Source organism: Cuculus canorus, chromosome W, assembly GCF_017976375.1.
Source record: "Cuculus canorus isolate bCucCan1 chromosome W, bCucCan1.pri, whole genome shotgun sequence".
Lineage (NCBI taxonomy): Eukaryota > Metazoa > Chordata > Aves > Cuculiformes > Cuculidae > Cuculus > Cuculus canorus.
In genome coordinates, this window is record NC_071440.1 from 13,904,468 (window position 1) to 14,048,646 (window position 144,179).

A 144,179-nucleotide genomic window follows, 5' to 3' on the forward strand; every position below is an offset into this window, starting at 1 on the left:
TAGCAAATTATGCACTCCACTGGTTTTAAAAAAGGTCTGGTCATTTGCTCTCCCGTACCGCAACAATAGGGATATTAAATTTACTTAAAGGTCCCTTACAACTAGTTATAATGGAATGTGTGGCTCTATTAAAAAATCAATAGTTTTTTTTCCCCAGCTTTATTGGAACCAGAGGCTCATCTGGGGATGTTTTAATAATGTCTCTTGGTCCTCTTCAGTCTAGATCTATTTCTACTAACAATTAGCTGTCTCCCTGATCTCTTTTCCTTGATGATTTACATGGCAAGGGCAGTCTCTTTTCCAACGTCCCTCTTATACTTCTTCCTTGTTATTATAAACTTTATAAGCTATAGATATAAACTGGGAGATAGACATTGTCTGTTCGATCCACTTTCTGTAATTTCTTTCTAATATCCGACACAGATTGACCAATGAACAACATATTAAATCCCAATTGATTCTGAGTGATAAAAACCAAATCTACATATGGTAATTCATCCCACTTACCCTCACGCATACAAAACAACATTAATTTTAATATAGTATTGTATTTCAAAGACCAATCTTCACACTATTTTCTCCATCGTCTAATTGATATTGTGGCCAGCATTGATTACAATACCATATTAACTTTGTCTTAGTCAGGGGACACTCTCCAAATTTGTTTCCATTTCATAAGGATGCACCCAAGAGGGGAACAAGGAGGAATTTCCTGGGAAGTAGCAATACCCATTACAAAACTAAAATCAGAATGAGTGATTACTTTCCCTTAATTTGTAACCAGTGGCTTCTAAAATTTCCTTTGTTAACCTCATGTGTAGAAAGAAAATATATAAAACAGAGAAACCAGACCCAGAGTTTCATACACAAGAAACAGAAAGCAGACCAGAATGAAGGTGTTAAAATTTCCTTCATTAACTACATGTAGAAACAAGAATCAAGGTTACAGCCCTGCTATGTATCTTTCCCAATATGTCTTATGCAGTATTTGTCTAAATACTTTTTAAGAAGTCCAACTATCCTCCCCTCTTTACCCATATGTATTAGTTTCATCTATAGGTCCCAGTGTGCAAAGACAACACCACTAAATCAAGGTTAAATCAAATATGTTTTATTGTTCAAATAATAGAATCATAGAATGGTTTGAGTTGGACGGGACCTTAAGGTTACAGATGTTACACCCATTTACAAGAAGGGCCGGAGGGAGGATCCGGGAAACTACAGGCTTGTCAGTCTGACCTCGGTGCCGGGGAAAGTCATGGAGCAGGTGATCTTGTGTGCTATCACACAGCAGACACAAGAGAATCAGGTGATAAGGCCCAGTCAGCATGGGTTTATGAAAGGCAGGTCCTGCCAAAGTAACCTGATCGCCTTCTATGACAAGGTGACCAGCTTGATGGACTAGGGAAAGGCTGTGAATATAGTGTACCTGGACTTTAGTAAAGCCTTTGACACAGTTTCTCACAGCATTCTGCTTCAGAAACTGGCTGCCACTGGCCTGGACAAGCACACCCTCTCCTGGGTGGAAAACTGGTTGGATGGCCGGGCCCAAAGAGTTGTGGTAAATGGAGTTAACTCCAGCTGGAGGCCAGTCACAAGTGGTGTTCCCCAGGGCTTAGTGCTGGGTTTGCTCCTGTTCACTATCTTTATCAATGATCTGGATGAAGGCATTGAGTGCACCCTTAGCAAGTTTGCGGATGACACTAAGCTGGGAGGAGGTGTCGATCTGCTTGAGGGTAGGGAGGCTCTCCAAAGGGATCTGAACAGGCTGGACCAATGGGCTGAGACCAATGGCATGAGGTTTAACAAGGCCAAATGCCGGGTCCTGTACTTGGGGCACAACAACCCTGTGCAGTGCTACAGACTAGGAGAAGAGTGGCTGGAAAGCTGCCTGGCATAGAAGGACATGGGGGTGTTGGTTGACAGCCAAATGAATGAGTCAGCAGTGTGCTCAGGTGGCTAAGAAGGCCAATAGCATCTTGGCTTGTATCAGAAACAGCGTGGCTAGCAGGAACAGGGAAGTGATTCTGTTCCTGTACTCGGCAACGGTGAGGCCACACTTCAAATCCTGTGTTCAGTTTTGGGCCCCTGGAGTGTGTTCAGAGAAGGGCAATGAAGCTAGTGAAGGGGCTGGAGAACAAGTCTTACGAGGAATGGCTGAGGGAACTGGGGTTGTTTAGCCTAGAGGAGAGGAGGCTGAGGGGAGACCTTATCACTGTCTACAACTACCTGAAAGGAGGTTGTAGGGAGGTGGGTGTTGGTCTCTTCTCCCAAGTGATAGGACGAGAGGGAATGGACTCAAGCTGTGCCAGGGGAGGTTCAGATTGGACATTAGGGAAAACTTCTTCACTGAAAGTGTTATCAGGCCCTGGGACAGGCTGCCCAGGGAGGTGGCTGAGTCACCATCCCTGGAGGTGTTTAAAAGAAAAGCAGATAAAGTTCTTTGGGATATGATTTAGTAGTGGACAGGTATGGTTGGAGTTGATGATCTCAAAGGTCTTTTCCAACCTAGGGATTCTATGATTCTATGGAAAGTATCACTACAGACTTTAAGAAAAATAATCAAAAAAATTTAATATGTTTTGAGAATTACATACTGTGAGGGAAATAAAGGTAACAATACCAACTGGAAAACAAGGACAATACATGGATGAGTGTCTTTGACCAAGAACAAAGAAAAGAAAGCAAAAACGTGGCTTCAGATTATCCTTAGTCAATAGCCATGCCCATGGCATAACTGTTCTTTTTCAGCAGTCTGTCTCTACCATCTCTTACAGACAAAAATGACCACTGTCCGTGGAAAAATCAAATCACATTCTGAGGTGCAACAACAGATTAAAAAAAGCAAAACTCTCTTCCACCAACATAACCTCCAAAATTATTATTTTTAATATAAAATTAGAAACTGTGGGTTTGCCTGGGAAAAAAAAATCTTTTCAGAATGTTTACAAAATATTGCAATAAAGTGTCATAGGTTTTTCTATCCTTTAAATCTCAGAAAGCATAGTTGTGGAGCTTACAATCTTGCTAAAACAGAAAAGTAGGAAACATATTCTACGAGAATAGCTTAGAGAGCTAACTTCACAACTAGAGAGTATGAGTGGTCAGTACAGTTAACTTATTGAAGAAAAGATTTAGGTTGGATTACATAAAGCACGTGCACATGATGAGCAAAAGCAGACGGAAGGGGTGTTGGGAATGCTCGCTGCAACTCGTGCTGTTCATTGATAAAGGCCTTGGAAGCTGATAAGGGGAGCTAGCTTGCAGAAGTTTACTGATAACGGGGGATTGGAATGCGTGCCCTAGCAGAAAGCTGGCTGCATCTTGTTCAGTAGTCTCAGAAGGACACAGTTCAAGGAGAAAAAATTCATCCTGAGGAAGGCTGTTGATTTCATCCCTGAGACCACCAGGAGGCACTGCGCAGGTGCAAGACTGGAGAGATCCTTCCAGAACTAATTATAATATGAAGCGGGAAAAGTTATGAATATGTAGTAGGCGCTTATAACTATGCATGTCTTTACACTATAAGTAGCTGTTTGTTAAGTTATATGGTGTGCAAGCTAGGAGGAGAACCCCCTTGCACCCTAGCGCTGGAAATAAACATACCTGCTTTATAACTCATTTTTGGGTTATAGGGTTTGAATTCCGCAGAACACACACCACTGTTGCCATAACAACACTAGAATTGTGATTTCTCATAATATTTTTATATGGGATAAAATATTAAAGCATTGTCTCCACCTATATCCACAAAATCCAATTTTGTTGATATATTTAATTTCACTCAAGGAAATTATAAAAATAATTTAAATAAAATGCACAGCTGACATTGTAAATTACTGACACAAGAAAATATTTAGATCAAAGCTGTAATATGCATTTGGGGAAATACCTGAAACTAAGGGGTCCTTCAACTCATGGTGTAAGACCAAACCAAAAATCTGGAGGCCAAAATCAGCATTTAAAAATATTATCATTCTCCAAAATTTTTGCTCCAATTTTGCAAGAAGTTATTGGGTACATAAATACATATAGGAATTCAATGCATAAAATTCTATTGTTTATTTTATGCTAGAAGTCAAAATATTGCAGTGGTTCCTTATAATTCTATAGTCTCCTAGAAAAAAAAAAGAAGTTATTTTATATTGGATGTTAATTTTTGTTAAAAATTTAATAAAATACCATTACCCTTTCAGGCACAAGCTCAAGCCTTTAAGCATTATCTCCTGGAAAAGCAGATCCAAGCATGAAACAATCTGTGAAGGACTGATAATTCAAATATTTTTAGATCAGATAATTATAATGCGTTATTGGGGTTGAAGGATAGGAGGCTGTAGAGGAAAGAGGACAAAAGCATACAGTGCACCAGTAGAATTTTACCAAGATAGTTAGGAACAAACCAAGTTAAAAATAAAAGGAAATTAAGAAAAATAAGCAAACAATTAAACAAAACAAACATAAAATCAGGATCTGCACTGTTTAATTAAATTATTTATTTCTGGTATGATAATTTCAAGTGTTTTAAAAGAACCTCCCAAGCTACCAAAACATGGACCTTCTCCGTAATGAGTACTTCAGAAATGATATGTATCTAAGAGGAAAGAAAGAGTTGAAAGAAATATCCTAAAAGTATTTAGTAACTGAAGCAATTTTTGCGTTACCCTCATTAATTACAACAGCGTTTGGATCGTAAAACAGCTAATTCAGTTTAAGATTAAAATACAGTCAGTATGTGTAACTAAAGAGAGAGACGAAAGAAAGACATGCATGCAGCAGACAGACATGTAAAATTACAGAGATCAGCAACAATTTTTATGTTTTGAGGTAAGGGTATTCTTTGTCTCATCATCCAGCACTAAAACCCCTCATTAGCCATTTCCTCAGTCATTAATAAATAAAAATACACTGTCCTCTTTACAGCAAAAATATGGAAGCAAGTGTTACGGTGCCGAACACGTAAGTGACATGTCTGGCTTTAGATAAAGCTCTACATTACCGTTTTCTCTTCCTCTTCGCTCAGGGATGCACTGGCGTGAGGGGAGAAATTTTTTCTAGAAAAAATTGAAAATAGGTTGAGTATCATCCACAAGATTAAATAAAGCGCTGGAAGGAAAACAACGGTAAAAGGTTAGTATTTTATCAATAAAGATAGCGTGCACCACCTAGTGTCTGACCACACACCAGAAAAGGCTACACACTTTAAATAAATATTTATTTACTGTGAAACAGTAGAGTAAAAAGCATTTGGAAAACTTTTAACTCTATTCAGTATTGGACTACTTGGTGTAAGTTTATGATATAAAACCACATTTTTACAGTTAAAACTGCTTATCCCTACTCTAGTCACTTGAGCAGTTTAACTAAGATGCTTCCGTCATCCTCTATAAAATTAAACTATTCAAGCATTCATACATTTGTAAAGTAGCACTCTCAGGTCAGCCCTGTCATATTTATACAGCTGTACTTTATTATTTCACCCATACTTTTTGCCTATCCACTTTCAATTGTGGTATTTTAATGCCATATTAAACACTAATGGTCTGAAAAGGCATTCAACTACAGCTTCAGCCTTTTCTCCTCTCGCATCTCAAAGCATCTTCAACATAGCTGGGACAGCTTCTATGAAAATATCTAACACAGGTTTTCACATGCTATGAGGCCTCACTTCCCAGAAGCTGCAAGCAGAGATTCAGTATCCTGAACTACTTTAAGAGGTTTTTTTTTCCCAAAGCCTCCAAGATATACCCTTCGCTTATTTCTTCCCATTTTGTTTTTCTGACAGTAATACCGGATGGGTTGTTTCTGGCAGATGTCCTTTCCAGAACATTGCTATAAAAAAATAACACTAGTTTTAGTTGTTAAAGAAAAAAAATAAAAGAGAAATAAAAATAATGAGAAAAATGCTTCTACATGACAAAATGCTCACCACCAGCAGACCTGTCCAAGATGATGCCATGAAAAGTCAGACTCAATAATCAATGCCAATTTGATTATTAAGTAAAGTATTCTTTAATGTGACGTCGGGCATGCAGGAGATAGCTCCACGTAATGTGCGTGCAATGACCAGTACAATTCACAAAGGCTACATACAGTCAAAGCATACATATTCATCACTTTTCCTGGAACAGGTGTGTCTATTATAATCAGTTCCCGGAATTTATTTACATAAGTTTCCTCCCTTTGGCGCATGCGCTCTGCCCTCTGGGGGTCTTCTTCAGGGGTCTCTGGATGAAGTCCGTAGATCTTCCTCACAGTTGAACTTCCTTCTTGTGCATGCTCTTAGATTCCTTGGGCACCTCTTCAAGGTCGCATCTGGTCCTAGCTGGCTCTTCTTTCTCTTCTCATTGCGCTAGTCCTTGTCATCTGGCTTAATTAGATACAGTCACATTCTTTCCCATTCTTTCTAACTGCAGCCTTGTTAAAATTCTTTATTTAAGCATAACTATCCAGGCATAGGCTAGCTAAAAGTTATTATTCAAGCTAATCCTACATTTTAGTTCTAAAATCACAAAAGCTATACGTAATATTCAAATATATAATAGCTTAGCAACTTATAACAAATCATTTCTTCCTTCAAAGAAAATAAAGATCAACTGCTTTTGTTTCTTAAAAGGTTTTTAAATGTATTTTTCTACTTCAGATTTTAATTTTTAATAGTTTCCAAGAACAGTGAAAATTAGATGAGCAAAATTCAAGTGGAAAAAATACTTTGTCTTTCATATCACTAGTCAATGTCTGCCATTTGTCAATCATGTTTCCAAAAATAAGGTCTCTGCTAAGAACAGTCTCTTTGCTGTATATACATATACATATAATTTTCATTTCAGCTACTGAATCTACAATAATTTGAATAACAAGTGTTTGTGTAATCGATTACAATTAACACATTTTTAGTGTCAGATCCAAGTGTGATTTGCCTGGGCCACATTGACAGTTATGCAAGGACAAAGTTCTATGATTTGTCCAGCCTGCTAGGCCCCATGTTAGCAGTGTCACTGATCAATCTGCCCGGACCGGACCGGCAGTATTGCAAGGGCAAATTGATTTGTCCAGCCTGCTAGGTCCTTATAGGCAGTATCACTAGCAAACCCCTCTAATCCCTTAAAGCCAACTAGTAAAGTTTCTAGAGACTTATATATGTACACACAAACCAATTTTATTATAACAATTTGTGACAGCATTAAAGGTTCAGTGGTGGCTGGTGATAAGATAGTGTCTGTGAAAATATGTCTTGAGTGATATACAGTAAAAAGCAGTACGCAGTTAAACCCCAAGCATAGACACTAAGCACCACTACCACTGAGCACTGAACATTATGTTATGGGACAGAAAAGATTAAAGGATTGCTGCATCTCCTTCCTGACTTTCAAATATTTCCTGACCCTAACAGGAAAGAGAATCACACGTGATTACATATACTGTCTTACAAGCATCCTCTTCAGTTTAGTGTCATATTGCTCCACCTATTATTCAAAAAATCCCCTTGCTCTGCTGCTCAGATGTGAATGCTGCATTTAACACACTCCCCCCAAAAACAGATACCACTCAACTAGATTACAAGACATAAGGGTGGTAGAGTGGTAGAATAGGGCTTTCATAAACATACATCCTAACTTTACGGACTCCTTCACTTGTCCAAATCATAGAATAGAATCATTAAAGTTGGAAAAGACCTTTAAGCTCGTTGAGTCCAACCATAAACCTAACACTGCCAAGTCTACCACTAAACCATGTCCCTAAGCACCACATCTACATGTCTTTTAAACACCTCCAGGAATGGGGACTCAACTACTTCCCTGGGCAGCATGTTCCAGTGCTTGACAACTCTTTTAGTTAAGTGATATTTCCTAATATCCAGTCTAAGTCTCCCCTGGCACAACTTGAGGCTGTTTCCTCTCATCCTTGTAAGGGTCCAAGTACTAAGAGACGAGACAGAGACATTGTTGGTTGATAGAATGGATAATTTCATTTATTAATGCGCATGGAAAGCTGTCCGGACAGGGTCGACCCCGAACTAGCTTTGCTGAATTGTATTTATACTCAGGCAGTTACATGTTAGTCTATACAGAGTTTTACAAGCAAGATCGTAATCAGTTGGTTTGCATAATTTATGTCCGTTTGTAACAATTCAACAATTTACTCAGGCAAACAGTTTCTAGTCCCCCCTTCCCTATCTTACCTATAGGTACACATAGTTGCCATAGTTCTTGGTGCCCACAGTTCTGCCCAGTGCTTACTTATATTTTAGGTTTTATTCTTTGCCTGGTGATTTATGCTTCGCTTTGTTTTAACTTTAGCTGTTTAGGCCCTAACACTCCCCCCTTTTTCTTGAACATGAATGAAATCTTTGATTCTAATTCATTTGAGTCTAGGGGCTCGTAATGAGTGCTCAGGACGAGCATTTTTACTGCAGTGATTCGATTCTGTACAAATCTGAGAAAAGCATTTATAAGACAAGGTAAAACTGAATATCCTGGAGGGCTATTTCTAAGTGGGGTTCCCTGCACCCAGCAAGGCGAGCCCCTGGAGAGAAATGGTAATTTCCCGGATCATTGATGGTACGGATTCCCTGTTCTGTGCCTAAACCTGCATTAATATTACTTATCAGTTCGCACAGATCTAGGCTGAAAACAGGCTGCCCTGTTGTATTAGTTTCGGCTAAGGTTCGGCCAGTCTGAGTATCAGTTAGGGTCCTTTTTTCATTTATAGGTTGGTAGGAGTTCCCTTTTATATCTGAAATTGTTATAAATATTACAACAATCAATAATATTAGGTTTAGGTTTTTACCCTTCTGAGTTTTAACTTCAGTCCATAATTGTCGGATGAGTCTTGCACTGGTTCCCACGTTGATGTCTGCGCATCTTCCATTGTTGCTTTCTTGACTCATTTCTTTGCCACTATATTTGCTGTTTCATGTCTCATGGGAAATGCTTCTACCCAGCCCGAAAAGGTATCTATAAATACTAGTAAATACCTATACCCGAATTTCCCTGGTTTCATTTCTGTAAAATCTGCTTCCCAATATATTCCTGGTTCTTTACCTCGTTGTCTTTTCCCCAGTTTCATTGGCTTTGAGTTAACATTTACTACCTGGCATTGTGGACACCTATTTACGATATCAGTTATGAGTTGTTTTAGTTTCAACACCTGGTATCGGCTACCAATTAATTCCTTAAGTTTCTGAGTTTGTAAATGTGTGCCCTGGTATATTTGGTTTATTATTTTTTTCCCTAATCTGTGTGGGAGGATAATTTTTCCCGTGTCTGTCCTTGCCCAAGCCTCTATGCAATTTTTATCATTCCATTTATTTACATAAACTAGGTCTTCTGCGGTATATTCTGGTTTTTTCAGGTAACTCCGGCTCAGGTACCGTAATTAGCATCTGTACGGTGTCAGTTTCTCGTGCAGCTTGCTTGGCAGTTTTATCTGCAAGTCGGTTCCCTATGGCAACTTCGTCAATGCCTTTCTGGTGCCCAGGGCAGTGTATTACTGCCACTTGTTTGGGTTCCCAAATGGCTTGCAGGAGGGACAGTATTTTGTTTTTGATTCCTTTTCCCTCCGCTGTCAACAGTCCTCGTTCTTTATAGATAGCGCCATGTACGTGTACAGTGGCAAAGGCATATCTACTGTCCATGTATATGTTTGCTGTTTTCCCTTTTGCTATGTGTAAAGCCTTGGTAAGAGCAAGGAGTTCAGCCTTTTGTGCTGATGTGCCTTGTGGTAAGGCCGCTTTCCAGATTATTTGTGTGTTAGTTACTACTGCTGCTCCCGCATATCTTTTCCCATTATCGACGTAACTGCTGCCGTCTGTAAACAAGATCATTTCAGCATGCAGGAGTGGGGTATCCTTGAGATCTGGTCGTACCCCAGTGATCTGAGTGAGGATTTCCTTACAGTCATGAGGCTGTTCATCTAGTTCCTCAGGCAGGAGGGTAACTGGATTCAGGATGGCCGGTGGTTTAAATGTGACCTTTGGTTCATTTAGGAGAAGTGCCTGGTAGCCGGTGAGTCTCGCGTTGGTGATCCACTTGTCCGGTGGAGTGCGGAGTAGACTTTCTATGGCATGGGTTGTTGTGAGGACAAGATCTTGTCCCAGTGTCAACTTGCTTGCATCTTTGACCAGCTGGGCTGTGGCTGCAATTATTCGGAGGCAAGGAGGAAATCCCGTCGCCACTGCATCTAATTTTTTTTGCTGAAATAGGCTACCGGCCTCTGCCATGGTCCTAGTTTTTGGGTTAGAACCCCTTTGGCTACTCCTGCTTTTTTGTCTACATAGAGATGGAAGGGTTTAGTGATGTCGGGGATAGGTAGGGCAGGGGCGCTGAGTAGGTGCAGACTACAGTTCTCAGAAAGATTTCTCCACCTCCGGGGTCCAGTTGATAGATGCAGGACTGCCTTTAATCAGATCATATAGAGGCTGAGCTATCTCTGCAAATCGGGGTATCCAAAGCCTACAGTATCCTACAGTTCCGAGAAATTCTCTTATGTGCTTTACAGTGGTTGGCTGAGGATATTGGGTTATTACCTTTTTCCGTGACTCCGATAGGGTACAGACCCCTTCATGCAGATCAAATCCCAGATAGGTAGCATGGTTCTGGCATATCTGGGCCTTTTTCACTGAGACTCTATAGCCTTTATCTTGTAGCGTCCGTAACAGATTTTTAGTACCACACAGGCAGGATTCGAAAGTTTCGGCAGCAACAAGCAGGTCATCTACATATTGTAGTAGAGTGGTCTCGGGGTTCTGTGTCCTATAGTCCCGCAAGTCTTCGTGGAGCGCCTCGTTGAAGATGGTGGGTGAATTTTTGAACCCCTGGGGGAGTCTGGTCCATGTAAGTTGTCCCTGGAATCCTTCTTGGGGATCTACCCATTCGAAAGCAAATAATGGCTGTGACTGTTTCGTGAGTGGGATACAAAAGAAGGCATCCTTCAAGTCCAGAACAGTGTATACGATCCATTTCGGTCCCAATAATGAAAGAAGTGTATACGGATTTGGGACTGTCGGGTGGATATCCTCGACTCGCTTATTTACTTCTCGCAAGTCCTGGACCGGTCGATAGTCACCCATCTCTGATTTCTTAACTGGTAACAGGGGGGTATTCCAGGGTGACTGGCATGGTGTTAGGATGCCGTATTGCCTGAGGTGGTTGATATGTTTCCTAATTCCTTCTTTTGCTGTCCAGGGAACAGGGTACTGTCGGACCCGTGCTGGAGTCGTGTTAGTTTTCAGGTGGACTATTACTGGTGGCCGATTTATGGCTAAGCCGGGTGGCTTCCCTTCTGTCCATACGTCTGGGAACTCTGTTAGGAGGTCTTGTAACAGACCGTCGGGTGGTCGGTACTCAGGCTCATAGATCATGTATTCATCCGCAGCCGAGACTAACATTTGTACTACGGGTTGTCCCATAGTGACAGTCAGGTTGCTTTCTGAAAACTGGATTCCTGCTTTTAGTTTATGAAGGAGATCTCTCCCCAGGAGGTTATATGGGGCATGAATGTTCTTCTGTTCCATTAGCCCCTTGTACCCATATCTTCTTATTGGGTAATTTCCCTAGGGGCTTTATTAGCGACGAAAATTGAGCCCCCGTATCTGCGATAAAGTCTATAGGTTTCCCCTCCACCTCAGTAGTCACCCGAGGCTCAGGGAGGGGCTCTGAGCCACGGCCCCATCAGTCTTTGGTTGTCAGGGCCAGGGTCTTTTTCTTGGGGCAATCCTTGATCCAGTGTCCCTTTGCCTTGTAATAGGCACACTGATCTTGGTCCAACTGGACAGTCCGCCCTGGTTTCCTCGGCCGGTCCCTCCATGCTGTCATTGTGTTCGTCTGTCTCTCTGTCTCGTGTAGGGTTAAAATTTTGACTATCCTTTTTGTCTGCCTGTCTTCTTCTAAGTCCCTGTTGTTATAAACCTTTTCTGCTATCCCTACTAACTCAGTTAGATTTTTCCCCTCAAACCCTTCTATTTTCTGCAATTTCCATCTAATATCAGGGGCTGATTGGCTAGCAAAAGCCATGTTAATTGCTCTCTGGTTTTCAGGTGCTTCTGGGTTTATAGGACTATATGTTTTATACGCCTCTAAAAGCCTCTCTAAGAAGGCTGCTGGGGATTCATTTTTCCCTTGCATTACTGCACTAATTTTGGACAAATTGATAGGTTTTCAGGCTGCGGCACCAAGTCCGCCTAACAGAATCTGGCGGTAGAAACGTAGACTCTCCCTACCTTCTGCCGTGTTTGGGTTCCAGTCCAGTGGTTCCTTAGGACAGAGCTCCTCCAGTTGATGGACATCCAGCTGTCGTCCTGTCCTCTCGGCCGCCTCCTTATGGGTTTCTCTTAAAATAGGGTCTCTTTCCTCCCCAGTAAAGAGAGCCATTAACAATTGCTGAATATCAACCCAAGTGGGCTGATGTGTGAGAAAAACAGTTTTGAGAAGCCTAATGAGGTCTTGCAGGCTTTCCGAAAAGGGTTTGTGTTGTTGTTTCCAATTATAAACGCCTGAAGATGAAAATGGGGCATAAACCATATATGGAGGTCCTCTGCCTTCCGGTGGTGCCATCTCTCTAAGTGGCAACATTGGCACCGAAGGGGCTGCAAGCTGGTCTGACTCAATAGGTTTCTCTTTAGGTAAAGATGGATACAGTCCTGATGACGATGGGCCAGGTTCCGATTGGGATGCTGGCTCATGGTCATTCTGGAAGTTATAGACTGACCCAGAATGTGTCTTGGGGGGACTTAAGAGTTCCTCTTGTTCCTGATTATTCCTCTGATTTTGATTTGAATAAGGAGGGGGTGGGTCAGTTTCCCCCTCTGAAGGGCTTTGCTTCTATTTTTCTTTTCTCCCTTTTCGGTGGAGCTTGCCTCAAGGGGAGGGAGACAGTTTGATTAGCGGGAGGTAGGTGAGGTTTTAACCATGAAGGTGGTTCTTCTACCAAGTACCGCCACGCTATAATATAAGAGATTTGGTCCGGATGGTTATTGAATGTTTTCTCTTGGGTTGAGTAAATTTGGGCAAGGGCGAACGTCCCTTCAGGTGGCCAGCCTGTCTGGAACGTTGGCCACTCAAGTTGGCAAAACATTTTTAATTTCCCTACGTACACCGTGTCTCCCGATAATGCAGCCCGCGCCTGGTAATCCATAAAATGTTGCATGACTAATTCTAGCAGCATAACTGCCTTTTTACTTTTACTCTGACCCATTTCAAAAATTATAAGACAGCACAATAAAATTAAACAACCGACAAATAAACTATATTCAATAATCCAAGGATCGTGACGCGTACAACAAAGACAGGCATGCAGGTTCGAAACCGACAAAAACCAGAACAAACTCAGAGCGGGAGGCGGTCGGGATTTATCCGTGCCATCCTCCCTCAGGGAGCGGTGGGGCGTCCCCGCACCAACTCCAGCTCGGGGAAGCAATACTGCGTCCAGTTTCTTCCCTTTGAGCCAACAGATGGAGCTCCACAGAAACAGACAGATACAGACTTACTCACCTCCTCGAGGATATTCTTTTCTTTTATCAGGACCTTTGTTTCACTGTTAGTCTCCCGGACGAGCCCCTAAATGTAAGGGTCCAAGTACTAAGAGACGAGACAGAGTCGTTGTTGGTTGATAGAATGGATAATTTCGTTTATTAATGCGCATGGAAAGCTGTCCGGACAGGGTCGACCCCGAACTAGCTTTGCTGAGTTGTATTTATACTCAGGCAGTTACATGTTAGTCTATACAGAGTTTTACAAGCAAGATCGTAATCAGTTGGTTTGCATAATTTATGTCCGTTTGTAACAATTCAGCAATTTACTCAGGCAAACAGTTTCTAGTCCCTCCTTCCTTATCTTATCTATAGGTACACATAGTTGCCATAGTTCTTGGTGCCCACAGTTCTGCCCAGTGCTTAGTTATTTTTTAAGCTTTATTCTTTGCCTGGTGATCTATGCTTCGCTTTGTTTTAACTTTAGCTGTTTAGGCCCTAACAGTCCTATCACTTGCCACTTGGGAGAAGAGACCAACACCCACCTCGCTACAACCTCCTTTCAAGTAGTCCTGGAGAGCAATAAGGTCTCCCTTCAGCCTCCTTTTCTCCAGGCACAGCAACCCCAGTTCCCTCAGCCGCTCCTCATAACACTTGTGCTCCAGACCCTTGCATCAGAACATTTCACTGCAATGAAAAGTTTCAGTTTAACTACTTGTTTTGTCTCACAGATGCTAGTCCATTTTTCTCCAGCATGTGAACTGCAAATGTGGAAACAGAAGCTTACTACCTTCTTTTCTTTTTATCTTTGCAGTTAGATGCAATGCATTGCATTAAGCACTGCATAAGCACTTCAGGGGATCTCTACTCTGGGAAACTTAATAATGGACAGACCAGACAGACACATAGAGGCAAAACCATTTCTCCAGTACTGAACAGCTGGTCCGTGGCAGAGCCAGAACAGAACCTGCATCTTCTAGGTTCTGTCTCTATATAGTAAAAAAGAAAACACTTCCAAGTACATGAAGATTAAATTCTAAACAATATATTAGTTTAAAAAGTAAACTACTTTCCTAAATTAGTGAGAAATGAACAGCATAGAATCTTACTGCGGTACTTACTTGAGCTTGTGAAATAAATGATACAATGCATAAGATTTTTCTTATTGTGTCTAAAATTTATGAAAATACATTCTGAAACAGAAGGAATCATTTCATTTTTTTGTATGATTGATTGCTTGATTCAGTCATTATAGTGATTACCAATGTAGGGACTTCACTATAGACTCCATAGACAAATGTCTCAAAAACTAAGAAAACCGCTAACTTGAAGGAATTAGAAGCATATTTTAAAATAGTTTCAGACCTTTTTTGTTCCTTTCTGGATTGCATAATGTACAAAGTATTTTCCAAAAAATGCTCCCTCTGACTTAAGAATGAGTTATCATCAGGATAAATTCCCATTATGTCTGTCCCACTATGGATAAATCTAAGAGAAATAAAAAGATTTTTTTTTTCAAGAAGTATTTAAAATGCTGTGTCACTAGACAAGCAAAACAAGTCAGTACACCTGAAGAAAGCACTAAGCACAAACACATTTTCAACACAACTCTCACATGAAAAACTTTCTACTGTTTCACAAACAGCAGAGTGTACCAATTATTTCTTTTATCACAGAAGGTTAGCATTACCAGGCTCTTTGTTTGCATGGGGTAGGGGGTGTGTTTATTTTTAAACAAGTTAAGGAGAGCTTTCTTTGTGTTGAGGTAAACATCTCACAAGGGCTGCTAAATCCCCATTCCACTGACCACAAAATATGGCAATGCTAAAGAGAAAATCCACTTCTCTTAATGGACCAGCCCTACCTAGTGTACACAAAGAGAATTGTCAGACTGAATATTTCCTGAACAACCCGAAATCTTAATTTCCACTGCAGCTGTGTGGTTTTCACTAAGACTGGTGGTCTTTTACTTGTGATCATATGATATCTTGGAGCGTAAAACCCATTTAATGACTCAATTCTGCAACTCTGTGGTTAGACGCCTGGCCTTTGGTAATGGAACTTTAAGACTAAGTATGGCTACTCACCATCCTTCCAAAGAAATAAGTTATAGTACTAAACAGCTGCTAAACATTTTGTTCAGATGAGATGAACATTTAGGAATTACGCTGAGAAAAAAGAACAACACTGAGCAGAAAAATTAAAGCTTTAAAGACTGATTATGCTTTTATCAAAGATTTTTAGATGCTTATAGCAAATGCACCATTACCAAAGTCTGCATAACGGATTTGAAGGGGCAATTTAAAAAGAGGGTTGTATTTTTCTTTTTTTAAAACAATATATGAACAAAGTGATTTGCCAGGAAAATCCACAGTTTAGCTGCCTGCAACATGCAAATTATGTAGGTCACCAAGACAAACATTTCTTAACTGTGAAATCTGCAGCATCAAAAGAACTGATGTAATTTGCAAAGAAACCAAGCACCATTAATTGTCAGTGAAGTCTGTGAGAGCTCCAGCTGTCCAGTAAACCTCAAAGAAATTGGATCACTTCTTTAAAAGCCTTAAACATGATTTCATATTGATTGTTTCAGGCATACCCACTTTCAGATCTGGAAATATACTGTACTACAAAATTTGAAGCTCTGTGAATACACAGCAGAAATCATCAGCATCTTACATGAAGATTGTGTACAATTTCTCAAGGGGTGAGAAAAGATGAAAGATCTTAATTGCCATACAAATGAAGTCTTCCAAAGATGGAAAGCATGATCTCCTTCATACCTATAAAAACACCTTGGCACCATACAATTTGAATTAGCTGAGGGCATGAATACTTTTCAATATATTGATTCTTCTTTCGAAAGAAGTCACAGAAACTCTACCCGTATGAAATACAATAAAAGTAAGATCAAAGGTGTGTTGTTTGGTGTTGATACCGAAAATGCTGGCAAATAAAACTCTCTGAGAGAATTACTGAGATGAAACTTAACTCTGCTTTAGCTTAAATCAAAAATATTCCACTTTTTGTAATCGTAACTACTTCTTGTATCAAAAGTTTTAATACAGTTATTGGGTGCTTAGGACAAGTCTTGTTAGCTTAGCTATCTCAAGTTTTCTGCCGTTTGGTCTCAGAGGACTGACATAATTTACAGGACCTCAGCTACTTGTGTTGTCCCAGAAGTTGGATTTGTCACGCAACATGCAAATAGCCAATCTCACACGCCAAGTCGAGACTGATTTTATTTCAGTGTTGTGCAAGTCTGGGTGCTTGGTGGCTTTCCACAAATCAAGCACACCCAACTGAAGCCTCTGCGCTCCATTTATTACAAAAGTTCCAGAGTGAGTACATGCCAAGTACTTCCCACTACAAATGATTGATTAGTGATTTACATAAACTTAGATGTGGTTGCATCATACAAGTTCTCTACTACGCATACTCAGTGAGTACTCACATACTCACATACCCCGCTCCTGCGGGGGGGGATTTCCTATGTTTGTCTGCCAAATTGGCAATCTTGATGACAAGGACTGATTAATATGACCTTCTCTGGTCCAGATGTCCAAGATGCACCCTATATCAGATTCTCTGGATACTCTGTTCTTTTAATTAGTACAAGGTCTGCTATTTTAATTAATATAAACAAATGTTAGTCAATTCTGCTGATTGCTTATCAAGATTTTTAGAAGTAAGTAATTGTCAAGCAGTCATTCTATTAAGATAATAAAGAATGTCTGCTAAGTGAAAAGAATTCACATTTATGACTAAAGTTGAAAAGTTGTCTGGTTCAATAATGATAACCTGAGGCATTTAATTCCTCATAAGTATATAACTTAAAGAATGAGATTTGCTTTCTTGAAAGACTGGCATATTAAAAAGTGATGCCAGTACATAATGATGATTTTCTTAAAGCCTCAGGATCCTGAGACCAATGACCAATTTTCTTTTCCACATTAATGTAAGCTTTTTGTTCTCTTCCTGGTAAGATAAAGTCTACAAATTTGACCAGAGGTCACAATACAGGCTTTAAAACCAGAACTGAAATAACACAAAAACACTGAATATTTTTTATTTAGTTATTTTAGTAGCTAATTTGTAATCTTTAAAAGCTTGGTAATACTACTTAAATCTAATTTTGACAATTGCTTACACAAGGAAAATTGTTTGCTTCTTTTTTGAAAACTCATCAAAATCTCCTACATTTCTGTTTTACCACAAAGGGGGGCTTTTAGCAAAAATCATCATAAAAGCTCAAATTCTCAAATATTCAGGAGCTTTTAGCAAAAAAAAAAAAAAACAACAAAACAAACAAACAAACAAACAAAACTAACATAAAAGCCCAGATTCTCAAATACTCAGGAGCCTTTGTGAAACAGGGAATAAAAGGTTAACCAACAGCCCCTTGCACCCCATCGCTGGCAATAAACATACCTGCTTTTATAACTCTCCTGAGTTGTGAAGTTTGATTCCGCGTGTACTTTGGCAAAAAAATAATCATAAAAGCCCAGATTCTCAAATACTCTGCGAAATCAAGCTTTACTCAAGTTATTACAGCAAGAAAGAAAACAAATGATTAGTAGCGATCAACAACAAGTTAACAGCAACAGCTTGTAAAGGCAATGCATCTGATCATTGCCATAAGAGAATAAGTACAGTAAGAAAGATACATCACCAACTGCTTTCTTATCACCATCTAGATCCACTTTCACTGGGGGTCCTTTCTTTTTTGCAGCAAGGATTGGGAGAGGCAATTGGGAAGCCACACGGTGTGTCCACCCATGGCTGAGATCTCCCAACCACTGCTGTGAGGGGCGTAGCTTTTATACCATAGAACAAACAACATACATCACCCCAAAAAAGTGGAGTCTCTGGCCCCAGCTGCTTACTGCCTCTCTTTCTCACACTTTCTTGCACCAAGAACAGCACAGCACAATCACACCGATAATAAAACACTTTCTCACATTCTTATGTGTGAAGAATAGCACGGCACAATTCTACTGATAACAGCAATGTGAGAAGTTACAGACTGAGCAGCGCACATAGCAATGCAATATGAATCATCCATGATCACTCATTCACCCATACCATTCCAGGCCTGTCGATCAGGCCCTGTCATTTCAACTTCCTCTCATTTCAGTTACAGAGTACAGATTTGTTATTTTATCAGTCTTCACTTTCAGTAATATAGTTGCCTAGGAACTGTTTTCCCACGAGTCTTATTAATTTTAACTGTGTCACCTTTACTGTCTAGCCAACTTTGTCTCTCACCAAAAATCAGTCCGATTCATGCAAGTAAAAAATATTTTACTCCCTACCCTTTCCATTAATAATTAAAAATAGTAAAATGTAATAATAAACTAAATAAGATCATAACTTCTAAAGGCACCATTTTAGAATACAATCATATTTTTTAATACAAGACAATGCTATTCTGATTTTTTATAATGTTTCATACATATTTGCATATTTTTCATTCCCTCACGAGTCATGAACAGAGTTTGAAGCAACACCATACAAGCCTTTGACTTTGCTCTGAAAGTAATAAGTGGAAAGGTCAGCAAGGGCCAGACTGTTCAGGGAGACAAAATATAGTCATCAGCTGAGGTGTATACTGGGCACCCCAATTCTCAGTTATTTTCCTAATCGTGAAATCTTGAAATCAAATTGTGATCTGGAGCTCACAAAGCAAGTAGAGCAAGACTCTGGGCTGAAATTGAATGTAAATAGGTGAATTAAATTGTGAATGGACATTTGAATTGAGTCATTCGCAGTTAGTGTGATAACATCAGCAAAATGCATTACATTCTTCAGTTAGTTCATAGAATCACAGAATGGTCAGGGTTGGAAGGGACCTCTGGAGATCATCTAGTCCAACCTCTCTGCTAAAGCAGGTTCACAGGATCCCATCCACGTGGGTTTTTAATATCTCCAGAGAAAGAGACGGAGATGACTCCACAACCTCTCTGGGCAGCCTGTTCCAGTGCTCTGTCACCCTCACAGTAAAGAAGTTTTTCCTCAGGTTCAGGTGGAACTTCCTGTGTTCCAGTTTGTGCCTGTTGCCCCTTGTCCTGTCGCTGGGAACCACTGAAAATAGCCTGGCACCATCCTCTTGACACCCACCCTTTAGATATTTATAAGCATTAATAAGCTCCCCTCTCAGTCTTCTCTTCACCAGGCTAAACGGACCCAGGTCTCTCGGCCTTTCCTCATAAGAGAGATGCTCCAGTCCTCTAACCATCTTTGTGGCCCTCCGCTGGACTATCTCAACATGTAGTTCTTCTGCAACCTCTCAAGTTGTTTTGCATGGGTCTGCTTCAATACTGGCCCTCAATTGGTTGTCGTCTATCGCAGAAGGACATCCGTGACCCTCCTCATCTTCAAGGCTCTCATTTCTGTTATGAAATGTTTGGAACCAATGTCAAGCTGCACGTTCATTGATGATCCCCTGGCCAAATGCTTGGTTGATATTCCTAGCAGTTTCTGCTGCTTTACGTCCCCTTTTGAACTCGTACCACAAAATCTCTCAAATTCATTTTTTTCTTCTTTAATTTGACAGTATAATATGAAACAGAATACACAGTGAAAACAAAACCATTAGCATAAATAAGTAGAGCAAATTTTGTGCTTTAAAATGGTATACTACGTGAACACAGTTAAACAGAAGTTTAATCACAGAATCACTAGGTTGGAAAAGACCTCTTGGATCATCAAGTCCAACCATTCCTATCAACCACTAAACCATGCCCCTGAGTATCTCATCCACCTGTCTTTTAAATACCTCCAGGGATGGTGACTCCACCACCTCCCTGGGCAGCCTGTTCCAGTGCCCAATGACCCTTTCTGTGAAATCCAAAATGAGCATCACAGTTTACAGTTACAAAAACGGCAATTATTTTTGCACCAATCTAATACATCCCAGAACAGGCTGCTAACACAAATAAACCCCACTGTTGTTGGAAGTTGATCCCGAGGTGGGGGGGAAGGGCAGGCTGACTCATGAGTTCTGAACAAGCAGTGCGGCCCGAAATTCGGGTGAGAGTTTTTAACCCGTGCAGCTGAGCTGGCCTCCTCGACGGTACGGTGCAGTTCTCGCAGACACCCTGCCTGGCCCACATTACCTGCAGGCGGTAATGGGGCAGCCCAGGCAACCCCGGCACGGCAGAGCTGCGGCCGTCTGGCGGGCGGCGCTCCTCACCACCCCGGCAGCGGACGGCGCTAGGCCCCGGCGGGGCCGAGGTTGCTATGGCGACGGGCGGTGCAAGGCCGCGAGGGGGCGATGTGAGACTCTCTGGGTCGTGACCATCGTGGCGGTGGGTGTGGGGGTGAAATTGAAAGTGAAGGGCTCGGTTTGCGGCAAAGTCGGACTGAGTCGCTGACTCTTTCCTATGAGCGCCTGAGCCATCCCGGCTCGAGCATGTCGGATAGTTTTAACCGAGCTCCAGGTGCTGGCCGGGGCCGGCATCGAGGATGCGCTGCTCCCCTCAGCGGTGCGTGCATGTCGGAGAGCGGCGGCGGGGCCTGTCTCGGGGGCAGTGGTTCCTACAGTTCAGGCTCGGCCGAGCAGCAGCATCGGATAGGCGGCCTCTTCCCGCAGCAGGAACCGTTGCGACCTCCGAAGACGGCGCCGCTGGGCACTGGAAACGCAGGTACTGGTCATCGTGCAGCGGTCTCCTATCCGCCCTTCCAGACTCCCCCGGCGCTGAAGGTGTCGGGGAGAGGCCTCCTAAAGCCCACTGCGCTCCCCTCCTTTTCGCGCACCGCCCTGCTCCTGCTTCGCTTGCTTCTCCGACGCCTTCACGCCCCCCCCCCCCCCCCCTTCGCCGTTCCACGGAGAATGGAGCCCTGGGTCTTTCCCCCCACCTCCTTGCGGCCTGGCCACGAGGACGCGTCCTCTCTCTCACTCCCCACACCTAGGGACTGAGACCACCGTGACATGGGGGTCAGCACTCCGCGTATCTCGGGCGCCTGCTTGACTCCTCTCATCACCGCATGGGAGATGAGCCGCGTAGGGGGCATGGTAACTGCACTTTTCTTCAGATGAGCGGTCGTGTTTCTGGGCCATGGACCTGTGCCCAAGTAAAGGTGTGATGTTGCATTGCGGCCTGCTTGCAACATCTCTCTGTCTGTCCCTCTCTTTCTGTGCTCACATATCTGTGTGTGTTCTATTTATTTATTAATCTAACTGCAGATGTTTTCCGTCCTCCCATAATTGAAGAACTCTAACTCTGGTCTAAAGGTTTGCCAAAAAATAAGCCCAACCCAACAGTAATATAAAGCATTTTTTTTGTTGATTAGCTTTTTCAGGTAGATATCAGATTCTGTTTTCACTAAATTTAGGAGCTAATCCATAAAGATAGATTTGGAATATATGGTTTAAAAACCACTTTCGTTGAATTTTTTTTGTAAATGAGGTACAAGAACAATGATAGTTAAGTGTCTTTTAGGATTATGTTAAAAATTACTCATGTCTTCCATTTATTGACCTTCAAAGTCTTGCCTTTGCATCTGAAATCTATGAAAAAACCACAAAGCCAGCAAACATATCATAAGATTTAGTAGTTTCTTGGGTTACCTCTTTTAGAAAACATGTTTTTGTGGAGGAGAGGGCTCTTCTTTTCCCCCCTTTTTTGACACCTTCACATTGTGTTCACTTTCTGTCATGTAGAAAGGCATCTAGAGTTTGCTAAAGTGAAAACCAATAAAAGCAATGTATTTGAAGTATACTTGAAAGTATATTTATAGTATAAGTAAGAGTATTTTCGAAGTCCAAAAAGTGATGTATTCTGTGTCTGCTCTGTATGAATACATAGTAATTTAGCGATTCTGAAGAAAAACTGTTAACAAAAACTTTTCAGAACACCAGCAAAAGGCAAGAATTCCATCTGGATCACAAGATAAAGTTTCAGTTCCTAATCCTGGATCGGAAATGGCTGAACCTCAGGTGGCTGTGGCTCCTGTGGTAAGGTCAAAGTTGTCTGTTAAAGCACCTGAGTTTTACCCATCAGGATACAACCAGAACTTCAATCAGAACTTCACAGTGAGTGTTTATTTTCTCTTCTTAGTGTATGCCAATTTACTTACATTCAAATTAATAATGTTTTCTGAAGATTTTGTGTATCAGATAACTCAAGTGCTGCTTTTGCTGAAGAGATTTAAAAAAAATTGGATTATAACCTCCAGAGAGACAGTCAGAATGTTAAGCGATAATGAGTGAATGTTATTCTGTGTGTGAGAGCCTTCAGTGTGGGATATTTTGCTAAAGCTTGCTGCAGATAACCAAGTTCCTTGTTGATTACACCAAGCACTGATTACACCCAGCATCGCCATAAGCTGTCTTTGGTGACTGCCTCTGTTGTAGTTAGGTCTGTACTACATTTTAAGTAAAAAGCTTAGCTGCGCTTTCATTCAGATTTCATAGGTTTTTGAAGCAAGTGTGGGAGAAAGCATGAACTTTAGCTTTTCTAAGGACAGACTTTACCTTACCTAAATTTACTGTACCATGGGTATGATTGACCACGACTGCCTAACTTTATGTACCATCATGTGTCTTTTAATTCCTTCAGTGATATTGTATCACCAAAGGGCAAAAAGGTAAGGTGGGGCTCATTCCTAGCAGTTAACCTACCTAACAGGAAATATATTTGCACCCAGACTAAGGGTAATCTCAGATCAATATTGTAGATTCATCATGTAAGAAAAGTTGGTAGTACTTATTTTCTACTCCCCCTGTCTTCCATACTATTGCTACAGTATTTCTAATTTCTGCTCCGGGGAAGATCTACAGGAATTCTTGGAATATCCTTTTGTTATGCAAGCAGACAAACTCTGGTACTATATAAAGAGGTGTGAACTATTACTTTTAGGAATACAATCAAATGATAATTAAAAAAATTATACTGGAACAAACAGATTTTGAATAACTTATAGAAAAATATTTGATTTAAATGCTAAACATGGTGGGTTTGTGTTTTGAATTTTTTTCCTCACCAGTAAAATCAATGTTATCTGGATGTTACCAGCTTACTGAATATAAAATCACTGTCCCGGATAGTACGAGCCCATAGCCAATATATAACTCTTGACAAATGCCAATATGAACATGCTTCAGTGAATGGATAATCCACGGGAAAAAATACCACTTTGCCTCAGTACATGTTACGTTTCTATAAATAAAGAAAAAATGCCATTTGGAATGGCATGTGTGTGCATACATATAATTACGAAGTTTTGAGACCAGCAGTGTTGCTTTTCAGCTGTTTTGCAAAAATGCACAAACATGTGGAAATCCCTGGTTGCTGTGTTGTAGGAATATGCCGTGAATATTTGTCTATTAATGAAAATAACTCTTAAAATGCTAGCAAAACCTAGAACATATACTTAGCAGTATGTTGTGGGGTCTCTTATCTAATCAGAGTATACAAGGCATAGAATAGTGGTGTTTCAGACTTGTTAGTTTTTCACTATTTTAAAATTAGGTTTGTGTTGTGTGGTATTTTTTTTTTTTTTACTTTAATGACTGAAATTCATAAACTGGGTCCACCTGCAATAAAAATAAGGAATTTAACACACTTTATTACACAGATTTTCACTATGAGTTTTAAAATTTGAATCAAAACAAAGTTTTGAGAAACTTACCTTTTTCTGACTTAGAATGAATACTTAACTTTAATTTATAATTTTCCCTGGAATTTTTACATCTGAAAACTCATATTGTTTTTGCTATTTATTGAGCATTTATTGTTTTAGAAATAATGTGTTGATTGCTTGTTTGATTGTACATTACTGTAATTACTCTGTGTGTCTATATAACACTTGATTATTAGATTAGTTAATCGCCAGTTAGTTATGATACTCAAAGCTGTCAGTTACCCGTGAAGATACTTTAAGGGGTACAGCATCCAAGGCATACTAGAACTTTCAGAAAAACTTTACTAGCACTTTGGGGAGGAAAGACCTCCATGGGGTTCTCTGTTTGCATATAGCTATCCATCCTATAGGAAGTTGTGGATGTCTGCAGTAGAATTGGTGACTAGATCTGGGTTTGGATTGCCAGTACGAAATGTCAGACATGATCTCTGGCATGGGTATATGAGAACTATATGGCTGTCACTCCGTCAGAAGGGTGTAATGTTCTCATTTCATAGTTTTAGGAGTGAGATTTGTATTATCTTAGGTGGAATCTCCCCCCAGCCTCTTTTTTTTTAATTTTTTTTCCTCCTAAAACTAATTTTAAAAAGGAGGCTAAACAGCCTCAGTGGTGGGTTTTATACTTTAAGCCAAGCATGAGGGTGCCACTTAGCTATTCATGTTGTACGAGGTTGATTTTATATGTGCAACAGTCTGTGCGCTTAATTTCATAATAACTTTATTGTAAACTTGTTGAGTACATATAATCTGAAGGGGAAAAACGCTTGTTCCCAAGAAGTCTGAAGAAATAAAATAAATGATAAATTATTGGTGACTAAGTTCCTAAGTGGAAATGTTGTGAATAATTCTCATTAGCATGTATTGAAACAGAGCCTGAGAGCAGATTTGACTCATGGATCTATTCTATAGACTTTCTGGTTTTCATCTTTATGTAAATCAGAGGGATTTTAGTATCTACTTAGCCTTTTCATTGTTATTTCTTTAAATTCATGAACTGACTCTTAGGAAAGAGGCAAATCTCTTACCTTTAATTTAGCAACTCTTGTACTTTTGTCGTGAATAATCCAGGATCCAGTCCTATAGCTATAAAACATAAAGGAGAATGATGAGGCAGTGTTGACCTGACTGAGAAATCATTGAAATCAATAGAAAATTTCTAGTTGACTTTCATGGCTTTGAATTATAAATTTGTAATGAATACGTAAGCTTACAGCCTCCTGTTATCCAGCTGCTGTTAAAAAATAACCAAGAGGAATTTTCTTTACTTTCCCTTATTTGATACAGTATGTGGTGCTGTCTTCTCTGTTAAATCTTAAAATCTGCCAGTGAGAAACATGAGTGGTTTACGTCTAGAAGTTACTGGACTAAATCGAATTAGTTTTTAAAGTATCAAGTGTTACTAATTTAGCAATATACCAGATCTGACAAAAAAAAAAAAAAAAAAAAAAAACCAAAAAACCAACCCCATGAGACTGTGCCTGTAACTCTTTGACAAATTAAGAAAATCAACTATGATCACCCGTGTTGACATGCAGCTGCATACAATGCTGCTAACATTCAAAGCAATTCTGCACATCATTTTCTGAAAGGCTGTTGAGGATCTCCATCGCTTTTGCTTTCACACCTACCAACAAAAAATGGGTTCCTTTGAGCACTGACTTGATCTTTGGGAAGAGGGAGCCAGGTCTGGCGAACAGGGCAGGTACTCAGGCACAGAGATGTTGTTATTAGCTAAAAGCCGACAAAGTATTGTGTACTGGTGCATTGTCTTGATGTGAACTCACCGTTCTCTCTTGCACACCGACATTTTCCAACCGAGGGTAAAGAAAACATCAGTATTTGAACAAGCATCCACTCGTACTGAGTGAAGCGATTGAGTTGAGCCTTGTCTCACTGTGACAGGTGAGAACATATTTTGTAACCATCTCTCTGTCTCTGTCCTCTCAGTCTTGGTTCTGGAGCTATCATAGGGTTAGTCTCGGGTTTTTCTGTGTCAGACCTCATACAATATATGATAATATTTGAGTTATTAAATTTTCTGTTCCCTGGCATAGTTACTAAAACCCAGTTTGCCGTTGGAGTTGCTTTTTTAGTATAGGTAGATGAATCTGGTGCTGTATTTAGTCTCTTAATTATAAAACGGGAAGATGAGTATGAATACAAGGACGACAATATACCAAATGGGATTGGAGCCTCTTCCAATCAAGGACGTTTTCCCCCAAGGCTGAAATTTTATCAGGTGAGGATGAGAGGAAGATACCTTCCTCACTGCTAAATGGGGATCTCATCACAACCTGATGGCTGTCAGAAAGAGTAGCTTCTTTTGCTAGCTTCAAGAATTGCATCCCCTGCAACCTCGCTGGAGAGTTTTGAAACAGGTTGTTTGAAGAGATGCTAGTTCATCTGTGTGTGACTAAGCTGCAGTTGTCGCACAATAATGTCATAGTACAGAACTTTTACTGGCCTATTTGAAATTGCCTAGTAAAAGTTGATTTACTTTAGAGAAATAGAATAATTAGCAAGTTATTCAGTGGCCTGTTAGCTTTTATTCTTTGGCTTCATAAGCTCCAAACTGTTAGAATCCAGTGCTAGTATGGACCCTCTGCCTGTTGCCCTAGGGCGTGCTGGGGATTCCACAGCACAGTTGAAGTCTTGCAGAGAGGAGCGGGAGGCTCCTGAGGTAGTAGGAGCCAGCAAGGAAACTTTCATGGAACACCTTAGGGGTGTTCCACTATGAAGGTGGCACGGCCAACAGCCCAGCTGAAGTGCTTCTACACAAACAAACAGTTTGGGCAACAAACAGGAGGAGCTGGAAGCTACCATGCTGCTAGCAAGCTATGATCTGGTTGCTATCACTGAAACTTGGTGGGACAAATCCCATGACTGGAGTGTGGCTATCGATGGCTACAGACTGTTCAGAAGGGACAGACCAGGAAGGAGGGGTGGAGACGTTACCCTCTATATCAGGAAAGGTATAGAATGTGAAGAGCTGTCATTGAAGAGTAGCCACAAACAGGGTGAAAGCCTGTGGATCAGAATAAAAGACCGAGGCAACAAAAGGAACCTTGTGGTTGGTATCTACTACAGGCCACCTGATCAAGGAGAGCCTACTGGTAAAGCCTTCTTCCTCCAGCTACAGGAGGCCTAACGCTCACAAGCTCTCGTCCTACTCGGGGACTTAAAACACCCTGACATATGCTGGAAAAGTAGCACGGCAAGCTGCAGGCAATCCAGGAGACTCCTACAGTGCATTGAGGATAATTTCTTAATCCAAGTAATAGACACCCCCACCTGAGGGGATGCAATACTGGACCTGATGGTCACTAATACAAGTGAGCTCATCAGTGACGTCAAGATGGGAGGCAGCCTGGTCTTCACTGATCACACACTGGTGGAGTTCAAGGTCCTGAGGGATATGAGGCAGGTGAGGAGTATAGTTAGGGCCCTACATTTCAGGAAAGCAGACTTCCAGCTCTTCAAGGAGTTACTCAGTAGGACCCCCTAGGATATGGTCATCAGGGACAAGGGAGCAGAACAGAGCTGGCAAATATTTAAGGATGCTTTCCATAAAGCACAAGAACACTCAGTCCCTAGATGTAGGAAATCAGGCAGGGAAGAGACCAGCGTGGTTGAGTCGAGACCTGCTAATCAAACTGAAGAATGAGGGAACTGCACAGGCAGTGCAAGCAGGGACAGGGAACCTGAGAAGAGTCTAGGGACACCACCTCATTGTGTAGGGATGGGATCAGGAAGGCCAAGACGCAGCTGGAGGTGAACTTGAAAAGGGAAGTGAAGACTACAAGAAGGTTTTCTACAGGTACGTCAATCAGAAAAGGAAGGTTGAAGAAAGCACACCCAAACTGATGGATGAAAATGGTGACCTCATATCAATAGCTGAGGAGAAGGCTGAGGTACTTAACAACTTTTTTGCCTCAGTCTTCACTGATAACCACTCTCCTCACCCTTCCTGGTTCAATGGACAACAAGATGGGGACTAGGGGGTTAAAGCCTCTTCCCACTGTAAGAGAAGATCAGGTTCGTGACCACCTGAGGAACCTGAGCATACATAAGTCTATGGGACCTGATGAGATGCATCCCATAGTCCTGAGGGAATTGGCTGATGTGGTTGCCAAGCCACTCTCTGTCGGAGTGGGAGGCGGACCCGGAGTAACGATGGAGTCTCAATATGAGTATGATCGTTCTCATTTATTCGTGCACCTTACACTTCTTATATACTTATTCCAATAGTGCACGCGCTAACAAAACAAATCCTAATTGGTTATGTCCCGCTGTTCACGCACCTTATGCTGTCACGCAACTGGCCAGACACTCTTGAGCACGCGAAAGGGGCAGATACAAAGTTCTCATCACAACTCTTCGGGACTTTCCCGCGCTGGATTCCACATTCTTGTATTCTACTCCCTTCTATCTTATCTCAAGGTCAGGCCTAACTACAGACAGCAAACCCTGGATTGTTCACTGCTATTAAATCATGAGCCATCCTTCCGCAACTCTCCATGATATTTGAAAAGTCATGGCAGTCAGGAGAAGTCCCTGGTGACTGGAAGAAGGGTAACATTGTGCCCATTTTTAAAGAGGGTAGAAAGGAGGACCCTGGGAACTACTGACCTGTCAGCCTCACCTCTGTGCCTGGGAAGGACCTGGAACAGATCCTCCTAGAAGCTATGTGAAGGCGCATGGAGGACGGGGCAGTGATTAATGGCAGCCAGCACAGCTTCACCAAGGGCAAGTCCTGCCTGACCAATGTAGTGACTTTCTATGATGGTGTTACTGCATCAGTGGACACGAGAAAAGCAGTGGATGTGATCTGTCTGAATTTCTGTAAACCCTTTGACATGGTCCCCCAGAACATCCTTCTCTCTAAATTGGAGGGATATGGATTTGATGGGTGGACTGTTTGGTGGATCAGGTATTGGTTGGATAGTCGCATTCAGAGAATAGTGGTCAACGGCTTGATGTTCAGATGGAGATTCGTGACAGGTGGTGTCCGTCAGGGTTCTGTACTGGGACCAGTGCTGTTTAACATTTTAATTGATGATATAAGATGGTGAGATTGAGTGCACCCTCAGCAAGTTTGCAGATGGCACCAAGCTGAGTGGTACAGTTGTCACACCACAAGGATAGGATGTCATCCAGAGGGACCTGAAGAAGCTGGAGGAGGGGGCCTGTGTGAACCTCATGAGGTTCAACAAAGCCAAGTGCAAGGTCCTACACCCAAGTCAGGGCTATCCCAGACACAGATACAGACTGGGTGGACAATGGATTGAGAGCAGTGCTGTGGAGAAGGACATGGGAGTGCTGACTGAAGAGAAGCTTGATGTGAGCTGGCAATGTGCGCTTGCAGCCCAGAAGGCCAACTGTATCCATGGCTGCATCAAAGGAAGCGTGGCCAGCAGGTCGAGGGAGGTGATTCTCCCCCTCTATCCCGTTCTCCTGAGTATTGTGTCCAGTTCTGGAATCCTCAACATAAGAAGGATATGGAACTGTTGGAACAGGTCCAGAGGAGGGCTACAAAGATGATCAGAGGGCTGGAGCACCTCTGCTATGAGAACAGGCTGAAAGAGTTTGGGCTGTTCAGCCTGGAGAAGAGAAGGTTCCAAGGAGACCTTATAGCGACCTTCCAGTATCTGGAGGGGGCCTACAAGAAAGCTGTGGAGGGACTTTTTACAAGGGCATGTAGTGATAGGATGAGAGGGAATGGCTTTAAATTGGAGGGGGGAAGATTTAGACTAGACATTAGGAAGAAATTCTTCACGATAAGGGTGGTGAGGCACTGGAACAGGTTGCCAAGGGAAATTGTGGATGCCCCCTCTCTGGAAGTGTTTGAGGCCAAGTTGGATGGGTCCTTGAGCAGCCTGGTTCAGGTGGGAGGTGTCCCTGCCCATGCAGGGGGTTTGGAACTGGATGATCTTTAAGGTCCCTTACACCCCAAACCATTCCATGATAATCGTAGAATAATTTAGGTTGGAAAAGACCTCTGAAGTGACTCTGGTCCAATCCCCAACTCAAAGCAAAACCAACTTGGGTCAGGTTGTTGAAGGTTTTATCCTTATGAATAGTAACAATTTACCATAATTTCCTTAGACCCAAATATTTTTTTCTTATTTTTGATGGGACCACATTAAGTAACTTTTGTCTTCAGTGTTATTCACTGGGCAAATATTCTCATTAATTAAACATCATAAAAAAATTTCTAGTTTTTCCTCTGTTATATTGATGTGTCCCTCATTATCTTAAGTTGTATACCCTTACAACATGGGTCTTATGCAGATTTTTCCAGAACTCTTCATTTTTCCCCCCCACAGTCATCACAGGTCATGAAACTAATGTCAGTACTGTTTTTTCAGCAATTGGTCTTTATTCACTGCTTGTATCCAGGACTTCTATCTTTCACAGATCTACGTTGCTTCACAGCAGAGGAGAGACTGAGATGTTTTGAAGATGGAAAGTAAAGGATATCCCCTCATTAAGGGAGGGTTGGTGGGGAGAGGGAGAATATGATTATAAACCTTATCAATGTATTTATGTCCACTAAGTTAAGAGAAAATGATTTATCATTTTTAGATCAATTTTTCATTACAGTAGATATATTTTAAATCTTTTTTTTATGTTAAATAGTAGATCAGTTGAGAATTCTGATATCCTGTATGTTACCCTTATGTCTCGAATCACTAATTATGTCAGTTCTTTGGTAATCCCTCTTCGGCTCCTGCTTGTGCTTCTGAGATCTAATCTGAGATACTTTTCACAATCTTTTGTTTAGCATGACAAAGTGAATTATTTGTACTGTGTTGTTAACTAGTTACATCACAAAGTATGTTGCTTCCTATGCTATTCTTCTCATATACTAGCACTGTAATAATCCAGAACAGCATTGACTTTAGAGACATTTACAAACATTCATTTTTAAATTGACAAAGCTAGCAGCCTTCTTGTTCCATCAGCAGGAGCATAAACATTCATAAAGTGGCATTGTTCTAGCTCCCCCTTTCTTTAGGGAGAAGATGTGTTTACTGTCTGGTTTTTAACCTCATTAACTGTGAATTAATGCAATACCATTTGAATAATTTCATTTCATGCCTTGTAAGTCTTTCATCCATTGCCAAGAGATGCAAATTTATTGACTTTTAAAGATCAGTTTTTCTGGCTATATGGAAATACTACATTATATTGTATTTCCGTAATTTCTCCCTCTCCTGCGTATTTTGGAGCATTTTTGTGTTCTGATCAAACACATTAAGATTAAGATTAAAATATTTTGTTTCCAATTTTCAATTATTTCTCCTTCTAAAGTTCATATATCTGCAGCACAGTTTGTGTGTGCATCAGGAAAGGATGTTGAGCCTCATTTTGGTAGTTTTATTCTTAGCAGGTATACTTACTTGTTAGTTAATCTTACACTCAACTTGGCAAACTGATTTCTTTTTAATCTGTGTTTTGATGTGTTTTGCTGGGAGACTCTAATCTCTATGAAAAACATGTTATCTAGTTAAGATGATAGGACTACTGTAGCTTTCTGATGCATTGATGTCTGTGCTCTCTAAAAATGCTTAAATGAACCATGCAATAAAGATCGCTATCAAGTATGCAGAGCATCAGGAGTTACTCAAAATGAAAGGCTATATGATTACTTCTGGAGATAGTAAGCGTAACAACTTTATTTTAAGTTCCTTTTAAATAGCTGGTATATTCTTTCACTGCTGTAGGATTCTTCCTTTGAAGATGGATATGATGGCTATCTGACTTTGGCAGAATATATACAAGACTTCCTAAATCACCTCATCGAGCAACCAGGTTGTTTTGAAACTGAAATAGAGCAGTTTGCCGAAATACTGAATGGCTGGGTCACTGCAGATGAAACATTGCAAGAACTTGTTGAACTCGTATATCAGCAGGTAGCCTGTGTATTCTGTCTTTTAACATGGATGTTATACCTCTGTTACCTAGTGTCCAAGATATGCGTACTAGTATTATTTGTTATATCGTTGTACCTACATAGTATGTTAATGGTTTAAAATTTTTCTTTTTAGATTGAAACATGTAGGGAAAGATTTTTCTCAAACTAAAACAGTAGATCAAGTATGGGATACTTGGCTGGTTAATAAATTCCCCCAATTTACTCAGTTTCCTTTGCTGTGTATTTGAATCTCCTGGGTTGCATACTAGAGTTAAAATTACAGCAGTTAATTAAAGGAGTTCTATTTTAATTGCTGAATTTATATAGTAGAGACTGAAGAAACTCTTAAGCACTGTCAGTAGTACGGCTTTTTATTCTATCCTACAAACCAGTTCTTCCTAATACTTAGGTATTTTTCATTTTTAAAAAAATAAATTTGTACCTACTGTACACATCAGCCTTTGGGAAATGCTCTTTTACTGACAGGCTTTGTTATTAATTTGGAATTATATCTATTTCAGAACAACTTAATTGGGGGAGAAAAGGAAAGCTAGTCTGCTGGTAACTAGGTTCAGTCCCCTTGATGGCCATGGAAATGAGGACAGGGACCTTGAACTGAATGTTGTACTAATTGGTGGAGCCCTTGGAAAGAACAACTTAATCTGTGTTGCTAAGCAAATGAGCTGCTGTTTACGTCTTCTGGGCTTGCTGCAGAGAACAGTCACACTTGTGCTTGCTATTTATTACTTTCCAAGTTGCTTTCGAATTCTACCTTAAAAAAGGTAAACTTTATTCACCTTTTAAGTGCAGATACTTAAAGAATTTTTTTACTGTGAAATAATCTGTGGAAATAATCCAGTTAGAGGAAAGGGTGCAACCAGAAATAGACATATAATACAAAGCAACTTCTGGCTTTCTGGCTAGTGCCATCATGAGGGTCTTTTATGACAATGGGACATTCTTTGATGATTATAGCCTATTAGGGAGGAATGGGATCCACCCGTCTAGAAGAAGCAAAGGAATATTTGGTGGCAGACTGGCCAACTTGGTGAGGCAAGCTTTAAACTAAAGGACTCAGGGGGATGGGGTCCAAAGTGGCAACGCTCACGCCATTGCATCCAACTAGGGAATAATCCAGGCCAACCAGAGCAGCAGCAAATGTTCCTTAGGTGCCTCCCAAGATGAGAACCAAAAGACCAACCACATCAAGCTATAGGCTGTTTCATAAAGACAGGCATGGAAGAATAGGAGGAGGAGTTGCATTCTATGTTCATAGAATCATAGAATGAACTGAGTTGGAAGGGACCCACAAGGATCATCGAGTCCAATTCCTATCCCTGCATAGGACAACCCCAACATTCACACCATGTGTCTGAGGGCATTGTCCAAATGCTTCTTGAGTATTGTCAGGCTTTGCACCATGACTGCTTCCCTGGGGAGCTGTTCCAGTGCTCCACCACCCTCTGGGTGAAGAACCTTTTCCTAATATCCAACCTAAACCTACCCTGGCACATCTTCCTGCCATTCTCTTGGGTCCTATCATTGGTTGCCAGCGAGAAGAGATCAGCACCTGCTCCTCCTCCTTCCCTTGTGAGGAAGCAGTAAACTGCAATGAGGTCTCCCCTCAGTCTCCTCCAGGCTGAACAGACCAAGTGACTTTAGCCTCTCCTCATATGACTTCCCCTCTAGACCCTTTGCCAACTTTGTGGCCCTCCTCTGGACACTCTCCAGTAGCTTGATATCCTTTTTATACTGCAGTGCCCCAAACTGCCCACTGTACTCAAGGTGGGGCTGCACCAGTGCAGAGTAAAGCAGGACAATCCCCTCCCTCACCCAGCTAGCAGTGCTGTGCTTGATGCACCCCAGGACACAGTTGGCCCTCTTGGCTGCCAGGGCACACTTTTGGCTCATGTTCAACTTTCCATGGACCAGAACCCCCAGTTCCCTTTCTGCAGGGGTGCTCTCCAGCCTCTCTCTCTCCAGTCTGTATTGTACAGCCAGGGTTGCTGCGTCTCAGGTGCAAAATCCAGCACTTGTCCTTGTTAAACTTCATGCAATTGGTGATTGCCCAGCTCTCCAATTTGTCCAGATCCCTCTGCAGGGCCTCTCTGCCCTCAAGATTGTCAACAGCTGCCCCCAATTTTGTGCCATCCACAAACTTAGTTATTAAACCTTGAAGTCCTGCATCCAGGTTGTTTATGAAGACATTAAAGAGCACAGGCCCTAAGATGGATCCCTGCAGAACCCCGCTAGTGACTGGTCACCAGCCCGATGTAACCCCATTCACTATGACCCTTTGAGCACGACCCATCTGCCAACTGTTCACCCACTGCATTATGTGTTTATCCAGCTGAATGCTGGACATTTTGTTTAGGAGGATGCTATGAGCAACAGTATTGAAGGCCTTGCTGAAATCATGAAGAATTACGTCAACTGGCTTCCCTTGGTCAACTAGGTGGGTGACCTTGTCATAGAAAGAAATTAAGTTTGTCAGGCAGGACCTTCCCCTTATGAACCTGTGCTGGCTGGGACCAATGACTGTGTTGCTCTTCAGGTGTTTTTCAGTAGCTGCCAGAATAATCTTCTCCATAGTCTTACCAGGCACTGAAGTGAGACCAACAGGCCTGTAGTTACTGGGGTCACCCCTGCTGCCCTTCTTGAAGACTGGGACAACATTTGCCAGCTTCCAGTCAACTGGTACTTCTCCAGATTCCCAAGAACATTGAAAAATCATTGAGAGAGGCCTCGTTATGACATCAGCCAGCTCTTTAAGTACCCTTGGATGAATCCCATCAGGCCCCATAGACTTATAGCTGGAGCAGCAAATCCTGCATAAGTTTGGGGTTGGTTGGGGGTTTATCATTTGCACAGTCTTGGTCCTCTAGCCCAGGGCTCTGGGGGTGCCTGAGCCTGTCATTAGTGTTGAAGACTGAGACCAAAAAAAACATTAAGTGTCTCTGCTTTGTCTGTATCCCTGTTTATGAGGTGTCCATGCTCATCAAGTAATGGGCCAATGTTATTTCTGGCCTGCCTTTTGCTATGAATATATTTTTAAAAGCCCTTTTTATTGTTCTTCACAGTGCTGGCCAGCTTCTACTCTAATTGAGCTTTGGCCGCATGAATTTCTGCCCTACAGTGGTGAACAGCATCCCTGTAGTCCTCCTATGTCACCTGTCCTTGTTTCCACTGGCCACACATCTTCCTTTAATGCCTCAGTTCCAGTAGAAGATCCTGCTCAGCCAGGCTGGCCTGCTGCCTTGCCTGCTTTACTTCCAGCATTTCAGAATTGCCTGGTCCTGTGCTCTTAGGAGGTGGCACTTAAAAAGTGACCAGTACTGTTAACTAGCAACAAATCAAGGAAGACACCTTTCCTGGTCAGATCCCCCAGCTTCTGTGCCATGAAGTTATCATCCAGAGAGTTTAGGAATCTTCTAGACCTGTTTATACCAGCTGTGTGGTACTCCCAGTTGATATCTGGCAAATTGAAGTCCCTCATGAGGACAAGGGCAGATGACTTGGAGGCATGCCTTAGTTCCTTGAAGAATGACTTATCAGTGTCATCATCCTGGTTGGGGGGCCTATGGCAGACTCCCACGATGACATTTGTTTTAGTTGACTGTCCCTTAATCCTTACCCAGATGCTCTCAACTCTGCCATTGCCAACTGCCAGCTCCATGCATTCCAGCCCTTCTGCTACATTCAATGTCACCCCTACACCTTGCCAGCCCTGTCTATCTCTCCTGAAGAAGCTGTAACCATCCATCATGGCACACCAGTCACAGGACTCGTCCCACCAGGTTTCACTTTTGACAGTAATGTCATATCTCTGGGACTGGGCCAAGGCTTCCAGCTCTTCTTGCTTGTCCCTCATGCTGCACACATTGGTATAGAAACACTTCAAGTGTGGTTCATTGTGTCCATCTCCTTGTGGAGCAGTCTGAATCTCACTAGGATGCAGCTCCTCAGGCTTTGGTGTGCCTTCCCCATTGTTCATCCCTGACTAGCCTGCTCTTGCCCCTTCCCCCTTCAAATCTAGTTTGAAGCCCTATCAATCAGTCCTGCCAGCTCCTGAGCAAAAACCCTTTTCCCCTTCTGCGAGAGGTGTATGCCATCAGACATCAGTAGACCAGATGATGAATAGACCATCCCATGGTCAAAAACCCAGTTTTTCCAATGACACCAGCTTCGGAGCCATGTGTTGACCAGCTGGGTCTGCCTGCTCCATTCAATATTCTTCCTTGCTACTGAAAGGATTGAAGAAAATACCACCTGCGCACCTGACCCTTTAACCAACTGTCACAGAGCTTGGAAATCCCTTTTGATTGCTTTAGGATTTCTCCTTGCGCCCTCTCCACCGTCGACATGTAAAACCACTAGTGGGTAATAGTGTGAGGACTTTACCAGACTAGGGAGTTTCCTGGTTATATCTCTTACCCTGGCCCCAGGGAGGCAGCAGACTTCCCTGTGGGTTGGGTCCGGTTGGCATATCAGACCCTCCGTTCCCCTCAGAAGGGAGTCACCTGTGACAACAACCCTTCTTTTTGTCTTTACATGAGTGGTGGTGATGCAGGGCATTGACTGCCTAGACAACCCCTCCATCCCAGGAGGACCTATGCCTGCATCGTCAGCTGTTTGCCCATCCAATTCCAGTGCCTCATACCTGTTGTGAACAGGCACCTGGGAAGGTGAGACAGGCTGAGAGCAAATCACCTGCCACCCTGAGCAGTAAGCATTTTCCATCCTCCATCTCCTGGGTCTCCTCCATCTACCTGATGGTGGGAGGAGGGTGGGGAGTCCTTTATCTCCTGTGCCGCGGTAGCTGGTTCATATCTCTCTCGGGGATTGCAGGGTATGATTCCACCAGTCAATTTCCTTTTCTGACTCCCTGATACTCCTCAGCCTGGACGCCTCCTTCCGAAGCTCTGTCACCAGGTTGAGCAGTTGGGCACATCTCCCACATTTTACCTCACTGCTGCTGTCGATACTGACCCAAAACTTGGGCACACCCTGCAGCCCGGGACCTGGACAGCTGCATGTTCCCTAGAGAGTTCCGTTTAGGTGGCTGCATCCATCCTTGCAGCTCGATGGGCTATGGGGGACGCTGAGGGCACAGCCTTTTGCTAGGTGGATACCATGTCTCCTGCTGTTCTCAGCTCCCTGGGAGAGAGCCCTGCCTGCTTGTCCTGCCTGCACAAACTGGCATGCCATGCCCTTCTGAGGTGCCACGTCCTGTTAGCCTGGTCTGTTTTCCGCGCTCCTGGTCGCGGCGCTGACTTAAGGGACGTTTAAATCTCCCGCGGTTCCTTCCAGGAATGCCTCTGCCGCGTCAGCCGCGTTCGCGGGATCTGCCGGCTCCCGGGTGGTCTCTCAGCCCATTCACGGGTTTCCCTGGCTCCGGGAACCACCCCCTCTCCTCCTCGACACGTGCTCAGCTGCGGAGCTTACCAGTGCCACCGCTGTGCTCCTCACCGACTGAGTAATGCTTACAATTTAACCGCATTTAAATCTTCCACCAAGGAGAACCTTGAATGTATAGAGGTTAGCTATGGCAATTGTGGAAGCCCTATTGAATGCCTCTGGGTCAAGATCAGAGGGGTTGTGTCTTACAGTAGACATCTGCTACTGACCTCCAAACCAAGACAATAAGGTCAACAGAGCAATGTTTGGGTTACTTAAGGAAGCTTCAGGTCAACAAAACCTGGTTCTCATGGGTGACTTCAACTACCCAGACATTTTTTTAGAGGAGCAGTGCAGCAGCTCACACATCATCCATTAAGTTCCTGGAATGCATAAGGACTTCTTCCTCATACAAATATTAGATATGCCAACCAGGAATGAGGCACTGCTGGACTTGCTACTCACAAACCAAGAAAGCCTGCTTTGTAATATCTCAGTGACAGCCTTGGCTGCAGTGAGTGGAGTTTGGGCTTCTGCTGAGCATGCAGATTAGTTCTAAGACAAAGGTTTTTAGATTTCAGAAGAGCAAACTTCAGCTTGCTCAGAGCTCAGTTGGGAAGGATTCCATGGAGTCTAAATGAGCTAGTGAGTGCTGGGAGGTTTTCAAGAATGCTCTCCTGGAAGCACAAAAATAGTTCATCCTCTTTAAAGGTGAGAGAAGTAGACAGAGCAAGAGACCCCTTCGGCTTAATTTTGAACTTCTGAGACTGCTCAAAACGAAAAGAGAAGTGTACCAGAGATGGAAAAGCAGACAAATACCCATTGAGAATTATAAGGAGGTTGCCAGGACACGCAGAGATGCAGTTAGGAAAGCAAAACCTCAGCTTCAATTGAAATTGACCAGAGATGTCAAAAACTACAAGAAAGGGTTCTTCAGGTATGTAAACAAAAGCAGAAACAGGAGAATATTGGCCCACTGTTAAACAGGAGAGGTGAATTAGTCACCAACAGTGCTGAAAAGGCAGAGGTTCTCAACGTTTTCTTCACCTCTATCTTTACCAGCACTCTTGGGCCACAGGCCTGGGGAACAAAATCCCAGGTTGATGCAAACACAGACCCACCATCAGTGGAAGCAAGAGTTGCTAAGTGAACTATTACAGGAGCTTGACAATATCCACCTGAAGGTGTTGAGAGAGCTGGCTGATGTCATTGTGAGGCCGCTCTTCATATTCTTTGAGAAGTTGTGGAGAACAGGGGATGTCCCCAAAGACTGGAAGAAGGCTAATATCACCCCCATCCACAAGAAAGGCTCCAAGGAAGACCCGTCCAATTATAGACCCATCAGCCTCACTTCAATCCCTGGGAAGGTTATGGAGCGAATACTGCTAGTGACTGTCATAAATCAACTGAAGCACATGATTGGGGAAAAACAACATGGATTCACCAAGGGCAAATTGTGCTTGACAAACCTGATCACCTTCTACAACAAAGTAACCTGCTTGGTTGAGTGGGGCGAGCAGTGGACGTTGTCTACCTGGATTTCTCCAAGGCTTTTGATACATTTTCCCACAGCCTACTCCTAGAGAAACTGATGTGTTGCGATCTAGACAAGTGGTCTGTGCAGTGGGTGGGGAACTGACTGACTGACAGGCAGTACCCAGAGGATGGTGGTAAATAGCTCCTTTTCAAACTGACAACCTGAGGGTCTTGGTGGACAACAAGCTCAATATGAGCGAACAGTGTGTTGCTGCAGCAAAGAAAGCCAACAGGATACTGGGGCATCAAGAAGGGCATCACCAGCAGAGATAAAGAAGTCATTATCCCACTCTACTCAGCACTTGTCAGGCCGCACCTGGAGTACTGTGCTCGATTTTAGTCCCTGCTATACAAAAAAGATGTGGACAGGCTGGAGAGGGTGCAGAGAAAGGCCACTAAGATGATCAAAGGACTGGGAAGCCTGCCATATGAGGAAAGGCTGAGAGAACTGGATTTGTTCAGCCTTGAGAAAAGAAGTTTTAGGGGAGACCTTATCACCATGTTCCAGTATTTAATGGGTGGCTACAGAGAAGATGGAGACTCCCTTTATACAAGGAGTCAAATGGAAAAGATGAGGGGTAATGGATACAAGTTACTCCTGGGGAGATTCTGATTAGACACAAGAAGAAAATTATTCACAATGAGAACAATCAGCCACTGGAATAATCTCCCCCGGGAAGTGATGGATTCCCCAACATTGGACACTTTTAAGATTCAGCTGGGCAGGGTACTGGGCCATCTTGTCTAGACTATGATTATGCCATGAACGGTTGGACCAGTTGATCCTTTGAGGTTCCTTCCAACCTGATATTCTATGATTATATGATTCTTTGTAGAAGCTGAGTGACTGGTTGTTCATTGTACAGAATTGTAGTGTCTTAAGTTTCTTATTATAATACAGAATTGATGCACATTTAAGTCAGAACAGTTTAGTTAGATGTTAAGATTACCTGTGCTGTGTTTGGCAGCATCATTTTCCCATCCTTTATTTGAACACATCGAGAATAGTTAACTAAAGACGAGAATATTCCATATAGCTTTATTGGAAGAAAAAACAAAAGAAGAATTTATCCTATTTATAACTTCATATATGTTACATTAAATTAGAGTACATTTATTTAAGTCTCTTAAGGTTGCTTCTTCTTCTCTCCCCCTATTTAAAACAAGTCCAATGTTAGGGTTGGCTGTGCCTTCCTTAACTGAGAAGCCGTGAGTTTTATGAGTCTTGAAATATAACAGGTTAAAAATATAACAGTATAATAATATAAAATTTAGCCCAGTGCAAAATGCTATGCTAGTATCCAAAACCATATGATTATAGCTTTGTTGTATGGCAGGATAGGATAATGTTTGACTGTCAGTCAACTATGCTTATTATTCTTCTGTCTTGAGCTTCTTGAGCTCAAGTATTTGTTTCCTCATCTTGGTTTATCACAAAACTTCGATTAAAATTGCTGAAGTATGTTTGAGCAGAGTTACAGATGCTAGGTGTGTGAAGAAAAAAGACTAAAATGAAAGAAATCCAAGTCATGAACAGTCTTTCCTTCATCTGGTTATCAGATATCTTAGCCTGTCTGTAAGAATTATCTGCTTCCCTCTGTTCTCCATCCGTCTCAACAGAGTGAAGTGCCATTTCTCTTGTTTTCCAAAAGCTGAACACTCTGACTACATGGCTTAAGAACCTTGACCGTTGCCTAACTAATACAGATTGTTGCTGTTATAGCAACTAAAATTTCTCAAGATACATATTGGTAGACTAAACTTCATGCCTAGTTTGTGACTTTTTTTGAATCAGAGATAAACTAGGATTACCAAGCAAAAATAATTCAGGGAAGACATTGCACTATAATGATTGGTTATTAAGATGATGTGAAGTGTGTGTGGGGGGGGTGTTGTCTGTTTATGCTATGCCAGGTCATAATACCCAAAACTGTATTGTTTCAGTATTTGATGCAACCACAAATACAGAGCAACTAGATATGGACATAATGGTTTAAAAAACACAGATGAGGTTTGAAGAAGTTGTGGGGTTTGCTGTGTGGTATTTTGGTGGGGGTTTTCTTTCTTTGTTTTGTGGTGGGGTTTAGTTGTGGTTTTTGGGGGGAATGGGGAGGGTAGGAAAGAACTGTAATTTAAGTCATGCCTTTTGCCTTATAAAAAGACGAGGTGCCTCTTCTAGTCCAAGCAACTGATTGAACCGAAGCCCCTAAAAGCTCATTAGCTATTTCACATGCCTCTTACTGGAAACTAAAGTTGATTTGATTATCTTAGTTACTTAAATTTATTGTATCTTCGAAAGATACCTCAGTTCTTTCCAGCAACATTATGCACATAGTACAGATACACTGAATGCATTTTTCACTCTGCCTGTAGAAGGTAACTAGCTATAATACATTGACATGCTAATGGCAAGATGCTTTTTTTCAAACATTAGAAGCAAAAGCATGCAAGCACATCTATAGCATTAATAAATGATCAAGATGTAAAAGGAATGTTCAAAGATGATAAAGCCAAAGGAGGTTTAATGAATTCTTAGTATCCCTGGGGGGGGGGGTGGTGGCAGAGTTGATTGAGTTACTTAGACTAGAGCCTCTTTTCACTGAAGCTGTATCTGAGAAATAATCTCAAATTCAAGTCTTGTTAGAAGAGAGTTCAAAACAAATGAACAGTAATAAATTGCCAAATTAAGGTCATGTTCTGCTTCTAAGAGAGGCTGAATGTAGACATGAATGAATTCCCAATTACTTTTTTCTACCTCTTGGAATTTTCAAGTATCAGATTTAAAGCAAAATATTTTTCAGACAGTGTATAACTTCTGTTGTGGAATTTTGCTGCCATCACCTGTTTTTAGATTATGAAAGTATAAATGTTCAACAGTAACAGGATTTGTTGGTTTTGCTTTATTTTTAAAAGGACCTATCAAAAGCTATTAACTGTATTTATCTTGTTCTTGTGCTCTTTCCCTGGGCTTTCACTATTGCCAAAATTAGATTCTGGGATAAATAACACTTAGACTGAATGAAAGCAATTTAGTTAGTTAGTTTTAATGCACTCATCACTCCTTGAAAGAGTGCATGTCCTTGAAAAAGTGTCCTAATGTCCACTGTTGATTTTTTTTGTTTTGTATAAACAGTTTATAAGTGACTTTCACACTCTTTGGTGTAGGACACAATGGAGAATTAGAATTGAGGACACATGGCATAATGGTGATATTGTTTTCTTAAAGCCACAAAATCACAGTATAATGAACTTTTAAGTGCTGAAACTTATATACCAAAGTGTTGATGAGATACAAAATTAACATGACAAATAGTAATTTTCTGCTCTTCGTTTTTTTAGTCAACTGTTGTTAAACATAGTTTCCCGAAAAGCTTTTAAAGCTGGTAACCTAATCATGACTTTTATGAATAATTTATTTTTCCACTTTTATTTTGGAAGGCCACATCTGTCCCGAATTTTTCTTACATGGGAGCAAGGTTGTGTAACTATCTATCTCACCATCTAACCATTAGTCCACAAAGTGGGAACTTCCGACAGTTGCTACTTCAAAGGTCAGTATCTGCATGTCATTTTAAGACCATTACTTTCTCAGGTTAAGTGTCTTTCTCTTTTGTATGTAACTCTTAATATAGCATGCAAAGAGGTATATATTTAAAATAGAAGTTTAGATTGAGGATTATTATAGCACAGGTACATACTGGATATTGAATACATATATTTTAAAATATTTTTATAGTTTTTATTAATAATATGGAAATGAGACTGAATTCAAGGTTCTGTAGACTCTTTTGAACTAAGTATATCAGACTGATGCTAAATTATAGGGTAAATTTGAAAGCTAGTCAACTTTAAAAGTATACTAAATGCACATATATGTACTGTCCTTGTCCTTGAACTCTTGCCAGGACTTATTTCATTGTGTTTTTTCTTTAATTGCTTTTCTGGCTGGAGTTGCTGCGTAAAGTTTATTCATTGATTGTCTAACTGACTTTACACCTATGAAATAGATGCATAAAATCCAGAAGGATAAATTTCTTCAATTTTCAGTTACTATAGAATTTGGGGACTTAACAGTTTAACAATGATTAGAATTCATATTTGTAAAAAATGTGACATTTTTTAAATGGATGTATTTCCTTTTCAATCTTACTGTATGGCTTTTGAAGAAGTAGTACACTTTAATACTTCAGAATTCTTTAGAAATTAGCCTTTTTTTTTTAAGGACTTCTGGCTTTCTAAGCTTCAGACTTGCTACTTATTTTAAAAAATTCTCTTAGTCCACTTAGGAGCAAAGGCATGATAAACTTAAAAAAACCATCAAAATGTGTTGCTGCTAATTGGGAGTGGTACCTTATGGAGAAGCTGATTTTTTTTTTTCTTATCCCAAAGCAGATGAGCCTTTTTGCCTTTGAAATTTTTTTTGTTTTTTTTTTTTATCTATATTTTTTATTTGAACAGTACCATGAAGAAAATCCCTGTTAATGTTGAATTATCTGATTCCTGTTTTTAAAGCCAACCCAATAGATAACATTCCATTTAGCACCCTGAAGTCATAAATTTATAGTTGCTTATGTTTTTATTGCTAATATGGCTGGAATTGGGGTGAGGGGAGAGGGAGATAAGCAAGCTAACAACATGAATGCAGAGAACAACTGTTTCTCAGCCCAAGTTTCTACTTCAATTTTTTTTTTAATTTAAACTCCTAGGAATTTTTTCAGTTTCTTAAGGTATTTCTTAATCTAGTACATAACCATTGAAAATGCATTGGAGGATATATTGCTTTCCTTTTTATATCAGATATTTTTTAATTCTGTTTTTGAACTGCTATGTAAACCTGTATATTTTTTATACAGTTGCTGAATACTAGAAAAATACCTCACTGCCGTGTTATCTTAATCCTCAGTATTTGCACTTATATCTATATTATGCATCACTGTCACTTAAAATGGTGGAATAAAGAATTTATTGAATAAGTGTAAAGACATCTAAGACAATATGGGCAGCACCCTGAAAGGGGGAAAATGTCTTTCAGAGTATACCTATTTTATTTCTGTTGATGTTTGGCTGCCTATGTTGAACTTACTGGCCCCATATTCTAAAATATAAACTGTATAACTGTCTTTTAATTTTTATATATTGTAATTTGCTCTGTTTCATTTTTCTGTCTCAGATATCTCAGTGCTTGAAAACAGTCATGTCATCATATGTAGGACAAAAATCCACATTGTCTTTGTGAATGTTAAAGAAAAGTTCAAACCCTAGGTTCTGACACAGAGTCGATTTATTTCATCTCGAGCTCAGTGTCTCTTTGCAGAGAGACCCAGAACAAAGGAACTCTCAGGCAATTAAACCTTTTACAGTTCCAGTTCCTACCCCCCATGCGTTCTTCATGTGCTGTCCATAGAAAAATTAATCCAATTGTATTTCAGGGCTAGGTTCTTCTATTCACTAGTTGGTTTCCTTCCTGCTTCCAGGCAAGCCACCTCTTATCTTAAGAATTGCAGCTACCTGTAATTCCCTTATCTTCTGGCCCAAACGGGCTGGGGCCTCCTGTGACTCAGCAAAAGTTAAACACAAGTCCATCCTCTCATATATCTGTCAGTCCTGTAGCTTCTCCCCTGCTTAGCTCTCCATGCTAATGAACAGAGTTCATTTGAAGTTCGCTTATGCTAACTTTTGAACAAGGCCTACTCATGCTAAGCTTTAAGTGAACACACACTTGATTTAATTTATCCTGTCTTTAAGCCATCACACAAATAATTCTAACATTCTATAAGTAAACTTATTTTAATCCTTAACAATGAAATAATACAAATAGTACTTCCTAGCAGTCAGCATTTAAAAGTTTTAATGCAGTGAATAAGTTCTAAGCATTCTATTCAATAAATATTACAGCATGTTACATGTTTGGATGTCTACAGATTATATGATTTTTGTTTTAATGTTTTCAGGTGTCAAACAGAGTATGAGAACAGAGATGAAGCTACCAAAGGAGATGAGACTACTCAAAAACAATTTCATGCCTTTGTGTTGTTCTTAGCTGAACTTTACCTTAACCTAGAGGTAAGAAGAAAGTTGCATGTCAGATGGTTCTTCATTAATTTTTGTTGTGTTTAGCTAAACAATAAAATGGAATACCATTTCAGGTGTGGATTTTTGTGGGTGTTTTTTTTTGGTTGGTTGGGTTTTGTTTGTTTTTTTTTAAAGGGAGAAAGGAATAAAGTAAAACAACTTTAGAATAGTTTCATTATAACGTGTATCCAAGAAATGGATAAAAAAAAGGGCAAGGTCATCAGAATAGAAATGTATAAAGATTAAAAAAAAAAAGATGTGTAAGAATTTATAAAAAGAACTGACCATAAACCACCTTTGAAATTAAGCTTTTGGTATTTTCTTTTTTCTGGTAAAACCACCAGATTACTTCACTTAAACAACATAGGAAATGTTACAAAATAGCAGAAGCAGATCAGGATCAGTAACACATGTAATTCATTTTTCATCCACTAATAGGAGCCATTATCAAATGCATGAGGAAGGTGGGGAAATTTCAAAATGAGCAATTGAAAATGCAGACCTTTAAAGAGATTTCTTCTGAAGGTTGAGTCCTTGGCTTATATATGAAGCATGAAATCTTGTATTCAGATAATTTTTTTGTATCTGATATGTACGAAAAAGTGTATCTACACATAGTTCTTTGACTCATACCTGTGAGTTCAGTAAGTCCACTAACTGATGTAGATATATTTTTGACTGGATTATTTCAAAGGTTTGATTTAAACAGACACTATAAAAATGTTCTGCTGGCACGAGGAAAGAAAACTCTTCTGTTTTTGTTCATAGGTGGGCCTTGAAATCTAATTTTCACTTGCTAGAAATAAAAAGGAAGCTTTCCAAAGGGTTTGGGGAGGGGGAGTTGCCCAGTTTGGTGGAGTGTACCATTTATTTTTAAGCAGTTTTCTATAATTTTTAAATATATAAAGAGTGCCTTCTAGAAGCAAACTACAGCTGTAGAGAATGCATAATGTAGGATGGGAAAGAGCATGGGTTTCTGAGAATTTGAGATGACGTGGGCCACTTGCCAGGCATTTTGCAGCTTTTCTTAGCAATTTATTAGCAAAGAAACAAAGTGCTAGACAAGCATTGTTATATTTATGTCAGAGTTGTAAAGATACTATTTGAAGTCTGTGTTCTAGAATATTTGGCATATTCTTCCAACTGAAGAGATCAACTAGGTTAATCCCAAACCAAATCATATCATACAGCATTTGAGAGAGAAAATGTGACCAAATCAGTTTTTAAAGCTTAAGTCTTTTAAACTTGATTTGGTTTTGTTTTTTTTTTTTAAATATATTTTGCAGATTAAAGGAACAAAGGGTCAGGTAACGCGAGCAGAAATTCTTCAAGAAGGCCTTCGGGAATTACTAAATGCACTCTTCTCTAATCCCGTGGATAATAATTTGATATGTGCAGTGAAACTGCTGAAGGTAAGAGAGTAGTTTTAAAAGAAGAAAAAAAGTGGTTTAATTTTGTAAAATATACCATCATAGTCCTGAATGAAAGAGCACTCATGAGCACTACTTGTTAATATAATTATATGTAGATCATAATATATTTTAAATAAAAATACTAAGATGCTTTGGGCTTTTTCTTCTTGATTCTTTTTCATCTGGGATAAGTAAAAATAGAGTATATGACAGCTGACAATGGAAAGTGAGGAAAATTAGATATGGTCATATATGGTTCCTACTGGTGAACCAGTGGGAGAAAACAAAAAGGAAAAAAAATCAAGTGAAAGCCTATTTCTTTGTGCTACAGGCTAGAATGGATTCCTGGGCTAACAATATCCAGGCTAACAAAGGTAGCCACATCACACAGTGCTTTCTGTAGATTAGTACTATAGTATATGGTTAACAGCTCTAATTAAATGAAGTAATATGGAGAGATTTCTAATTATGAGTAATTAGAAATTCAGAATTTATTAGGTGAAAGGACAGAGGGAGTGTTTTGTCTCTTAATCAATATGAACATTATCAGAGTGAAGCAACTATCTGTCATTCTTGGGCGTTTCACCACTGCAACATATAAGAGCAGTAGAAATGAAGCCAAGGTGCAAAGTAGTAAGCAATCCTTTTAGTTCTTCTTTTGCCACTTCTGGTGTGGGAGAAAACTAACCAATTTGAATGAATTATGGTGGTTTGGGTATGTTCTCTGTTCTGAAGGACACTCAGCAGTTAGGGCTTATCACTTGAGGTTTGTTGGGGTTTCTTTTGCAGCAAAAGGTTGTTTATATCAGCTATTTCCTAGTGTATTATCTGCATCATTACTACTGTAGAAATATATTTCTCTTTCATGATGAAGACAAGCCTCTTTGCTCTTAAGTTTTACTTAGGAAAAAAAATGTTAAGCTCTTTGCAGGGGGAAACTTTTTTCTTAACAAGTTGTGGTTATACTCATAGTTGGGAAAACAGTTTATTTCAGGAATGAAGGGCAAAAAGCTGAACAGTATTTTTGTGGAGGTTTTTTTCTGTTTTTTTTTGTGGTTGGTTGGTTTGGTTTTCCTCATTCTTCCCCCTTCCTCCCACTCTATAATTTTTTCAAACTCTTCTATCTTAAATTCCAATTCTGGGAGCTTCTTCTGATGGTGAATAGGGAAGAGAGGTTTTACATCCTCCAAGTTAAACCCTTCAAATGAAGCATGGATGTTTAAACAGGGTGTTTCATAGCAAGTGTGAGATTGTGTTCAATGAGCATATTCACTCCTGCAGTCAATCCTTGTGTTGAAAGTGCTTCCTTGAGGCAAGGCTCACTGAAGGACCTTTTGGAAAGACAGTACAAAAATCAGGAAGAGTTCCAGTGCTGCTGTGTTTTCTGATCATTCTCCAGAGAAGATGGAAGGCTCACTTTTTCTGTGAATATTCACAGAAATATTTATTTGGGTTCAGTGTACATTCCAGAATAAAAGATGGGGGGGGGGGGGGTGGTGATAAGGGTTTTTTCTGTGTGGTGTGTTGTTTTTTTTTTTTAAATGCAAGTGTTTTCTGATGTCTCAAAGTATCTACAAATGTTAGACTGTATCTGTAGCTAGATTGAGCTACTTCATGAAACCTTGGTTTCACTACTGAAGCAATAAATGTCTCCTGTTGTCCTTTCCATTTAATATAGTGATAGATGTAGGTTTTTTACCTATTTGTTTTGCAATATATTTATTTTTCAATTAAACCTTCTTGGTGCTGTTATCTAATTACCTAGGATCAAGGCAGGACCGCAGTAGAAAACTGAGAATGTGAAACAAGTGCTGACTAAGATGTTTGCTTTTATCTTTGCATTTTATTCCTTTGTATTATCAGATGCCATTTCAAGCATTTTTGATCATGTAATATTTATGCTGAGTAGATCAGGAACTGCTATTAACTTTGCCATAGTGGCAAACTAATTTTTCCTAGTTTAATTCTTCTCCTACTGTGCACTTATTGGACAATGAAGTACCTATTCTCAACAGAAAAGTCTTTCATCCACAGCAGTTCTAGACTACTGCTAAAGCGCTCTCAGCAGCAACTTCAGTCTCTCAGATTTTGTGTATTAAAACTCAGACTGGTTTGGTCAGATAATTCTTGGCTCCTCTTCTATATACCCAGATGAAATTCTCTGGCACATCTGATGCTAGATATGTTGACTGAAGTCTTTCTAAAGCTTATTAACCTATCATTATTCTCAGGTAAGCCTGTGGTATCATCTGCAAAAATATGGTCTCTTTTTTCATAGCATGTACTTAAAGCAATTAAGATCTGATAAATGCTGTTAGTCTTTTCAAATAGGATTCAGAACATTGCAATATTTCTGTGACAATGTGACCCAAGTAACAGTATGGTCAAATGCAATCTCCATGTCCCACTGAGGTGCGATTTCAGAAGAATGAAGTGTAATGATTTTTCACAAGAAATCACTGCAATATTAAAAAAATTATTACATGTATGTATTTTGTTGTAATGTGATTGTTTCACAGTGTAATTAAATTGATGGAGCGTTGTTTCAAGACAAAGTGGTTGTGAACTAGGCAACATAAACATTGGACATAAACTACACACAGTATGGTAACTCTAAAATAAACTATTTACAAGGTCTATTAATCTCTTTAGCAAAAAGATGTAGGAGATTAGGACCTTCAGCCCTCAGGTAGTTGCACAATGCATCTAAATTTTATGGATTGCTACAGAACTCTTCTGTTGACAATTTCTTAAATTTTTATAATTTGGTTTGTTTTTAAAAAAAAACCCTAACCACTAAAATTACTAATCCCTTATCTTTAGTTGGCAGGCTCAGTTTTAGAAGATGCCTGGAAAGAAAAAGGAAAGAATGATATGGAGGAAATGATTCAGAAAATTGAAAATGTTGTGTTGGATGCAAACTGTAGCAGGTGAGAAGATAAATTTATATGCAGTGTTTTGTTTTTATATTAAACAGAACACCTTAAAAATCTTCAGGAATAATGAACACATCCAAAACTTTACCTTAAAAACTTTCATTTACAGAAAGTAAGGTGATATTTGGGTCATTTCCCATGTAACAAAAAGTAATTTTCAATTGGGGGGGTGGTGGTGTTTGTTTTGTTTTTGGTTTTGTTTTCTTTTTTTTTTTTTACTAGAGATGCATGTTTTACTTAATGAGATGGTGGGGCTTTGGGGGCTGAAGGAGGGGACTTTGGGGTGTTTTAAACCTTTAGGTGCTCAACTCTCCCTTAAGTGCTTTAGCCTATAAAAGCATGTATAAATACAAAAATACAATAGTGACGATATTTAATAGTTTATACTTTAAAAACTGAATATTACAGCATTAAATATAGTGCACAAATCATTATAAATGTAAGGGCAAAATGGAATAAGGTTTGGTTTTTTTTCTGGAGAACGTACCTTTTTGGCAGATTATTATTACAGGCTGGAAAAGATTGAGTGGTTGGCTAATGTATTCTGCTTCTCAATTTGCAATCAACTGCATGCATAAGGTTATCTTATTCTGCTGTGTTTCATCCTCACCTTCTTGCAAACTTACTAAAAATCTATAGACAGTTCAGACATTGTGATCTGATCTCTTGCCATATGGAGGGAAGACAGCAGGTAGCTGGTAGCTTCTATTTGCTGTAATTTAGGAACATGAGGAAAATCTTGCTTCAGGAACCAGAGAAAATAGCACAAGCCCGAGGCTTCAATGATACAGAAGCATGAACTCTTTTAATAGAGGAAACAACTGAAGAATTTTTTTAGTTATTATTTTTGTTTCCTTAATGAGACTCACTGAACTGTTCTCCATGGACTTGCTTAAAAGAAGAAAGCAATTTCTCTTATTTTAGGGATTAAATGGGTGGTGGCATCTAATGTAGACATTACTTTTCACTGAGTACAGATTTCAATGTGATGTAGATAGCTAAAGTTAGGAGTATAAACTGGATTATTAAAATATAACTTGGAAATCACCCCCTGTTTTCCCCAGTGCTATCTATCCTTTTATAAGAAAAGGATTAGTTCCTCAACTTGTGCTGCAGGTTTGATATCTTGATTTGAAAACTATAGCAATTTCTATTTCATATGGACTCCTTACTTCACCACAGAGAAAGTGGAGAGAGTGAGTGTGTCATAATTGAGGTGGGGACACAAAACATCTAGACTTGCAGGGGAAAAAAAGCCCTCAAAATTACCTGAACACTGGACCAAATTTTGTCCTTTTTGGAGCTTTTTTTTTTTTTTGAGATTTAGCTATCTAGTATATGCAAGATATAGACCAATTATTGCTTAGCACAAAAAACCCTAATTTTTCTGGTGCTTCTGTTTATTTCAGAGATGTGAAACATATGCTTCTGAAACTAGTAGAACTACGATCAAGTGACTGGGGTAGAATTCACGGAACTTCTCCACATACAGAAGCTACCCCTGAAAATGACCCAAACTATTTTATGGTAAGAATGTACTGACACCTGAATTCCTTAATTTAATGTGAATTTAACTTGATTCATAGACAATCACGTTGCTGAAAGCTACAAACAGCTGTGTCTTTGAACGCAAATAACTTACTGTATAACTTTATTCTTAGAATGAACCAACATTTTACACTTCTGATGGTGTTCCTTTCACTGCAGCAGATCCAGGTACCTCACAAGCTTTGTATACCTGTCTTCTCAATCTTTAAAAAGTTGTAATTATGTCCTGTTGAAGTACAAAAAAGTTGTTCTAAAAATATCTGAAACTCGTACAACTTAAAAGACAAATTCTGCCCAAGTTCTTGGCTTTGTGTAACAAATGCCTTATTCTGTATTAAAAGAAGGTAAATGTTTGAAATAGAGAATGTGCATTTGAGTTTATATAGTTAAGAAGAATTTGTGCCATAGTCCTCAGCACTTGGTCTCTCTAGGAATCCAGAAGTCTTCAAGTCGTCTTTTGTTTGTCCATTGTTAGTAGGAAAAGGGTTTGTTTCTTCCTTGGTTTCTTTGTTTTCTATAATCTGAGCACAACATGGCATGATATCATTTGAGCTAGACATCTGTGTCTACCTTTACAGTTCTCTGGGAAGATAGGTATCATTCTTAGAGATTTATTGATGTTTGGAGAAAACACTGTAGCAGAAGTGTTTTCTATAATATGTTTCATGCTGTTTATGCTTTCATTAAATAGGCTATTTTCAAACTGTATAGATGTATGTTAATTTAGAGGACTACTCATATATTACTTGGTCTCATTTTTACTATGCTAGATTACCAAGAAAAATATCAAGAGCTGCTTGAAAGAGAGGATTTGTTTCCAGATTATGAAGAAAATGGAACAGACTTATCAGGACCTAGAGATCAGTATGTTTTCTTTTTGAGTGATAGTTCGGTGTTTAATTTTTTTAACACTAGTTATTTTTACTGCAGACTTAAATATCCAATCTAGACAAAAATGAAACTAAATAATATAATTATTATTTAGCCCTACAATGGAAGTTATGTATTTGTTCATGTGTAAGTTGGTTTGTAATCACACAAGTCTGAAACTAATTTTATATTTATCCAACTGAGTAGGGCTATTAAATTTCAGATATTTCTGCACACATATGAGCATAATCTCTTCTGCATTTAAAAAAAATAAATTTGCAAGCAAAATGAAGCACTAGACCTTCAAATGTTGGTAGTGAGGCAACCTGAATTCATTTGACTCAAACAGAGAATGTTGTTAAGTTTCTCTCCTCAGGATAAGTAGTATTCCCTTAATTAAATGCCTATTCAGTATTCCTGTAGGACAAGAAAAGCAACCTAATTGCAAAAGGAGAAGCAATAGATGGGAATATAATCTGACTTTGACACTGGTTTATAAGAATTTGATAGGAAACCAGTAAAAGAAATGCAGTCTAAAATAAATTGCTCTGAGCTTTGTACTCATCTGGTTGAAGGAGGACTTCCAGATCATAATTTGATACCCAAAAACATTTTCAGTGTTGCGTTTGTGTGATGAGACTGCTAGTCTGGACTGATATTTTTGTTAGTAAATTAGAAAACTTTTAGATGGCACCTAGATGACGGGAGTTGCAAGAACTTTGGAAGATAAATCAGAGATGTCATTAGAAATCAACAAGCTCATACTGTGGAGAAAAACTACCTTTGTGAATTGCTGTGCTTAGAACAAATTAGATGCAAAATGGAGACAGATGGCAGTTAAACACAGCAAATCTAAGGAGTCACATGTGGAAGACTGATTCAACCTTCATGCAAAGTGACTGTGGAACCTTCTTTGTTGGGGGCTTAAGAAAAGCTCAGACAAATCTATCCTGATCCTCTGTCAGCTATTTCTCATGACTGACATCAGAGAGAAGGGTTCTATGTTGAGTTCCTTCTGAAGTCTACACTCCTACAGGAAAGGAGGAACGAATAAAATAAATATATAGAGCGCTTCTTTAATGCACAATGCTCAATAAAAAAAATACTTTCCTTATTATATGTTTCTGTGGCACTTACCTGTGGTTTTGTGAAAAACATACCATTTATGGCCTACATGCAGATGAGACATGCAGATTACCTTATTTGGAACTGAGGTGCAGAAGATAACAAACTGGGCACATTAAACTAATGCACACTTTTTGAGAGTCAATAGCTGCTGACGTTTTTAAGGCTGTTAGGAATTATATACGCTATCATGTTAAAGCTACAATTCTGTTGTCCTAGTTTAAGATGATGAAGCTCCAGTTGGACCTAGAGAAAACAAGGAACATGCAAGTTACTTCCCAAATAACTGTGAGGAAAAAGCAAGCTGTTAAGTGATTCCCATCACTTCCTAGCTTTATTTTGAAACTTTGTAGTAGTTTTCACTCTGCACAATACTGATTATCGTTAATGGGATCCAGTCTTTTCGATGACGTAAATGAGATGGATCTTTTCTGAAAGACTGGTTACCATGTAATAGAAGGTAATATAATGCAGATGCAAAAGGGGAGGTAAATTAAGGTTGCCTTCTTTCATATATCAACAAATAGGAACGCAGGTTTTCTATATAAATATATTTTTCTGACTAGTGTGCAACTAAGACAGTTGATGCTGTATTTGGACTAGGATGTTAAGCAACCAAACTTAAACTAATATGATGCTAATTATGTTTTTTGTAAATACATCAGCACAAAGGAATTATTAAATTTTTGAAAGCTTGTATTGCATTATTGCATTTTTCTAACATCTTGGAAACTATTTCTGTATTTTAACCTGCAGACAGCATAAGATGATCTAAAATGGTGACAAACACTGTAGCAATTTGTACATATCTATGCTGCTTTGAGGTTTCTGCTTTCCTAGTATCCATAATTTTTTTCTTTTGTCCCCTTTTAGTAAATCTTATAGTTAACTACTATTTATAAAGCTCTGTTTTACTTTACATGTACATAAATATTTCACCTATTTACTGTTTCTGAAAATCTGTACATACACTTAATGTTTTAGGTAACTTTTAAAAATTTTATTTTTTTTTTTAGGCATTTTGATGACCTTGATGACAAGATGGATCCAGAAATTGAAGATGCATATGAAAAATTCTGTCTAGAATCAGAAAAAAAGAGAAAACAGTGAGATGATACACATTAATGTTAGTTGATTTAACCAATTCAGGTATGGTTAGAATACAGGACACAAAACATTTGTACCAAAATAAGGTAGTTTAATTTCTTCAAGTACTAAAGTTATACAATTTCCATTTTGTTAAACAGAATCTGCCAAACATCGTAAACTTATGCCCTGTAACTTAAAGCTGTGTATATATCATAGTTTATTTTATGTATGTGTATATGAACAAGGTTTTGGCTGAAATAAAATTGATTTTAAAAGTATCATAATGAAAATGAAAATATAATGGGAGATTGAAGAACCACCTACTGTAGGAGAAGATCAGGTTCAAGACCATCTAAGGAACCTGAAGGTGCACAAGTCCATGGGACCTGATGAAATGTATCTGCGGGTCCTGAGGGAATGGGCAGATGAAGTTGCTAAGCCACTATCCATCATATCTGAGAAGTCGTGGCAGTCCAGTAAAGTTCCCACTGACAGGATAATGGGAAACATAACTCCCATTTTTAAAAAAGGATAAAAAGGAAGACCCGGAGAACTACAGTCTCATATCTGTGCCTGGCAAGATCATAGAATCATAGAATCACTAGGTTGGAAAAGACCTTTGAGATCATCAAGCCCAACCATACCTGTCCACTACTGAACGATATCCCTGAGCACTTCATCTACCTGTCTTTTAAACACCTCCAGGGATGGTGACTCAACCACCTCCCTGGGCAGCCTGTTCCAGTACCCAATGATCCTTTTGGTGAAGAATTTTTTCCTGATGTCTAATCTGAAACTCCCTGGCACAGCTTGAGTCCATTCCCTCTTCTCCTATCACCTATCACTTGGGAAAAGACCAACACCCACCTCTCTACAACCTCCTTTCAGGTAGTTGTAGACAGTGATAAGGGCTCCCCTTAGCCTCCTTTTCTCCAGGGTAAACAACCCCAGTTCCCTCAGCTGCTCCTCATAATGCTTATTTTCTAGCCCCTTCACCAGCTTCATTACTCTTCTCTGGACCCATTCCAGCTCCTCAGTCTTGTAGTGAAGGGCCCAAAACTGAACACTGGGCACAATCACTTCTCTGATCCTGCTGGCCATGCTGTTTCTAATACAAGCCACCTGGGCACACTGATGGCTCATGTTCAGCTGGCTGTCAACCAACACCCCCAGGTCCTTCTCTGCCAGGCAGCTTTCCAGCCACTCTTCCTCAAGCCTGTAGCGCTGCACAGGGTTATTGTGTGCCAAGTGCAGAACTCTGCACTTGGCCTTGTTAAACTTCATCCTGTTGGCCTCAGCCCAGCCTGTTCAGATCCCTCTGTAGAGCCTCCCTACCCTCAAGCAGATTGACACATCCTCCCAGCTTAGTGTCATCCACAAACTTACTAAGGGTGCACTCAATCCCCTCATCCAGATCATTGGTAAAGATATTGAACAGAACTGGACTCAACACTGAGCCCTGGGGACCACCACTTGTGACTGGACTCCAACTTAATTTAACTCCATTTACCACCACTCTTTGGGCTTGGCCATCCAGTCAGATTTTTACCCAACAGAGGGTGTGCCTGTCCAGGTTAGTGGCAGCTGGTTTCTCAAGCAGAATACTGGAGAAACTGTGTCAAAGGCTTTATTGAAGGCCAGGTATACGACATCTACAGCCTTTCCCTCATCCATCAAGTGGGTCACCTTGTCATAGACAGCAATCAGGTTACTTTGGCAAGACCTGCCTTCCATAAACCCATGCTGAGTTGTCCAGATCACCCAGTTCTCGTGTGTGCTGTGTGATAGCACACAAGGTCACCTGCTCCATGACTTTCTCCAACACTGAGGTCAAACTGACAGGCCTGTAGTTTCCCACATCCTCCCTCCAGCCCTTCTTGTAAATGGGTGTAACATCAGCCAGCCTCCAGTCAAGTGGAACCTCCCCAGTCAACCAGGACTGCTGGTAGATGATGGAAAGGGATTTGGCAAGCACCACCACCAGCTCCCTTAATACCCTCAGGTGAATCCCATCTGTCCTCATAGACTTGTGAATGTCTAATTGTCTGAGCAGGTCTCTAACCATTTCCTCATGGATCATGGGAGCTTTGTTCTGCTCTTCCTCCCTGTCTTCTGGCTCAGGAGGCTGAGTACTCAGAGAACATCTCACTTTCCTATTAAAGACTGAGGCAAAGAAGGCATTAAGTAACTCAGCTTTATCCCCATCCTTTGTCACTAGTGTTCCCCCTGCGTCCAGTAAAGGATGGAGATTCTCCTTGGCCCTCTTTCTGTTGTTGATATATCCGTAGAAACACTTTTTTATTACCTTTCACAGAATTGACCAATCTAAGTTCTAGTTGGGCTTTAGCCCTTCTGATTTTCTTTCTATGGGCACCTTCTGTTGATTCCCTGTTGTCCTGTGCACTACATGAGGGGGGATTCCTCTTACTGCTGTCTCCTTGTTGCTTTGAGTGCCTGTATGAAGCAGTGCTCCCTGCCTCTGCCCACTCCTTCTAGCTGGCAGAGACCACACACCAGTGGGTTGCCTTCATTGTCAGTACCTATTTTTTCACACCTTATTTGAGAGGGTTTGCACTTCTGTGTTTATTCAGTGCTATACCCAGAATCTTCAAATAAAAGCAGACTAAGGAAATTTTCTGTGCAGTGATCTGATGTGAGGACAATGCAAAGGAAAATATCTGCTTTTAGGACAGAACTTTTGCAGATGACTAGAAAAGCATTCCCCATCCTGACAGAATTTTTCTAGCTTCAGGATGTGATTAGTTAGTGCATTTTCTAAACTATTTCTATCTGTATCCCCTCTTTGGACAAAGCTTTAACCTGGGGTTTGAGGTAGATGCGGTGCTTGATTCTCAACAAATTACTGCAAACATTTGCTTCATTTTTGTAGAAGGGGTAGCTCAAGAGCATATACCGAGAAAGTGGGGGTTTTGTTTGTTTTGAACAAAAGTGCTAATTGAATCAGCAATCTGTACTTGAACATCACTGCAGTAAGATGAGGCTATTCTTTTGGGACGTTTCAAATGTTGTATTGTAATAGTTTAAAATCTTTATTATATTTTAAATTCTTAAAAAATATGCTCTATCCACATCCCAGCAATAGCTGTGCAACCTAATCTCCAGAAGATTAAGTTTACCCACATAGCGGCAAAATATTTTCAATAAATTTCTACTTCGGTAAAAGCTCATAAACACGTTACATGCCATTTTTACAGCTTTATTTTAACTTCATAAAGAGGAGATTTCAGAGCATCTGGCATTTTAATGTACAACTCTGATAACTGATAAGTGATAACTGATTTGAGCCGACAAGGGAGGGTGCCCTCCTGGACCTGCTGTTTGTGAACACAGGAGGCCTTGTGGGGGATGTGACGGTTGGAGGATGCCTGGGACAAAGCGATCATGAGATGATAGGGTTTTCAGTTCTAGGTGAGATGAAGAAGGGGATTAGCAAAACAGTCACATTAAACTTCCAGAGGGCAGACTTTGGACTCCTCAGAAGGCTGGTTGGCAGTTCCATGAGAGACAGCCCTTAAGGGCAAGAGAGCCCACGAGGGCTGGGCGCTCTTCAAAAATGAAATCCTAGCAGCTCAGGAGCAAGCCATCCCCATGTTCCAGAAAAGGAGCCGGCGGGGGAAAAAAACAGCTTGGTCGAGTAGGGAGATCTTGAGAGGCATCAAAAAGAAGAGAAATGTCTATGAGCTTTGAAAGAAGGGACAGGCGTCTTGGGTAGACTACAGGGAGGAAGTGAGATCATGCAGGGAAAAAATCAGGAGGGCTAAGGCCCAACTAGAAATCAAATTGGCTAAGTCTGTGAAAGATAATAAAAAAACTTTATACAAAGACATTAAAAAGAAAAGAAGGACTAGGGAGAATATTCAGTCCCTATTGGATGCAGAAGGGAACAACAGTGACAAGGGATGAAGACAAGGCTGAGGTACTTAATGCCTTCTTTGCCTCAGCCTTTAATAGCAAGGAAAGTTGTTCCCCCTGTGTACAAACCCAGGAGTTAGAGGAGCAGAATGAGGCTCCCATGACTCAAGAGGAGGTGGTTAGAGGCTTGCTTGCCCACCTAGACACCCACAAGTCTATGGGGCTGGATGGGATCCACCCAAGGGTATTAAAGGAGCTGGCGGATGTCCTTTCCAAACCCCTTTCCATCATCTTCCAGCGGTCCTGGCTGACTGGGGAAGTTCCACTGGACTGGAGGCTGGCTGATGTTGTGCCCATCTACAAGAAGGGTTGCAGGGAGGATCCAGGGAACTACAGGCCTCTCAGTCTGACCTCAGTGCCAGGGAAAGTCATGGGACAGGTAATCTTGAGTGCTATCATGAATCACATGCAAGAGAACTGGGTGATCAGGCCCTGTCAACACGGGTTCATGAAAGGCAGGTCTTGCCAAACTAACCTGATCACCTTCTATGACAAAGTGACTCGACTACTGGATGGGGGAAAGGCTGTGGATGTAGTCTTCTTGGACTTCAGTAAAGCCTTTGACACAGTTTCTCACAGCATTCTGCTTCGGAAACTGTCAGCCTCTGGCTTGGACAGGCGCACACTCTCCTGGGTTGAAAACTGGTTGGATGGCTGGGCCCAGAGAGTAGTGGTAAATGGAGTTAACTCCAGCTGGAGGCCAGTTACAAGTGGGGTTCCTCAGGGCTCAGTACTGGGTCCAGCTCTGTTCAATGTCTTCATCAATGACCTGGATGAAGGCATTGAGTGCACCCTTAGCAAGTTTGCAGATGACACTAAGCTAGGAGGAAGCGTGGATCTGATGGAGGGTAGGGAGGCTCTGCAAAGGGATCTGAACAGGCTGGACCGCTGGGCTCAGACCAATGGCACGAGGTTTAACAAGGTGAAATGCCAGGTCCTGCGCTTGGGGCACAACAACCCTATGCAGTGCTACAGACTAGGAGAAGTCTGGCTAGAAAGCTGCCTAGAGGAGAAGGACCTGGGGGTGTTGGTTGACAGCCAACTGAACATGAGCCAGCAATGTGCCCAGGTGGCCAAGAAGGCCAATGGTATCTTGGCTTATATCAGAAACGGTGTGACCAGCAGGTCCAGGGAAGTGATTCTCCCTCTGTACTCGGCACTGGTGAGACCGCACCTTGAGTACTGTGTTCAGTTCTGGGCCCCTCACCACAAGAAGGATGTTGAGGCTCTGGAGCATGTCCAGAGAAGAGCAACGAAGCTGGTGAGGGGGCTGGAGAACAAGTCTTATGAGGAGCGGCTGAGAGAGCTGGGGTTGTTTAGCCTGGAGAAGAGGAGGCTGAGGGGAGACCTTATTGCTCTCTACAACTACCTGAAAGGAGGCTGGCCTCTTCTCCTAATTGACAGGGGACAGGACAAGGGAGAATGGCCTCAAGCTCCGCCAGCGGAGGTTCAGGCTGGACATCAGGAAAAAAATTTTCACGGAAAGGGTCATTGGGCACTGGAACAGGCTGCCCAGGGAGGTGGTTGAGTCACCTTCCCTGGAGGTGTTTAAGGGACGGGTGGATGAAGTGCTGAGGGGCATAGTTTAGGGAGTGTTAGGAATGGTTAGACTCGATGACCCAGTGGGTCCCTTCCAACCTAGTGATTCTATGACTCTATGATATGATCAAGATAATTTAGTCTCTCTCTTCACTGTTTCTTAAGAAGCAGTTGGAAACAGAAATACCTATTGTCTGTGGGCAGTTTTGCCTGGTCAGTTAGCCATATATGTTACTAGTTTATGAATGCATATTAAATGACAAGCTTATTGCTAGGTAGAATCCTGTTAGAAGAGAAGAAAGTGAATATGAAGCTTAAATATTTTGCTTCCTCCTGAATTCATGTGTGCAAATAAATAAAGTTTTTTGCTATACATCACCTTGCAGAAGGACAAAATTAATTTAAATGTAAATCTTCTCCTGTAATTTCTGGCAAGCAAGTTGCTTTTATCTTGCAACACATTCCTATCCTTTTTCTTGTATTAGATTCTTTTCAGTGATGTCTGAGAAGTTAAATGGCCTGACCCTGACATATATAGAGAATGGCAATGTGGAGATCTGATTGGTAGATGGTTATGCTCACTTTTACCTGTCAGAATTGCAGAAAGAATTTACAATTCTTTGGTTGGCTTTGCATTTCATCTGCAGCATCCTTACGAACAACAACTATCAAACTGGAGATCAGTATAGAAATACAAGTAAAAATTCTGCTCCAGAAATGTCTTCAAACCAAACAAGAATAGAGAGCAAGAAGAATGAATACAGTTGTGCTGAAGGTAAATACAGAGAATCAACCAAACCAAAGGACCAAAGAGAGATGGAGTCTCATTGTTTTACACAAATTGTTCTTCTGAATATACCTGGGTTACACAGCATTGGTCTGTTTCCTTGTACCTAGAAGAAAGGAAATACCCTTTGTCATTGGCATTAGTGTACTATAACTTACATACTGTTAAGAATGGAATGAAGACGTGATAATAGTAACCATACATCTACAGGAGCTGATGCTTTAATATACCCTGAAACACATTGCCAGCTGGGAGGCTAAAATCCACCACCACAACAAAAAATAATGGCAAAACCCATGGGTCGAGATAAGGACAGGGAAGAATCACTCATTAGTTACTTTCAGGGGCAAAACAGATTCAGCTTGGGGAAAAAAAATAATCTAATTTATCATCAATCAATTCAGAACAAGATACTGAGAAACAAAACCAAATACCAGAAAGAACACTTTCCCCCATCCCCCCCCTTCTTCTCAGGCTTGACTTTTACTCTTGATATTCTCTAACTCCTCCCCTCACAGCACAGGGGGATGGGGAACAGAGGTTGCAGTCAGTTCATCACACCTTGTCTCTGCCGATTCTTCCTCTTCAAGGGGAGGACTCCTCACCCTCTTCTGCTCCAGCATGGGGTCCCTCCTATGGGAGACAGTTCTCCATAAACTTCTCCAACTTGAGTACTTCCTGTTGGCTGCAGCTCTCCATGAACTGCTCCAGCGTGGGTTTCCACGGTGTCACAGCTTCCTTCAGGCACCTCCACCTGCTCCAGTGTGGCGTCCTCCACAAGCTGCAGGTGGACATCCACTGGGACTCCTCATGGTCTGCAGGTGGACAGCCTACTCGACCATAGTTTCCTCCATGGGCTGCAGGGGAAACTCTGCTCCAGTGCCTGGAGCACCTCCAGTATACTTGCTTCTCTTGCATCCTGGTGTCTGCAGGACTGTTTCACCCACATCTGGCTTATCTCCCTCTGCCACCAGACTGGACTGGTGCATACTTCCAGTCCAATGAACCAGCAGAAGCCAACCCTGTAGCCCCGCCCCCCATACCAAAATCCTTGCCACGCAAACACAACGGAATTTCTTGTTTGCCTACAGCTCTGTCACTCAGCTGCAGAGCCCCATATTTACACAACAAATTTAAACTGTTTACTACTTAGTTGTTAGCAAATGTTTTACAATTCTGCAATTCTCAATTTCAACCTCTAGCAAAATAACTGAATTCTAGCTATAACAAATAAAAAATTTGCTATCATATTCTTTTATTAAAATCTTTATGAAATTTGCAAAAACAACATCCTGAATGCTACTGTAATAGATAAATAGTATTTAGTCCAGAGAAAAAAAAATTTTTTGACATGCTGTATAAATATGTAAAATAAAAAAAAATACTGAAAAAGATTATTGGACAGGAAGACCTCCCGTATAGGTCCTTAGTGCTTGAATGGGCTTGAGTGGGAGGACCATACAAATATTGGAAAGAACAGGTACAGAAGGTTTACCCATTAGATGTGTTAAAATGTATGCGGAAACTGCATAATGTAAAAGGAAAGATAGTGTGAGTGTGGATCTTGTTAATGGCACATGGGAGACAGCACCAACAAAGAAAAGTGTTGTTGTTAGAATGCTCCTACACAGAGTGACAGATGTTTGATTTGCAGAATCAAATCATAGTGTTACCATGGCAGAATAAGTTGTTTGCTGATAAGTTAGAAGCTTATCAGACCATAGCTGAAAGAGCTGCAGAACAGGTTGTGCAGTATAAATACAAGGAAAGGAGGGGACGAGTAAAACCATGAGAAAGTGCATTCGGTGATTACAGGAGCAGATGTGCAGTGGGATCCTGATAGAGCATGAACTAAATGATATAATTAAAAAGTTTAGATAGAAGCCAGAGGAACTCCTGCTCTCTTGGATGGTGCATTTGCATGATCAGGGGGCAGTGGGGGTGAACTTGCATGTCAGAGACTCTAAGAAATGTTTTGAGTTCAGATTCTTTTATGCAAGATGCATTCCAACCTGACATTAAGAACTCAAATTTATCAGCTTTTGCAGGTCAAGGATGTAATACTAAGTATCCCACTGAAAATGATTGGCAAATGCAAAAATTCTAAACCCAAAGATCCAGGGGTAACTCAGCCTACGGCACCTCCTCCTGAACCTCAACAGGACTCCCTATCTGCATGCGGTGAGCCCCCGCGGTTGTATTAGTTGTTCCAGGGAAAAGGGAGGATTGGGAGCCATATTCTGGCTTATACCCATGGAAAGAGACTAGGATAATAGGGCAATGTAATAAATCTGAAGGAAATGATGGCCAAGGGCTTCAAATATTTTGAAGAACCTTAGTTGACACTGGAGCAGAGGTCTCCCTGATATATGGAAAACCTTAGAACATCTCTCTGAATCCTTCCATCTCAGATGTCCATTTAGCCTGCAAACAGGTGAATTTACCTGGGAACTTTGATGAGAAGGCTGCAGAGAGCAAGATTTTAAAATATCTGCTATTAAAATAAAAAAAGAGAAGCCCATCCTTAGGTAGGGTATTAGGAAACTTATAAAGCATGCAGTTAAATTATGTCAAGAAGTTCAACTAATTTTAACAAAAGGCAGTGGCCTTGGGATAAATCAGCTATCAAATTTTGAGGAGGAAGTTGCAGCAATTCAAGTAAATTAATTGTCTCTGTTGCTTTGTTATCTTCCTGGAGTGCAGCCAGCAGACACTGTGTGTGGGGGAATGTCATTCCTTTCTTTTCAAAATGCAACTGTTTGGTTTTTTTTTTTCCTTCACAGGACTCTGCTGGTTTTGGTTGTTTTGGGTTTTTTTTTCTGGCAAACTGCAGGAATTAACCCTCTATCTTTGCAAACAATGCTGAATCCTAATACTATGTGCAATTAAATTTCGATAAAGATAATGAGCACCCCACTGATTTTGTGGAGGGAGGACCCTTCAGGATTTTAATAGAGCACTGACCATCAATTTGTTTGTGGATCAGACATTCCTGAATTTTAGAGGAAAAAAGAGACAGAGTATTTTAAGAAACACTTGCCTAATTGTCAGGGAGAAAACTTAATGTCTTTCTGCGTGGTTATTTTATTTGTGTTAATGATTGTAAAGTGTCAACACAAATTTTAAAATAAACATGCAGATTTATTGTTGTGCGCATGCAATTGTGGGATAATATCTACAGGTTTAATATGTGTGTATGTGTGTTATGTGTATCAACAATATAAGGAATTAATAGAGAGAGTGATTAAAGAAGTAAAAAGAACCTCAGCAACAATGACATTACTGAATGTGTAGGAAAGTAATTTCTCATTGGTACAGTATTTGATGTATACGAAAAGACAAAATGCTACCTCTCTAAATTAGTGATACTAAAAAAAAAAAAAAAAAAAAAAGGGAGAGAGAGAAGGGGTGGGGATCCACCTCAGGTCACCACCACCATTCATGGAGATAAAGGGTTTGGATCCACCAGCCTTAATGATGAAGCCAAAGTATAGGGTCAAAAGCCAAATGGCCCCCCTGAACCAGCTGAAGTAATAGCCAAAGGGAAAGACAATACAGTTTTAATCAAGAAACCTGATGTCCCAGGAGATATCACTGTTACAGGGAATTTGGACAATAATAACTATTTGATATCTTTAAGTAAGACTCTCCAGGAATTGCAGAAATCCATGACTGTTAACAAATCCCTAGAGCTTGATACACCAGCACATCCATTCCAGCCTGGAGACTGGATGTATGATATCTGTGCTGCTCAATCTGTAATTTCTCACATTGCTGTTATCAGTAGAATTGTGCTGTGTTTAGTGGTTGATAGGAATGGTTGGACTTGATGATCCAAGAGGTCTTTTCCAACCTAGTGATTCTGTGATTAAACTTTTGTTTAATGACATTATTGTGCGACAACTGCAGCTTAGTCACACACAGATGAACTAGCATCTCTTCAAACAACCTGTTTCAAAACTCTCCAGCGAGGTTGCAGGGGATGCAATTCTTGAAGCTAGCAAAAGAAGCTACTCTTTCTGACAGCCATCAGGTTGTGATGAGATCCCCATTTAGCAGTGAGGAAGGTATCTTCCTCTCATCCTCACCTGATAAAATTTCAGCCTTGGGGGAAAACGTCCTTGATTGGAAGAGGCTCCAATCCCATTTGGTATATTGTCGTCCTTGTATTCATACTCATCTTCCCGTTTTATAATTAAGAGACTAAATACAGCACCAGATTCATCTACCTATACTAAAAAAGCAACTCCAACGGCAAACTGGGTTTTAGTAACTATGCCAGGGAACAGAAAATTTAATAACTCAAATATTATCATATATTGTATGAGGTCTGACACAGAAAAACCCGAGACTAACCCTATGATAGCTCCAGAACCAAGACTGAGAGGACAGAGACAGAGAGATGGTTACAAAATATGTTCTCACCTGTCACAGTGAGACAAGGCTCAACTCAATCGCTTCACTCAGTACGAGTGGATGCTTGTTCAAATACTGATGTTTTCTTTACCCTCGGTTGGAAAATGTCGGTGTGCAAGAGAGAACGGTGAGTTCACATCAAGACAATGCACCAGTACACAATACTTTGTCGGCTTTTAGCTAATAACAACATCTCTGTGCCTGAGTACCTGCCCTGTTCGCCAGACCTGGCTCCCTCTTCCCAAAGATCAAGTCAGTGCTCAAAGGAACCCATTTTTTGTTGGTAGGTGTGAAAGCAAAAGCGATGGAGATCCTCAACAGCCTTTCAGAAAATGATGTGCAGAATTGCTTTGAATGTTAGCAGCATTGTATGCAGCTGCATGTCAACACGGGTGATCATAGTTGATTTTCTTAATTTGTCAAAGAGTTACAGGCACAGTCTCATGGGGTTGGTTTTTTTTTTTTTTTTTTTTTTTTGTCAGATCTGGTATATTGCTAAATTAGTAACACTTGATACTTTAAAAACTAATTCGATTTAGTCCAGTAACTTCTAGACGTAAACCACTCATGTTTCTCACTGGCAGATTTTAAGATTTAACAGAGAAGACAGCACCACATACTGTATCAAATAAGGGAAAGTAAAGAAAATTCCTCTTGGTTATTTTTTAACAGCAGCTGGATAACAGGAGGCTGTAAGCTTACGTATTCATTACAAATTTATAATTCAAAGCCATGAAAGTCAACTAGAAATTTTCTATTGATTTCAATGATTTCTCAGTCAGGTCAACACTGCCTCATCATTCTCCTTTATGTTTTATAGCTATAGGACTGGATCCTGGATTATTCACGACAAAAGTACAAGAGTTGCTAAATTAAAGGTAAGAGATTTGCCTCTTTCCTAAGAGTCAGTTCATGAATTTAAAGAAATAACAATGAAAAGGCTAAGTAGATACTAAAATCCCTCTGATTTACATAAAGATGAAAACCAGAAAGTCTATAGAATAGATCCATGAGTCAAATCTGCTCTCAGGCTCTGTTTCAATACATGCTAATGAGAATTATTCACAACATTTCCACTTAGGAACTTAGTCACCAATAATTTATCATTTATTTTATTTCTTCAGACTTCTTGGGAACAAGCGTTTTTCCCCTTCAGATTATATGTACTCAACAAGTTTACAATAAAGTTATTATGAAATTAAGCGCACAGACTGTTGCACATATAAAATCAACCTCGTACAACATGAATAGCTAAGTGGCACCCTCATGCTTGGCTTAAAGTATAAAACCCACCACTGAGGCTGTTTAGCCTCCTTTTTAAAATTAGTTTTAGGAGGAAAAAAAATTAAAAAAAAAGAGGCTGGGGGGAGATTCCACCTAAGATAATACAAATCTCACTCCTAAAACTATGAAATGAGAACATTACACCCTTCTGACGGAGTGACAGCCATATAGTTCTCATATACCCATGCCAGAGATCATGTCTGACATTTCGTACTGGCAATCCAAACCCAGATCTAGTCACCAATTCTACTGCAGACATCCACAACTTCCTATAGGATGGATAGCTATATGCAAACAGAGAACCCCATGGAGGTCTTTCCTCCCCAAAGTGCTAGTAAAGTTTTTCTGAAAGTTCTAGTATGCCTTGGATGCTGTACCCCTTAAAGTATCTTCACGGGTAACTGACAGCTTTGAGTATCATAACTAACTGGCGATTAACTAATCTAATAATCAAGTGTTATATAGACACACAGAGTAATTACAGTAATGTACAATCAAACAAGCAATCAACACATTATTTCTAAAACAATAAATGCTCAATAAATAGCAAAAACAATATGAGTTTTCAGATGTAAAAATTCCAGGGAAAATTATAAATTAAAGTTAAGTATTCATTCTAAGTCAGAAAAAGGTAAGTTTCTCAAAACTTTGTTTTGATTCAAATTTTAAAACTCATAGTGAAAATCTGTGTAATAAAGTGTGTTAAATTCCTTATTTTTATTGCAGGTGGACCCAGTTTATGAATTTCAGTCATTAAAGTAAAAAAAAAAAAAAAAATACCACACAACACAAACCTAATTTTAAAATAGTGAAAAACTAACAAGTCTGAAACACCACTATTCTATGCCTTGTATACTCTGATTAGATAAGAGACCCCACAACATACTGCTAAGTATATGTTCTAGGTTTTGCTAGCATTTTAAGAGTTATTTTCATTAATAGACAAATATTCACGGCATATTCCTACAACACAGCAACCAGGGATTTCCACATGTTTGTGCATTTTTGCAAAACAGCTGAAAAGCAACACTGCTGGTCTCAAAACTTCGTAATTATATGTATGCACACACATGCCATTCCAAATGGCATTTTTTCTTTATTTATAGAAACGTAACATGTACTGAGGCAAAGTGGTATTTTTTCCCGTGGATTATCCATTCACTGAAGCATGTTCATATTGGCATTTGTCAAGAGTTATATATTGGCTATGGGCTCGTACTATCCGGGACAGTGATTTTATATTCAGTAAGCTGGTAACATCCAGATAACATTGATTTTACTGGTGAGGAAAAAAATTCAAAACACAAACCCACCATGTTTAGCATTTAAATCAAATATTTTTCTATAAGTTATTCAAAATCTGTTTGTTCCAGTATAATTTTTTTTATTATCATTTGATTGTATTCCTAAAAGTAATAGTTCACACCTCTTTATATAGTACCAGAGTTTGTCTGCTTGCATAACAAAAGGATATTCCAAGAATTCCTGTAGATCTTCCCCGGAGCAGAAATTAGAAATACTGTAGCAATAGTATGGAAGACAGGGGGAGTAGAAAATAAGTACTACCAACTTTTCTTACATGATGAATCTACAATATTGATCTGAGATTACCCTTAGTCTGGGTGCAAATATATTTCCTGTTAGGTAGGTTAACTGCTAGGAATGAGCCCCACCTTACCTTTTTGCCCTTTGGTGATACAATATCACTGAAGGAATTAAAAGACACATGATGGTACATAAAGTTAGGCAGTCGTGGTCAATCATACCCATGGTACAGTAAATTTAGGTAAGGTAAAGTCTGTCCTTAGAAAAGCTAAAGTTCATGCTTTCTCCCACACTTGCTTCAAAAACCTATGAAATCTGAATGAAAGCGCAGCTAAGCTTTTTACTTAAAATGTAGTACAGACCTAACTACAACAGAGGCAGTCACCAAAGACAGCTTATGGCGATGCTGGGTGTAATCAGTGCTTGGTGTAATCAACAAGGAACTTGGTTATCTGCAGCAAGCTTTAGCAAAATATCCCACACTGAAGGCTCTCACACACAGAATAACATTCACTCATTATCGCTTAACATTCTGACTGTCTCTCTGGAGGTTATAATCCAATTTTTTTTTAAATCTCTTCAGCAAAAGCAGCACTTGAGTTATCTGATACACAAAATCTTCAGAAAACATTATTAATTTGAATGTAAGTAAATTGGCATACACTAAGAAGAGAAAATAAACACTCACTGTGAAGTTCTGATTGAAGTTCTGGTTGTATCCTGATGGGTAAAACTCAGGTGCTTTAACAGACAACTTTGACCTTACCACAGGAGCCACAGCCACCTGAGGTTCAGCCATTTCCGATCCAGGATTAGGAACTGAAACTTTATCTTGTGATCCAGATGGAATTCTTGCCTTTTGCTGGTGTTCTGAAAAGTTTTTGTTAACAGTTTTTCTTCAGAATCGCTAAATTACTATGTATTCATACAGAGCAGACACAGAATACATCACTTTTTGGACTTCGAAAATACTCTTACTTATACTATAAATATACTTTCAAGTATACTTCAAATACATTGCTTTTATTGGTTTTCACTTTAGCAAACTCTAGATGCCTTTCTACATGACAGAAAGTGAACACAATGTGAAGGTGTCAAAAAAGGGGGGAAAAGAAGAGCCCTCTCCTCCACAAAAACATGTTTTCTAAAAGAGGTAACCCAAGAAACTACTAAATCTTATGATATGTTTGCTGGCTTTGTGGTTTTTTCATAGATTTCAGATGCAAAGGCAAGACTTTGAAGGTCAATAAATGGAAGACATGAGTAATTTTTAACATAATCCTAAAAGACACTTAACTATCATTGTTCTTGTACCTCATTTACAAAAAAAATTCAACGAAAGTGGTTTTTAAACCATATATTCCAAATCTATCTTTATGGATTAGCTCCTAAATTTAGTGAAAACAGAATCTGATATCTACCTGAAAAAGCTAATCAACAAAAAAAATGCTTTATATTACTGTTGGGTTGGGCTTATTTTTTGGCAAACCTTTAGACCAGAGTTAGAGTTCTTCAATTATGGGAGGACGGAAAACATCTGCAGTTAGATTAATAAATAAATAGAACACACACAGATATGTGAGCACAGAAAGAGAGGGACAGACAGAGAGATGTTGCAAGCAGGCCGCAATGCAACATCACACCTTTACTTGGGCACAGGTCCATGGCCCAGAAACACGACCGCTCATCTGAAGAAAAGTGCAGTTACCATGCCCCCTACGCGGCTCATCTCCCATGCGGTGATGAGAGGAGTCAAGCAGGCGCCCGAGATACGCGGAGTGCTGACCCCCATGTCACGGTGGTCTCAGTCCCTAGGTGTGGGGAGTGAGAGAGAGGACGCGTCCTCGTGGCCAGGCCGCAAGGAGGTGGGGGGAAAGACCCAGGGCTCCATTCTCAGTGGAACGGCGAAGGGGGGGGGGGGGGGGGGGGTGAAGGCGTCGGAGAAGCAAGCGAAGCAGGAGCAGGGCGGTGCGCGAAAAGGAGGGGAGCGCAGTGGGCTTTAGGAGGCCTCTCCCCGACACCTTCAGCGCCGGGGGAGTCTGGAAGGGCGGATAGGAGACCGCTGCACGATGACCAGTACCTGCGTTTCCAGTGCCCAGCGGCGCCGTCTTCGGAGGTCGCAACGGTTCCTGCTGCGGGAAGAGGCCGCCTATCCGATGCTGCTGCTCGGCCGAGCCTGAACTGTAGGAACCACTGCCCCCGAGACAGGCCCCGCCGCCGCTCTCCGACATGCACGCACCGCTGAGGGGAGCAGCGCATCCTCGATGCCGGCCCCGGCCAGCACCTGGAGCTCGGTTAAAACTATCCGACATGCTCGAGCCGGGATGGCTCAGGCGCTCATAGGAAAGAGTCAGCGACTCAGTCCGACTTTGCCGCAAACCGAGCCCTTCACTTTCAATTTCACCCCCACACCCACCGCCACGATGGTCACGACCCAGAGAGTCTCACATCGCCCCCTCGCGGCCTTGCACCGCCCGTCGCCATAGCAACCTCGGCCCCGCCGGGGCCTAGCGCCGTCCGCTGCCGGGGTGGTGAGGAGCGCCGCCCGCCAGACGGCCGCAGCTCTGCCGTGCCGGGGTTGCCTGGGCTGCCCCATTACCGCCTGCAGGTAATGTGGGCCAGGCAGGGTGTCTGCGAGAACTGCACCGTACCGTCGAGGAGGCCAGCTCAGCTGCACGGGTTAAAAACTCTCACCCGAATTTCGGGCCGCACTGCTTGTTCAGAACTCATGAGTCAGCCTGCCCTTCCCCCCCACCTCGGGATCAACTTCCAACAACAGTGGGGTTTATTTGTGTTAGCAGCCTGTTCTGGGATGTATTAGATTGGTGCAAAAATAATTGCCGTTTTTGTAACTGTAAACTGTGATGCTCATTTTGGATTTCACAGAAAGGGTCATTGGGCACTGGAACAGGCTGCCCAGGGAGGTGGTGGAGTCACCATCCCTGGAGGTATTTAAAAGACAGGTGGATGAGATACTCAGGGGCATGGTTTAGTGGTTGATAGGAATGGTTGGACTTGATGATCCAAGAGGTCTTTTCCAACCTAGTGATTCTGTGATTAAACTTCTGTTTAACTGTGTTCACGTAGTATACCATTTTAAAGCACAAAATTTGCTCTACTTATTTATGCTAATGGTTTTGTTTTCACTGTGTATTCTGTTTCATATTATACTGTCAAATTAAAGAAGAAAAAAAATGAATTTGAGAGATTTTGTGGTACGAGTTCAAAAGGGGACGTAAAGCAGCAGAAACTGCTAGGAATATCAACCAAGCATTTGGCCAGGGGATCATCAATGAACGTGCAGCTTGACATTGGTTCCAAACATTTCATAACAGAAATGAGAGCCTTGAAGATGAGGAGGGTCACGGATGTCCTTCTGCGATAGACGACAACCAATTGAGGGCCAGTATTGAAGCAGACCCATGCAAAACAACTTGAGAGGTTGCAGAAGAACTACATGTTGAGATAGTCCAGCGGAGGGCCACAAAGATGGTTAGAGGACTGGAGCATCTCTCTTATGAGGAAAGGCCGAGAGACCTGGGTCCGTTTAGCCTGGTGAAGAGAAGACTGAGAGGGGAGCTTATTAATGCTTATAAATATCTAAAGGGTGGGTGTCAAGAGGATGGTGCCAGGCTATTTTCAGTGGTTCCCAGCGACAGGACAAGGGGCAACAGGCACAAACTGGAACACAGGAAGTTCCACCTGAACCTGAGGAAAAACTTCTTTACTGTGAGGGTGACAGAGCACTGGAACAGGCTGCCCAGAGAGGTTGTGGAGTCATCTCCGTCTCTTTCTCTGGAGATATTAAAAACCCACGTGGATGGGATCCTGTGAACCTGCTTTAGCAGAGAGGTTGGACTAGATGATCTCCAGAGGTCCCTTCCAACCCTGACCATTCTGTGATTCTATGAACTAACTGAAGAATGTAATGCATTTTGCTGATGTTATCACACTAACTGCGAATGACTCAATTCAAATGTCCATTCACAATTTAATTCACCTATTTACATTCAATTTCAGCCCAGAGTCTTGCTCTACTTGCTTTGTGAGCTCCAGATCACAATTTGATTTCAAGATTTCACGATTAGGAAAATAACTGAGAATTGGGGTGCCCAGTATACACCTCAGCTGATGACTATATTTTGTCTCCCTGAACAGTCTGGCCCTTGCTGACCTTTCCACTTATTACTTTCAGAGCAAAGTCAAAGGCTTGTATGGTGTTGCTTCAAACTCTGTTCATGACTCGTGAGGGAATGAAAAATATGCAAATATGTATGAAACATTATAAAAAATCAGAATAGCATTGTCTTGTATTAAAAAATATGATTGTATTCTAAAATGGTGCCTTTAGAAGTTATGATCTTATTTAGTTTATTATTACATTTTACTATTTTTAATTATTAATGGAAAGGGTAGGGAGTAAAATATTTTTTACTTGCATGAATCGGACTGATTTTTGGTGAGAGACAAAGTTGGCTAGACAGTAAAGGTGACACAGTTAAAATTAATAAGACTCGTGGGAAAACAGTTCCTAGGCAACTATATTACTGAAAGTGAAGACTGATAAAATAACAAATCTGTACTCTGTAACTGAAATGAGAGGAAGTTGAAATGACAGGGCCTGATCGACAGGCCTGGAATGGTATGGGTGAATGAGTGATCATGGATGATTCATATTGCATTGCTATGTGCGCTGCTCAGTCTGTAACTTCTCACATTGCTGTTATCAGTAGAATTGTGCCGTGCTATTCTTCACACATAAGAATGTGAGAAAGTGTTTTATTATCGGTGTGATTGTGCTGTGCTGTTCTTGGTGCAAGAAAGTGTGAGAAAGAGAGGCAGTAAGCAGCTGGGGCCAGAGACTCCACTTTTTTGGGGTGATGTATGTTGTTTGTTCTATGGTATAAAAGCTACGCCCCTCACAGCAGTGGTTGGGAGATCTCAGCCATGGGTGGACACACCGTGTGGCTTCCCAATTGCCTCTCCCAATCCTTGCTGCAAAAAAGAAAGGACCCCCAGTGAAAGTGGATCTAGATGGTGATAAGAAAGCAGTTGGTGATGTATCTTTCTTACTGTACTTATTCTCTTATGGCAATGATCAGATGCATTGCCTTTACAAGCTGTTGCTGTTAACTTGTTGTTGATCGCTACTAATCATTTGTTTTCTTTCTTGCTGTAATAACTTGAGTAAAGCTTGATTTCGCAGAGTATTTGAGAATCTGGGCTTTTATGATTATTTTTTTGCCAAAGTACACGCGGAATCAAACTTCACAACTCAGGAGAGTTATAAAAGCAGGTATGTTTATTGCCAGCGATGGGGTGCAAGGGGCTGTTGGTTAACCTTTTATTCCCTGTTTCACAAAGGCTCCTGAGTATTTGAGAATCTGGGCTTTTATGTTAGTTTTGTTTGTTTGTTTGTTTGTTTTGTTGTTTTTTTTTTTTTGCTAAAAGCTCCTGAATATTTGAGAATTTGAGCTTTTATGATGATTTTTGCTAAAAGCCCCCCTTTGTGGTAAAACAGAAATGTAGGAGATTTTGATGAGTTTTCAAAAAAGAAGCAAACAATTTTCCTTGTGTAAGCAATTGTCAAAATTAGATTTAAGTAGTATTACCAAGCTTTTAAAGATTACAAATTAGCTACTAAAATAACTAAATAAAAAATATTCAGTGTTTTTGTGTTATTTCAGTTCTGGTTTTAAAGCCTGTATTGTGACCTCTGGTCAAATTTGTAGACTTTATCTTACCAGGAAGAGAACAAAAAGCTTACATTAATGTGGAAAAGAAAATTGGTCATTGGTCTCAGGATCCTGAGGCTTTAAGAAAATCATCATTATGTACTGGCATCACTTTTTAATATGCCAGTCTTTCAAGAAAGCAAATCTCATTCTTTAAGTTATATACTTATGAGGAATTAAATGCCTCAGGTTATCATTATTGAACCAGACAACTTTTCAACTTTAGTCATAAATGTGAATTCTTTTCACTTAGCAGACATTCTTTATTATCTTAATAGAATGACTGCTTGACAATTACTTACTTCTAAAAATCTTGATAAGCAATCAGCAGAATTGACTAACATTTGTTTATATTAATTAAAATAGCAGACCTTGTACTAATTAAAAGAACAGAGTATCCAGAGAATCTGATATAGGGTGCATCTTGGACATCTGGACCAGAGAAGGTCATATTAATCAGTCCTTGTCATCAAGATTGCCAATTTGGCAGACAAACATAGGAAATCCCCCCCCGCAGGAGCGGGGTATGTGAGTATGTGAGTACTCACTGAGTATGCGTAGTAGAGAACTTGTATGATGCAACCACATCTAAGTTTATGTAAATCACTAATCAATCATTTGTAGTGGGAAGTACTTGGCATGTACTCACTCTGGAACTTTTGTAATAAATGGAGCGCAGAGGCTTCAGTTGGGTGTGCTTGATTTGTGGAAAGCCACCAAGCACCCAGACTTGCACAACACTGAAATAAAATCAGTCTCGACTTGGCGTGTGAGATTGGCTATTTGCATGTTGCGTGACAAATCCAACTTCTGGGACAACACAAGTAGCTGAGGTCCTGTAAATTATGTCAGTCCTCTGAGACCAAACGGCAGAAAACTTGAGATAGCTAAGCTAACAAGACTTGTCCTAAGCACCCAATAACTGTATTAAAACTTTTGATACAAGAAGTAGTTACGATTACAAAAAGTGGAATATTTTTGATTTAAGCTAAAGCAGAGTTAAGTTTCATCTCAGTAATTCTCTCAGAGAGTTTTATTTGCCAGCATTTTCGGTATCAACACCAAACAACACACCTTTGATCTTACTTTTATTGTATTTCATACGGGTAGAGTTTCTGTGACTTCTTTCGAAAGAAGAATCAATATATTGAAAAGTATTCATGCCCTCAGCTAATTCAAATTGTATGGTGCCAAGGTGTTTTTATAGGTATGAAGGAGATCATGCTTTCCATCTTTGGAAGACTTCATTTGTATGGCAATTAAGATCTTTCATCTTTTCTCACCCCTTGAGAAATTGTACACAATCTTCATGTAAGATGCTGATGATTTCTGCTGTGTATTCACAGAGCTTCAAATTTTGTAGTACAGTATATTTCCAGATCTGAAAGTGGGTATGCCTGAAACAATCAATATGAAATCATGTTTAAGGCTTTTAAAGAAGTGATCCAATTTCTTTGAGGTTTACTGGACAGCTGGAGCTCTCACAGACTTCACTGACAATTAATGGTGCTTGGTTTCTTTGCAAATTACATCAGTTCTTTTGATGCTGCAGATTTCACAGTTAAGAAATGTTTGTCTTGGTGACCTACATAATTTGCATGTTGCAGGCAGCTAAACTGTGGATTTTCCTGGCAAATCACTTTGTTCATATATTGTTTTAAAAAAAGAAAAATACAACCCTCTTTTTAAATTGCCCCTTCAAATCCGTTATGCAGACTTTGGTAATGGTGCATTTGCTATAAGCATCTAAAAATCTTTGATAAAAGCATAATCAGTCTTTAAAGCTTTAATTTTTCTGCTCAGTGTTGTTCTTTTTTCTCAGCGTAATTCCTAAATGTTCATCTCATCTGAACAAAATGTTTAGCAGCTGTTTAGTACTATAACTTATTTCTTTGGAAGGATGGTGAGTAGCCATACTTAGTCTTAAAGTTCCATTACCAAAGGCCAGGCGTCTAACCACAGAGTTGCAGAATTGAGTCATTAAATGGGTTTTACGCTCCAAGATATCATATGATCACAAGTAAAAGACCACCAGTCTTAGTGAAAACCACACAGCTGCAGTGGAAATTAAGATTTCGGGTTGTTCAGGAAATATTCAGTCTGACAATTCTCTTTGTGTACACTAGGTAGGGCTGGTCCATTAAGAGAAGTGGATTTTCTCTTTAGCATTGCCATATTTTGTGGTCAGTGGAATGGGGATTTAGCAGCCCTTGTGAGATGTTTACCTCAACACAAAGAAAGCTCTCCTTAACTTGTTTAAAAATAAACACACCCCCTACCCCATGCAAACAAAGAGCCTGGTAATGCTAACCTTCTGTGATAAAAGAAATAATTGGTACACTCTGCTGTTTGTGAAACAGTAGAAAGTTTTTCATGTGAGAGTTGTGTTGAAAATGTGTTTGTGCTTAGTGCTTTCTTCAGGTGTACTGACTTGTTTTGCTTGTCTAGTGACACAGCATTTTAAATACTTCTTGAAAAAAAAATCTTTTTATTTCTCTTAGATTTATCCATAGTGGGACAGACATAATGGGAATTTATCCTGATGATAACTCATTCTTAAGTCAGAGGGAGCATTTTTTGGAAAATACTTTGTACATTATGCAATCCAGAAAGGAACAAAAAAGGTCTGAAACTATTTTAAAATATGCTTCTAATTCCTTCAAGTTAGCGGTTTTCTTAGTTTTTGAGACATTTGTCTATGGAGTCTATAGTGAAGTCCCTACATTGGTAATCACTATAATGACTGAATCAAGCAATCAATCATACAAAAAAATGAAATGATTCCTTCTGTTTCAGAATGTATTTTCATAAATTTTAGACACAATAAGAAAAATCTTATGCATTGTATCATTTATTTCACAAGCTCAAGTAAGTACCGCAGTAAGATTCTATGCTGTTCATTTCTCACTAATTTAGGAAAGTAGTTTACTTTTTAAACTAATATATTGTTTAGAATTTAATCTTCATGTACTTGGAAGTGTTTTCTTTTTTACTATATAGAGACAGAACCTAGAAGATGCAGGTTCTGTTCTGGCTCTGCCACGGACCAGCTGTTCAGTACTGGAGAAATGGTTTTGCCTCTATGTGTCTGTCTGGTCTGTCCATTATTAAGTTTCCCAGAGTAGAGATCCCCTGAAGTGCTTATGCAGTGCTTAATGCAATGCATTGCATCTAACTGCAAAGATAAAAAGAAAAGAAGGTAGTAAGCTTCTGTTTCCACATTTGCAGTTCACATGCTGGAGAAAAATGGACTAGCATCTGTGAGACAAAACAAGTAGTTAAACTGAAACTATTCATTGCAGTGAAATGTTCTGATGCAAGGGTCTGGAGCACAAGTGTTATGAGGAGCGGCTGAGGGAACTGGGGTTGCTGTGCCTGGAGAAAAGGAGGCTGAAGGGAGACCTTATTGCTCTCCAGGACTACTTGAAAGGAGGTTGTAGCGAGGTGGGTGTTGGTCTCTTCTCCCAAGTGGCAAGTGATAGGACTGTTAGGGCCTAAACAGCTAAAGTTAAAACAAAGCGAAGCATAGATCACCAGGCAAAGAATAAAGCTTAAAAAATAACTAAGCACTGGGCAGAACTGTGGGCACCAAGAACTATGGCAACTATGTGTACCTATAGATAAGATAAGGAAGGAGGGACTAGAAACTGTTTGCCTGAGTAAATTGCTGAATTGTTACAAACGGACATAAATTATGCAAACCAACTGATTACGATCTTGCTTGTAAAACTCTGTATAGACTAACATGTAACTGCCTGAGTATAAATACAACTCAGCAAAGCTAGTTCGGGGTCGACCCTGTCCGGACAGCTTTCCATGCGCATTAATAAACGAAATTATCCATTCTATCAACCAACAACGACTCTGTCTCGTCTCTTAGTACTTGGACCCTTACATTTAGGGGCTCGTCCGGGAGACTAACAGTGAAACAAAGGTCCTGATAAAAGAAAAGAATATCCTCGAGGAGGTGAGTAAGTCTGTATCTGTCTGTTTCTGTGGAGCTCCATCTGTTGGCTCAAAGGGAAGAAACTGGACGCAGTATTGCTTCCCCGAGCTGGAGTTGGTGCGGGGACGCCCCACCGCTCCCTGAGGGAGGATGGCACGGATAAATCCCGACCGCCTCCCGCTCTGAGTTTGTTCTGGTTTTTGTCGGTTTCGAACCTGCATGCCTGTCTTTGTTGTACGCGTCACGATCCTTGGATTATTGAATATAGTTTATTTGTCGGTTGTTTAATTTTATTGTGCTGTCTTATAATTTTTGAAATGGGTCAGAGTAAAAGTAAAAAGGCAGTTATGCTGCTAGAATTAGTCGTGCAACATTTTATGGATTACCAGGCGCGGGCTGCATTATCGGGAGACACGGTGTACGTAGGGAAATTAAAAATGTTTTGCCAACTTGAGTGGCCAACGTTCCAGACAGGCTGGCCACCTGAAGGGACGTTCGCCCTTGCCCAAATTTACTCAACCCAAGAGAAAACATTCAATAACCATCCGGACCAAATCTCTTATATTATAGCGTGGCGGTACTTGGTAGAAGAACCACCTTCATGGTTAAAACCTCACCTACCTCCCGCTAATCAAACTGTCTCCCTCCCCTTGAGGCAAGCTCCACCGAAAAGGGAGAAAAGAAAAATAGAAGCAAAGCCCTTCAGAGGGGGAAACTGACCCACCCCCTCCTTATTCAAATCAAAATCAGAGGAATAATCAGGAACAAGAGGAACTCTTAAGTCCCCCCAAGACACATTCTGGGTCAGTCTATAACTTCCAGAATGACCATGAGCCAGCATCCCAATCGGAACCTGGCCCATCGTCATCAGGACTGTATCCATCTTTACCTAAAGAGAAACCTATTGAGTCAGACCAGCTTGCAGCCCCTTCGGTGCCAATGTTGCCACTTAGAGAGATGGCACCACCGGAAGGCAGAGGACCTCCATATATGGTTTATGCCCCATTTTCATCTTCAGGCGTTTATAATTGGAAACAACAACACAAACCCTTTTCGGAAAGCCTGCAAGACCTCATTAGGCTTCTCAAAACTGTTTTTCTCACACATCAGCCCACTTGGGTTGATATTCAGCAATTGTTAATGGCTCTCTTTACTGGGGAGGAAAGAGACCCTATTTTAAGAGAAACCCATAAGGAGGCGGCCGAGAGGACAGGACGACAGCTGGATGTCCATCAACTGGAGGAGCTCTGTCCTAAGGAACCACTGGACTGGAACCCAAACACGGCAGAAGGTAGGGAGAGTCTACGTTTCTACCGCCAGATTCTGTTAGGCGGACTTGGTGCCGCAGCCTGAAAACCTATCAATTTGTCCAAAATTAGTGCAGTAATGCAAGGGAAAAATGAATCCCCAGCAGCCTTCTTAGAGAGGCTTTTAGAGGCGTATAAAACATATAGTCCTATAAACCCAGAAGCACCTGAAAACCAGAGAGCAATTAACATGGCTTTTGCTAGCCAATCAGCCCCTGATATTAGATGGAAATTGCAGAAAATAGAAGGGTTTGAGGGGAAAAATCTAACTGAGTTAGTAGGGATAGCAGAAAAGGTTTATAACAACAGGGACTTAGAAGAAGAAGACAGGCAGACAAAAAGGATAGTCAAAATTTTAACCCTACACGAGACAGAGAGACAGACGAACACAATGACAGCATGGAGGGACCGGCCGAGGAAACCAGGGCGGACTGTCCAGTTGGACCAAGATCAGTGTGCCTATTACAAGGCAAAGGGACACTGGATCAAGGATTGCCCCAAGAAAAAGACCCTGGCCCTGACAACCAAAGACTGATGGGGCCGTGGCTCAGAGCCCCTCCCTGAGCCTCGGGTGACTACTGAGGTGGAGGGGAAACCTATAGACTTTATCGCAGATACGGGGGCTCAATTTTCGTCGCTAATAAAGCCCCTAGGGAAATTACCCAATAAGAAGATATGGGTACAAGGGGCTAATGGAACAGAAGAACATTCATGCCCCATATAACCTCCTGGGGAGAGATCTCCTTCATAAACTAAAAGCAGGAATCCAGTTTTCAGAAAGCAACCTGACTGTCACTATGGGACAACCCGTAGTACAAATGTTAGTCTCGGCTGCGGATGAATACATGATCTATGAGCCTGAGTACCGACCGCCCGACGGTCTGTTACAAGACCTCCTAACAGAGTTCCCAGACGTATGGACAGAAGGGAAGCCACCCGGCTTAGCCATAAATCGGCCACCAGTAATAGTCCACCTGAAAACTAACACGACTCCAGCACGGGTCCGACAGTACCCTGTTCCCTGGACAGCAAAAGAAGGAATTAGGAAACATATCAACCACCTCAGGCAATACGGCATCCTAACACCATGCCAGTCACCCTGGAATACCCCCCTGTTACTAGTTAAGAAATCAGAGATGGGTGACTATCGACCGGTCCAGGACTTGCGAGAAGTAAATAAGCGAGTCGAGGATATCCACCCGACAGTCCCAAATCCGTATACACTTCTTTCATTATTGGGACCGAAATGGATCGTATACACTGTTCTGGACTTGAAGGATGCCTTCTTTTGTATCCCACTCACGAAACAGTCACAGCCATTATTTGCTTTCGAATGGGTAGATCCCCAAGAAGGATTCCAGGGACAACTTACATGGACCAGACTCCCCCAGGGGTTCAAAAATTCACCCACCATCTTCAACGAGGCACTCCACGAAGACTTGCGGGACTATAGGACACAGAACCCCGAGACCACTCTACTACAATATGTAGATGACCTGCTTGTTGCTGCCGAAACTTTCGAATCCTGCCTGCGTGGTACTAAAAATCTGTTACGGACGCTACAAGATAAAGGCTATAGAGTCTCAGTGAAAAAGGCCCAGATATGCCAGAACCATGCTACCTATCTGGGATTTGATCTGCATGAAGGGGTCTGTACCCTATCGGAGTCACGGAAAAAGGTAATAACCCAATATCCTCAGCCAACCACTGTAAAGCACATAAGAGAATTTCTCGGAACTGTAGGATACTGTAGGCTTTGGATACCCCGATTTGCAGAGATAGCTCAGCCTCTATATGATCTGATTAAAGGCAGTCCTGCATCTATCAACTGGACCCCGGAGGTGGAGAAATCTTTCTGAGAACTGTAGTCTGCACCTACTCAGCGCCCCTGCCCTACCTATCCCCGACATCACTAAACCCTTCCATCTCTATGTAGACAAAAAAGCAGGAGTAGCCAAAGGGGTTCTAACCCAAAAACTAGGACCATGGCAGAGGCCGGTAGCCTATTTCAGCAAAAAAAATTAGATGCAGTGGCGACGGGATTTCCTCCTTGCCTCCGAATAATTGCAGCCACAGCCCAGCTGGTCAAAGATGCAAGCAAGTTGACACTGGGACAAGATCTTGTCCTCACAACAACCCATGCCATAGAAAGTCTACTCCGCACTCCACCGGACAAGTGGATCACCAACGCGAGACTCACCGGCTACCAGGCACTTCTCCTAAATGAACCAAAGGTCACATTTAAACCACCGGCCATCCTGAATCCAGTTACCCTCCTGCCTGAGGAACTAGATGAACAGCCTCATGACTGTAAGGAAATCCTCACTCAGATCACTGGGGTACGACCAGATCTCAAGGATACCCCACTCCTGCATGCTGAAATGATCTTGTTTACAGACGGCAGCAGTTACGTCGATAATGGGAAAAGATATGCGGGAGCAGCAGTAGTAACTAACACACAAATAATCTGGAAAGCGGCCTTACCACAAGGCACATCAGCACAAAAGGCTGAACTCCTTGCTCTTACCAAGGCTTTACACATAGCAAAAGGGAAAACAGCAAACATATACATGGACAGTAGATATGCCTTTGCCACTGTACACGTACATGGCGCTATCTATAAAGAACGAGGACTGTTGACAGCGGAGGGAAAAGGAATCAAAAACAAAATACTGTCCCTCCTGCAAGCCATTTGGGAACCCAAACAAGTGGCAGTAATACACTGCCCTGGGCACCAGAAAGGCATTGACGAAGTTGCCATAGGGAACCGACTTGCAGATAAAACTGCCAAGCAAGCTGCACGAGAAACTGACACCGTACAGATGCTAATTACGGTACCTGAGCCGGAGTTACCTGAAAAAACCAGAATATACCGCAGAAGACCTAGTTTATGTAAATAAATGGAATGATAAAAATTGCATAGAGGCTTGGGCAAGGACAGACACGGGAAAAATTATCCTCCCACACAGATTAGGGAAAAAAATAATAAACCAAATATACCAGGGCACACATTTACAAACTCAGAAACTTAAGGAATTAATTGGTAGCCGATACCAGGTGTTGAAACTAAAACAACTCATAACTGATATCGTAAATAGGTGTCCACAATGCCAGGTAGTAAATGTTAACTCAAAGCCAATGAAACTGGGGAAAAGACAACGAGGTAAAGAACCAGGAATATATTGGGAAGCAGATTTTACAGAAATGAAACCAGGGAAATTCGGGTATAGGTATTTACTAGTATTTATAGATACCTTTTCGGGCTGGGTAGAAGCATTTCCCATGAGACATGAAACAGCAAATATAGTGGCAAAGAAATGAGTCAAGAAAGCAACAATGGAAGATGCGCAGACATCAACGTGGGAACCAGTGCAAGACTCATCCGACAATTATGGACTGAAGTTAAAACTCAGAAGGGTAAAAACCTAAACCTAATATTATTGATTGTTGTAATATTTATAACAATTTCAGATATAAAAGGGAACTCCTACCAACCTATAAATGAAAAAAGGACCCTAACTGATACTCAGACTGGCCGAACCTTAGCCGAAACTAATACAACAGGGCAGCCTGTTTTCAGCCTAGATCTGTGCGAACTGATAAGTAATATTAATGCAGGTTTAGGCACAGAACAGGGAATCCGTACCATCAATGATCCGGGAAATTACCATTTCTCTCCAGGGGCTCGCCTTGCTGGGTGCAGGGAACCCCACTTAGAAATAGCCCTCCAGGATATTCAGTTTTACCTTGTCTTATAAATGCTTTTCTCAGATTTGTACAGAATCGAATCACTGCAGTAAAAATGCTCGTCCTGAGCACTCATTACGAGCCCCTAGACTCAAATGAATTAGAATCAAAGATTTCATTCATGTTCAAGAAAAAGGGGGGAGTGTTAGGGCCTAAACAGCTAAAGTTAAAACAAAGCGAAGCATAAATCACCAGGCAAAGAATAAAACCTAAAATATAAGTAAGCACTGGGCAGAACTGTGGGCACCAAGAACTATGGCAACTATGTGTACCTATAGGTAAGATAGGGAAGGGGGGACTAGAAACTGTTTGCCTGAGTAAATTGTTGAATTGTTACAAACGGACATAAATTATGCAAACCAACTGATTACGATCTTGCTTGTAAAACTCTGTATAGACTAACATGTAACTGCCTGAGTATAAATACAATTCAGCAAAGCTAGTTCGGGGTCGACCCTGTCCGGACAGCTTTCCATGCGCATTAATAAATGAAATTATCCATTCTATCAACCAACAATGTCTCTGTCTCGTCTCTTAGTACTTGGACCCTTACAAGGATGAGAGGAAACAGCCTCAAGTTGTGCCAGGGGAGACTTAGACTGGATATTAGGAAATATCACTTAACTAAAAGAGTTGTCAAGCACTGGAACATGCTGCCCAGGGAAGTAGTTGAGTCCCCATTCCTGGAGGTGTTTAAAAGACATGTAGATGTGGTGCTTAGGGACATGGTTTAGTGGTAGACTTGGCAGTGTTAGGTTTATGGTTGGACTCAACGAGCTTAAAGGTCTTTTCCAACTTTAATGATTCTATTCTATGATTTGGACAAGTGAAGGAGTCCGTAAAGTTAGGATGTATGTTTATGAAAGCCCTATTCTACCACTCTACCACCCTTATGTCTTGTAATCTAGTTGAGTGGTATCTGTTTTTGGGGGGAGTGTGTTAAATGCAGCATTCACATCTGAGCAGCAGAGCAAGGGGATTTTTTGAATAATAGGTGGAGCAATATGACACTAAACTGAAGAGGATGCTTGTAAGACAGTATATGTAATCACGTGTGATTCTCTTTCCTGTTAGGGTCAGGAAATATTTGAAAGTCAGGAAGGAGATGCAGCAATCCTTTAATCTTTTCTGTCCCATAACATAATGTTCAGTGCTCAGTGGTAGTGGTGCTTAGTGTCTATGCTTGGGGTTTAACTGCGTACTGCTTTTTACTGTATATCACTCAAGACATATTTTCACAGACACTATCTTATCACCAGCCACCACTGAACCTTTAATGCTGTCACAAATTGTTATAATAAAATTGGTTTGTGTGTACATATATAAGTCTCTAGAAACTTTACTAGTTGGCTTTAAGGGATTAGAGGGGTTTGCTAGTGATACTGCCTATAAGGACCTAGCAGGCTGGACAAATCAATTTGCCCTTGCAATACTGCCGGTCCGGTCCGGGCAGATTGATCAGTGACACTGCTAACATGGGGCCTAGCAGGCTGGACAAATCATAGAACTTTGTCCTTGCATAACTGTCAATGTGGCCCAGGCAAATCACACTTGGATCTGACACTAAAAATGTGTTAATTGTAATCGATTACACAAACACTTGTTATTCAAATTATTGTAGATTCAGTAGCTGAAATGAAAATTATATGTATATGTATATACAGCAAAGAGACTGTTCTTAGCAGAGACCTTATTTTTGGAAACATGATTGACAAATGGCAGACATTGACTAGTGATATGAAAGACAAAGTATTTTTTCCACTTGAATTTTGCTCATCTAATTTTCACTGTTCTTGGAAACTATTAAAAATTAAAATCTGAAGTAGAAAAATACATTTAAAAACCTTTTAAGAAACAAAAGCAGTTGATCTTTATTTTCTTTGAAGGAAGAAATGATTTGTTATAAGTTGCTAAGCTATTATATATTTGAATATTACGTATAGCTTTTGTGATTTTAGAACTAAAATGTAGGATTAGCTTGAATAATAACTTTTAGCTAGCCTATGCCTGGATAGTTATGCTTAAATAAAGAATTTTAACAAGGCTGCAGTTAGAAAGAATGGGAAAGAATGTGACTGTATCTAATTAAGCCAGATGACAAGGACTAGCGCAATGAGAAGAGAAAGAAGAGCCAGCTAGGACCAGATGCGACCTTGAAGAGGTGCCCAAGGAATCTAAGAGCATGCACAAGAAGGAAGTTCAACTGTGAGGAAGATCTACGGACTTCATCCAGAGACCCCTGAAGAAGACCCCCAGAGGGCAGAGCGCATGCGCCAAAGGGAGGAAACTTATGTAAATAAATTCCGGGAACTGATTATAATAGACACACCTGTTCCAGGAAAAGTGATGAATATGTATGCTTTGACTGTATGTAGCCTTTGTGAATTGTACTGGTCATTGCACGCACATTACGTGGAGCTATCTCCTGCATGCCCGACGTCACATTAAAGAATACTTTACTTAATAATCAAATTGGCATTGATTATTGAGTCTGACTTTTCATGGCATCATCTTGGACAGGTCTGCTGGTGGTGAGCATTTTGTCATGTAGAAGCATTTTTCTCATTATTTTTATTTCTCTTTTATTTTTTTTCTTTAACAACTAAAACTAGTGTTATTTTTTTATAGCAATGTTCTGGAAAGGACATCTGCCAGAAACAACCCATCCGGTATTACTGTCAGAAAAACAAAATGGGAAGAAATAAGCGAAGGGTATATCTTGGAGGCTTTGGGAAAAAAAAACCTCTTAAAGTAGTTCAGGATACTGAATCTCTGCTTGCAGCTTCTGGGAAGTGAGGCCTCATAGCATGTGAAAACCTGTGTTAGATATTTTCATAGAAGCTGTCCCAGCTATGTTGAAGATGCTTTGAGATGCGAGAGGAGAAAAGGCTGAAGCTGTAGTTGAATGCCTTTTCAGACCACTAGTGTTTAATATGGCATTAAAATACCACAATTGAAAGTGGATAGGCAAAAAGTATGGGTGAAATAATAAAGTACAGCTGTATAAATATGACAGGGCTGACCTGAGAGTGCTACTTTACAAATGTATGAATGCTTGAATAGTTTAATTTTATAGAGGATGACGGAAGCATCTTAGTTAAACTGCTCAAGTGACTAGAGTAGGGATAAGCAGTTTTAACTGTAAAAATGTGGTTTTATATCATAAACTTACACCAAGTAGTCCAATACTGAATAGAGTTAAAAGTTTTCCAAATGCTTTTTACTCTACTGTTTCACAGTAAATAAATATTTATTTAAAGTGTGTAGCCTTTTCTGGTGTGTGGTCAGACACTAGGTGGTGCACGCTATCTTTATTGATAAAATACTAACCTTTTACCGTTGTTTTCCTTCCAGCGCTTTATTTAATCTTGTGGATGATACTCAACCTATTTTCAATTTTTTCTAGAAAAAATTTCTCCCCTCACGCCAGTGCATCCCTGAGCGAAGAGGAAGAGAAAACGGTAATGTAGAGCTTTATCTAAAGCCAGACATGTCACTTACGTGTTCGGCACCGTAACACTTGCTTCCATATTTTTGCTGTAAAGAGGACAGTGTATTTTTATTTATTAATGACTGAGGAAATGGCTAATGAGGGGTTTTAGTGCTGGATGATGAGACAAAGAATACCCTTACCTCAAAACATAAAAATTGTTGCTGATCTCTGTAATTTTACATGTCTGTCTGCTGCATGCATGTCTTTCTTTCGTCTCTCTCTTTAGTTACACATACTGACTGTATTTTAATCTTAAACTGAATTAGCTGTTTTACGATCCAAACGCTGTTGTAATTAATGAGGGTAACGCAAAAATTGCTTCAGTTACTAAATACTTTTAGGATATTTCTTTCAACTCTTTCTTTCCTCTTAGATACATATCATTTCTGAAGTACTCATTACGGAGAAGGTCCATGTTTTGGTAGCTTGGGAGGTTCTTTTAAAACACTTGAAATTATCATACCAGAAATAAATAATTTAATTAAACAGTGCAGATCCTGATTTTATGTTTGTTTTGTTTAATTGTTTGCTTATTTTTCTTAATTTCCTTTTATTTTTAACTTGGTTTGTTCCTAACTATCTTGGTAAAATCCTACTGGTGCACTGTATGCTTTTGTCCTCTTTCCTCTACAGCCTCCTATCCTTCAACCCCAATAACGCATTATAATTATCTGATCTAAAAATATTTGAATTATCAGTCCTTCACAGATTGTTTCATGCTTGGATCTGCTTTTCCAGGAGATAATGCTTAAAGGCTTGAGCTTGTGCCTGAAAGGGTAATGGTATTTTATTAAATTTTTAACAAAAATTAACATCCAATATAAAATAACTTCTTTTTTTTTTTCTAGGAGACTATAGAATTATAAGGAACCACTGCAATATTTTGATTTCTAGCATAAAATAAACAATAGAATTTTATGCATTGAATTCCTATATGTATTTATGTACCCAATAACTTCTTGCAAAATTGGAGCAAAAATTTTGGAGAATGATAATATTTTTAAATGCTGATTTTGGCCTCCGGATTTTTGGTTTGGTCTTACACCATGAGTTGAAGGACCCCTTAGTTTCAGGTATTTCCCCAAATGCATATTACAGCTTTGATCTAAATATTTTCTTGTGTCAGTAATTTACAATGTCAGCTGTGCATTTTATTTAAATTATTTTTATAATTTCCTTGAGTGAAATTAAATATATCAACAAAATTGGATTTTGTGGATATAGGTGGAGACAATGCTTTAATATTTTATCCCATATAAAAATATTATGAGAAATCACAATTCTAGTGTTGTTATGGCAACAGTGGTGTGTGTTCTGCGGAATTCAAACCCTATAACCCAAAAATGAGTTATAAAGCAGGTATGTTTATTTCCAGCGCTAGGGTGCAAGGGGGTTCTCCTCCTAGCTTGCACACCATATAACTTAACAAACAGCTACTTATAGTGTAAAGACATGCATAGTTATAAGCGCCTACTACATATTCATAACTTTTCCCGCTTCATATTATAATTAGTTCTGGAAGGATCTCTCCAGTCTTGCACCTGCGCAGTGCCTCCTGGTGGTCTCAGGGATGAAATCAACAGCCTTCCTCAGGATGAATTTTTTCTCCTTGAACTGTGTCCTTCTGAGACTACTGAACAAGATGCAGCCAGCTTTCTGCTAGGGCACGCATTCCAATCCCCCGTTATCAGTAAACTTCTGCAAGCTAGCTCCCCTTATCAGCTTCCAAGGCCTTTATCAATGAACAGCACGAGTTGCAGCGAGCATTCCCAACACCCCTTCCGTCTGCTTTTGCTCATCATGTGCACGTGCTTTATGTAATCCAACCTAAATCTTTTCTTCAATAAGTTAACTGTACTGACCACTCATACTCTCTAGTTGTGAAGTTAGCTCTCTAAGCTATTCTCGTAGAATATGTTTCCTACTTTTCTGTTTTAGCAAGATTGTAAGCTCCACAACTATGCTTTCTGAGATTTAAAGGATAGAAAAACCTATGACACTTTATTGCAATATTTTGTAAACATTCTGAAAAGATTTTTTTTTCCCAGGCAAACCCACAGTTTCTAATTTTATATTAAAAATAATAATTTTGGAGGTTATGTTGGTGGAAGAGAGTTTTGCTTTTTTTAATCTGTTGTTGCACCTCAGAATGTGATTTGATTTTTCCACAGACAGTGGTCATTTTTGTCTGTAAGAGATGGTAGAGACAGACTGCTGAAAAAGAACAGTTATGCCATGGGCATGGCTATTGACTAAGGATAATCTGAAGCCACGTTTTTGCTTTCTTTTCTTTGTTCTTGGTCAAAGACACTCATCCATGTATTGTCCTTGTTTTCCAGTTGGTATTGTTACCTTTATTTCCCTCACAGTATGTAATTCTCAAAACATATTAAATTTTTTTGATTATTTTTCTTAAAGTCTGTAGTGATACTTTCCATAGAATCATAGAATCCCTAGGTTGGAAAAGACCTTTGAGATCATCAACTCCAACCATACCTGTCCACTACTAAATCATATCCCAAAGAACTTTATCTGCTTTTCTTTTAAACACCTCCAGGGATGGTGACTCAGCCACCTCCCTGGGCAGCCTGTCCCAGGGCCTGATAACACTTTCAGTGAAGAAGTTTTCCCTAATGTCCAATCTGAACCTCCCCTGGCACAGCTTGAGTCCATTCCCTCTCGTCCTATCACTTGGGAGAAGAGACCAACACCCACCTCCCTACAACCTCCTTTCAGGTAGTTGTAGACAGTGATAAGGTCTCCCCTCAGCCTCCTCTTCTCTAGGCTAAACAACCCCAGTTCCCTCAGCCATTCCTCGTAAGACTTGTTCTCCAGCCCCTTCACTAGCTTCATTGCCCTTCTCTGAACACACTCCAGGGGCCCAAAACTGAACACAGGATTTGAAGTGTGGCCTCACCGTTGCCGAGTACAGGAACAGAATCACTTCCCTGTTCCTGCTAGCCACGCTGTTTCTGATACAAGCCAAGATGCTATTGGCCTTCTTAGCCACCTGAGCACACTGCTGACTCATTCATTTGGCTGTCAACCAACACCCCCATGTCCTTCTATGCCAGGCAGCTTTCCAGCCACTCTTCTCCTAGTCTGTAGCACTGCACAGGGTTGTTGTGCCCCAAGTACAGGACCCGGCATTTGGCCTTGTTAAACCTCATGCCATTGGTCTCAGCCCATTGGTCCAGCCTGTTCAGATCCCTTTGGAGAGCCTCCCTACCCTCAAGCAGATCGACACCTCCTCCCAGCTTAGTGTCATCCGCAAACTTGCTAAGGGTGCACTCAATGCCTTCATCCAGATCATTGATAAAGATAGTGAACAGGAGCAAACCCAGCACTAAGCCCTGGGGAACACCACTTGTGACTGGCCTCCAGCTGGAGTTAACTCCATTTACCACAACTCTTTGGGCCCGGCCATCCAACCAGTTTTCCACCCAGGAGAGGGTGTGCTTGTCCAGGCCAGTGGCAGCCAGTTTCTGAAGCAGAATGCTGTGAGAAACTGTGTCAAAGGCTTTACTAAAGTCCAGGTACACTATATTCACAGCCTTTCCCTAGTCCATCAAGCTGGTCACCTTGTCATAGAAGGCGATCAGGTTACTTTGGCAGGACCTGCCTTTCATAAACCCATGCTGACTGGGCCTTATCACCTGATTCTCTTGTGTCTGCTGTGTGATAGCACACAAGATCACCTGCTCCATGACTTTCCCCGGCACCGAGGTCAGACTGACAAGCCTGTAGTTTCCCGGATCCTCCCTCCGGCCCTTCTTGTAAATGGGTGTAACATCTGTAACCTTAAGGTCCCGTCCAACTCAAACCATTCTATGATTCTATTATTTGAACAATAAAACATATTTGATTTAACCTTGATTTAGTGGTGTTGTCTTTGCACACTGGGACCTATAGATGAAACTAATACATGTGGGTAAAGAGGGGAGGATAGTTGGACTTCTTAAAAAGTATTTAGACAAATACTGCATAAGACATATTGGGAAAGATACATAGCAGGGCTGTAACCTTGATTCTTGTTTCTACATGCAGTTAATGAAGGAAATTTTAACACCTTCATTCTGGTCTGCTTTCTGTTTCTTGTGTATGAAACTCTGGGTCTGGTTTCTCTGTTTTATATATTTTCTTTCTACACATGAGGTTAACAAAGGAAATTTTAGAAGCCACTGGTTACAAATTAAGGGAAAGTAATCACTCATTCTGATTTTAGTTTTGTAATGGGTATTGCTACTTCCCAGGAAATTCCTCCTTGTTCCCCTCTTGGGTGCATCCTTATGAAATGGAAACAAATTTGGAGAGTGTCCCCTGACTAAGACAAAGTTAATATGGTATTGTAATCAATGCTGGCCACAATATCAATTAGACGATGGAGAAAATAGTGTGAAGATTGGTCTTTGAAATACAATACTATATTAAAATTAATGTTGTTTTGTATGCGTGAGGGTAAGTGGGATGAATTACCATATGTAGATTTGGTTTTTATCACTCAGAATCAATTGGGATTTAATATGTTGTTCATTGGTCAATCTGTGTCGGATATTAGAAAGAAATTACAGAAAGTGGATCGAACAGACAATGTCTATCTCCCAGTTTATATCTATAGCTTATAAAGTTTATAATAACAAGGAAGAAGTATAAGAGGGCCGTTGGAAAAGAGACTGCCCTTGCCATGTAAATCATCAAGGAAAAGAGATCAGGGAGACAGCTAATTGTTAGTAGAAATAGATCTAGACTGAAGAGGACCAAGAGACATTATTAAAACATCCCCAGATGAGCCTCTGGTTCCAATAAAGCTGGGGAAAAAAACTATTGATTTTTTAATAGAGCCACACATTCCATTATAACTAGTTGTAAGGGACCTTTAAGTAAATTTAATATCCCTATTGTTGCGGTACGGGAGAGCAAATGACCAGACCTTTTTTAAAACCAGTGGAGTGCATAATTTGCTATACTAAATTAACACAGGAATTTACTTATATGCCAGAACGTCCGCTGCTATTGCTTGAGAGAGACTCGCTTTGTAAACTTAACGCACAATTAACCTGAATTGAAGCCTGGAGCCCAACCAGCAAGAGTGAAACAATATTCAATAAATTGGGAAGTCAGGAAGGGGCTGGAAGTGCCAGTCAATACTTACTTGAAGTTTGGAATTTTGCAAGAGTGCCAATCTGAATATAACAATCCCATTCTGCCTGTAAAGAAACCTAAATCTCAAGATTATGGACTGGTCCAGGACTTGAGGGCAATCAAATTACAGCAGATGTTCATCCAGTTGTGCCTAAAACTTATACCTTGTTAATTACAGTTCCAGAGACTAATATGTGTTTTACTGTACTAGATCTGAAAGATTTTTTTTTCCTGCATCTCGATAAACAAACAGTATCAGACGCTATTTGCCTTTGAGTGGGACAACACAACAACAAGAAGGAAATCACAGTTATGCTGGATGGTGCTGCCACAAGGATTCAAGAACAGCCTTACATTATTTGGTAATATCCTGGCAAAAGAACTGGAACAATAGCAAGGCAATCATCAAAACATTACAATGATACAATATGTAGATGACATTCTTATTGGGACCGATTGGAGAGATGTCTGCAAGCTACTATTGATACACTGAACTTTTGGGATTTGGCTGAGTATTGAGTGTCTCCTTGTTTTAGCCTGGAAAAAGATAAGGGAAAGGCTTTGAAAAAAAATCGTATTGTTCTGCTTGTAGTATTGGGCAAAGATGTTTTAAAGCTTATGAAAAACAAAACAACAGTGAGCCTGAGGACAAAATTGGCTTATTGATCGCTCATCGATGCTGTCTTGGAGGGTCTCACAATGAGGGGTCAGAAGTAGATGAAAGAAAATGATGCTTGGGGTGGTAGATTGTTAATGGGAGCAGAAGGTTTCAGTCCAATAGAGGGGTGAATGAGAGGTAAACAGGGAGAAGTTATACCAACTCCCTTATGTCCGGCAGTGGGAAATGCAGAAGCAGTGATTTATTATAAAGTCTTTGTTTCCTATTTCTATTACTGATTTGAACAACTGGAACTTAGCGGCTGGAAATCATAGAGACAATTCAAATCAGACAGCTAGTGCTTTTGAGAGAATGATTAAAATGCAAGGCTCTGACTGGAGAAACATTAGGGCCATTATGCAAGTGTTTTATGATTCACAAAGCAGATATCAAGAGTTTTACAGAGAACAGTGACTATTGTTTTCAAGGAGCCGAGGCACAAGACTCAGGAAAGTTATCATGTGTTACTTGAGTGGCATACAGAATTAGTGAGAGAAATAGAGATTAATAGCGGTGCTAGAAGGGAACACTCATGGGAAAAGAGGATATAGGGAGGATACAGGAGAAGGGGTCAAGGCTAGAGCCCCTTACCACAGAAAGTCTGGGTACATCCAGGAGAAAATCAGTGTGCTTAACGTAAATAGGAGGGGCAATGGAAGTGGGAATGCCCTCTTTTGAATTAAGGTACCATTCTGATTCCCCTGTTCTCTGTGGAAAAGTATCAAAGGAGAACAGAGGAAATTCCTGCAGAACCTCTGGTTAAAATCAAGATGGGGGAAGAGGAAATTGAATTTCTGGTGGATACCAGGGCTGTGTATTCTGTATTGAAATAATAATAATAATAGCAATAGCAATAATATATATAAAATAGAGAATAAAATATACAATAAAATATAAATATAATAAAATATAAGTATTACTGGTGCAATGGGAGCCAGTTAATGGGACTATCCATAAAAAGGCATCCCAAATTACTACCTCAACTACGCCTACAGATAAGAATGCAAAGACCTGTATTTCCAATGAATTAGACTGTTGGCATAATTTTACATTAGTACAGACCGTTAAGGTGGTTTGTCTCTGGGCCTATGATGCCATTGGGTTCTCATTCAAATTTAAAATAAATATTATAGCAAATGGTGTTCAACCCAGAATGATCTCTTAAATGTGTTGAACTGCTAATGCAAACTGATATTTCTGAAATTCAACCAGCATGCTTTCATTTCCTAAAAACATACTTCGAGGGCTGGACAACCTGGCTGTGAAAACAAGTGCCCTTCAGGGGCAGAACACAAAGAGGCCTAACCAGAGTGTTAGAGACAGGATTGGAGGTCCTAAATGGAATTGACTATCAGAAATGCTACCTAAGTGGAAAAGTTGGAGGAACAAGACCATGAATTAATAGGAAATGCATTCGGTGTGATCCAAGATAATGTTTCTTTGGCCCTCAGTTTTATACAGGCACAATTATGGATGCAATCAGTGGCTTCCTTAATTATAAGACAAGGTGGTGAGGGTACTTTCCCACCGAAATCCAGAAAGTAGTTTAGGACAGTGCCACTGTCTTAGAGAGGAAGCTTCAATCCTGATAGACTCTGGTAAATTTCACCTATGACCCCATCACTAATACAGCCGCAGCCTTTGTGTTTACCATACGTAACTCTTCAATATGTGTAATCAACTCCATCTTTGCATTTGGATTAAGCCATGATAAAACTGTGCTCTATCCTTTTGAACACAGAACATGGGCACAAATAGTGAACGGGAAATGGCAAACTGTAAATTTTGAATCTTGCATTACATGAGAACAACAAGGATTCATTTGCGAAATAATGCAATCGATGCTCAAGACATCTGCCTCGACAGTGAGCAAAACATCTGTCACTTTGAGATCCATCTAGATGCTAATACGAGGACTGTACTTGTATATATGAAGAATAACCACAAGCAGATTGAAAGCTTATGGGTAAGAATTCAAGACCAAGGCAACAAAGGGAGCCTCATGGTTGGAGTCTACTACAGGCTGCCTGATCAAGGGGAGACTATTGACAAAGCCTTCTTTCTCCAGCTACAGAAGGCATCATGCTTGCAGGTTCTCATCCTGCTGGGGGACTTCAGCCACCCTGACATCTGCTGGAAAAGTAGCACAGTGAGCCGTAGGCAATCCAGGAGACTCCTGGAGTACACTGAGGAAAACTTCTTAACCCAGGTAATAGACAACCCTACCAGAGGGGATGCAATACTGTACCTGACGGTTACCAATGCAAGTGAGGTCATCAGTGACATGAAGATTAGAGATAGCCTGGGCTGCAGTGATCACCCATTGATGGAATCTGTACGTCCTGAGGGATATGGGTCAATTGAAGAGTATAGTCAGGACCCTGAAAATAGCTGTCAGATATTTAAGGACACTTTCCATAGAGTGCAAGAGCTCTTGATCTCCAGGTGTAAGAAATCAGGAAAAGGAGGCAAGATGCCAGCATGGGTGAGTTGAGACCTGCTGGTCAAACGAAAGGGCAAGAAGGAAATGCACAGGCAGTAGAAGCAGGAACAGGTATCCTGGGAAGAGTATAGGGACACTGCCTCGTTGTGTAGGGATGGGGTCAGGAAGGCCAAGGTGTGGCTGGAGCTGAACTTGGCAAGGGATGCAAAGAATAACAAGAAGGGCTTCTACAGATATGTCAGCCAGAAAAGGAAGGTCAAAGAAAGCATACCCCAACTGATAAATACTGCTGGCAAACTGGTGACAACAGACGAGGAAAAGGCTGAGGCACTCAACAATATTTTTGCCTCAGTATTCACTGGCAACCTCTATTCTCACACCTCACAACCTCTCTTCTCACACAGGGAGGTGACTCAAGGCAGCCAGCATGGCTTCATGAAGGGCAAGTCATGCTTCACCAACCTAGTGGCCTTCTATGAGGGAGTGACCACATCAGTGGACATGGGAAGACCCACGCATGTCATCTGTCTGGACTTCTGTAAAGTCTTTGACACGGTCCCCAACAACATCCTTCTCTCTGAACTGGCAAGATATGGATTTGATGAGTGGACTGTTTGGTGGATCCAGAATTGGCTGGATGGTCACACCCAGAGAGTACTGCTTGACAGCTTGATGTCCAGATGGAGATCACTGATGAGTGGTGTCCCTCAGGGGTCCATACTGGGGCCAGTGCTGTTTAATATCTCCATCAAGGACAGACAGTGAGATCAAGTGCACTCTCAGCAAGTTTGCAGATGGCACCAAGCTGATTGGTGCAGTTATCACACCACAAGGATGGGATGTCATCCAGAGGGACCTGGACAAGCTTGAGAAGATCTTCAACTGATCTAGTTAAAGATGCAATGAGATACATCCATGGGTCCTGAGGGAACTGGCAGATGAAGTTGCTAAGCCACAATCCATCATATCTGAGAAGTCGTGACTGGAAAAGGGGAAACATAACTCCCATTTTTAAAAAAGGAAAAAAGGAAGACCCAGGGAACTACAGTGTGGTCAGTCTTACATCTATGCCTGGCAAGATAATGAGGGAGATCCTCCTGGAAACTCAGTTGAGACACATGGAAAGTAAGGAGGTGACTGGTGACAACCAACATGGCTTCACTAAAGACAAATTGTGCCTGACAAATTTGGTGGCTTTCTACGATAGGGCTAAAGGGAGGCTCTGCAGAAGGACCTGGACAGGTTGGATCAATGGGCTGAGACCAACAGGATGAGGTTCAACAAGGCCAAATGCCGAGTCCTGCACTTGGGACACAACAACCCCATGCAGTGCTACAGGCTTGGGGAAGAGTGTCTGGAAAGTTACCTGGGGGTGTTGGTTGACAGCTGACTGAACATGAGCCAGCACTGTGCCCAAGTGGCCAAGAAGGCCAATAGCATCCTGGCTTGTATCAGAAATAGTGTGGCCAGCAAGACCAGGGAAGTGATTTTGCCCCTGTACTCGGTACTAGTGAGGCCACACCTTGAATCCTGTGTTCAGTTTTGGGTCCCTCACTACAAGAAGGACATTGAGGCACTGCAGCATATCCAGACAAGAGCAACGAAGCTGGTGAAGGTACATTTTATGATGTGCCAAGGCATGACTGTGAAGTTGTCCTCATGGGTTTTTTTGTGTCTGTTTATTGAATATCCAGAAGCACTGCATAAGCTCTTGGATGAATATTCCAGCTCTAAAGTACGGCCCATCATGTATCTTCCTCTTTAAATGAAGCCCAAGCAGCTTCATTGTTTTGAAAGCATAATGGCAAGCACGCAAGAGGCTCTCTGAGAAGCCTCTGAGAATAGCATGGACTGCACGCATGCATCATAGAATCACAGAATCATAGAATCACTAGGTTGGAAAAGACCTTTGAGATCATCAAGCCCAACTGTACCTGTCCACTACTAAATCATATCACTAAGCACTTCATTTACCTCCAGGGATGGTGATTCAATCACGTCCCTGGGAAGCCTGTTCCAGTGCCTGATAACCCTTTCGGTGCAGAAAATTACCCTAATGTCCAATATGAACCTCCCTTGGCACAGCTTGAGGCCATTCCCTCTCATCCTATCACCTAACTCTTGGGAGAAAAGACCAACACCCATCTCACTACAACCTCTTTTCAGGAAGTTGTAGACATTGATAAGGTCTCACCTCAGCCTCCTCTTCTCCAGGCTCCCTCAGCTTCTCCCAGCTCCCTCAGCCGCTCCTCTTGTTCTCTAGCCCCTTCACCAGCTTCGTTGCTATAAAGCCCGACTTTGCTTCTTTCTTTGCCTTAAACATTTTGCCTGAAGGCTGGCCATTTGTGCCCTTGGTTTGTGGTGCCGGACCCTCCCAAAAGAGCTTCTGCACACACGTGGCAAGATCACCCGCACATGTGCTGATGGGGCATGGACTGGCCTTATAAAAGAACTTGCAAGGAGCTACGCAGCACTCTCTAGCCCACCACTTCAATGGGACCAGCCTGGACCACATGGCCTGGAAGAAGTCGCTGCAGTGACCGCGTGTTCCAGAAGAACTGCTGTTGCGCATCAGTGTGGTGATTTCTTTCTTTTTCCCTTCTTTCTTTCTTTCTCTCTCTGTCTGTCTCCCATTACCTCACTGTTTTCCTGATCTGGTATCCGTGTTTGTGTTGGAACGGATCAGAGTGACCTTGGCTGTGTTCAGGGATCAGATTGTGACCTGAACAGACTGAAATCTGTTTCCTGTGACTTTGGGAAGTTGCACTCCCATATCTCGGCTGTGTACCCAAGTATTTCGGTCTGTTTATTTTGGTTGAAAGGCAGAATAAATTTTGGTTTTGGCTTTCATCCTGAGAGTGACATTGTCGGCCTCAGGATCGCCACACAGATAAATGACCCCCACACACACACCCATCTTTCGACTGTGCAGGTCTAAAGAGGCCCGGGCTTGAGTTGATATATCGTAGATCCAGGGCGTGACAGGCTTGAGTTGATATATCGTAGATCCAGGGCATGACAGTTGCCCTTCTCTGGACATGCTCCAGGACCTCAGTGTCTTTCTTGTAGTGAAGGGTCCAAAACTGAACACAATATTCGAGTTGCGGCCTCACCAGTGTTGAGTACAGGGGGAGAATCACTTCCCTGGTCCTGCTGGCCATGCTGTTTCTGATACAAGCAAAGATGCCATTGGCCTTCTTGGCCACCTGAGCACACTGCTGGCTCATGTTCAGTCAGCTGTCAACCAACACTCCCAGGTCCTTCTCTTCCAGGCAGCTTTCCAGCCACTCTTCCCCAAGCCTGTAGTGCTGCCCAGGGTTGTTGTGTCCCAAGTGCAGGACTCGGCACTTGGCCTTGTTGAACCTCATCCCATTGGTCTCAGCCCATCGATCCAGCCTGTCCAGATCCCTCTGTAGAGCCTCCCTATCCTCAAGAAGATCTACACTTCCTCTCAGCTTAGTGTCATCTGCAAACTCACCAAGGGTGCACTCGATCCCCTCATGCAGATCATCGATAAAGATATTAAACAGGACTGGACCCAGCACCGAGCCCTGGGGAACACCACTTGTGACTGGCCTCCAGCTGGATTTAACTCCATTTACCATCACTCTTTGGGCCCTGATGTGCGAAAGCAGAGAAGGGGGGCTGGGAGCGTTCGTTAGAGCTTGGCATTGTTTGCCTCGAAGACATGGAAGCTGATAATGAAGGAGCCAGCTAGCAGCAGTTTACTGATGAGTAGGCATTGGAATGCAGAAAGCTGCCTGCATTTGGTTCTGGAGTTTGAAAACAGCCAGAGGAGACTGAGTCTGCTCAAAGTTCAAAAAGAAATATATTCATCCCGAGGAAGACGTCCTACTTCATACTTAAGACCCTGGCCAACAGCCATCAGGAGGCACTACGCAGGTGCAAGACTGGAGGAAGACGTCCTACTTCATACTTAAGACCCTGGCCAACGGCCATCAGGAGGCACTACGCAGGTGCAAGACTGGAGTGAACTTTCCAGATTTAATTATAATACGAAGCGGGGATAGGGTATGAATATGTAGTAGGTGCTTATACCTATGCATGTCTTTACACTATAAGTAGCTGCTTATTAAGCTATACGGTGTGCAAGCTAGGAAGAGAACCCCCTTGCACCCCAGCGCTGGAAATAAACATACTGCTTTATAACTCATTTTGGGTTATAGAGTTTGATTCTGCAAAACAGCCCAACATCCATGCACTCTTCAGGCCTTTGAGCTGAAAATGAATTCATTGTGTTCGGATGAGCTGCAGTGACTGATGTTTACAGCCTGTGCTGTGTGAAGAAACACACTGTGGGTTAAACAGAAATTTTCTTTTGTAACCTTGCTGTTGAGGATAGGGATTGCAATGCTGCCATGTGGCTAAGCAAAGGTTCTGCTCATTATGAGCGTGTATAAACACAAATATATGCATGTGATGGTTTGAAAAAAACCCTGAGCAGGGATTTTATTTCCTTTTTAAAAAGTCAGTGAATTCAGAGGTCCTTTTTCAGTACCAACAACAGCTTTGTGTCTTCTGCCTGCCTTGGTCTTGAAGTCCCATAGTACAAGAGTCTAGAATCTCCCCATTTTATGTTGATAAAAAAATGAACTGTAGCGAGGCCATCCAATATTATCAAACAGGGAAACTGCATGGAGGCACACAGCTTTGAAGTAGCCTGTAATCCTTTTTTTTGCCAAAATGCCATGGTGGTGGCCACAGTGAAAATAGAGGATTGATGCGGACATAAAAGGTTCCACTGCCGCGCGTATGCCAATGAAAGTGGCTGATGCCTTGGCATACCTGCGATATCAGCAGCAAGCACAGAGCCAGCAGCCGAGGCCCTGAAGCTTGCTAGCAAGTTTAAGACCTTGGAATCATTAAAGGAATGTGTAAATCCAAGCAGAAAAGCAAAACATGATGATAAGGACCACAGCTGCAGCATTAGTCATTGCTCAATGGAAATTCACTGGGGTAGCTGTTAGCTGGGTAGAGAAACACTATATAACCCTCTGCCTTTATACAATAAAAGATTTCGTTTGTCACCCTAAAATGGAATCCATGCCTTAATCGCTATAAATGGTGCCTAAACGTATAGGGGACCCACACCCCTAAAAGGCAAACACCTGATATTAGTCAGGGGAAGAATCGCTGAGAAGCAGAGAGAACAGGACCTGGAAGAGGTCTGGTGATGCTCGGTTGAATGTGTAAAGCCAGTGAGAAGCACTGAAGCAGTACAGCACCCGAAAGAAGGTGAGCCAGTGAGGAGCGCTGAAGCCAGTAAGATGTACTGAAGTCGTACAACACCTGAAAGAAGGTGAGCAACCAAAACCGGGACTGGGATGGGGTCTTCAATGTCTGCGGAAGAGCAGTCTACACTTAACATCCTTACATCAATTTTGAAGAAACAGAGGGCTAAGTATGATGAGCAGCAACTTAGGACTTTGTTAAAATGAGTACAGAGTCATGAGCCAGGTTTAGATGTGATGCGAGCATATGATATAGAAGTCTGGAATGCTGCAGGAGTTAAATTGTGGGATACAGCTACCAGGTATGACCCTGTGGCGCTAAGCCTATTATCTACCTGTTAGTTAATGTTCAAATCGTTAAAACACTTAAGATTGGACAAAGACTTAGCCTACAAAAGGCACAGGGTGATACAGATTTTGTGCTTTGTCAACACTATCAGTTCCTCCTGCACCTCTAAATGACATTCCCTTCCTGGAGGATAAAGGGGCTTTGGACCCTTCCCTCCTCCAGAGACAGAAGGGTTAACATCCCAGAAAAGCGAGGCAGCAGTTTGAATGGAAGAAAGAGCACAGGCACAGACAGCAGAAACTGGGAAATCAGAACCCAGAGATTCACTTTCTGTAATTCAGGCAGTTTCGGCATTACAGAAGGGACTGCAATAGGTCACAATAAGAAATGACCCGATTAAACGACACTGGCAGGAGTTCAAGAATCAAGCCGTTACTGAATGGGAACACGATCTGGCCGAACTTATAGTTTGCCTTGTTAATAGAAATGCCGCTGGGGGACCAGAATGGGATGCGTTGTCCTTTACCCTGATAAAAGAATTGCAAAAGAATGTAATAGATTATGGCATGGGTTCACCATACATTCATGCTACAAACGGTTTTCTTGGGAATGGAATTGGTTCCATATGATATTACCCAGATAGTCAGCTTCTTGTTAACTCCTACTCAAAGGCTTTTGTTTGAAAGTAGCTGGCTCAAAGTGGTAGAAGCCGCGGCTTTAGATAATCTTGACCGCCCTCAAGAGGATCTGCTTTTCAGGGCGGGTGTTCTACAAGTAATAGGAACAGATCCTATGGCTCAGCCGCATTTACAAGCCCATTTAAATAATGCGATTCTACAACAGGCACGGCTTTTGGCTTATCATACACTTCTAAAGATATCGGATGCCGGAAAGCCAAAACGGGCATTTGTAAGCATTAAACAGCAGCCTGGTGAACCGTATTTGGCATTTATAGACAGATTGAAGGATGCACTCAACAAGCAGGTAGACCACCTGGCAGCTAAAGACTCTTTAATTTTACAATTAGCAATAGAAAATGCTAATGATGAATGTAAAAAAATATTGCATGGTTTGAAAAATCCTACAATTGTCGATATGATTCAGGCATGCCAGCAGGTGGGGTCATTTCCCTATCAGGCACAGATAATGGCTGCCGTTCTAACTACAAACCGAGACAGAAAGACGGTCTGTTATAGATGTGGCAAAGAGGGACATTTTAAACGAGACTGCCACATTCAATGCCAGGATAGAGAGCCTGGAACTTGCCTTTGGTGTGGAAAGGGTAAACATTTTGCCAGTTGGTGTAGATCAAAATTGGATAAGAATGGGAGACTGTTGTCGGGAAACCAGCAGCAGAACGCGGTTCGGAGGCGCGCGCTGATACAAATGCCCCTGAGGCAAGCAGCGGCTTTCACCTCAGAGCAAGAATCAGCATCAGCGCCAGGATGGACGTGGCCACCACTGTCACAGTAGTGCTACAATCATCCGCAGTCCACACAATACCACTGAATGTAAAAGGACCACTGGGGGGTGGCTTTAGTGCCTCGTTATTAGGACGATCATCAATAACTCAGTTAGGAATCTTTGTTTTACCTGGGGTCATAGATACAGACTTTACTGGAACAATTCAAGCAATGGTATGGACACCGTCCCCACCGGTGTTAATATCAAAGGATAGCCGGATAGCACAATTAGTTTTGTTCAAGGCAGCTGTGTTCCAAGCTGACTCTAGAGAGCATGGCTCACAAGGTTTTGGATCCACGGGAGTCCCTGAAATACATTGGAATCAGTCCTTATAAACTCAGCGTCCTGTGCTGAAGTGCACATTAAGTTTAAAAGGGGGAAAGCCAGAATGGCATGATTGATACAGGAGCAGATGTTACAGTGATATCTCAGGTGAAATGGCCTGACACCTGGCCATTAAAAGCCATAAATGCACCTTTATCTAGAATAGGCGGGACCGCTACATCCTTTCAAAGTGTAAACTGTATACAAATCAAGGGACCGGATGGTAAAATGGCTGTAGTGCAACCCTTTGTTGTGCACGGTCCACTAATCTTGTGTGGGAGAGGTGTGTTAAGTGCAATGGGAATAGGTGTCAGAACCATGAACAATGGGCATTTTTTTATTGGGGCCAACCGCAGGAAAGTGCCCAACCGTACCTTTAACATGGAAATCAGATACCCAGGTATAGGTCGAGCAGTGACCCCTATCTAGTGAAAAACTGGGTGCATTGCAAGAGTTACTGGAGGAGCAAATAAATCAAGGACACATAGTCCCAACTAATAGTCCTTGGAACACACCTGTATTTGTGATAAAAAAGAAATCTGGAAAATGGTGTTTATTACATGACTTGCAAAAGGTTAACGAAGTAATTGAGGATATGGGAACACTACAGCCAGGGCTACTTTCACCTATCACGATTCCAGCTAAGTGGTATATAGTGGTAATTGATTTAAAAGACTGGTTTTTTTTACTATTCCATTAGATGAAAAGGACGCTCCATGATTTGCCTTCTTGGTACCATCATTTAACATCCAAGAACTGGTAAAGCAATATCATTGGGTGGTTTTAACACAAGGCGTGAAAAACAGCCCCACAATTTGTCAAACCAATGTAGCAGGTACATTGTCTGAGATCAGAGTTCAGTGTAAAGACTTGCATATACTAATATGACGGAGTCGACGGGAGACAAGCACATCCGATGATGATCAACAAGTCTCAATTTATTGATACGATAGGCATGCTTTTATAATAGCAGTAATAAGGCTCATACATATTGCAAAAGTAAGGCTCATCATTGGTCCGATACAGAGTGTCAGCCCTGCCTCTATTGCTACATTCCTAGGATGTTTGTGGTTTTTCTAGGTCCTGTTTTTATCTCCTGTTATCGCCTAACTTCTTGCTCAAGGAGACTGTGGCCTTGTACGAGGCTGCTATTATTTCACCAGCTGTATTTTCTCACGTCCCTTCTCCTCAAGCCATGTCTCTACAAAAACTCTCCACATTTCCCCCGTTTTCTTTCTGAGCAAGAAGGTTCATCTGACTCCAAAATGTGGATTTCCCTATCTGACCGCAGTCTAGCTCGTGCACACTGCGCTTTTCTCTGACTCCATTGCACTAATAAGGATACATTAGGATGGAACAACAATAAATTCCCTCAAATAGCAAGGTCCTTCCTGTGGCTTTGCCGGTATACCATTCCAAGCTCTGTCTCCACAAATTAAAAATATCTCGGGGGGCAGTTTCTTCGGGGCCGTAATGTTGGCACCATTACATCGGGAGTAAAGCTGGCTATTCACTATTCCTGATTCCAGGGATGAGTCTAGGCTGGCCCAGTTTTGCGATTCTTGTTAAAGTCTTTTAGGTTCAGTGGCTCAAAACCGAACCAACCCCCCTGTTTGACATTGGATAAACTGGCATTTGCACTTCCAACGAGATCTAATTCTTCTGGGGGAGAGTGCAGGGTGATGTTCAAGGACAGTATGATCTCACATTGTTGGCAGCCATCCTCAATCTGAGGGTTACCTCCCCACTCGGGAGACACCTGGCTACAGCCCTCAGCGCTCGATAAGTTTTTTGCACAGACTGCTTTCGTTCACAAAATCACAAAATTCCTCTGGGGACCAAACAGGCAAACCTATCAGGCAAGTTCGGAAAGGATTAGTAACCCCTCCTAAGCTAAGGCAAAGCGACGATTGACTAGTTTGGTTTGCCAATGTTACCCAGATGTTATCTCTTGGCTGATTAAAGCGTGTAAAGCGTGTAACTCCTGCTACGCTGGCTATTACAGCACTAAGCAATACAGCAGAAACAGGCTTCATTTTTCTCTTCTATCCTTTCTCCCCTTATTCCTTTTAGCCCTTACTGTTCCTAGCCGTTGCAGTTTTAACTCCTGTAACTTGCTCAAGCACTGATCCAATTCCCTGTCAGGATCTCCTCTTATGGGCCCTACCACGGAATGCTGTGTTATGGGTACCAATTTCCTACACCTCGCAGAGATAATATGAGATCTACCTTGAACTATACCCCTTTCAACAATATTCTCCAATTCCCAACGGTAGTAAGCCAATATTTTCTGTTCAGGTGCTTCAAAAAATGCTAAGGCCGTGGTTGTTGCTAGCCTTGTTTGCTCTTGCAGCTCTCTCTGCCAGCTGTTAAAGTTATGGTTAAATGCACACCTGTTACACCATAAGTCACATACTAGGGACTGTTCTATCCAAAAGATCTTATCGCAACCCCTGCAATACAAAGCTACCCAAGCAGCACAACACAGATTATTACAATCAAGACAATTTTGACCCGCTGGCCCCGTATGCAATACTTCCGATAACCGTCCAATAGTTGTAATTAGTCCTTCAAAGGTCTGGCAGTGCTTCAAAACCCTGTCGATGGCTTTCGAGTATCCTTTCAACTGTGACAGCAGCAGTCGTAGGATCAGTGGCAGCTTCTCCTCTATTCTCCTCTTGTCTTCCTCCGTCAGATTGCTTGGCAGTTGTTGCATCGAGAACAGGTTTAGTCCACCTTGCAGGCACCCATACCGGTCCTGTAGGGGTAGAGACACAAAGATATCCCCTTCCCCAAAACATAACCTTAGCAGGGCCTTTCCACAACCCTGTCTTAGGGTCTCTGTATTTCACCCACATGTCCTTTTTCTGCTCGGTAGTTTCATTTGGCCGATGATGTAATTCTGCTGGAGGGTACTCTGTGTCCCCAAATATGCATAAGTGATTGATCACAAATAAGCTCTTCAATAGCCTTGCCTGGGGGTCAGCAATCTTTTCATGTTTTGCCAAGTACCTTTTCAGAGTGCCGTTAGCCCTTTCATGATAGCTTGCCCTGTTGGGGATTTTAGAATGCCTGTGATATGCTCAATTCCCCAACTCTTTAAGAACCCTTCTATTCTCTTGCTAATGTAAGCAGGCCCGTTATCCGTTTTAATCCTTTTTGGCATCCCCATTACTGCAAAACAGCTATATAGGTGCCTTTCCACGTGGATAGTCTTTTCTCCTGCCTGTGCTGTTGCCCAAATGAACTTACTATAGGTGTCAATAGATACATGCACATACTTCAATCTACCAAAGTTAGGGACATGCGTAACATCCATTTGCCATAACTCATTTGATTGTAGTCCCCATGGGTTTACCCCTAGGCCTAGACCACCACTTCCATTGTGATGGCTGCAAATCGGGCAGGCCCTAACTATGGCCTTCGTCTCTGCCATTGTGATTTTGAACTCTCGGTGGAAGCCCTTTGCATTTTGGTGAAATATAGAGTGAGCTTCTCTGGCTAGCAGCTGGCCTGGCAGTGGAGTGCCCTGAGCCACAGACACTAGTCTGTCTGCTCTAGCATTACCCTCACCCAAGCCAACTTCCCATTTATGGCTTCTAATATGAATCACAGCATAAGCGTGCTCCCTTAACCTTGTAGCCTTTTTTAACTGTACCAACAACTCATACAGCCTCCGGTTTTGCACCTCTTTTATAGAGGCGTCTTTGATTCTAGCTACGACCCCAGCAACGTACAAAGAGTCTGTTACGATGTTCAGTGGTCCTCTTAGCTGTGATATTGCCCATACTACTGCTAAAAGTTCCATAGTCTGTAGACTGTCTGCGGCTTCTGCTTGTAAAATCTGATGTTTCCATAGTCCCTTTTCTTGCCATGTTATTGCAGCAGTTCTGGATTTTCTGCCAGCATCCGTGAATGCCGTAAGAGCATCTGCAATAGGGGAATTTTCTTGTTTTGGCCGAGTGATCCAATTCCATTCCCCAATCCATTGAACTGGCGCCTGCTGGAGCTTTTCTGTTTCGATGGGGCAGCTCGCACCTAAAAGTGCCTCCTGCAGCTCCTCGCTATTACACAAGTACCAGTCCAAGGTATCCTTTTTAATTGGCATCCTGATTACTGCTGGCTCGGTTCCAGCTACTTGTAACATTCTCTCCTTGCCTTTCTTTATTAAATCCGCTAGCATTTCGACCTTTTGAAACAGTGTTTTGGTTTGTTGTAACGCGGGGGAAATCCACTCCAATACCCTTATCTCCCCCGTTTTCTTTTGCAATTGAGTCAGTGCCCCAAGGAGGTATTTGGGACCGTTCCAGATCGTCAGGTCTATGGATAATTCTGGATCTCACCAATGGACTTGGCCCTGTGTAACGCAGTCCATTATATTCTGAAGAGTGTGCTGTTGTTCCGGAGTAACACAGATCGGACTTCCTGGGTCCGTGCCTTTGAGAAGTGGGCGTAATTCGTCCAGCAGTTCGTTTGGTATTCCAACAACCAGTTTTAACCATTGAAGATCGCCCAGTAACTTCTGAGCCTCATTCAGAGTTGTGAGTTTTGTTTGCAGTTGTAGCTTCTGGGGTTTAACTATTTGTTCCAACATTGTCCATCCCAAATATTTCCACGGAGCTGTTGTTTGAATTTTCTCAGGGGCTATAACAAGGGAAAATTGTGCCAAGGCAGTCCGTATCTCCTGAATTTGCTGTTCAGTAAAAGGTTTTGGTTGGGCAAACAATATATCATCCATATAGTGATAAATCACTACATTTGGCCATCTCTTTCTCAGGGGCTGTAATGCAGAGTCAACATAAATTTGGCATAAAGTAGGACTATTGCGCATTCCCTGCGGGAGTACCGTCCATTCAAATCTTTGGTCTGGCCCCTCCCTGTTAAGTGCAGGCAATGTAAATGCAAATCGCATCATGTCTTGTGGATGAAGGGCAATAGTAAAAAAGCAGTCTTTAAGATCAATAATTAGTAGTGGCCAATCCTTAGGAATCATTGTGGGATTAGGTAATCCTGGTTGTAAAGCCCCCATGGGTTCCATTTGGGCATTGACAGTACGCAAATCATGTAACAAACGAAACTTTCCTGATTTCTTTTTGATCACAAAAATTGGAGTGTTCCAGGGGCTTGTGGATAGTCACAGATGCCCCTGTTCGTATTGCTCCTTCACTAGATCATGAGCACGCAGGAGACTCTCCCATTTTAAAGGCCATTGCTTAACCCACACTGGAGAGCTGGTTTTCCAGGTAACGGGTATCGGGAAAGTCCAGGCAACGGCCACTACCCCAAAGGGTGCTCATTGGTTAGCACCACTCCCAATTGGGCCAGAATGTCCCGCCCTATAAGGCACTGCACGGTAGGTGGCAATTGGACTACTGAGAAAGTAGCTGTTAATTGTTTTCCATCGATGTTCACCTTGATAGGAGGGGAACGACTGGCCAGGGTTAAACCCCCAACCCCGGTCACTGTGGTGGCAGCCGGTTGTAAAGGCCAATGTGGAGGCCAGCAATTAGGGCTAATAATGCTGGAATCAGCCCCAGTGTCCAAAAGGCCTGAAAATGACCTCTTTTGTCCTTGATATTCCACCTCCACGGTTTTCTTGGGCCTTTCATTAAGATGTAAAGTCAGCAAGGTCAGGCCGCCAGTGGATCTGAAACGTTTTTCTCCCCTCTCTTGTTCCCTTATAGGCTTTATCTCTTTTGTCATTTGCTCCAATGGTACCAATTGAGCAATTCTCTGTCCCTTATTAATTTGAACGGGTGGAAAAGGAGTATGCACCATGATCATAATTTCTCCAGTAAAGTCCGCATCAATAACACCAGGTAACACAAATAATCCAATCATAGAGGCAGACGATCGTCCTAATAGCAGTGCACCCACCGCTCGACCTTGTATAACAATAGGTCCTTTAATTCCTGTTGGGATCTTTTGTGGGTGTGATGTCATTAGCGTGATTTCTACTGCTGCTGCCAAGTCCAGCCCGAGGCTCCCTGTGGTGGCAGGCTGGAGGCAGGGAAGGTCGGTTGAGCTGCAGCGGCGACTTGTGTCTGAGCGCGGCCACTGCGATTCGCGCTCCTGCCGGAGTTTCCTGACCTCCGCCGACAAGCGCCCGTAGTGTGAGTATCCAAACGGCACTTTCGGCACCATATCTCTGTAGCCTGGCATTCTCGGCGCATGTGACCCATGCCTCCGCATCTGTAGCATCGCGTACGGGTTCCCGATGGAGCCGAATCAGCTGCAGCTGACGCTTGAAGGGGTGCGAGAGCAGCTAACACCTGATTTTGTGAAGCCTTTGCCTGTTCCTGTAATCCCAGCCCCAGCTGCTTAATAGCATCTACTAAAAATGCTTGTGATCCTAACGGCATTTGAGCCATCCTTTCTAATGCCTCCTCTATGGTCCAATTTGCACCCAAGGTGTTAATCACAGTCCGTGTAGCCTGATTGCAATTTTGAAGAGCGCACTGTTTTAGCAGTGCCCCTCGCATGGATTTGGGTACCCCTGCTTTTTCTATTGTGGCAGCAGCCTTATCTATAAATGCACCAAACGGTTCTTCCCGACCCTGCTTGATTCCCATATATACGGGTACTCCTCCAGGTTCTTTTACCTTATCTATAGCCAATCTGACCAATCTCATAGCCTCTCGGCACTTGTCTGGTCCCACCATAGCCTGAGCTTCTGTGCGGAGAAACGCTCCCAGCCCCATAAGCTCATCAGCTGTCACTCCATGAAGAGGATCTGCTGGCTGCCTCTGTACTGCCACGCATTGGTTAACAATCGCTTGCCAATGTGCATTCAATAAAAGCTGTTGATGCTGTGTAAATATTAACTTTACTATTCCTCTACAATCAGCAAGCAGAAGCACTTGAGTGCCCCATATGTAGTCTAACATCTGCTTTACTGGCTCACTTGTCACCCCGAACTGGCTGACTGTAGAGCGCAACTGTGACAGCAATTTCCAACCAAGGGCAGTAATTGTTGCCATCAGTCCTCCACCTGCCTGAGCCTGGAAGGTCACCGGGCATGCTAGCTGTGCTGCTGCATTAACCGCACAGTCATCTCCCCTTTCCAAGCCGTCTTTTGCAAGCGCAGCCCAAGCTTCTCTCCGCTCCCTGGCAATGACCTCCGCTAGCTCGCTTTCCGCCCCAGGAGTTGGCTCATTGCCCAGAGGGAGAACAGCTGGGGGCGCTTTCAGCCACGGACCCTGCTCTTCGGGGGGTGCGGACGGCTCAGAAGCTGCCTCTGAGCCAGAGCCAGAAGGCAGTGGCAGCGGGGGACGTAAAGCTACCTGCGTGACCGTAGGGGGCAAAGGAGTAGTTTGGGACCATTCTCTTTCATAGTTTCTATTTTTTGTGTGAGTAGCAGATGCTTGCTCAGCTACTTTCTTTTCTGCCTGATGCTGTAAAAGCTCGTTATGTACCACCCTCCATAGCTTTCCCAACTTTTTTTCCGTTTTATCATCCTGTAATGTAGCCTCCCACAACACATCTCCAGACTTTCGCCACTCTGTCAGCTCATGTACGGTATGCGGATTTATGAATAAGCCTTTAGCATGCCCATATATTAAAAGACTCGTTAACTCCTTCTGCAAATCTATTCCCTTAACCTGCCGCTTTTCCAGGAAAGCGGTAAATAAATTATATGCTGCTTGCCTTTCCATACCTAATTTATCAGCGCTGTTGCAGCCCCTCAAGGTCTCGGCAGCACGTATCAGCCGGGCCTGTCTATACGGTCACTCTGAGCACGGCGCGTCCTCAGGCTCGTCTGTACAGTCACCTTACTTGTATTCGCGCTTATTGCCGTCCCGGCTGCTTCGGGACCCGAACCTTTTACCCTGTCGTCGCTCGTCTGTGGTTCAATGCCTGCATTTTGCTCCGGCATGTCGAGGATCACCATTTGACGAAGTCGTCCGTGGTGTCCGGTCGGTCGGGGTCACCATTTGACGGAGTCGACGGGAGACAAGCACATCCGATGATGATCAACAAGTCTCAATTTATTGATACGATAGGCATGCTTTTATAATAGCAGTAATAAGGCTCATACATATTGCAAAAGTAAGGCTCATCATTGGTCGATACAGAGTGTCAGCCCTGCCTCTATTGCTACATTCCTAGGATGTTTGTGGTTTTTCTAGGTCCTGTTTTTATCTCCTGTTATCGCCTAACTTCTTGCTCAAGGAGACTGTGGCCTTGCACGAGGCTGCTATTATTTCACCATCTGTATTTTCTCACGTCCCTTCTCCTCAAGCCATGTCTCTACAGAAACTCTCCACACTAATATATCATTACATGGATGATATATTAGTCACAGGAACTAATATGACTCAATTGGAAGAAGTTGTAAAAAGTGTAAAAAAGACCATAGAAAAATGGGGCATGAAAGTATCTCCTGAAAAAAATCAACAAACCATGCTGTGGAAATATTTGTGATGGAAAATATTTGACAGCCATATTGAGCCCCATGCAGTGCACCTAAAATGTGATGTTCAAACATTAAATGATTTGCAAATAGTTTGGGGAGCCATCAATTGGATAAGAACACTATTGGGAATTACCAATGATGATTTACAACCTTTGTTTGATTTGTTAAAAAGTAATCCCAATCTGTAATCCACACGACTACTTACCTGTGAAGCAACTAAAGCTCTCGATAAAATTGACACAATGTTACAGCAACGACAACCTCACCGTATGATAAATGGGAAAGGGCTCCAATTATTTATCTTAAATGGAGCATGATAACCATTAGGGATATTAGGTCAATGGATAGAGGAAAATTCAAAACATTCATTACGAATTGTGGAGTGGATATTTTTACCACACCAACCTCCGAAAACAATTCTAACTAAGCTTGAGATGATTATAATGATAATCACCAAGGGAAGAAAAAGTGTTCAGCTGTTAGGCCAAGACCCGACAATCATTTATGTCCCAATGAAAACAGAATATGTTGAGTCGTGCATGGCAAATAGTTTGATTTTACAAGTAGCCTTAGCAGATTATTCAGGAATTATTGATATCCACTTACCAAATCATAAGTTGTTTTCCTCTTTACAGACATTACAAATAGAACAGAAGCCCTTATGTAGAGAGCGACCAGTTGATGGCCTTACAATATTTACTGATGGCTCAGGAAAAACAGGCAGAGAAGTAATAACGTGGAAAGAAAATGAGCAGTGGGCAGATGAAGTGCATGTAATAGAAGGATCAACACAAATAGTGGAATTATATGCAGTGGTAAGAGCCTTTGAACGGCATCACAGTCTTTTTAATTTAGTTACAGATTCACTATATGTGGCTGTAGTAGTACAGCGTATAGAAAGAGGATGGTTAAAACAGGTAAACAATGAGTGCTTGTTTTTAATTTTAAAGCAGTTATGATTTCAAGTCGCAACTAGGAAGGCAGAATTTTGCGTGATGCACGTTCAGAGCCACACATCACTTCCAGGATTTATAGTCAAAGGGAACAGAATAGCGGACGAGCTGACAGCAGGGGCAGTCCAAGGCCCACTCCCAAACATTATTCAATGAGCACAAACGTCACATAATTTTTATCATCAGTCTGCCAAGGCACTGCGTAAGCAATTTAAAATTTCATTAGAATTAGCCTGAAACATAATGAAAATGTGTCCAAACCATCAACAAATAACACCATTACAGTCTGGAGGAGCCAACCCAAGGGGACTAAGCGCTTTACAAATTTTGCAAACAGATATTGCACACATACCCGAGTTTGGAAGACTTAGATATATACGTTTCTGTTGACACATATTCAAACGCGATATAGGCAACAGCACATACAGGGGAATCTTCAAAAGAAATAGTGAAGCATTTTGTCAATGCATTTGCAGCCTTGGGAATTCCCACACAGGTAAAAACAGACAATGGACCAGGATAAGTAAGTGGTAAACTTCAGAAATTTTTTCAAACATGGGGAATAACACATCGCAGGCATACCTCATTCTCCACAAGGACAGGCAATAGTGGAGTGAGCCCATCAGATGCTGAAAAATATGTTACTAAAACAAAAAGGGGGAATGAATGGTGAAACACCACAGAACAGATTAGGGAAAGCACTGTATGTATTAAATTTTTTAAATGTGTGAGAAAATCAGGGAGTAGAACAATCACCTATAGTAAGGCATTTTTTGTCTTTACAAACAGAGGGTCAACAACTCAACAAGGAAGGAGCCAAGGTATTGCTAAAATCTTTGGAATCGGGTTGATGGGAAGGTCCATATCAGTTAATAACATGAGGCCAAGGATATGCTTGTGTTTCCACAGGCCAAGGACACCAGCGCAGTGTGTCCGTCCATATTTGAACAGAATTGATAATCATGATGAAGATGACGTCAGTGATGCTAACATGGACAGCAGTAATGCCAGGGATAAATAAAGTCATCGGAGAAGGGGACAATCTTTGCATGCGTTCACCAGTGACTGTAATGATGGCGTGCAGCTGTGGAATCACGGGGAGACACGACATCGGAGATTCTGGCACAGCTGGTGAGTGACATCAATTCTGCAGGACATGCAACGCTGCAGGGCTGTGTGACAGTTGACTTTTGTTGCTAGCGAATGGACATGGATGTGAGGATTTTGAGGGAGTGTGTTATGTGAATTGGAAGGAGTGTGTTATGTGAATTTGGGTGGCCTTTCTCGGTCGGTTTATGGGGCTGTATTGGCATTTATGGACAGGACTGAGGGTTTGAAGATGGATGATGGGTTTTTTAGGTTGGAAAACTTGTTAAATGGATAGGGATTTTTAAGTTGGAAAACTTGTTTGGAGGATAAGGATTGATGGGCTGTCTAAAAGCTTTAATCAAAGTCACTTTTCTTTCTGTTAGTATATTTCTATGCATAGTCACATGTTTGCCGTGCTTTCTGCAAATTGTACAACCAACAATTGATAGTTCTTTGAAGGCTGTGATGATTGTAAACAAAGAAGGGGGAGATGCGGGCATAAAAGGTTCCACTGCCGCGCGTATGCCAATGCAAGCGGCCGATGCCTTGGCATACTTGTGATATCAGCAGCAAGCACAGAGCCAGCAGCCGAGGCCCTGAAGCTTGCTAGTGAGTTTAAGACCTTGGAATTGTTAAAGGAATGTGTGAGTCCAAGCAGAAAAGCAAAGCATGAAGATAAGGACAACATCTGCAGCATTAGTCATTGCCCAATGGAAATTCACTGGGGTAGCTGTTAGCTGGGTAGAGAAACACTATATAAGCCTTTGCCTTTACACAATAAAAGATTTCATTTGTCACCCCAAAACAGAGTCCGTGCCTTAATCGCTACAGATTGTGGCTAGAAGGAAGGCACACTATTTGTTGCAGCTTCAGTACAAAATATTTTGTGTCTAATTCTTTTCTTTTTATAGTTATGAAGGCTACTTACCAATAGTCTTAAATTTCACAGAGAATGGCAGTGTTTAGAAAAAGATTCAGTGTGCTAGGAGCATTGAAAAGAATTTGGAACATATTGTTTACTGGATGTTAGCGGCTACTTGAAATTGAACTTTTTCTGCGTGTATAAATTACCATCCTCCAGTCCCACAGGAACTGCATACAAATATTCAGCTCTACTGATGGAAAACATGACAGGGTGCATTTGGCAAGGATTTTTCATTCAGAACTGACTTCCTTGCCAGGAGGTTTTGAGGCTCATGCATCATTTTCCATATGGCACCCTACCCTTCTGCAAACCATCAGTGTGGCTAAAAAAGCTTCCTGATTACATCATTTCTTTTCATTTTCTTACCATTTAGTAAAAGCTTTCTCTGGTGAGAAAAAGGTAGGATTGTTTGTCTCAACCACATTAAATATTCTCACACAGCTTCCTGTCTCAACTCAAATAGATTTACTGTCAAAACTCATAATAGCTGTCTTTCAGACTCTTCATAGAAAAACACTGAAATCATTAAATCACAGAGCTTGGCTTGTGCAATGTATGTCTATATGAAGCCAGTAAGCTAGTCCTGTGCAAGATTACTGCCCATGATTTGGCCCATAATGCCTTTGTAGGTAGTTATTCATAAAATCTATCACACAAAGGAAAAGACGTTTCTTCAAAATGAGACATTTGTCCATATGGCTGAACTCTGAAAGTACCTCACTGTCTGTACACATATACTGTATGTGTGCATGGTGTACTCGTTTTTAACGGTGGAAAACTGAAAAGCAAAGGTACCTTTTCAGGTATATTCAGGAACCTAATTCCAGAGGATTTAGAAGCACACCAGAAATTTTTACTTCACAGTGGAGAGAAATAAGCTTCACAGGGGTGATGAAGAGTGTAGTGTGGGGAAATGTAAATGTTGTAAATGATGTAATGATGTAATATTGTAAAATTATGTAAAACGTGAAATGGTGTAATGTTGTAAATGTAAGAAAATTGTGGTAGGACAAGAGATAATTGTAGGCCATCTGAGTTGAACTTAATTGCTGCAGCTGTGAGATCCTGAGAAGGTATTGTAGGTATTGTAAATATCCTACAGTCCCCAGAGGGACTGCAGCCCACAGGAGACCCATCCTGAAGCAAGGATACCCCCAGGGGACCCATGCTGCCCCCAGAGAACCTACACCAGGACAGTGACACCCCTGAGCGACTGTGGCCCATAGGAAACTCGCATTGGAGGAAAGGCACTAAGAAACTGAGTAGCAAGAAAACCTGAAGCAGCAAAGAACAGCAGAGGAAGAACAGTAAGAAGCAAAGTACAGCAGAACAAAATAAATAAGCAAAGAAAGCAGCAGAAAAAATTACTTATGCACATAACTCCAAACCTCCTGTGTCACCCATTGCCTGACTGGAATAACTGGGACAGCCTGAGTTTAAAGCACAGCAAACACAGGGGAAGTCAAGTCTGGGAAAGGAGGAGGAAAAGGTATTCAGCTCAAGTGCTTTTTTTGATTGTTGATGTCCCTTTTTCTCTCCATACTCAAAGCGATGATCAGAAGTTGATGTTAACTGGACATAAAATAAGTAAAAATTCCCTGAGAAGTTTTGCCCATGACAGATGTTTGGATGTTCTTACCAATAAGGTGTTCACTTCCATAGGGCAACTCAGCCCAGCAAAGCTCTGATTCCTCCCTGTGGGAGCATGTATCTGTCCCTAGTAAAAATTTACCAGGACCCACAGTGTCTGGCTCCCATCGGGTGTCCTAGCCAATAGTTCCCCCTTTAACTACTGCAACATAAAATGTCATAAAGAGCTTGTTAATAGGCCAAGCCTAAGACTACAGGAGTGTTTAAAAATATTCATTATTATATTTGGAGCAAAGGGGGAATAGGAGTTATATTTGGTAGTAAAGAACTGCAGGCGAAAATAAAAAAAAAAAAGAGTGTAGACATTATTAAACAGAGTTAGGTGACTGTCATGTTACAGGAGAGATTTTGAACATTCAATTTTTCTTTCACTATAGTCAGTAGTAAAACATGCTTTTACTTCAACAGGAGCTGAATGGAGCCCTTAAGTGGAATGAATTGTTAGGCCACATGCTCTCTGTCCTTGTAATTTTCTTCCTGTTGAAGGTATTCATTTCTGTTTTGTGTTTGTGTTTACATTTTCTTGGCCCTTTTAGTGGCCTAAGGAGCCATTTATAAGCAGCCATAACACAGTAACCCTCAAAATTGCAACCCTATAAATTATTTCCTCGGGCATTAAAAGAGCCTGGGGAAGTAAAAACACTGACAGAATTAAAACTTTCATTTAACTAAATTTAGGTCATATTGGAGGGGGAGAGGATCATAATTTCAGAAACTGGGAAACCACTTCGAAATTACTTAATTTTTACCTACTTATCTCTATAGACAGACATCATCTTGGCATACAGCAGGGGTGTTTCCTGATGCAGGGAGATACCAGGGCAGCAGAGACACACCAGGAGCCAGCAGCTCTCTCCAGAGTCACTGAGGAGGCCTGTGCATTGCCAGAGCAACCATGGCCACCCCAACACCTATAAAAAAGCAGCCTAGGAAGTGCTGCAAACAGAGCAGGCAAACAGCAAGACTTGATAACCAGGGTGTGGCATGACACTTTGTGGGGAAGGGTGCACAGGAAGGGTGCTGTCACCCTACCAGCTCAAGATATGAGTTCAATTGGTGGTCATCACCAATGCTTAGCTATGGTATCCACCTAGCAGAAAGCTCTGTCCTCTGCACTCTCCAGAACGGATGTGGCTACCCAGATGTTAGGGCCCACCCTGACCTGCTCAGCTGAAAAATGGAGGATAAAAGGATCCTTTTGATATCTTGCGCGGCAAGTCAGAGACCGACAAATCTCCCTGGGCAAATTCAAATGCAGTATTTATTTTGGAGAATGGGGCTACAGCACTGGTGGATAAGGGAAGAGTAACTGAGATCATCTACCCAGACTTGTGCAAAGCATTTGACACTGTCCCACACATTCTTGTCCCTAAATGGGAGAGACATGGATTCGATGGATGGACCACACAGTGGATAAGGAATTGACTGGATGGTTGCAATCAAAGAGTTGTGGTAAACGGCTCAGTGTCCAAGTGGAGAATGGTGCTGAGAGGCATTTAGCAGGGGTGTCGTTTAACATCTTAGTTACAGACATGGGCAGTGGGAGTAAGGGCACCCTCAGCAAGTTTGCCAATACCACCAAACTTAATGGATGAGGAAAAGGCTGTGGATGTAGTATACCTGGACTTTAGTAAAGCCTTTGACACGGTTTCTCACAGTATTCTACTTGAGAAACTGGCTACCACTGGCATGGACAGGTGCACACTCTCCTGGGTGGAAAACTGGTTGGATGGCTGGGCCCAAAGAGTGGTGGTGAATGGAGTTAACTCCAGCTGGAGGCTGGTTACAAGTGATGTCCCCCAGGGCTCAGTGTTGGGTTCAGTCCTGTTCAATATCTTTATCAATGACCTGGATGAAGGGATCGAGTGCACCCTTCACAAAACTGGGAGGAAGTGTCGATCTGTTGGAGGGTAGGGAGGCTCTACAGAGGGATCTGAACAGGCTGGATCGATGGGATGAGGCCAACAGGATGAGGTTCAATAAGGCTAAGTGCAGAGTCCTGCACTTGGGACACAACAACCCTGTGCAGTGCTACAGGCTTGGGGAAGAGTGGCTGGAAAGCTGCCTGGCAAAGAAAGACCTGGAGATGTTGGTCAACAGCTGACTGAACATGAGCCAGCAGTGTGCTCAGGAGGCTGAGAAGGCCAATGGCATCTTGGCTTGTATCAGAAATAGTGCGGCCAGCAGGACCAGGGAAGTGATTCTACCCCTGTACTCAGCACTGGTGAGGCCACACCTTGAATACGGTGTTTGGTTTTGGGCCCCTCACTACAAGAAAGACATTGAGGTCCTGGAGTGTGTCCAGAGAAGAGCGACGAAACTGGTGAAGGGGCTGGAGAACAAGTCTTACGAGGAGCAGCTGAGGGAACTGGGATTGTTTAGCCTGGAGAAGAGGAAGCTGAGGGGAGACCTTATTGCTCTCTACAACTACCTAAAAGGAGGTTGCAGGGAGGTGGGTGTTGGTCTCCCAAGTGACAAGTGATAGGACAAGAGGGAATGGCGTCAAGCTGTGTTGGGAAGTTTAGATTGGACATTAGGAAAAATTTCTTCACTGGAAGGGTTCTCAAGCACTGGAAAAGGCTGCCCAGGGAGGTGGTTGAGTCACCATCCCTGGAGGTGTTTAAAAGGCGGGTAGACAAGTTGCTTGGGGATGTGGTTTAGTAGTAGACAGGTACAGTTGGAGTTGATGATCTCTAAGGTCTTTTCCAACCTAATGATTCTATGACCTACATATTGTAGCAAGGTAATTGAGGAGTTCCTATCTTGCCATTCTTCCAGTTCCTTGGCAAGTACATTACTGAACAATGTTGGACTGTTCTTGAATCCTTGTGATAGCTTGGTCCAGCAGAGTTGCACTTTCCTACCAGTGGTTGGACTCTCCACTCAAAAGCAAAAATCTTCCTTCTTCCAGCCGGATGCAAAAGAAAGCATCCTACAAGTCCAATACTGAAAAATACACTATCTTCAATTATTACAGATAATAAGGTATAAGGATTTGGTACCACTGGATGTATGTTAATCATGATTTTATTAAGTGATCTTAAAATCCTGTACTAATCAACACTCCTGAGTTTGAGGTTTCTTATCTGGTGAAATGGGAGTATTGAATTCCACTGGCATTCCTGTAACAGACCATACTGAATAGAAGTATTGATCAATGGTTTGAGACTCACCTTAGCTTCCAACTTCATAGGATATTGTTTCTTTCTTACCAGCTGGGATCCTGGTTTCAATTCAGCCTTTACTGGCTTAGCTCGTCCAGGCTCTTTGGAGGCCCATACCACAGGTATCACTGCATCCAGGATTTCTGCTGGGATACCAGTTTCCTCCTTCCCTTTTTCACTCAGCAGGCACAACTGGGCTTTCCATGCAGTTTCCTTAAGCACATTTAACTGAAGTGTCTTATGAGAGAAGGTTAATTGTGCTAAAAACTGCTTCACAGACAAAGTATTGTTGTCTTGATGTGAACTCACTGTTCTCTCTTGCACATTTTCCAAACGACTGTAAGAAAGTATCTCTATTTGAACAAGCATTCACACGTACTGCTTGAAGTGATCGAGTTGAGTTGTCTCAGTGTGACAGGTGAGAACATGTTTTGTAACCATCTCTCTGTCTCTCCCCTCTCAGTCTTGGTTCTGGAGCTATTATGGGGTTAGTCTGTTTTTTTCTTTTTTTTCTTTTTTTTTTTTGTCAGACCTTGTATGTTTTATCCAAGTCCCTTACAACTGGTCACTACAGAATATTTTGCTCCACCATCTACTAGAAAAAATCTATGGTTTCATTCCCTGGAACTTGACTGGAACCAGGGGCTTTGCTGGGGAAATTTTAATATTCTGCCCTGGTCCCCTTCATTCAGTATCGGAGGTTTCCAGTCTAATCAGATTAACATCCTGCCCTGACCTCCCTTTGCCCATGGATTCAGCAAACAATCTTTCCTTTTGTGGGCACTCATTTTTCCAGTGCCTCTCTTTCTTACAGAAAGCACACTGATTAGGGCCCAAAGGGATAGGGCCCGGAGAACTAATTCCCTGTCCCTGTGTCATGATTTCAGTTAGAATACAGGAGAATTCAAAGGAAGTTTTACACCAGTCTGGTTAACCCTTTACTGCAAGGACAAAATAAACTGTCCAGCTTGTCGGGTTTACAGACCAGTTTGACTGGATCATACTAGCAATTCTGGAGAAATGGACTCCAGCACATATTGACCTGATCAGTCAGGGACTCTATCAGCCAGTAGGTGACAACGGTGCAATCATAGAATCATAGAATCATAGAATCACCAGGTTGGAAAGGACCCACTGGATCATCGAGTCCAACCATTCCTAACACTCCCTTAAACCATGTCCCTAAGCACTTCATCAACCCATTCCTTAAACACCTCCAGGGAAAGTGACTCAACCACCTCCCTGGGCAGCCTGTTCCAGTGCCCGATGACCCTTTCTGTGAAAATTTTTTTCCTGATATCCAGTCTGAACCTTCCCTGGCACAGCTTGAGGTCATTCTCCCATGTTCCGTCACCTGTCACTTGGGAGAAGAGGCCAGCACTCTCCTCTCTACAAACTTTCAGGTAGTTTTAGAGAGCAACAAGGTCTTCCCTCAGTCTCCTCTTCTCCAGGCTAAACAACCCCTCAGTTCCCTCAGCTCCTCCTCATAAGACTTGTTCTCCAGCCCCTTCACCAGCTTCGTTACTCTTCTCTGGATACGCTCCAGAGCCTCAACATCCTTTTTGTGGTGAGGGGCCCAGAACTGAACACAGTACTCAAGGTGCGGTCTCACCAGTGCCGAGTACAGGGGCAGAATAACCTCCCTGGATCTGCTGGCTACGCCATTTCTGATACAAGCCAAGATACCATTGGCCTTCTTGGCCACCTTGGCAAACTGCTGGCTCATGTTCAGTCATCTGTCAATCAACACCCCCAGGTCCTTCTCCTCCAGGCAGTTTTCTAGCCACACTTCCCCTAGTCTGTAGCACTGCACAGGGACCTCATGCCATTGGTCTCAGCCCAGCAGTCCAGCCTGTTCAAATCCCTTTGGAGAGCCTTCCTACCCTCCATCAGATCAACACTTTCTTCCAGCTTAGTGTCGTCTTCAAACTTGCTAAGGGTGCACTCAATGCCTTCATCCAGGTCATTGATAAAGATATTGAACAGGACTGGACCCAGTACCGAGCCCTGGGGGAACCCCACTTGTGACTGGCGTCCAGCTGGAGTTAACTCCATTTACCACTACTCTCTGGGCCCGGCCATACAACCAGTTTTCCACTCAGGAGAGTGTGCACCTGTCCAGGTCAGAGGCAGCCAGTTTCTGAAGCAGAATGCTGTGAGAAACTGTCTCAAAGGTTTTACTGAAATCCAAGAAGACTACATCCACAGCCTTTCCCTCATCCAGTAGGCAGGTCACTTTGTCATAGAAGGCGATCAGGTTGGTTTGGCAGGACTTGCCTTTCATGAACACATGTTGACTGGGCCTGATCACGCAGTTATCTTGCACGCACTGTATGATAACACTCAAGATCACCTGTTCCACAACCTTTCCCAGCACTAAAGTCAGACTGACAGGCCTGGTAGTTTCCTGGATCCTCTCTCCGACCTTTCTTGTAAACGGGTATAACATCAGCCAGCCTCCAGTCAAGTGGAACTTCCCCAGCCAGACAGGACTGCTGGTAGATGATAGAAAGAGGTTTGGCAAGCATGTCTGTCAGCTCCCTCAATACCCTCAGATGTATCCCATCTGGCCCCATAGACTTGTGAGTGTCTAATTGGCCAAGCAAATCTCTAACCACCTCCTCTTGGATCATGGGAGGTTTGTTCTGCTCCTCTAGAGCAGCTTTGTTCTGTTGCTTCTTTAGCAACAGAACTATCTAGTGTTTCCACTTGCCAGGTAAGATTTTTAATTAGAATATGATTTTCCAGTGCAGTCCATCCCATGAGTAAAAAAATTCTGTAATCCCCATCCTACCTCACCGGATGTGCTTGGACCTTCCCAGTTATCACCATCAATGGCTCTTTTGTTTTTTTCCCCAGTAACAAGGGTTTGTAAGGCTTCACTTCGCTTCCAGATAGGGCACAGTGTCAGGAGGCCTAAGGTTACAGGCGTATTTTCTTCAGTAAAAGATAATCTGGTAGCCCAAGGCCCACTTCCCAATACCCATACACTGTACCCAGGGGCTGGCACTTCAGCCTGTGAACAGCTGGAAGTGTTGATCCAGGCTTCTTGTAATTTTCATGCTCCTTTTATAATAAAGGAAAGGTTGATATTATTACATCTGCCCCTGAGAAAGTTACATGTGATTTTCTGTGTGTAGTTCCAGGACAGTTTGGGGTAATCAAATTTACCTTTCTTTCCCTATCTAAGGCACCAATCCAAAATATATTTCCAATCTCCTTGTAACTTTTCTCCCAAGCCCCAGAGCCTTTTCTCAAGATATAATATTATTGTACTTCAGTCATGTCACTGCTGCGGTTGGTAACACATAGGGTCATCAGTCCAGCAGCAACTCGTGTCTCACTGTACCCTGCAACCCAGTCTAAGAAATGGTGGTCTAATGGGGTGGACCCCTTTGGGCAAGGAGTGTTAGCACAATGCTCCAAAACAGTCCTGTTACTTCCTGGACTCCAAAGTGCTGCATCCTGCAGTACGCCACTCCCTCTTTGTCCACACTGGTTTTTGTTACCTAAATAATAGCTCCCATTAGCCTGTTTTAGTGCTTTGGTGACATTATCCAGTTTCGGAAGATCTGTAAAATTTAATGGAATAATTCCCCGAGGTATGGGGTCTGAGATAAACGTGGTATGGGAAGGCAGGCTGCCACGCTAGAAAGTCTATTCATTTTACCAAAACCTTTTATCAATTCCAATATGCTGTTGTCATTTCAATTCACCCTTTTTACCTACAGTTATCGTTGTAATGACAGTCATTTGAAACATAATCCCCAAATTCATTGTGATCTAATTCTTTGAATCTTTATCTTTAGTGGGTTCCCTGAGTCCCATTGGATTTTCCACTCAGGCTTCAATACTCACTCAGCTGCCATGTGGTGAGCAGCTGGGGATCATTGTTCTGTGGTCCATGAATCAAGAAACTTCTTAATCCGTGAATGATGAATCCAGAGTCCATTTCCAGCTAACTTCACAGCTGTGTATGTAGTTAAAAGTACCTGATATGGTCCTTTCCACCTAGGAGTCAATGGTTCCAAGTCCCAGGACTTAATATACACCCGATCTCCAGGCTGGAATGGATGTGCTGGTGTATCAAGCTCTAGGGATTAGTTAACAGTCACAAATTTCTGCAGTTCCCAGAGAGTCTTTCCTAAAGATATCAAATATTTATTAATGTCCAAATTCCCTTGAAGAGTGATATCACCTAGGACATGTAGCATCTGATAAGATCTCCCGTAAAATATCTCATATGTGCTAAGGACTACTCATCAAGGTGGGATTTCAATTCTTTATAACGCTAAAGGTAGTGCTTTTACCCAGGTCATAGAAGTTTCCTGACATATTTTACTCAACAGTAACTTCAAAGTGTAATTCATTCTTTTCATTTCCCCACTACACTGAGGTCTATAAGGCATATCCAAATCCCAGGATATTCCCAGAACACTGCTTATGATGAGCGAAAGCAGACAAGGGGGGCTGGGAGCGTTTGTTAGAGCTTGGCGTTGTTTGCCTTGAGGACCTTGGAAGTTGATAATGAAGGAGCCAGCTAGCAGCAGTTTACTGATAAGTAGGCACTGGAATGCAGAAAGCTGGCTGCATTTGCTTCAGGAGTTTGAAAACAGCCAGAGGAGACTGAGTCTGTGCAAAGTTCAAAAAGAAATATATTCATCCCGAGGAAGACTTCCTACTTCATCCCTAAGACCCTGGCCAACAGCCATCAGGAGGCACTACGCAGGTGCAAGACTGGAGCGAACTTTCCAGATTTAATTATAATGCGAAGCGGGGATAGGGTATGAATATGTAGTAGGTGCTTATACCTATGCATGTCTTTACACTATAAGTAGCTGCTTATTAAGTTATGTGGTGTGCAAGCTAGGAGGAGAACCCCCTTGCACCCCAGCACTGGAAATAAACATACCTGCTTTAAAACTCATTTTGGGTTATAGGGTTTGATTCCGGAAAACAATTTGGCACCCCAGATGGGACACCCTCTCTGCCCGACTGCAAGATTGGTGGGGAGTGGGACATTTTAAGGCGCGCCCCGGTAAGCTATTTCTTCAGAGAATCTCTCATCTCTACCTGATCACTGTGGGGGGAGAGACGGCCCATCAGCATGTGGACCAGGTATGTGATTTATGTACGATAATTTGGATGTACCTGCAGGAAAAAGAGGTGACGAGTGTGTAAGTCATGGATGGGACGCCTCACGCGATGACGAGGGGCTAGGGTCATTTTTCCAAGACCCTGTAAGCCCGTGAGGGGGGATATGAATCCCCTACTTGTGCTGGGTGAGGAGGTGGCACTGCCTGCCCCTGGGTAAAATAACGAATTTGCTGCTGTGGTTTGGTATGGGTGCTCCCTGCTGTGATAGCAAAGCACCAGGTAAAATATAATCCCAAGATTCCTGTTAGACGGAGATGCGTGGTGAGGGATTATGGTATTATATATTGTATTATAGCTAAGATAATATTATAGTATAATATTATCATGAATTGGATACTCCTTGCTGAGGAAGCAGGAGTGCCGCATATGAGATAGCTATCATCTTCCACACCTGTTGCAAATCTTCAGTATCGGTACCGTGTATATTTTAACATCATTAAGAGCTCATTTTAAACTTCTCATATGTTGTGGAGTGTTTGTATGTGAGTGCATGGGTGCATGAGACGCGCAATTGAGCGTGAAGTGAGTGCGAAGTTCTGATCCGCGGTTCTGCCCTCCTGCGAAGGAAGCAGTCGGCGACGAACGAAGTGAGTGATCACTGCTATATGTTGCGTGTTTTATGTCATAAGTATACTCTGTGAATTGTCTGATGTATAACAGAGTACCAGTGGAATTGAAAGGGATAGCTTACCGGGGGACGTTCTTCCTCCATAGACAGGAGCCAGAGGTGGACTGAGCTCAAAATATCGAAAGACTTGCAAATTTTAGGAACTTTTGTGGAGAAAGTCAGCGCCCACCTTTTACTTCCAGACACTAACACAGTCATTTTCTGGCCCAGGGTAAATCTTCGTGCCTCCTGGATGTTTAGTGTGACGGCTGCAACCGCTCGTAAACAGCCAGGCCCTAGGGTAATCCCTTGCTTCTCATGAGAGAAAAGGAAAAATGGCTTACTCACATATTGAAGTCCTAAGGCCAGGGCTGACATCAGGGCTGTCTTCAGCTGTTCAAAGGCTTGCACAGCCTCTTTCCTCTGTTGGAGGTATTTCTTATAGATACCTGGTATCCCTGGAGCCCCCAAAAGTTTAACAGACTCACCATCCAGGTCATGCAAGTGTTGTCTTGGTGGCAATCAGGGTATCATCTACATACTGCAACAGTCTCCCTTCCTCAGGTGGGGCTTCCAGGCCTCAAGATCCTTTGCAAGTTACCAAATATCCAGGTGAGTTGAGTTCTGCACCTGCTTTCAGGATTTTCCATTCAAATGCAAATGTTTTCTGGCTGGCTTCATGGAGAGGGAGGCAAAAGTAGGCATCTTTCAGATCTAAAACAGTAAGTCAGGTTAGTTCAGGTGTTACTACAGTTAACAGGGTAGATGGATTTGCCAACACTGGGTAAAGGTATTTTTGTTATTTTATTTACAGCCTGTAAGTCCTGCACACATTGGTGTCCCATACCTCGGGGTATACCTGGTTTGTGATTTCTTTCCTGATTTTTCCTTCTGTGGGAACACTGACTAAGGATAAACCCATTAACATGGCTTTTGATGAGGGAAGAACACAGGAAGAGACACGGCGGGGGGGGACAGAAGCTTTATATAAACACCTAATTAAAGGGATTGCAGCTAGAAATTTATACACCATTGTGAGACAAGTGGCTCAGCAGTGTGATCTTTGCCTCCAGACTACTCCCCAAATTACCCCAAACAAAAAATGGGCCGAATTGGAAGAGGCAACGGGCCTGGGCAACAGCGGCAAACTGATTTTTCAGAACTGTCAAGACAGGGGAGATGTCAATACTTATTGGTATCAACTGGTACCTTTTCAGGTTGGCTGGAGGCATTCCCTACTAGAACAAGGATATAACCAGGACATTAATACAGGAAATAATACTATGCTTTTTGGGTTCCAGCAACTATGTCTCCTGATAGGGCCCACATTTTTTATCAGAAGTAGTACAGCAGATCAGTCACTATTTGCGTATGAAATCATGACCTCCTACATGGTGGCAAACAGCTCAAAAAGATAGAAAATCATGAGACTGAGACGTGAAGTAGGGGTTTGGATGAACCAGTGCATAACATATGACCTGGAGATTATGTATATGTAAAGTCTCTTGCAGAGAGGACTCTGGAACCACAGTGAGAAGGACTATTCCAAATGTTCCTTGCTTCCTTCACAGCAATCAAAATCAAGGAGCAGAGTGCATGGATCCATCGCACCAGAGTGAAAAGGCATATAGATGTCCATGGAGGGCCACGCAAGTCCAACCAGGAAAATTATCTTTCTCATGATTATAATTATAATCCAGGGAGGTAAAGGCACATCTAGCCAAAAGAATATTTAGTGGCCTTGATCTCAAACTTTTATTTGGTATACTGGAGACCTGGGAAATATTCTGAATCGAAAGGTTTTTAATCTCTTAACTGTGTTAATGAATGAAAATCAAATATATGTGAGGCAAGAATGGAATGTGGATAGAGAACAGGGGATTCAGGAATTTCAGGGGACTGTAGGAAGAGAAATCAAAGTGGGATGCCGAATGATTAATAGGACTATCCATAAAAATTTTATTTACAGCCTGTAAGTCCTGGGCACCTCAGTTGCCCATACCTCGGGATATACCTGGTTCGTGATTTCTTTAGTGATTTTTCTTTCTGTGGGAACACTGGCTAAGGATAAAGCCATTATTTGCATATACTGCTGGTCATTTACCTCCAGAGTAATCTCTCCCTTTTCAAATTTAATTATTGCACCCAATTGTTCTAATAAATCTCTCCCCAAAAGTGCCTTCGGGGAGTTGGGCATATACAAGAATCTGTGGATGCCCCATTGTATTCCCAGTTTATATCTTAGAAGTTAACAAAAATACACCTTTTCACTTTGGTCCTATTTATCACAATGTAGTCATTTCCTAGGAACATCAAAGCTTAGTTCAAAACTGAATATGTTGCTTCTGTGCCAACTAAAATTCTACTTTCTTCTCCTCTTTCCCTGGCTTCATTATAACTAGTGGATACACTAGGGTGGATTCCCCAGGTCCCCGTCAGTCTTCCTTCACGCGAGCCACTATTCCTCTTTAGACTGGCCCAAACCAAAACCTAGTTGTTGTATTCCTACCCTTGACCCAGGATCCAGTGGTGTGTTGTGTTACATTATATCCCTCAGTCGATTTAGGAATTCAGATGGTGATTTAGAAGGACCTTGTTTACTTGTTTGGGAATGGCTCTTTTCATTCCCTTCAAGATTCACTCCTGATATACCTGTAATTTTCTACGTGTTTAGATCTGTCTGGATCCCCCATTGGGTCTTGGATGGGAAATAATCTTTCCAAATCCCCTATAGTTTTACAATCAGTTTTGTTTTGGTGGTTTTTTTTTTTGTTTTTTTTTTCTCTTTTTCTTTATCGTCTCATTCTTCCCCTGATGCAGGAAGATACCGGGCTATTTGGGGGACCCGTCTGAGCCCGTATCCCATTCCTGTGATTGAGGGGGAGGCTTAAGCAAATCAGATAAATCTTGTTCTGTTTTCTATTGAATTTTATTTATTCTTCTGCACCCTTGCTGAATACTGCCTCAGTTTACCTTTAAATTGTTATTTTCCCGCCTAAGGGCGAGTACCATAGGGTCCTGTGGTGACAAAATCCCACTGTTCCTTGCCACTCGGGATGGTTTCGGAGGGTGAAAAACACTTCATTCCACTTTCCCTCTCTTTAAAAACAACATTAGTTGCAAACCAGTACTACAATCCTTTTCTTACTCATGGAGCCTCTGGCTCCCTCTGCCAATTCCTTCCAGTAATAAACATCCTAATGGGCTTGCCCGAGGAAATTTTTACTTGGTTTTGCCCCCATTACACTACCTTCCGACTCTACCTTTCTCCAACTTCCACAAGCCATTTAAACACTTACAGATGTCCTGTCTCTAAGTTCTCAGGGACTTCCCACAGGACTAGCAACAACAACAATTCCCATCTACAGGTTACAGACACTCAGGACAATAGAGTGATCCCAACCTAGCTGAATAGCACAATAAAACTTTATGATAGTCCGAACACCAAATCTGATCCATTCCCTCAGCCTGCACAATTCTGGCCGCCTGCCTACGCAAACCTTTTGCTTTTACACCTTCAAATTATTCTTTTCTGTCACACAGAACACTTAACTCACATTCCAGGAGGGGAAGGGTTAACTCACACACACAGCACCTAACTCACATAACTTGCATACCAGGAAGGGGGGGAAAGGGAGGGGCACTTTTAGCGGCTTTACCCGGTTTTTCTCCTTTTTTTTTTTCCTTCTTCTATGCTAGGTATTTTAAAATTTCATCCTTTGCCGCCTTCCATTCCAGAGGTCCCAGGTAAATATACCCATTTGCCGGCTCAGTGGACGATTGGAATTCAAAGGCTTCAGAGGTGCATTCCTAGGATCAAGACAAACAGGGCTTCTAAACAATTTGCAAGTCTTTCAATATTTTGAGCTCAGTCCACCTCTGGTTCCTGTCTATGGAGGAAGAACATCCCCTGGTAAGCTATCGCTCTCAATTCCGCTGGTACTCTGTTATACATCAAATAATTCACAGAATATACTTATGACATAAAACACACAACGTATAGCAGTGATCACTCACTTCGTTCATCTCTGGCTGCTTCCTTCGCAGGAGAGCAGAACCGTAGATCGGAACTCCGCACTTGCTTCGTGCTCAATTGCGGGTCTCACGCTACCACGCACTCACATAGAAACACTGCACAACATTTTAGGAGAAATTTAAAATGAGCTCTTAATGATGTTAAAATATACACGGTACCAATACTGAAGATTTGCAACAGGTGTGGAAGATGATAGCTATCTCATATGCAGCACTCCTGCTTCCTCAGCAAGGAGTACCCAATTCATAATAATAATATACATTATAATATTATTTTATCTATAATACCATATATTATACCATAATCCCTCACTTTGCATTCATCGCCTTACAAGAATCTTGGGATTATACCATAATCCCTCACTCTGTGTCTTCGTCTTATAAGAATCTTGGGATTATATTTTACCTGGTTCTTTGCTATCACAGCAGGGAGCACCTATACCATACCACAGCAGTGAATTCACTATTTTACCCAGGGGCGGGCAGTGCCACCTCTTCACCCGACGCAAGTAGGAGATTCATATGTACAATTTGTCGAGCTTGCTCATGGGTTAGCTAAAACATTTTCCTAAGGGCTGTACTACCTTGGTGATAGAAAGCATGTGACATATGTGCTTGTTGTAATGTATCTGGAATGATTACAGAGGCTGCCAGAGCATCAGCTCAGCGATTGCCTTCAACCAAATATCCTGGTAAATTTGTATGAGAACATACATTTCATGCTGAGTTGTTATTGTTTTAGAGAACTGATGTGGTAAAAATATCCATTCTAAAGGCCTAAATTTGTCAGACACACCTTCTACCCACTGGGCTAATGTTGGAGTGGGAGGCAGACCCAGAGTAACGACGAAGTCTCAATATGAGTATGATCATTCTCATTTATTCACACACTTAACACTCCTTATATACTTATCCTAATAATGCACACGCTAACATAACGAATCATAATTGGTTATGTCATACTGTTCACACGCCTTGTGCTGTTACATAATTGGTTAGATGCTCTCAAGCACGCGAAAGAGGCAGATACAAAGTTCTCGTTTGCTTCACGACTCTTTGGGACTTTCCAGCGCTGAATTCCACATTCTTGCACTCTGCTCCCTTTTAGCTTATCTCAAGGTCAGGCCTAGCCACAGACAGCAAACCCTGGATTGCTCACTGCTATTAAATCATGCCCTCGTTCACCGAGCCATTCTTCCACAATTCACCCTTTTTATTTTTGAACAAGCCAGACTTCATTTGTTATTCGCGATAGCATTTTTCTTACACATGACATTACACAACTGAAAAGAACTATTCCTACAACTGTAACTATCAACAACATTAATCCCATTTTTAATACGCTCCTAAGCCAACCAGTCAATCCTAACCAGTTGGATAATCCATCCAAACCAAAAAAAAACCCTAGGTCAAAATCATCACAGCCATGACCATGCGACAATAACAAAAAAAAAAAAAATCTATTGCTGCTCTGTTCTGTAAAACAGTATGCTTCACGGTAGACATGTCGTCAGCCAGTTCAGACAAAATTCGACTTGTCATGTTGGCTTGTTTCACTACCCAACAAAATAATTGTTCTAAGTTTTTATACGCTTTTGCGGCTGCAACTCCTGATACCAAAAGAAATGCAAAAAATCTTTCCCAAAAATTCCATAATTAAATGTTATCCTCACAGCCTCGACTTAGGGTTTGAGTCAGGTCTCTTTTCCACCTTGTGGGATGAGTTTGATTTGGATGATGATGTGGAATGTCCAAACTGGGCTGACCAATGGTACATGGTCCACCCTTCAGGTTAGAGGGCATGCCTGCCCATGCTCGATTGCCACAGATCAAAAATATCCTGGTGGTAATTGTCTTGGTAATACAGTGCCAGGAGCAGAGTGAGTTTTATTTCGTACTGTAATGTTGCACCATTTCTGCTCCCAATCACTGCTGTTCCCTATAGGATCAATCATTGTTGGTGCTGCTTGGTCCACTAATCTCCCTTCCTTCTGTGCCTCAGACCACAATCCTAAACCTATAAAAAGACAATATGTAGCGTTCAATGAATCCACAAGTTCAAGTTCTTGTGGTTCAGGTCCAATTGGAAGTTTGTCATCCCAATTATCATATTTGTCTAATGCTTCACTCTCGTTTTTCCATCGAAAAGGTAGGTTATTAGTGATGTTAAACCACGACTTCAACTCTTGCATTGTTTGATTAAAGTTCAAAAAATTTCTTATGGGAACTCCTATAAGACAAGTCACAAATGGTAAGCTAGGGGTCGCCAAGCTGGCACAAAAACTAGTAGTGTACAAGACTCGTGCAAGAGTAACCCATACATTTTGTCGTGGATCAAACAATGCAGGATGATAGACTGCAATAACTAAGTTAAAACATACTAAAAACAGCCAAAACCGCCTCATTTTCGATGCCGTTTCCATTTATAACAATTCCTACACTTTTATTTTACTCTCTTCCAATCTTGATCCTTAATAGTCCGTATTACAGGGCCACTGATTATTACCAAAGTCACCACAATTATGCAACACCCAGGGATCACAATTCCTACAATTAAAACAGCAGACTTCAGCTTTCTTCATTCATTCCTGTGCAGGATCTTCTTGTGTAGGCCGTTGATCATACTCTGATGACGTCTCTAGATGATAGGGTCGAATGCTTTTCGCTGGTATCCACCTAGGACCACCTTCCGTGGAAACACACATATATCCTCAACCATTAAATATTACAGCAACAGGTCCTTTCCATATTCCCGTTACTGGATCTCTATATAATACTCGAAAGCTGGGGATAATTGTCTTTTCATTCAACCTTATACTTTGATGATGTATTATCACCGGTGGCTCTTCTCTATCACTCATTAAACACAAATAGTTTAATGTAAACAAAACCTTATTCAATCTCATTTGCACGTCCATTTCAGTGTCTTTTTGTCTTTGTAAATAATCTTTCAACACTTGATGAGTTTGCTCCACCAAAGCCTGCCCAGTGGGAGAGTGCGGGATTCCTGTGATATGTTGTACTCCCCACTTGGACAAAAAGACCCTCATCTTTTGACTAGTATAGACAGGTCCATTATCCGTTTTTATGGTCTCAGGCACCCCCATTACAGTGCAGTCCCCTCGAACAGCTTTAACTTCCTTTTCATCCTTGTCGGTTCCTGATATAGTCTTTTGCCACAACGTTTCTCCATAATCTTGCCACTCCGTAACAAAAAACATCGTGTGTGGATCAGTAAAGTGTCCCCATTTTCTACCTAAATATAGAAGTTTTATCAGCAGTTTTGCGGGCAGTTCAAGCACTCTCTTAGAGAGGATTCCTGCAAGTAGCGTTGCCGCAGCTTCTGTTTCCAGCAGTTTTGCGGGCAGTTCATGCCCTCTCTTAGAGAGGATTCCCGCAAGTAACATTGCCACAGCTTCTATTTCCATAATTATACCTAAGGGGCGAGGAGCGACCTCACACCAGCATCTACCTTGACTATGCACAGGCAGTGCTTCCCTTAGCCGCGGTTTCCCACTCCCCTCCTCTAGCTGCTTACCACAGTCTCGGAGAAGTCAAAGGCGTCCTGTGACCATCCTCTGCTACCAGATGTCGGAGTGGGAGACGGACCCGGAGTAATGACGGAGTCTCAATATGAGTATGATCATTCTCATTTATTCACACACAACACTCCTTATATACTTATCCTAATAAGGCATGCGCTAACATAACAAATCATAATTGGTTATGTCATACTGTTCACATGCCTTTTGCTGTTACATAATTGGTTAGATGCTCTCAAGCACGTGAAAGAGGCAGATACAAAGTTCTCGTTTGCTTCACGACTCTTCGGGACTTTCCAGCGCTGAATTCCACATTCTTGTATTCTGCTCCCTTTTAGCTTATCTCAAGGTCAGGCCTAGCCACAGACAGCAAACCCTGGATTGTTCACTGCTATTAAATCATGCCCTCATTCACCAAGCCATTCTTCCACACGTCCCCCTCGCGGACTTACGGGATCTCGGCAAATTGACACTAACCCTTCGTCATCATGTGAGGCGTCCCATCCATTATTTACAGACTCGTCCCCTACTACCCTGCAGGTAAATCCAAATTATCTTACCATATCATACATAAATCACATACCTGGTCCGCCCGCTGATGGGCCGTCTCCCCCTCCCCCCCCCCACTTTCCCCCTGCAGCCATCGGGTAGAGATGGGAGATTCTCTGGAGAAATAGCTTACTGAGGCGTGCCTTAGAATGTCCCACTCCCCACCGATCTTGCAGCTGGGCAGAGAGGGTGTCCCATCTGGGGTGCCAAATTTTTTTGCAGAATCATACCTTATAACCCAAAATGAGTTATAAAGCTAGTATGTTAAACTTGGACTGGTCCAATATATTCAGACACAACAGTGTTACCCATGGAGCCTTCACAGGTGATCGGTGGGAGGTGACAATAGGTGGCAAAATTCAAACAATATATTGGCAAGGGAATGTGGCACTGGGGCCTCCGGTCTTTGAGACCTGGAAGATTCCTCTAAAGTCAAATCTGGATAGAATATGGTTTAAGCAAAATTGCACATATTCTCAAGCATCAGTAAATGTAACTTCTGAGACACCTGTGAATGTGAGTGGGAATGTCACCAGAATTAATGGTCCCATAAAACTGGACTCTGAGGAAAAGAATGATTCCTGTGAAACTTTTTCTCGGGATCCCACATTTGACCTGTTCCATGTGCCAGACTATTATGAAGTCAACTACACTGTGCTGTGGAGCCTTTCCTGGTGCATTTCCCTTCCAAAACAACAAAATCCAGCTGGGAGAGACTTGAACAAATTATCATTCACCTGGTCATGACAGGGTAGAAAATATTGACATTTCACCCCCTCACCACGGACCTGATAGTCCTCTTTTTAACTGCTCCAAAGTTATTACCTGCAAAGATGGGCCAGGAGAACCTCCTGAGACCTGGTTTGTTAACAGTGTATGAACTTTGATTAGAGATATGTGCATCTGTTGGGGGTACCCATCAGCAGGATGGTGAAACAATGATAACACCTGTAACCTAACAGATACAACTTATGATAACTGACGTGGGTTTCCCCTTAAAGGCACTCCCCTACACACACGACCTGCAAACATCCTGTTCAATTGGACAGATTAATATGAATGTGATACTAGTAAGTATCCTGCTCCTTTTGGGCTAGTTTAGGGAAGCTCTGATGGGAAATTTTACTAGTATCTAACATTAACACAACATGCTGGACTAAAGTGTGCAGTGGGTATTCCTTCCCTATGCCCCAATTGAGTTTTCAATTTCACCATTCTGCGTAAGCGAACCCATCGAGATGCATCAACTGGACGTCCAGAGTGAACAATCTCTGGAATATGACCTCCAGACTTCTATACCACTGGGAAACTGATGGGCATGTTTTTTGAAGATGTCTTTACACCTTATAGAGTTTTAAAGTGGCACCAATCTGTTTTAGAAAATGTCACATGGCAGGTACACATCTTGAGTAATTGGACAAGTTTTGCATTTGGAGAATTGAATTTACAGGTGCAACAAGTCTCAAAGATGTCTCTTCAGAACCGTATAGCCTTGGACATGCTGCTTCTTAAAGAGAACGGAGTCTGCAGAATGTTGAACCTCACTGATGGAGTGTGCTGCGTCACTCTTCACAATGCATCTACCTCAATAGAAGCAGCTCGAGCCAAGATGAAGGAAGTTGTGGACCAGACTGCTGAACTGTTCCAATCAATGCAGCCTAAGGACTGGTTCAACGGCTGGGCTCCAGGCTCATGGTTACACTCCATCTTGCAGTCCTTGGGACTCATGGGGTGGGGGTCATGGTTTACAAAACTAGGATTAATGGTAGTTTCTGGATTTATGTTTTTGATGATTGGCCTAGCGATTGTCCGCTGCATGATTAGCTGTGCTCTGTCTTCTTTCTCTTTCCTCTTTTCTCCTGCTGTTCGCTATATGCAACTCGCCACTGAAGAAGATGGATGTGTGCAGATCACTCTGCAAGGAAAACACCACACACCTGTTTGAGTCATGGAGTGGTGTGTGGACCTGGCCTGGCATGAGTTGAATGTCTCAAAGCAGGTGTATTGTCCGCAGCCTCAGTGGCAAGGCTGGAAGTGCTGGAGAGCATGCCTGGACTGTCTAGGGAGGAGGGACATGCCTGAGCCTGTTACCTATCCCCCCAACCTGATCAGGTGAGGGGCGGGGACAGAGAGTTGAAAAACCCCGAAGGCCTGAAGCTCTCTGCACAACTCTCTGTTTGTTTGTTTGTCTTGTCTCTCTCTGTTTGTCTGTCTCTGTTTTTTTTCTCTCTCTCTCTGCAACTCTCTCTCTCTGTTTGTCTGCTTGTCCCTCTCTGTCATGTCTCGTGTTTGTGTGTTATGTGTGGACACCCACCATCTTCTGGACCCACAGGACAAAGAAACACGTGCTGCTACATGCGGAGCTCCTAAGGTGGTGACTATCTCCCATCTTTTGCAACTATTTGTCTCTTGTAACTCTTTTATCCTTTCCTATATTTTCTCCTTTTCTCTTTGCAACACATGCAGCTGCAGCAGGCAGTAGCGAGCGGTTTTGGTTTAATTTTGAGTGTGACTCCAGGGAACATCAGGGCTCTCAATGCTGTTTCGGGCTCAGTTAAGAGGTTGTTACACTGTTGCGAAGCATTGGACTGACGGACTGTTTCGGTCACTTTTGCGGCTGCGGCTTTTCCTGTCTGTGCTCTGGCCCATGCGGATTGTTTGATTGTTTGAATCCAGTGTAATCTTTTGAATTAGTGTTTTAAGGGCATGCATCTTATTTAGTAAAAGATATAGTGTACACCTATACCTCTGAGTGATTTTTAATTACTTGGGTGCTGTGCTGGGAAAAAAGAACTCACTTTCTTTTAAAGTGGGCCGCGACAGCTTTTAAATTGATGTAGTGTGGCAAGATCCCAGTGGGCAATGGCAAGAGGGGTTGTGGTGTGATGTTGGGATAAGCAGTTTCTGGAACTGCTAAGGGGGTTCCATCCACCCAGGATAGTTGTGCCCTGGCAGACAGTGCAGCTTTTGGGAAGTGCTACACTGATCTGCTCCCCAAAGCTGTAGGTTTTAAGGAGGGAGAAGCAGTTTGTGGAACTGTGAAAGGGAGTTGCCTGCTTGCTTGAGGAGCAAGTCGTGTCCCTCGTGGTAAAGCATGGAGGTTTGGATGCTCATGCTTGACTGCTCCCCATTAGAAAATGTTTTGAAAGAGTATAAAGCACGTCTAGATCTGGCAGGGTGCGGCTGGGCAGAAAAACACTGGCAGTTACTGGTTGTGGTGGCAGAAAGGATCAGGTCTTTTGTAACACAGAAGCGGATCAAGCTGGGCAAAGGAAAAACATATGTTTGTGCAGTGCTTGCAGCTGGCCTCATGGCTGCTCAAAAGGAATGGTGCGAACAGGCACAAAGGGAGGCGGAGTTGGAGGTAGAGCGAGCACACTTGCAATGGGAAATAGGATTTGAACGAGCTAGAAGAGAGCGTTCAGAGAAGGCGCTGGCAGATTAGAGGCAGATTAATAGAAAGTTACAAGGTAGCTTGCAAGATGCTTTTGAGAGGGAAAGACAGATGAGTTTACAGTTGTGGCAGGATAACGAGAGCAAGTTAGAACACTCACTGATATTAAAAGAGGAGAATCACATGGTTAAGAAGGGTGGTTCCCTCTATCCTTGGGATGATTTTAGGTGAATCCCAAAGGGTATATGAGGCAGTACCTGTGGTCATGGGTGCAGCCAAACTGCATCCCCTGGTTAAAGCAGAGATAACCCATGAGCCAGAGGGCGAAGGTGATGGGGATCAGAATGCTCGACCACCTCCCACTGTGCTTATAAAGGAGATACCTTACTTGGCCACCGAGTTAGCTAAATTGCAGGAGAAGTACAGTCAGCAGGCAAAGGAGACAGACTGAATATGTGTGGAGGGTCTCTTTGGAAGGAGGAGATAGGATTCTATTAAATGAGGATGAAGCCCAGTCTTACTGGGGAATAGGGGTATATCTCACAGTAGATGACCACAGAGAGTTGTGGTCCCTTACCCAGCATGCTGCATTCTGGGCTGAAGGGCTTGATCCTCTAGAATACGGAGACCCCACGGTCATACCTACCCCAGGGGTGAGCTATCTTACAGAGAGTGTGCAGAAGGCAACTTGCCTCCAACTGATGCATGAATAGCGGTTAGTCCCTGGACAACCCTCGCCCTTGCAGATGCTGCCAACGCAGATAAGATGACACTTAATTAGGGGATTGCTGGATTCACTGAAAATATATGCAGTGCAGATCCAGGATCGATTGCGAGCTGCTGCAGCAGGAGAACCTCAGGCTGGCTTGGGTCTCACTTGGGGAGAGATAGCAAGGGAATTTTTGAATTATGGACATTGTGTGGGGTTTTGGACAAAGGATGGAAAGAATCAGGCTGTACTTAGATGGATGGAAGCACCAAGAGGCACTCCTTTCCACTCAAACAGGGGTGGAAGGCCCAAGAAACCTGTTTCCTGATACCAGCTATGGAAAGAAGGGATAAGTAAAGGCATCTCGAAAGAGTTAATGGATTGGCAGTCTTTCTCCACCCTGCAGCTACTGATAGAGATGTGGAAGTCCCCAGGAAGGGAAAAGCTCATAGAGACAATCCTTTCAGCCTCTCCTGGACCAACTCTCTGTATTTCAGAGCAGGGAAACACCCTGCACCGTCTCCAGTAAGTGATCCAGGGGACAGCGAGTGGGTACATGTACGAAGGCTCACAGAAAACAACCAAGGGCTGTTTCAGTCACTTTTGCGGCTGCAGTTTTTCCTGTCTGTGCTCTGTCCCGTGCGGGTTGTTTGATCATTTGAATCCAGTGTAATTGTTTGAATCCAGTGTTTTAAGGGCATGCATCTTATTTAGTAAAAGATATAGTGTACACCTATACCTCTGAGTGATTTTTAATTACTTGGGTGCTGTGCCAGGAAAAAGGAACTCACTCTCTTTTAAAGTGGGCCATGACACATCTGGCCAGTACTTCAGGAGCCAAAAAAAGAAGGTCAAAATAACCCTGATTTCAAACCTTATATGGAAACTTCAAAGGAGGCAGATGCCAATGAAATAGGGTAGGGGGCTGCTTTGCAGACTTTATCAGACTCAGTAAAGGACTGTGGGGAGAATACGTGAGGGGGAGGACACCTATTATAATTAGTATTGGGAAATGTGATTAGTATGCATGATTTTTATGAGAAATATAATACATATGTATAAATTCAGTGTATAAAAACCTGCTGCTTGTAGTTGCCAGCATATATGGTAGGAGGATCGATACCCCTGTCTATTTGGTTCTGAACTAAAAGAATGCCTGCTTCTTAAGACCTCCAATTGGTTTTAAAGAAGTTTCTTTTCCCGATTTTGTTGACAATTTCACTAGAGAGGATATAATTTACCCTGTAAAAGCTGTCATCATAATATTAGCTACTGTATCGCTGCTAACATCACATCCTGTCCCATGAACAGCTAAAGTCCATAACATTTTTCCTACATGTCACACCTCCAATGACTTCATCCTTCGACTTTGCGCAGGACTTCAGAACCAGAAGTAAAAAGCAGGATCCAAACAGAGTGACATTCCACTAAGCTGTAGAACATATTTTGAACTTTACTAGTAAAAAATGAATTTCTGTTCTAATTGGTGAAAGACCTAAATAAGCTGTGAACTGAGAGAAAGAAAAATTTCCACTTTTTAAAATATGGAAATAATCATTATGACCTATGAGCAGGAAGTTTCATCACACTGGTAATGTTATTTGTTGTGCAAGCAGTCTAGCTTCTATTGACAAAATAACAAAAGTGCCTAAAAATGTTTTCAACACTACTGGCTAGTTACAGCCATAAATGGCAGTTTATGAAGCATCTTTAATAGGTGTGATAATATAATACTTTACATTTTTAACAGGGCCTGTTATCTAAGCTAGAAGGCTTATAAATATTAATTAAACTTCAGAAAATTATTGTGAGGTAAGTATAGTAAATATAGTGATGTTAAGTTTAGAGGAAAGATTATCTGAAATGTTAAGCAACTTGCAAAAATCGTATAGTAACCCGGCCTCTGACCTGGGAATACAGCTCTAGTTAATGCTCTAAGTCATTAGGATGCACTAGATTACAGTTCACTGGAACTCTAAATGAACTCAGGGCAGTCCTAAACCACATGGAAATGTTGCCTTAATGTCTTCTGTCAGCAAATTACAAGGCAGAAAGTCGGCCACACTAGAATTTACCAGAGAATTTGATGCTGGAGCAGTTGGATTCAGTAATGGAAGTAATTATACTTTATGTGGCATTATATGAGAGAGTTCTCCAGCACAGACAGAAATTATGTTTGTTTTGAGAGTAGGAAAATCTCTTCTTCAGAAAGCCAGTTGAGTATTCAGGCTTGACTTTGAAGCCTTTGATGAGAGAAGTGTGTCTGGTCTAATCTCCAAGTGACACGTTCATAAATGTACACATTGCAGTTGATAACACTGATGACCATATTATGCTCTGCTGATTTTCTTTGCCTTGCTCATTCAGTTTCTTTAGAGATATCCAGAAATGAAAGAGAAAAATGCACAGTATGTTTTAAAGGCCAAAAAGAGTTTATTGTTGGCAAACTCTTGTTATCAAGCAAAACATTAGAAATGTACAGCAGCTCATGTAACCTAAAGAGTCCATGTAGAATGAAAGAATAAGTCTTTTAGATGAAAACCTGTCAGTGTCCATGGGAGGTAAATGTAGATTAGTCAAGATACAACATCATTGAGAATTGAAGGCTTCTCTCTTTGCTCACATTGCTGGTCGCATCTATGGAAATAATTTACTATCACTTATGACTCTTGCTCTGTGTCATGATGTGACTTATAAGCAGAAGAATGGCTGGCTTTGCTTCTTACTAGGGAATTCTTCCAGAGTAGGATGAAGCAAGTCTTCAGCAAATGTGAGCTGATGGTGAAAACAAGGGTTGCTATAATGCTGTATCTCTTATTGGTAGCTGCCACAGCTGCACTGAAGCTCTAGACAGCTGGGACAAAAATCAAAGTAGTCTATGAGTGGTGTGAATCTAAAGCAGTTGAGTGAAGGTCACTGATTTTATGTACATCCAGCAGGGCAGAAAACTCTGTCTCTGTAGCCCTTAGCAACAGCTGGTATGGAACATTGCCAAGTCCATTATACAAAAATCTTTGGAATCTTTGTTTATTCTGCTTCAAAACCAAGTCATTTCATAAAGATAGTTTCATTTGATGCCCCACTGGAAAACCATCTCCCTTTTAAGATCTCTGAGTTTAATTCTTGATATATGTTTTTCTCTTACAAAAGATAAAGTAAAAATGCTAGTCTTGCATTCATAAGCACGATGTTGCCAGTTTGATAGACTTAAAACATGAATGTCACCATTAACTGTTTTTAAAAAAAGTCTATTAGGGTCTGTGTTACAAGAAAATTATACATCTCTCGTAGCTATAATTTCTCATTTTCAAATGTCCTCTCTTGTGTCAAAAGCTTAACTACATCAATTCAGGGATATGTCATGGTGTGGAAAAGGGCACTGAGTTGGGATCCCCAGCAGTGCCACTCTCCTGTTCAGTGGCCTATAGTGAGTAACCTTCCAGTGTAGCATGTCTAAATACTCCTTGCCCTTTGCCCATTCAGAGCCTATGCACTGTCTCTCCTGCACTAGAAAAAATGGGATTCTATCTTGTTTAGGCATAAAGAGACATTCAACTCATGATTAATAAAGTTTATTTGTATATGTTGATAATGAAAAGTAACACAATAGGTAGGAATCCACTTAAAACTCTAAGATTCTCTCTCCTTCTATACTCCTCTTTCCTTCCCCAAGTGTAAAAGAGACCAAAAAGGCTACAAATAGCAACTTTGCTCTCCCCTATGACGTTGTTTGGAACTGAAAATACAGCTCACAGCTGATAATGGATTTGGAAGCTGACTCCTGTTACTGAAAACACACTGCTGCTCCTCAGCCCTTCCCTCAGTTTGGACATATCTGTTAAGTGCCCAAGGGAGCTGCATTCTTCTTTGATTTGAATGCCTGGAAAACCTTCACCTTACTGTAATACTGCATGACTGAGATTTGCAGCCTGCTCTTTTTACATGCTGTTGTGCCCATAAATGCTCATAAAATATTTACTATTATAACTGTCCCCAAAAGTAACATCTGGCAAATATATTCAGTTATAAATCTAAAGGATTATGTTACTATAAAATTGCCTTTGTTGAAAGAAATCATAAAATCATGATATTCTAAAACTGCAGAAAGGCCTTAAAGCTGAAAGGCTTTTACAAGGATCACAGATGGTTTAATTATCACTAAATTTGTTATTAAAAAAAGGAAACACTTTCCCCAATTTGTTATGGTAAAAGGAGACATTTGATTAAATGTACTGTCTTTTTAGCAAAACTAACCTTGAATGGGCGCCATGGGGCAATTAGTCTGTTAAACAGGCTGAGTCAAACAAGGTTGTGATAACTGGGAAAAGCAAGGACTAAGTTTTTAACTTTAATACTTTATGAGGAAAACCCAGCAAAAAATCGGCAAAAGTTCATCAGTGATGGACTGTGGAATAGCCACTAGAGATTGCATAAAGATTGTAGAATAATGCATTTAGGATTTTGGGGTGCACACATGGTAAAAGATCAAGATAGTATGATTATTTATGAATATGCATGACTTTTCTGGGAATTATATGAATATTTATCTATGTGTAGCATATAAAATCGTGGGGTCTATGTCGGGGGCTTTACCCTTGAGTTTGGAGGGTCTATCTCCCCAAGTGTCCAGAATTTGCACAAACTCTGAATAAACAATGTCTCGTTTGGCGATGTAGAGATTGTCTTAGTGCACACTGGGCAACGGATCCACATTTCGGGCAACATCCTCAGCTGACTGGGTCAGAACAGTAGATAAGCTGTGATTGGTTCAGGAGTTTGAAAACAGCCAGAAGAGACTGATTCTGCGCAAAGTTCAAAAAGAAATGTATTCATCCCAAGGAAGACTTCCTACTTCATCCCTAAGACCCTGGCCCACAACCATCAGGAGGCACTACGCAGGTGCAAGACTGGAGCGAACTTTCCAGATCTAATTATAATACAAAGCGGGGATAGGGTATGAATATGTAGCAGACGCTTATACCTATGCATGTCTTCACACTATAAGTAGCTGCTTGTTAAGCTATACGGTGTGCAAGCTAGGAGGAGAACCCCCTTGCACTCTAGCGCTGGAAATAAACATACCTACTTTATAACTCATTTTGGGTTATAGGGTTTGATTCTGCAAACCAAAATAAAAGTTGAAAAGTTTGAATAAAATGTTTGAAATCAAACATTAATGATTACATTGTGAAGCTGAGAGTGTAAAAGATAATAAAAGCAATATTGGCACATGAAATTAATAATCTGAGATTAAGATAATAGAATTTCCAGGAGAGCAGATAGCACATGAGAGACAAGAAGTCTGTAAAGGAAGGGGAATGACCTCTAAGACCAGCCTGAATGAATTTACTGCCAGAAAAGTTAGAAATTAATAAAATCTCTTTTAAAGCTGTGCCCCTGCAAAATGGAATTCAACACAAATGAAGAATCTGGCAAACTATGGATCACTTGAAATATCATGTAAAAATGCTCCTGAATCTTAAATACAATTACATAAATTTTAACCTGCAGGTTCAGTGAGAAAGGGCAGTTGACTCCCTTTGAATGAAGACCTAACTTGGAAGCAGAATGTTATGGCAAAGCCCTTTCCTCCTTTTGAGAATGGACTTTTGATGACCAAATCAGTTTGATTTAACCTCTAGGTTTGGGGTACTGGGCAGTCTAGCTCTGTGCCTCAGGAATCTGAGACAACACTACAGCTCTTGGGCAGTCAGCTCCATCTATATGGAGAGACTGAGTCTTCCAGAGACTTTGCTGACAATAGGCATTTGCAGCACCATATATTGCATGTATTTCCAGAGAGCCTACCTGGTGATGGATCTCTTGTTTTTAGTCTTTAGGGATAAAGTAGCAGGCAGGCGAGGAGCTTGGACTTAGCCAAGCCACAATGACTTTTACTCTGGAAAACACTAGACAGTTACAAAACAACATCCCCTACATACCCTTCTGCCCTGCTTAGTGGGATCTCATCTCTCCTGGGAGTCCTGGTCTGGACATCATCTTTCCTGCCTTTTCATCAGGCATGTGGTAGTGGTTTGGCCTTTTTCACAGAGTCACAGAATCACAGAATTGTTTAGGTTGGAAAAGACCTTTAAGATCATCAAGTCCAACCATAAACCTAACACTGCCAAGTCCACCACTAAACCATGTTCCTAAGAACCACATCTACACATCTTTTAAATACCTCCAGGGATGGTGACTCAACCACTTCCCTGGACAGCCTGTTCCAATGCTTGATAACCCTTTCGGTGAAGAAATTTTTCATAATATCCAATCTAAACCTCCCCTGGCACAACTTGAGGCTGTTTCCTATCGTCCTATCACCTGCCACTTGGGAGAAAAGACCAATACCCACCTTGCTGCAACCTCCTTTTAGGCAGTTGTAGAAAGCGATAAGGTCTCCCCTCAGCCTCCTTTTCTCCAGACTAAACAACCCCAGTTCCCTTAGCCGCTCCTCATAACCCCTGTGCTCCAGACCCTTTACCAGCTTTATGGCCCTTCTTTGTACAGGTTCCAGTACCTCAATGTCTTTCTTGTAGTGAGGGACTCAAAGCTGAACACAGTATTTGAGGTATTATGCAAGTATTCGATTACTCACATGATGAACCTTTATCATGGTCTCTGTCCTTTTGTACACATACTTCAACTGGGAGCAGTCTAGTTTCCGTACTCCCTCCCCTCCCCTGGCTTCTTTACACAATCTGTCAAAGCAATGACCTTACTGGTAGAAACCTCACTTTTCCAGCAGAGATATTATCAAACATCAGTGGATCTTGACTGCTATCTCATTGTTAATCCCCTCTGAGGCCTCCATATGTCAGCATGATTGTTGTCACTATTCAGAAGAGAGTGAGCTTGAGGCTCAGTTGGTCAGTGGAGACGCTGCAAAGCAAGGATCTGAGGAAAAGTTATGTCAAAATGACATTTCCCAAAGAAGGAGTCATGTAGCAACAATGCCAATTATTTGGAAGTTTGGTACCAAGCATATTACAATAAACATTATTGTTTAAACACCAGGTGTTCCGAGCTCGACACACAGGATGATAAGGCCAGGCTGGGAAAAAACGCCTGGGAATAAGTGAATTGGAAATATGGCTGAAAACAGTCAAGAGAGTGTGGAATAGACGAAAACAAAAAACATCGTGTGACGGAGACCAGCTCACAGGGACGCCTTAAAGTGACAGACGGACTACCGCTCTGGTGGCAAGTAGCAACATTTTATTCTCCAAACGGAGTTTTTATACTCTTCTGGTTCCTCTTTGGACAATGATTAAGTGCTTCTAGTTAAGATAACGTCGTGCTAGTATGCACTATTTACATACTTTATTACTATTCTTGTCGTGAGAAAGCAGGCTCTATAAGTTCTACAAACAAGGGTCTACGTGTCTGGCCAGAGTTCACATAACATCCTTAACTAAATCTGCAGGTGTTCCTGGAGTGTATACATTTAACTTGGGCCCTGGAATGGGGAGAAACCCATTATATTGCCAAGAACCTTTGTGTCCGCATCCTCCCTTCCAGGAGGAGCGGCTTTTGATCTCAGCACAGTGTTCTGTTATTGACCCTTCCAGGCCCTACAGAACACTTCTCTCAAGGCCTCTGGCTTCATTATTCTGCTTTTGACCCTTTCAGGCCCTCAGAATGTATAATGGTTCTCCTCAATCCTGTTTGTCTGATGGTCAGAAAACCGAGGAACTGTATAAAGATCTGCCTGAATGAGAGAAGCCAGTACTAAGTGAAACAGTAGTAGTACTTTCTTAATTTGACTCCTGTATGCTGTGCTGATTAAAAAGAGCATGCTTAAAGAAATTTGTGAGGTCTGCGTCTCTTTCATTGCCAAAGTCATTCCTGTGACCATAGACATTGCTACACCTTTTCAATCATTTTACTACAAGTACCAAGAAGAATATTGATAAATCAAGATTCTAAATTTAAAATTACTTTCTTGATCAGAATCAATCACTTCTGGAACTTCATACCCAGGGACTATTTCTTTTAATAACATCTTTACTACTTATTTAGAATCATTCTTCCTGGTAGGAAATGCTTCCACCCATCCTGATAATTGATCAACGATCACTAACATGTCAGCATAACCCATTGCTTTTGGCATATCTGCATAGTCGGTTTGGAGTTTTTGAAAACGAAAAGTGGCTGGTGGTCTCTTTCCCACAGGAGGCTTTATTCTGATCAATGCATACTTCTTACACAGCTTGCACCCTTCACAGATTCTTTTTGCTGCAGCATAAATTTCTGGTGCTGCCCAAAGTCTCTGTATTCAAAGTGCTAGATTTTCTGGTCCCCCATGAGTCTTCTCATGATGCCATCACATAATTGGCATTAAATAATTTTTGGGGGGAGAAGAGGCTTACGATTCAATATCCATTGTCTTTTCTGTCTCCTAGCTCCAAGCTGAAACCTCCGATTCTTTTCCTCTTCTGAAAGATCTTCATACAGCTTTTCCATGCTGGGTAGATTCAATGTTACTTCAGATTGCATTATAGACATGACAGGTAGTAATTGCCTAGCTGCAGCTTTGGCTAGATCTGCGAGCGAGTTCCCCTTTGAGACAATGTCTGTTCTCTGGGTATGTGCCTTTACATATATGACAGAAATTTCAGAACGCAGTTGGATTGCTTCCAACAGATCCTTGATCTGTTTCCCATGAGC

General features: G+C 41.7%; 1 protein-coding gene and 3 pseudogenes across 1 annotated transcript; 3 read left to right on the top strand and 1 right to left on the bottom strand.

Moving 5' to 3' along the window:
* Positions 1–8,883: 8,883 nt before the first annotated feature.
* Positions 8,884–12,551, bottom strand: LOC128850227 (uncharacterized; annotated as a pseudogene).
* Positions 12,552–20,879: 8,328 nt separating this feature from the next.
* On the top strand, positions 20,880–54,036 carry LOC128850301 (polyadenylate-binding protein-interacting protein 1-like). The gene is made up of 11 exons (XM_054053338.1): positions 20,880–21,111; positions 22,321–22,502; positions 31,840–32,028; positions 42,402–42,514; positions 44,915–45,026; positions 46,322–46,447; positions 49,271–49,377; positions 50,793–50,910; positions 51,045–51,099; positions 51,702–51,795; positions 53,943–54,036. The coding sequence occupies exons 1-11, from the start codon at positions 20,880–20,882 to the stop codon at positions 54,034–54,036; spliced, it is 1,422 nt and encodes a 473-aa protein (XP_053909313.1).
* A 2,221-nt stretch (positions 54,037–56,257) lies between these two features.
* LOC128850228 (uncharacterized protein C5orf34-like) lies at positions 56,258–74,517 on the top strand (annotated as a pseudogene).
* Positions 74,518–78,157: 3,640 nt separating this feature from the next.
* On the top strand, positions 78,158–81,828 carry LOC128850229 (uncharacterized; annotated as a pseudogene).
* The last annotated feature ends 62,351 nt before the right edge of the window (positions 81,829–144,179 follow it).

Excerpts from the sequence above, each read along its gene's own strand:
- LOC128850301 (XM_054053338.1), top strand. The coding sequence starts at position 20,880 with ATGTCGGATAGTTTTAACCGAGCTCCAGGTGCTGGCCGGGGCCGGCAT. Across the intron at positions 21,112-22,320 it reads GCTGGGCACTGGAAACGCAG|AACACCAGCAAAAGGCAAGA; the intron begins GTACTGGTCATC and ends AAAACTTTTCAG. Across the intron at positions 49,378-50,792 it reads TTGGATGCAAACTGTAGCAG|AGATGTGAAACATATGCTTC; the intron begins GTGAGAAGATAA and ends TGTTTATTTCAG.